Here is a 121063-nt window from a genome sequence, read left to right on the forward strand (position 1 = left end):
AACCAGGTATACAGAATACTGAGGGTGACGCCTTTTGAAAACCGCTATTTTATTTTTTCCGATTTTGCAAACTGATTAAATCAGCTCTGCAGATAAACAAACAAAATGAAGAGAAGTTAATTAAGTTGATTTTCCATTACTAACACGAAAGATTTGCTTATAATGTCTAAGAGCGTGGACAGAATTTAAAAATTATTACAGACAAATGTAGATCAAACTTTTGATTTATAATACTTTTTATAAATTACCTTTAAGAATTAATATCAGTACTTAAAGTTAAAAATTCTTATTTTTTGCAAAAGCTAATAAGTACAGGTATAACATAACTGAAGAACACGCACCTTTCGCAAGAAATAACACAAAAATGAGGTTCGATAGAACTTTTGAGTTAAATTTTCCTTTCGCCTTCCTAAAACAATGTTTTCACAAATAGTAAAAGTTTGGGCTAAAAAATCGCGATAAAATAATATTTTCATAAAAAGTGAAAATTTGAACTCCAACATCCATCCCATACATTGTGTAGTAATGGAAAGTTTACCCAATTAATTGTTTGTTTAAGGATTTGTGATTATTAAATAAATTATGAGATTGACGAAATACATGGAATGGAACATGCTTACGGACATAAAAAGTAAAAAAGTCACTTATTTCGGGCATATAATGTGATATTTTACAACAGGTCATACAAGGAAAAATTGAGAGAGAAAGAAAAATCTTTAATAATATGGCCTGACACCCAATTCGCTAAGACCAAAATAACGCCGTTTCTGTTCGACTCGCTTAACAAAAAAATTGCATGTGAAGGCAACGAGATGTGAAGAGCAAGATTCACGGCTAGGTGTTTTTGTTGCACCCAAAACTGAATTGCTCTAAGGCCTGATTTAAGTCCGACAACATAAGTTATGCTCTTGTTCCATTAACAATAATTGTATAGAAGAAATAACATTTGACAATTTTTTTTTGTCGGCGAACACACTTTCAAAGTTTAACTTGCAAAACTCAACCCTGTGCCGTAGCATTTACAAGCGAACTTCGAAAATTTCGAAGAAAGAAGGTCAAGCAATATTCGCATTTGCCTGGTGCGCAAAAGCCGGAGTGCGACAACTATATGCAATACGAGCGTAAAAGTCATTCGAAACGAATTTTGAAATTTGTGTCACAAACGGTTTTCATTATCCTCGGCGATCATATTTTCTAAGCATACCTCCATTACCTTCCGCGCTTGTTTGGCCGCTTGAGTTGATTGTAAATTCGTTCTTTCGATTGCCGCGTTCTATTTTTCATTGATTGTTGACTTATTGGTTAAGTATAAACGTTGTCTAATTAGTATTTCATCAATAAATAAGCGGCAGGGACGAACGCGTGTGATTGTATATATTTTACGGCTGGCTTGCTTTATTTGGCGTAGATAGATATTGCATATCTTCTTCGTGCCATCTGCGTTTGCCGGGAATATTAAGTGAAGCGATTACGAAAGGTAGCGGATTTAGATTTAGGTACGGTAAACGTAAGTGCACGTGTGTGTGTATAAGTAGCTGAAACTTTGTTCAAGATGGCACAAAAGACTGATGATAAAACGTCTGACATACCAGAGCGCCTGTATGATACAACCACAAGGTCCACCTACAAGCGTCTGAGATTTTTTGGAAAAGTAAGTATACTGGAATGAATATGCAAAAAATGTAATAATTCGCCAAACACGCTGGTGTCTCGGTAGGCTTATATAGTACGCTATTAGTTTTATGTTATAGGAATTGCTAATTGCGATTTATGTGCAATTAATATTGCTATATAGTGGTTGATTTTGCTGATCCTCAAGCTTCCTTACACAGGGTTGCCAAGTAAACATTACTAATAAAATTCTATTACACAGGGTGGCTTTGCAAAATGCTACGAGATTGTGGATGTGGAGACCAACAATGTATACGCAGGCAAAATCGTATCCAAAAAATTGATGTTGAAACATAATCAAAAAGAAAAAATGTCGCAAGAAATCACTATACACAAAAGTCTGAATCATGAAAATATTGTTAAATTTCATAGTTTCTTTGAGGATAGTTTCAATATTTACATTGTGCTGGAGCTATGCAAAAAGCGGGTAAGTTTTCTATATCTAGAATTTTAATTTTCAAGTGCAAAAGTTCGTTTTAAACATCTACTATGCCTTTCTATTTAGTCAATGATGGAATTGCAGAAGCGCCGAAAAACAATAACTGAGTATGAGTGCCGGTACTACATCTATCAAATTATTCAGGGTGTTAAATATTTGCATGATCATCGTATAATCCATCGCGATCTCAAATTAGGCAATCTTTTCTTGGATGATCTGCTGCATGTGAAGATTGGAGATTTTGGTCTTGCAACGCGTGTTGAGTTCGAAGGAGAACGCAAAAAGACACTTTGTGGCACACCCAACTACATTGCACCTGAGATACTCAACAAAAAGGGTCACTCGTTTGAGGTAGACATTTGGTCGATTGGTTGCGTTATGTATACGCTATTAGTCGGACAACCCCCTTTTGAGACCAAAACATTAAAGGACACATACGAGAAAATAAAAAAGTGTCAATACAGGTGAGAATCTATGGACAAAAATCAGGATAAATAAATATTAAAGTAATTCTTATACACCTCTTTAGAGTCCCTAGTTATCTGCGCAAGTCAGCTGCAGATATGATTGTTTCTATGTTGCAATCTAATCCAGAATTGCGCCCAACCATTGGCAAACTGCTATCATTTGAGTTCCTCAGCTGTTCGCCAGTGCCAATGTTCTTGCCCAGCTCTTGTTTGACTATGGCTCCTCGACTTGAAGTGAACGAGGATAATATGGTCCACCGCAAACCTTTGCTAGAATTGAACGGCATCAAAGATGATACGCGATTGGAGCATACATTCCTCAAAAATAATCTACACGATGCTATTACCGCATCTGCACAAGTGTTTCGTCATAATGAAGATTATCGTATGGATATAGAAAGTCTCTATCAGCAACTAACGGAACTCATTAACGCCAAGGTGAGAAAAAAAATAATACGTGGTAAATACAAAAAATTCATGTTTATTAGAAACGCCTTTTGTTAAATAATTAATTATTGGTTAAGCATGTAATGTAAATATTTTCATATTTTTAGCCAAAGTTGCTAGCCCGTAATTTGGGCGATGAAAATACTGATCCAGCAGCGCAGCCTCTATTCTGGGTATCCAAATGGGTTGATTATAGTGACAAATATGGTTTCGGTTATCAGTTGTGCGACGAAGGAATGGGCGTAATGTTTAATGATACCACGAAACTTATATTGTTGCCCAACCAGATGTGAGTTCAAATAAAACCATGAATTTATTTACGTGCAATAAAAATACCTTTATTTGCAGCAATGTACATTTCATCGATAAGGATGGCAAGGAAACGTACATGACCACAACAGACTATAGCAAAGCTCTAGATAAGAAAATGAAGTTGCTCACCTACTTTAAGCGTTACATGACTGAACATCTCGTTAAAGCTGGAGCGAATAATGTGATTTTTGAAAGCGATCAGATTTCGCGTATGCCGCATTTGCATTCATGGTTTCGCACAACATGTGCGGTGGTGATGCATTTGACGAATGGTTCACTACAGGTTTGTAAAAAATAATTTTTTTGTTATTATTATTAGAGCTATTATTGAAAATAACGTATTTATAATAACAACAATATGCTTACTTTTCAGTTGAATTTCTCCGATCATATGAAGATTATTTTGTGCCCACGCATGAGTGCCATTACTTACATGGACCATGAAAAGAATTTCCGTACTTATCGCTTCTCAACTATCAAGCAACATGGCTGTTCGAAGGATCTTTACCAGAAAATACGTTATGCCCATGAGAAACTCGACAAAATGTTGGAGAAGATGCTCTTCTAACTCCAGATGTTTCAGAATCAGTAGCTAGCATCCAGCTTCCCACATTAATATGGTGATTTTAATGTATAATGATGTGTTTGCTCGTGCTCTTGGGTAGCCAAAAAGCCATTTGATACCCGCAAATATTTTTTTATAAAATGTTTGTTTTTGTAAAATTAGTTTTATTTTGTATAATCGTATTTTCCTTGATCTGTTAGTTTTTCTGTTCATTGTATTTTCCATTTATTTCGTTACATCCATTCACATTCCATCTTGTCGTCTTCATTAAAACGAAAAAAACATAAACTGCATATACCACCGCCATACAATTATGACGATATATTAGCTAGCTAGCAGCACAGATTTGGGGTGTCTTTTGACACTGCCTGCTCCGTAGCTTCGCTCGCTGCACAAATTAAAAAATATACATACTTACATATATAACGAAAACTACATTTAAATTTAGGTTCTAATAAATTTTAGTTTGTGTTTTTAATGATATTAAATAAAAATACAAAACCTTTTTTAATTGAAAAATGAAACGAATGAATTTTAAATAGATTGGATTTATGAGCACTTGGGTTAGATATTTGGCATATTGCTTCCTGTTTATGGATAGCGTACGTTGGGGGTGAACATTTTTTAAATATAGATATGTGTACAGTAGGTTCTGTTTTTATGCGGTTTTGAAATAGTGCGGTTTTTTTTAATTAAAAAATGCATGTCGACCTATCGGGAATTGTACATATAAACAAGATTCTTAACCAGCTAAGCAAAAACTCATCACAGATTACATCAGAAATGCTAACCTTACAAGTATGGAACCGCCTGCATAACCATCTAGATCAGACGTGTACATTTCCTCAAGTGACGAAAGTGATTTTACGCCAAATCCAAACGAATGCGCAACATGTGGGTATTGTCTGATTCTATTTCTGACGTAAATTTATTTTTCGATTCTTATGTTTCTTAAATAAAGATATAATCGTCCCCTTAATATTAAAATAGCCTATACATTTTTTGATGTTTTGAGAAAATGAATTTCAAACTTTTTGTCGAAAGTAGCTCTCACTCAAATCTCGTTATGTCTGTAAATATTTATTATTTTTTTACTGACGTTTTGACCCACTTTGTGGAACTAGAATTTGACAAAATTTTGACCACATATAGAATCGACCATGGAGAATCCAAAAATTCAATAAAAAAATAATAGCCTATGAGCACATAGGCTATTGTTATACTAAGGGGACGTAATTTTCAAAAATACAATATTTTGTTTGTGCGATTTTATTTAATTATTTCAGATTCATGCGGTCTATGGAACGTATCTATAGTAATAATATGGGACTAGTGCCTTTTTTATGCGATTTTATTACATTATTTCAGCAGATTTATGCGGTTCTTAGCACTTTTGAAACGTATCTATAGTTTTACTATAGAACTGGTAGCTTTTTTTATGCTGCTTCTTGCGGAACGTATCTACCGCATAAAAACAGAATCTACTGTATATGCAAACAAGTAATCCAAATTTAGAAATACGCGGTAAACGGTTGCTTCCCAAGCCATTCCTTGCATCCGTTCGTGCATGGCTGTCAGTAATTTTATCTTGCACAAGAAATTCGTAAATATTTACGAATAATCGTAGTAAAGTAATTAGGATTTATTGACAGTTCACCTACCTTAGGGCGACATCTATCACTGGAAAATCCACTTCCATCTATGAACGTCTGGTAGCATGCGTAACAATCAGTCAGCGAACATCAGCGCAAAACGAATCACAAAAATAGCAAACGAAAGAAATTCGAAATAGAGAAGGCGAGGAAAATTAATTTTTTTGTAAAAGACATTTTTGAAACGTCGGAACAGGAAATTTTCCCACGACACACTTTCAGACAATTAGCTCTACCGAGATGGTAAGTTTGGACTAAACGAAGCGTGATTTAAATAGCTAAACGTTCCTTGTTCACGCAATGAATCAATTCAGGTGGGGTGGAGAGCAGCAACTGCAAGAAATTTGCAGCTGATATCCAATTTAATTTGTATGCGTTCATTGTTTTGTGCAAATTAAAATAGATATTAGGTGTTGCTTCCTCCTCGACAGTTTCCCGATTGGCTATTGAATGTTGGTGTTTCGATTTTAAAAGCTGTGATTATTTGATATCGTAATGTATTGACCGCGAGGGGTAGTCGTATTTGTGGCTGCTACTCGCTGTGGCCAATGAAACACCTAAGGTTAAATAATAGCTAGTATACGGTTACGAAAAACGAGTGACCAATAATATTTTGTTTTAGAGGTGATATACAGCCTTCATAAATATTTTGATTTGTGTAACTCATTGCATTGTGAATTTTCACAATCCAGCAGGTCTTAGGAAAATTTACTATGCTTGTCAAAGCAGGAATATAGAGTGATATAAATATTTCTATTTTGTAGAATAAATTGAAGTCCACACAAAAAGATAGGGTGAAACGATTTATATCGCTAACGCAGACGGGCGAACAAACGGCGATATATTGCCTGCAGCAGAATGACTGGAAGTTGGAGTTAGCTAGCGATAATTACTTTCAGAACCCAGAATACTATTATCGTGAATTGGATCGTAAACGTATTGAACAACTATTCCTGCGTTATCGCGATCCTTGCGAGCCACAAAAGATTACCGCAGATGGAGTTATACGCTTCTTAGACGATCTCGCATTGAGCCCCGAATCTAAGTTGGTTTTAATTATTGCCTGGAAATTTCGTGCTGAGATTCAATGCGAGTTTAAACGCGATGAATTCGTGAATGGTATGGGAGATCTAGGCGTGGACAGTATCGAAAAGCTGAAAGCGAAGTTGCCGCAGTTGGAAATGGAGTTAAATGATACATCAAAGTTTAAGGACTTTTATCAGTTCACTTTCAATTATGCCAAGGATCCGGGCCAAAAAGGAATAGATCTGAATATGGCCATTGTATACTGGAAGATTGTTCTCAGTAGCCGATTCAAATTCTTGGATTTGTGGTGCAGATTTTTGGAGGTAAATGAACAATACTGATATTTAATATACGATATATTTATGAAACAAACAATAGAAATATAGTATATAACACTCCCACACTTGATCGCAGGAAAAACATAGGCGGTCCATACCAAAAGACACTTGGAATTTGCTTCTGGACTTCGCTACCCACATTGATGACAATATGAGTAATTATGATTCAGAGGGTGCATGGCCAGTGCTTATTGATGATTTTGTCGAATGGTGTCAAGAAAATCATCTGATGGCAACGCAGCAGCACCCGCAGCAACAACAGCATCATCAGCTACTGCAACAACAACTTGCTAACTATCAACCCCAGCTACAATCTATGCAGGCGCAGCAGCAACCACAGCAGCGCAACATATCCAACAGTTATCAGCCGACCTCGCATAGTACAAACATTAATTATGGCTAACGTTTATTTAATATCTTAATTATTTTAATAATAAATTTGCTTTTATTCTTATTATTATAAATAATTATAGTATAAACATTGATTTAGTGAACGCTTCTTTCAACTTACAAAACCGAAAACCAACTACATAACTCAATTAAAACTGCGTTTAACACAATATCATTATTTAAATCGATATCTTCTCTCGGATATAGATAATTAATCTCTCGGTCAGTGCAGCTCGGAAAATATAATCGAAAGTTATATTTAAAACCAAATTAATTAACAATGTTACGAAACTGTTGAATGTAGAGCATTTAGTTTATGTAAAATATGAAAGCACGACTTGTTTGAGTGTGAAAATTCAAAATGAAAATCCCTTCCGACCAAAAGAAAGAAATAACATACTAATCTTAACTAAATATTATCAATATATAAAAATTGCACCAGTAAAATAAAAAATTGAAGCGGAAATTAACGAAAAATTGTAAAAATTAAATAAAAATAAAGTTCTTTAATAAAAAAAATCTAATTATGCAAAAATTTAGTACATAGATAAAGAAACGGTAATTATCGATGAAAATTCACGCATGCTTAAAGGCTGCTGTTTTTTCTTACAAGTTTTTTCCCAATTACTGTATGCTTTTAAAGCTTTTTGCTTTTTAATTACATGAAATTTATGTAGTAACTATATGCACATATTTGTATTTACTAATTATTTTAAAATAATATTAAAATTACTTGGAATAACTGGTATGTGGTGCATTACACAATTCAACATTCATTTACTCATCACTATTGGAATGAGCTGAGCACCATGGAATACATTGCGATACGACAACACTGATTTGATGGTTTGACATTTTATTTTCGTTTATTTTTCGTAGTCTGTGTCTTTCCAATTTTTCTCTCTGTATAACGAATTCGTTCGCAAACTGTGCAAGAAGTCTATCAACAGTGAAAAATTGGGAAAATTTTCGTATGAAAATTTTTACCAGAAATTATTTGCAAAATTTGTGGAAAAATGTGCAAAAAGTGAGTAATGCATATTCAATATAAAATATTTGTGGAAAAAGTGCAGTTTTGCAAAGTGAAGGTGTGGAAAAAGCGAAGTGAAAAAGTGGGAAAAGAAAATTTTCTAACTCAGCAGTCAAACAACAATAGTAAAATCAACCACTAACAACTATCGCAGTTGAACAACAAAAGAAACCATTGCAACTTCAGCGACATACCCAGACAAGACCTACGCCAATCGGTGACAACAGATGAAGCAATATAATTGGCCAAACCGAGTTGAGAGGTGAGATTTAAGAAGCCTACTACTAAACCAGTCCACCGTTGTAGAAGACGGTTTGTGGCCAGGAAATTCGAAATTGAAGACGGAACTCAATTGCAGGAAGCGATTTGCTGAAAGCTAATAAAGGATGTGATTTAGGTGCATATAAAAAAGGTAATTTTCTAAAAAGCAAAGCATGACACGAGCATCAGGCAGCAGAGCGTAAGTAGTTGTCACGAAAAGGACATACTTATAAGTATGTACATATGCATATCTATGCAAAACAGATGAAAACTGTGGGCACCACCGTTCGGCTATCGAAAATGTCGACGATGGACGGTCGGTGGCCACGGCCTTCATTGATCTCCTTGCATGAGGGCGGCCTTGGATCTTGTGTCCACATATTCAGTTTCCTCTCACTTTGATGATTGGGCCCAAGGATGTGCGAGCATTTCACTGTCACTTATTGTGTTTGCAGTTCGAGTGTCCGTCGTCTGCTCTTTCGAATGAATGTGTCGGCAATTGTCGACGTTGTCTCAGACGCCCGTGTCAATGCATGATATACTACAAGTGGCGAGAAGTGCGCCATTAAGCATATTGAAGCGATTCTTGTTGATATAAATACGTATGCATATGCAATATGTGTATATGTACGTACGTACTTGTGCATGCACAATATTTGTCAGACGACATTAAAAGGAGCAAATAAAAGACAAAATAAATAGCAGAATACATACATATACGTATATGTTGAAAAGGGCAATGGAAAAAATTATATGTAGCAATTCCGCAAAGAAACTATGCACAGAAGATGATACAAAATCAAGAAAAAAATAAATTAATGACAAATGTACCAGTGGCTATTATCCATTTTTTTCCACACATGTATGAAAATGATAGCGTCAATGACAATGCTCTATTCGTCACCGCTGGTACATCTAATATCGTTGCACTGTGATTTTAACTCGTACAAAATATGTTAAAAATGACATGGGAGATTTGTATATGTAAGAGTTCGACTGATCTTCTCTTCCCATTTGTGGGGGCCGTATTAATGTCGTCCTACAAATGGAGCGGCCAACAGAAATGCACTAGAAGGTTTGTGTTTGTCTGCCAAGCGGACGACCGCTGTTTTCGTTGTCATTGTTGTTGTAGCAGCTGTTTTCGTATTTGCTGTGGGTTTCGAACCCTTACGTAGTTACACACGAACCTGCTCGGGTACGGTTGTCGCGATATAAAATACGATTCTTCTTGTATATATGTATATATATAAATAAAATAAGGAATGAATAAATGTTGTCTTAAAAACTCTAATTGGCCCCAAAGGACGGAAAATATTTGTCTTCTGGATTTTTAAAGGTCTCTGTTGAGAAGAATCTCACTCCATTAAATTATAACGTGAAGGTTGGAGGTCAAAATTACTTGGTGCATGCAATAAAATTTCCCCTTTACATGGTTGTTTCAAGTAAATTGATTTCCTAATATCAAATATTCTTAGTAAGAGAGTTCAAAATTGATATCTTTTAACTGCTAACCATGCGGTTGATGGAATACAGAAGGCGGTACATCCGGCGGACTGCGATTCGGCTCTCAGTTAATTTGTCAGAATCAGCTACTGAGCTGATGTAATTTTAGATTTTTGTTTAAAGCAACTACCTCCTTTCAATTTTTTTATTTCCTTTGATTCCAATAAACTTAACCTAACTCAGCATCTCGACATCAATTGTTCATTCAACAACTGTCAAATTTGATTAAATACGATGGCAAGATTTTCACTCCGTGATTGTTTGAAAGCATTGTTTGATTTATACGATGAAGAAAGAAGAACGCTTTTTGTAAAGAAGGGAAATGCAAAGTAGGGATGCTCGATGAACATCGATGTTCGATGATCATCGATGTTGAAAGCAAAAACATCGATGTTTTAGCATCGATGTTGCTATACGAAAAATATCGTAACATCGATGTTAACGGAATCGATCATCGAATATCGATGTTAACTTACATCCACAGTATCAAGCGATTAGAGCGAGTGCGTACTGCGCACGGGTTGTTCCCTTCCTTCGATGACGAACAGAAAACAGAGAGCCTCTTTTCTGTTCGTTTCGTTTTCGTTTGTTGTTTGTTGATAAATATTTATGTTGTGCGTGCGTTGGCTGTTATAATTTACTCATTTGATATCATCCAGTGTCTGATCTCAAACAAGATCCTATCCAAGTTTGGAATAATGCCATCGGTTCCACTTATTCGAAATTAAAAAAAAAGCAGTGAAATATTTGAGTACTATCGCTACATCAACGCCATCCGAAAGACTGTTTTCAAAAGCTGGCTCTACTCTTTACCAGCAAAGAAATAGATTGAAAGGTTCTTCTCTATCAAAATTACTTTTCCTTCAGTCAGTGGATAAAAAATATTGGAATTTGTAATAATTTGATCTTCTGTTTCTTAATAAATTTCGAACGATTTTACTGTATTTATGTTATTTTTAGTTGTGTATCTTTTTGATCTTATTTGTGTTTTATATATATATTTTCAGTTTGTTTAAATTAAATTTTATTTTCTTCTGTTTACTTTAAAATTTAATTTGTTTTTTTTTTTTTTTTTTAATTTTATTTATGTGATTATTAATGCAAAAATCATCGATGTTATCCAACATCGATGTTTAGTTTTCGATAAATATCGAACATCGATGTTGGGCTTTCGATTATGACATCGATGTCCACATCGATGTTTTTCTAACATCGATCATCCCTAATGCAAAGTCTCGAAAACTAAAATTATCAAAGATGCTGCCAAAAAATTCTAAATAGCTGTCAAACATCCAAAACGACAGTTCATTGCTTCACAGATGTTGCCAATATATGACTGATGAAAGATTTCATAACATGAATTGCCAACTTCATCCGATTTGCTAGATGGCCAATCTCGATTTGCAGTTTCATTGAAATTGACTTTTTCAAAACAACAAAAATATAGTGTCGAAATGTAAAGTAACCTTTAATTTTTGCTTATAAATCTCCGTTATTTTAACACTTTCTTCTTAGTTTTCTCACTCACTTTATCTTCTATTTCCTCCCGTCAAAGTGAAGCAAATTTTTCCACCTCAATCTCATCAATCTTATATTCTACAATTTATGATTCTGGACAAGGTTATCCGCTTGCAATTTTTGGAAATAAATGAAATTAAAAAAATTTACGTTTTTCGAATAACGAAAAATAGTCAGTTTATATAAATCTGATTCATTTGTTAAATAAAATACAATAAAACTCTTTACGCGAACATGAATTTTCGAACGTTGGCGGCCAAGGTGCTAAAACAGCTGTTTGCTTTCACAATTGTAGACTGTAGGATCTGCCGGCAATGATACCACTGAGCTTAAAAAATAAAATTATGTTGAAAATACATTATTTTTTAAATAAAAAATTTTGAAGTTTAAAGTTTGCATATTTTTTACTTAAAAACATGCGAAACAACTTAATTTTTCTTCGAATTTGTTTTAATAAACAAACAAAAATCTTCAAATGAACAAAAATGGTTTAATTAAATTAAGTTAACATTAGTAAAGTCTATTCTAACTGAGCTTTTACGACCTCACTAAAAACACAACTCTTCTTCCAAAGCTGTTCGACTACTAAGGTTAAGACTACTCAGGAAAAATATCAATAGTTTTAGCACTGTTGTTTTTCGTATTTTTGTAATTATCTATAAAAATGTGTTTTGTTAATAACTTTTGAATGGTAAAAAAAATCATTTCGCTCTCTCTGATTATTAATACTGCCTTATACTAATAATATATATATATACAATTGGCGTGTACACCCTTTTTGGGTGTTTGGACGAGCTCCTCCTCCTATTTGTAGTGTGCGTCTTAATGTTGTTCCACAAATGGAGGGACCTACAGTTTCAAGCCGACTCCGAACAGCAGATATTTTTATGAGGAGCTTTTTCATGGCAGAAATACACTCGGAGGTTTGCCATTGCCTGCTGAGGGGCGACCGCTATTAGAAAAATGTTTTTCTTAATTTTGGTGTTTCACCGAGATGCGAACCAACGTTCTCTCTGTGAATTTCGAATGGTAGTCACGCACCAACCCATTCGGCTGGGGCGTCTGCCTTATACCATACTAATAATACCCTCTACTTTTATTGATTTATTTTTTCATCTGCCTCACAAAATAAATAATTACCTTATTTTCGCCTAATTTAATTTCAAACGACTTCTTATTGTCCTTCCAATGAAAAAGTATTGCACTCTCTTGACCAGTAATGGCATTTCAGTCTATCTATTTTCGCATTTTATTCTTATATTTTGTTTTGTTCACTTTTATTCCTAACATTTTGTTTTTATTTTGCCCACCAAAATAATTCGGCCAAATGCCCTCCATCGCATACCAAGGCATGCAATCACATCAGCACGCAAATGCATTCAACTACACCGTTCAACCCTGCTGGCAACGCGGTACCCCCTTTTTAGTTTAGCATGTGCCGCGTCCCACGCCTGCTTTCGTTGCTTTGCTTATAAGTGAGGTGTAACGAGACAGTTTTAAGTCAATAAACCGCAATGACTTGGGCACTATTTGATCTGTCACATCTATACACATACATAAATGTACATATAAGATACCAACAACCCCTGTAGGGAACTCAATTCACTTAAAATAGTCGACACTTGGCCTAATTAACTTGTTTTGTAAAGCCCTTAATTTATTATTATGAGTGTGCTACTTATTGAGTTGTAAATTTTTAAAGTGATAATATCTTATAATTCGATTTAGCCGGCTGCACGCACGAAAAAATGTGTCATTACCTTGCTCATTTGTCATTACCTTGCTCATTTATCGTTACCTTGCTCATTTGTCGTTACCTTGCTCATTTGCCGTTACCTTGCTCATTGTCGTTACCTTGCTCATTTGTCGTTACCTTGCTCATTGCCGTTACCTTGAATAAACTGCAAGCGAAAGCGCGGAACGAACGACAAAGCAAACAAACGGCAACGTTCGACATCTTGCTCTCTCCTACTTAAGTGGAGCATATATATGTATATGCGCATATGTACATATATAAATTCACGTATTTGTATTTGCATATGCCTTCTTATTGATTATTATTAGTTTGATTTACTTGAAGAATTTAAAATAAAACCAAGTTTGTTAATATAATAATACCTGTTGTTTTAATGTTATTATTATTAATTTTTTTATTATATATGAAGGAAAAAATGTATGGTAATATTTACCATATACCTTATAAGATATGTTGTATACTAATATATGTATATAAACATGCATATACATATACAATTTCGCGCAATTTTCAAAAAGAACAAATCTATATGTAAAGATGCATACAAGTCATATGGACATATCAAATATACGAATCTATTCCGTACGCAAGCAAATGTAAGCTAATGTGCTTGAACTGCAAGCGAGAGCGCGGAACGAACAACAAAGAGCACAATCGGTCCCCGCGTTCGGCAACGTTCGACATCTGGCTCTGTCCTACTTGAGTGAGCATATATATGTATGTATATGCGCATTTTTATATAAATTCACATACTTGTATTTGCATATGCCTTCTTCCTGTGTGCATGGTAATGAACCATTTCTCTGTTGAGAATAGGACGATGATAGAAAAAGTAGGAAATGAAAGGGAGTGTTTCGAGTGTAAAGTGTCTTGAAAAAGGCAAATCGATGATGGTGCCTCTTAGTGTTGTTGACTTATTAACGTCTGATGCACAATCGAAATTGAAGATATCTTTCATGAATTTGATAAATGTTTCGTCATTTTGCACGTTTGTGTAAATGTAACTTGACCTATTCCATTGCAATTCCATTTACCTCCTCCTCTATATCCATACAAAATATCTATCAAACAAATAAAATTAAAATTATGTTTTGAAAATTGCAACCATTCCATTAATATTTTCTTATGACGTTGTCACGTTAAACTATCGTCAGTAAACCGACTTTACAGACAACCTCTTTTTAGCGTTTAAAAGTCATTAAAAATTTGGGTATTATTACTTATTTATTTACTTATTCAGCCCAAGGCACACTGAACAGGTAATAGCAGTATAGCAAGAACTACAAGAGCAATGTATTTTATTTTCACATTTGGAATCCAAAACGTCAAAATCTTTAAAAAAAGATTGGCAGCTTAGAGTAATTTAAACAAAATTTGACAATTTAGGGAGCAAATAAAAAGGGAAAATTAAATTGCTGTTATTATTGTAGTCTGCTTATGACATTCCTTAGCTTGATATAAATTCGGGTCGTTCCGGTTACGTACAACCGAGCTGCTTTGCTGCTACTACTTGTTCCATGTGCCTTGATGCAGTCTGTAGCTAACAATGATTATGAAAACTTGCAGTTGTTTTTATTTTCAATAAATAAACAAAATGTTCGCAACAAAAGTATACATTTTTTTATCATTTTCTTATTTTTTATATTATAATATATATATTTTTTGGTATATTATTTTTATTTTTCTTTAAAACGAATCAATATTTAACAACAATAAGTGAGTAAAAAGTTTGTTATTTTAGTAGTCGACTCCGCAATTTCCGCTGGGACCTTCCATTTATATTTGCATATACATTAGGGTGGTCCAAAAAAAATTTGTATGCTGCCGCCCCCCAAAATAGTAAAGAATGAAAAATAAAAAGACCCGTATTTTTTTTTTTTTTAATCAGACCATATTTAATGGTGCCCCCGGGGCTTTGAAATATCCCATGTATTTTGCATGGGGAAAAAATACTTTTTCGTAGATTTCATGTAAAAACCTAGAAAATGAATATATTTTAACCGGATAACTCAGTTTCTCTTCATAATTGGTCAGGGAATAACAACCAATTATGAAATAATTAATTTTTTTTGTATTAACTATTTTCATAAAAGTAATATAAAATATTGTTTTTCGATTTTTTCTTAGATTTTCGTTTTATGGGGGCTTTTTGGGGTTCTATAAAAAATAGTTAATACAAAAAAATTAATTATTTCATAATTGGTTGTTATTCCCTGACCAATTATGAAGAGAAACTGAGGTATCCGGTTAAAATATATTCATTTTCCAGGTTTTTACATGAAATCTACGAAAAAGTTTTTTTTTCCCATGCAAAATACATGGGATATTTCAAAGCCCCGGCGGCACCATTAAATATGGTCTGATTAAAAAAAAAAAAAATACGGGTCTTTTTATTTTTCATTCTTTACCATTATGGGGGGCGGCAGCATAAAAATTTTAATATAAATTTTTTCCCATGCATTTTTGGACCACCCTAATATACATATGTATGTAGGTACATACATACATATATCTAAATGCCTATCTTTGATTGTATGTATGTATGGGTGTAAGCATGTGTGCCCATCGGTTGTTGTATTTACATTTCAGTGAACCGCTTTGATAAATAAAACAAACAATAGTGAATTTAATTATCATGTGAGTCCCTCAATTTTGCAATGCTAAATATAAAAAAAAGAGCGAAAAATATCAAAATACAACTGTGCCCCATTCACTCACAGAGCCTGAGATAATTGTGTTTGATTATTGTGGATGGACAACGTGCATACCTCAATCGCTAACCGTTGATAGGTGATACAAACATACATACATATGCGGCTGCGTATTCGTACTTCAATGATTTGCCTAAAGAACAGGAGGATGTCAAATGTGCGGAATCCAAGATGAGAAAATGCAAAGGTATTGAATTAAAGCGGAAATGAATTTGTTTTTGGCACGATGACTTGCCACAGAGGTCAGTAAATTTTCGAAATAATATTTAAAATTTTGCTTTAAAAATATGATTCATACCAAAGCGCATTAGTTTGAATTATAAGCAATTATTATCGTGTATCTGTGTGAAGCGTTTTCCACTGTTGTTATTTAATTAATTTGTAGTAGCACACACTTTTCACAGCATGTCTAACCACGAGTTCACACTTTTTGTGTTGTTGATATTATATAAATGGGTATAATTTTTTTATACTAATTTCATTTTAAAAGTTCATTACTTAGCATTTAATAGGGAGCTGTGAATTTCTATTGAACACAAGCAGCAATGTACGAGTATGTGCCATTTACATATTTCAGTCTGCTAATAAGGCGCAGAACCCCTGAAGGGAATGAATTTAACAATTAACGACGCCTGCGTGGCATAGAGGTAAGCTGTTGGCGTAAAGAAATATAAGAAATGGTAGAAGTTCTTTTCTAATAAAAATAATGGCACTGCAAATTTGGAAGGAATTTAGTCCGACAGCAATGCTTTTGTGAGACTCGAAGCAGTTCAGCATTCAAAATGTCGTAGTACTACACCTCTCGCTGGAATTTGCACAAAGATCTGCCAACTTTAAAGTACAAGCAGAATCCATTTATCTACTCGTCCATCCATCGAACTTCATTTGTTTATATAGAAGAGAAAGCCTAGCACCGTCCAAAAAAAAGTATTGTAATGAAATGGCGCTTACACTTTATTTTTTGTTTACTAAAATTCAATGGGTTATAAAACTGCGTACCTGGGAAAATTCTGGTTGACAATTTCGATGAAATTTTGAACAAATTTTTTACTAAGTGTAAAACTTTGCGTTTTATGGTTTTTGTTGTAGGGTGAACTAGCTTTTTATAAAAATAGTGGTGTGTCTAATTTTTTAACGGGTTGCATAGTATATGGAAGGAAATCGGTAGGGTATGAATTAATAGTGATTAACAAGAATGATCGATTTCAAGATATGGCCAGCCGAAACAAAATTATGAAAGTAACTTTGGCTGCTACGTCATAGGAGACTTGACAGCACAATTGTGCACGATCATTTTACACGTAGTCTCATGTTCATCCAATCAAAATCATCGTTCAGTCGTTATCTATGTGGCACATTATCTAATAGGCAATGGCTGTGTTGATTTTTTCGTATATCACCAACACCAATTTCAGTGTTTGTGAACCTCTGTTGTAAACAAACTGCTGCCAAATTAGCTGAGAGCCTGGCTACTCCTTTGCATTCTGTACATCGTGTATGTGCATATGTATGTATTTACGTGCATCTAGACTCTGGAGAGTTTGCAAGAGCTAGATACATACATACAAACTATTTTTTATTCTTGAATATGTAACAATTATTCGCCATTTCCCCGCTCGCTATCTCTATGCTCGATTAAATTGACGAAAAATTTGCATGCGAAAGCAACAATAAAGTTATCGCGTAAGATTCGCCGCTATAGCTTATTAGGGCGCACTGCCTTACCAGCACCTGTAATTTAAGGCAGCTCTCTTCCCGCATTTCCGACCTATGTTCATTCATACCAGTCGCTTCATCTATTCGCCACTTGCTAAGTCTTGGCGAAAAGAAGATGCCCAATAATTCTTTCCTACAGGGAAGCGCCTATGTACATATGGATTGATAACTACAATAATTTACATGTGATTTATTATTCTTTGATGAATGACACTGATTGCTGCCCAGCATGTTTTTTGACTTCATATTCTCAATAGCTGCTCGCTGTACATACGTATGTATGTATAGTATATAGCATTTTTGCGTTTTGACTCTCATTGTCATAAGGCTATTAAAAATTTTATAATATATAGTGGCAGTCTGATTTTTTTTATCGGTACGTAGTACAGTGTGTTCGTTTTTTAAGGGCCTGTACTTTAACGCACATAGCTTTTCTAAACCGTAAAAAATTCATAAACATACCTGCATAGATATGTAATATATGATTTTTTTTTAGACCAATTCAAGTCGCATATGCTTTGGTGTTAAAATTCTGTTTGAAAAATTATATTTAAAGAAAGATAGTTTACGAATGCACTACAATGTTATGTAAAAAGGTGTAGTTTTCTGAAAGATGTTTGGTGCTAATGTATGTATATCCGTCTCAAAAAATGTGCTATATACATAATTTGTATCGTTTTAATTGGGAAAAATATGAAAATTTAGAGCGTTTGGGCTTAACTTCTCTTCGAATGACAAAAGCCAAATAAAAACCATGCACTTTATATCAATTTCACAGCGAAATTTTTTCATATATGTATATCTATTTCACTGCGTTTGTATGAATAAAAATATTATATTTTTACTCGATTTTCAATAACAGTAAAAAGATGGGTGCGCTTATTATCGAAATGGATATCATAAATTCTATGTTTCTTCAAGTAATTTCATCTTCGTCACGCGATAGTTTTATCTCAAGAGAGATTTTTATTTGCTATCGTTATTAAACTCATAATCGATTTAAGAATTTAATATATATTTTTTTAAGCTTTGGTATTTTAACATTTCCATATAAAATTGTAATTTACTCGAAAATGGGTGCCACTTCTACATCAAAACGCTTTATATTCATCGGCTTTGTCACTTTGGAAAACCCTTTTATACCTATATGTATGTGCATATGCACATATGTAGCTATGGTTTATACATACGTACATACCATGACCACAATCGTTGAGATGCTAAAACTACAAACGATGAGTCATGCCATCAGACTATTGATACATAAGGTTGACTATGTATCTGACCGCAAACCTCATTTACCTATAGCTCTTATGAATACCGTTTTGCCTCGCACCTGACCGTGGTTATCTGTCTACTTGTGATTTTTATGACTGTCTGTCTAGATATCTTGTGCATAGTTATATTGATATCATTTCTTTATTCGGTCCTTGTCGCGGAGGCTTCAACAACGCCCACATAATTATACTTTCGCTTCCTTTCACTGTTATTATTTTCTTTTTGTTTTGATACTTAATTACTACGCTTTGTTTATTTCCGTGAATCATATGAAATATTTTTTTTCTTACCAATATTAAAATTCTTAAAAATATTGCTTCGCTCTGATTTTCCCTTTTTTTCATCGCAATGTAAGTAATGTTTTCTTTTGTTACAAACTCTGGACTTACATCCCACACTTGCGAAAAGTATTTATAATATATTTATGTGTACCTACATACGTATGTATGTCCATTTGTATATTACTTATGTATGTGAATCATATTTTCTTTTCCGCCAATCTCAATCTCTTCACATGTATAAATATGTATACATATATATGTATGTATGCATGGCTATATGTGTGCATGGCTATACCCATTCAAATTTCTTATTATTATTGGAAATTTTTTGGCATGCCGCTAAACCTATACAAATGTACTATATGTATCAGCAGTTTTCCACCGTCTGTCTGGCAGTTGTGGCAAATCAATTTTCTTTCTAGGAATTTTTGAGGAGTGTGTATGGGATGTGTGCGTGTGGGAAACGAAGCCAGCTGCTGCGTTAAAACGTAATCAGTTTTGTCCCTACAATTTTACATATCGCTCATTTGCTGCAACGTCGTCATAACTCAAAAATTGTGATTTTACAGGAGACGCATTTTTCAGTTTTTAAATTGTTTTATATATATTAAAATTGTATATGAAAAGGAGATTATGGTCAAATTTGCTGAAATAGCATCTGGTTAAGACGTATATGTAAATTAAAGGTTGAAATGTATAATGGACTTTTTTTTGTAGCTTCAAAAGTACTCCGAGTTTTTCTTATGACGTTGTTGCTGCAAAAATAAGTTTTATGGTCTGACATAATTAAAATTGTGACGTTACTGCAAATAACAAAAAGTTTTATGGCTGAAAACCTATTGCAAATTCTGACTTGTGACTGTATTATATTTGCACTTACTAAACATTATATATTATATATTAGTTCTTATTAGGCGATCATTAATATTCAAAGTATTTTTAAAAAACAGTTTGCATACTCGAACTTTCTGCCCATTGAGATGAAAATAGAAGCCATTATTATTTTCCCTTTTCTTTCTCGTACCACCTTCACGCACATAACGATATTTAGGCTGAATGAGCTCCATACTATTCTGAATAAATAGTCGCTGTTTTTCGTACATAGCCAAATCCCAGTATGATCTAAAAATTACCATCCGTTCCTCTTCTGTAAATTTTTCAAAACATTTTCGCTTACACTTCTCTGTACATGGAGGTTCAATTTTTCTCTCTTTTCGAACTTTTTGACACGTAGACCTCATTTTGTATTCTTCTCCACTATTTCGCAACTTTTTGTTTACATTTCTTACCCAATTACTCTCATTTCGTTTACGCTTTACTCCTTTTTTTAGTGGACTCGTCAAAATCATCGGAGTATCGACACCGGTTGTGTTAGCATCAGAACTGTCTGATGTTGAATTTGGTTCGCAGTGACTGTTACTCTTACTGACAATATCGGGTGGAATGTATGTGGTATCACGTACGGAATCGTCATCATCCTCAGAAAATGAGCTCGAGCTTAATGAGTCTGATTTCATTTCAACAAAATTCACAGTTGATGTACTTTTTATCTGGCATTCTTTACCCTTTCCATCTTGTTTTTTTAAAGCCATTCCCACCATTTTGGCGGATCGAGAATTAGTTTCCATTATTTTTTGACAGAAAATGACAACAATACTGACATAAATGGAAATGATTCATAGCAAATAATTTATACTTAAAAAATATTTAGTGCAAGAATGCCATAACAGTGAATAGTTCTTTAATACACTATTGCTTCACTAATACATCTTATTTGTAATAGTGTTTCAAGACGAAATAGTACTGAAATAAAAATTATTATTTTCTGCAAAAACGTCATAACACTCAAAAACACTACAGGAATTCACTCAAATTTTTACATGCACAACGTCATATCTTAAAATCATAGATGTTAAATAATGATTAGATAATGCTAATGATTGCTAATTAGCCTTCTTTTGTGAAATTCTCTAATTCATTAAACAATTAGAATTAGTTCAACTAATTCCCATTAGATAATTGAAATTTTTATTCTAATGGTAAAACTAATTGCAATTAGTTGCCATTAGCAAAAAAAATTGGTTGACCTTTACAATTAGAAATCTAATTGACTTCTGCTAATGCAATTAGATATTCAATTAGTTAATTCTAATTCGAGCTAATTAAATATCTAATTGCATTAGCAGAAGTCAATTAGATTTCTAATTGTAAAGGTAAACCAATTTTTTTTGCTAATGGCAACTAATTGCAATTAGTTTTACCATTGGAATAAAAATTTCAATTATCTAATGGGAATTAGTTGAACTCATTCTAATTGTTTGATGAATTAGAGAATATAAACCAATTGCATCAATTGCTAATTCTAATTGGAACTTAACATGTATGCTTAAAATAATGCAATATACACGATACAGAAAGAGATATAAAAGTGAACTTATCTTTTATTAATATTGTCACAAAACGAAATATGACACTTTTCTAGAGAACTCCACGATATTAACCACACAAAAGCCGACGCACAACTGAGATAATACGTTGTTGCAAATACGCCGCAATAGGATATGTAATTAGAGCGAAAGGCATCTATCGCGATGCTGCGTGAAATGTTAAAACTTCGGATATAACACTTTGTCAGTTGATCAAACATATTATTTCCGATATATTAGTGATGTTAACTAAAATTTTGCGATTTTTGAGTTATGACGACGTTGCAGCAAATGAGCGATATGTATGTATGTATTTATGTACATCCCGCGACAAACCAGTTTTGACCAGGTTTCTTGACTAGTTTTCTTTATTTTTCTATACAAGTATAGCTCATTATCTAAGAAAAACCATACAAATCCAAGTTTCCAACTTTATAAAAAAATTTGAAAAATTCCACAAACTTTGCGTTCCAGTTCTACGGTTTTTAATTAGGTAGGTAGGTATGTAGGTAAGATGGCAAGAGTACCCCAGGCACACTTCAAGTAGCACTTATGTACGTGCTGTTTTGATACCATACTTGTGAAAAGAAAAATTTTGGAAAGACAGCCTTCCAGTGCTGTTGATGTTGATGTAGTGGAGGAGAGAAAAGGGATCTAGACTGGAGAATTTCGTCAAGCCGCCAGAGCCGGACATTTGTAGAGAAAGTGTTCAACAGTCTCTTTCTCTGTAGGATCCCAACAGCTTCTGCAATAGGTGTTGTACGGAATTCCAAGATTCTCCGCATAAGTACCGATCACCCAGTGACCAGTGAACACCGCAATGAGTCTGGAAATTGAATGGTGGGAGATTCCCATCACCTTAGGCGTTCTGTTTATATCGTATTGAGGCCATAGTGTTTTCGAAATAGCGCAGGATGAGACAGACCTCCATCTGTATTACGCTTTTTTTAGAAAGAAATTGTGTAGTTAACTAGCGTTGTAGTTTTTAATTACAATTTCTAGTAAAATTTATGGTATGTAATTTTATAGCTTATTAAATTTTAGTACAATAAAAATGCAGGTTTGAAGTTGCGGAAAAAATCTCAAAAAGTAAAAAAGACCCATAATCAAATTTAGCATTTTTCATTTAAAAAATTTCTTTGAAAATAGCCTATTTCATTTCAAATATTTTCATTTAATTTAAAAATCAGTTCAGCTTACGTAATTCTAAATATTTTTCCGAAATAATAATAAATTTTATAGTTCCGATGACAAAACAGTAACAAGTTTTTTATTATGTAGAGTTTTATATCCTTAAATATTATATGTATGTATGTATGTATGTATGTATGTATATATTATTGCTTTATTTGTCAACAGCTTTCCATCTTCTCAGCGCTACTATCTGTTTCGGTTCTGCTGTTTCATACAATTGCTACCATATAGTAGGCATGTAAAGGGTAGTTCAAATACAAGCTTATCTTTAAAAATGTCATAAAATAAACCAATTGTTTTCTAATATTTCGATTGCATATATTTGGCAAAAAAACAAAAATAGGCCACCACACGCGGAGGTGAAAAAGCTGTCAGTCATAAAATTACTCATGATTTAACCCCTTGATGCTCGGGCTCTTTTCACAAAAATGTAGTCAAAACATAAAAAATAAAAATAGCAAATGACAATCGTATGTAGTACGAACACGTCGAAATCTGAGAGCAGCACTCGGGTTGGTGCGTTAGAGTATTCCACTGCACACGAGGGCTGCTCGTTCAAAATCATTAAGAGGTTAAAACCAGATGCCTGTATTTGGACCGCTCTGAATGTTTGCATACTTTGTTCGTGTCGAATTTGTCAAAATCGGCTGTTTTTAGTGACATCAGCATAGAAAATCAATCGGCCAGTGATTATTTCGATTTTTAAATTAAACAAAATAATAAAAAGAAGTGGTTGCGTGCTAAATTATGAAATTACGAATGATATTAAAGCCTGTTTTTTCTTTGTTTTGCACTTGCTTTCGTTTATTTCTCCTCTTGTATTCGTTTGTTTTGTTTCTGTGCTGGCGTCACGGCCTAGGAGCAACAACAAATAAAAAGGCGAGTTTGGCCATCAAGATACAAAATTACAAAATCAGTTTATTTTGTACCACCATCTTGAATTCGTTCGCCCTGGTATTCGATGAACAGGTATCAGTGAGAAAATACCATATGATTCAAAATTAGTTATATGTATCTATTTGAACCACCCTGTGTGTATGGAGGTATGTACAGTGTGATACAACTCGTGCCTGTAAATGTGATGCCAAATAAATAAATTAGAAGGAAGCAATGGAAAGCCATTCAGTTTGGTCAGTCAACGTTTATCTTCGGTAAGAGTGTGTGACTTATTTTCTACTTAAAATACTGAGTGATTAAGATCTCCAAATATTTTTGCAATTTTTTATAAATGCTATTTTAATTAAGTGAGTGTGCTGTTGTCGTTTCATATGTTGATTGATTCATATTTTTTGTTTTGCGGCTATAATTTGCCCCGCGAAATTCCGTATCGCCGTCTTGTTTTGATGAAGGTAATGGTCAAGTGAAAGTTAGTATGTTACATACCTACATACAAATGTTCATATTTGCAGGATAAAATACTAGTTTTAAAATAGAAAATATTGAAAAATTAAATTAAATTAAATGCTGAATATGTGTTTTTTTTATTCCGAAATTATTTAAAATTCATTTACTGGATTAATAATTAATGAAAGTTTCAAGTCATAAGAAAATAATTTTAATTCTAAGATAACAAGAATTTTCAGAATACCATGATAAAATATAAAAAACGTGTACTTCAGTACCACATTTTGCTCGAAAGCGTTTAAAAGTATTTAAAGGGATACTAATCAATATATTTTGTCGTATCTTACAGTAGCATCGTGTATTTTAACTTATTTTAGAAGAAACGCATTCAGTCGTGGGCTTGGTTCTTCCATCTCTTAAATTAAAGAAGGAAACAAATAAACCAGCGAAATAGTTTATCTGTTGTCATCAAGCAAAGAGGCAACAAAGTTCGTGTCCCTACTGTCATTTAGTCGAGGACTTTATCAGTGTGAACCTTAAAATTCAATGGATAATCTCTTTCACCATTAAGTGATACTTTACGTTGAGTCGGTAATTGATATGTAAAAAAGTTTGATGCACAAAGACTATGCATTCGCACCTATTCTTCTTCATTCCTTGTGCCATCCATCTTTTTTATTGTTGTTGTAGCAGTTCAATACACTTCGGATAAGAGTTGTCAAATTAGCTGCAGATTGTAGGGATTATTGCCAATACAACAATAACAACACATTCATTCTCAAAATATTTCGTAAATTCAAATCCCTACCTGAATCTGCCTTTGTGGGGAGAAAATAGTAATTTTATGTGTGAATGGATGTAAAATATTGGAGATATAGTATATATTTTTTTTACAAGTAATAAATTTCTTCCTCTTGTACATTGTTGACAATCTTGTAATAATAATATCGTCTTCGATAGTATACCAGCTGAAAGTGATTTAGGCCGAGCTTCTCCTCTAATAGGCTTTGTTTTTGCTACGTTGCTCTATTATAGCAGTATTCGATTCGCAATGCGTTACCGAAAGACGAATAGATAAGCCACTGGCATAGTTAAATACTCTTAGACAGCACTGGAAAAGACATTTGCTTCGAAGTACTTAATGAGTATTAGTTGCATAATATCAGAAAAGAGAATTGGCAGCATTGAATATAGAGAGTTTTATGAGGACGTTCCCACGACAGTCGGTTCTACGTTACCGGAATGACCCGGATTTATATCCGGCCAAGGACTGTCACTTCAGCAGCATTCCCCATATATGTATGGGGAATGTTTATGCTGCTATAACAACAACAAGAGTTTTATGAGGTATAACCATACTCGCTAGCAGTGATTCTTGCTTCATAACACATGCAAATTTTACGTTAAGCGAACAGAGCCCCAGCATAGTGAGTAGAAAAGTGGCGAATCGAAGGCGCCTTTCATTAATATCAGAAAAGAGAATTGGCAGAATTGGCGTTAGGAAACAGTTGCGGATGAAACCAGTGCTTCCAAGTTTTGTTATGTAGTTTTTATCGTCTTTTTACAATTTGCTTTACCGGCCGTAAATATTAAACGAGTCCCTTTCTAACGAACACTTTCCCAATTCAAAAAACAAATAAGATATTAACTTTTTTGCACCTGCATTTTCCAGTGCGAAATTTACTTTAATAAATATTTCTCTGATATTTATTTAACAGTGATGCCAAATGTAGATTATAGATTATAGGCAGGTGTCGATTGGCGTTTTGTTGGTGCAGATACATATGCATTAAAAAAACATGGCTATTATTGAAAAAATTTGATTGACGCAGTAGTGAGTAAGTAAGTAAATAGTAGTAAGAGCAATACATTTCGTTTTCGCTTTTGGACCGTAAAATATCAAAATCTATAAACAAAGATTGACAATTTAAATAACAATCTATTATAAATAAATAGAAAAAATCAAATCAGCTGTTCTACTGTTACGAGTACTGCCTGCTTTGGTTGATTATCAACATTTTCGCGTGAGGATAACTTCAGACTGAAATCCAAATATCGAACAACCAAAAAATAAAACAACACGAAATTGTGTGTTTGATTTAAATTCTGACCCTGAGCTCAACTTAATGTTAATAATGTTTACACGCCTCAATGCCAACCTATCGAATGGTAGTCGCGCATAAATCCACTCGAATTTCTTAATACTCATCTAAAGTATGTTCAGCAATTTTGAAACAAATATTCGTACTTAGTACTGATAATGCGTATTTGGTGCTCTTCGGCGAACAAAAGATGTTTTTTTTATACAAATGTAATGTAATTTTTTTGATCGTCTGAAAATGTCAAAACTTCATTCAAAGCTTACATTTTCATTAAGGTGCAGTTCACGAACGAGTAACTTTAGAAAATTATCAAAATTTACTACTGAAATTGAGCGAACAAGCTAATTTTTAACTTAATAGGCGCGTGTTCTATAAAAAGTGACCGTATGGTCTGAATTTCATGCCGGGGGATATTATTTGAAAAATTTTCCGAACGAATGGTCATTTCGCTCGTGCGATTTAACGTCGTTGGATCTCTTTTTAGGTTAGGTTATCTTCGTTAGTTTTTGAAAGCAATTAAAACTTAACTAAAAAAAAAAATGAAAATATGAATGATTAAATTTTCCATATACTAGTCGATATGTGTGGAGTAGTGATGGAAAGTTCACTTCAAAGAGCCGATAGCTGCAAGCGTGCACGCGGTGGTTATGAGCAATATTGAATTACTTAGTTAAAGCCAATTTTTTTATTATAACTGGAATAAATTTCAGTTCGGTTTCTTAATTGTTCTGTTTTATTTAATTAATTTTAATCGTTGTATCTCTTTATGATTTATTCGCAGTCGTCAAAGTTCAAGAAATCAATGTCATTATTTAATTTTATTTTATTTGAAAAGGAAACAGATTAGAAAAATGCGTAATAGCAGATAACTGAGCTCCTCAAGTTAAATATCTCTTTTAATGCACCAAGCTAAAGTACTAAAATATCTACAAGTAAATTCCTTAAAAGGTTTAAAATGACGTCTTAACAATCATTAATTTATCAAGTGTTTTGTCCTGTATGACATTTGATTTTAAATCTTTATTAAATTGCTAACAACTTAATCACACTCTGTTGCATTTGTTTGCATAGCGTTTTTATCAATCTTAATATGAAACACTTAAAGTGTAAATAAAACATTTTTAATTTTTGTATGTGTGTGTATATTTACGTACGTCATATAACTAGAATAGACCTAATAACATTGTATTGGATAAATAGTGGAGTTCGGTTGTTTATAATTTCGCCACGGATGTGATAGAAATCTCGATTTGCGGCCGAATCGGTTGGTGCATGACCACCATTCGGAAGTGCAAAAGCTCGAATCTCCGTGCATGAAACACCAAATGATAGACAAAGTTTTTTTCTAATAGCGGTCGCTCCTCGGCAGGCAATGACAAAGCTCGGAATTTATTTCTTAAAATTTAGGTTAGGCTACTGATTTTATCTATAAGTAGTTCTATTGCATCAGAGTATAAGTACCTATGTTTATATGGTATTAATCTGGCTAAATTTTTACTAAGTTATTAATTCTTTAACAGGTTTTTCATAATGTTGATTGCAATATAGATTTGAAAAAAAAAAATATTAAAATGCTTACCAACTGCAGCGCTGCGGCAATCCACCTCAGACCAGCAATATTTGGCGAATCAAAATGAACGGATAGAAAGTAGCAATAATTGAGAGTAAACTTGAAGATCGAGCAGGATAATAATAAAAAAAAAATTATTGTACTTTCCCACGGTCATTACTCGCATATACAATCATTAACATAAGGAGAGCCAAAATGTTGAGCAAGAATGTAATTGAAATAAATAACTAATAGGAAACCCATTCATAAGCTGAAAAATTCGAACAAAAATTCAACACGGGCAAACTTTTGTTAGATTATCCGTGACAATGAGTCGAGAAGAGCCAAAATCGCGTACAAGCAATACAAACATAACTCATCCCACCACCATAAGCTCCACTAACACCCCCACCAATAACAGAAATACAACAACTATATCAACTACTACAAACTCATCAAAGAGTTATACCACCTGCAGCGATGCACCAACTACAAATACTAGCACCAACACCACATCATTCCTATCGGCCACCAGCTGCAGTGCCAGTGGTGGCGGTGGTGTAAAAATCTCTACTTCAACGCCACATAAACGCTGTGATGTCGTCACCAATTTAAGCAGTGGTAGTAGGGGTGATGAGGTGCCCAACATTTCGTTGCTTGAAATGCTAAGTGCCGCTTTTCAACCAGACGATAGTATTGCCACAACGATTAGTCCGCCGGGTAGCCGAAACGTGAGTGTCACATCAGCGCCAGCTAGCTCTAACAAGTCTTCTTCAATTAATAATAATTCAACGGGTAGTCCGGTAGCAAAGCGTCACTTGAGTACTGCATCTATGGCTCGTATGCGTCCACAATCAAGTTATTCGGCACGTGCACTGGTATTTGATGACTCCGATCAGGAATTAAGCGCGAGTGGTGGCAGTGGTGGTAGTTTGCGCATTAATAGCAAGCCAGAAATGGACATTAGTGCTATTAAGTCGTCTACGGGGCTGGAAGTATTGACCACGTCACCGAAAGTGACCTCTGGCGATAAAAACAATAGCACTGCATCATTGACAACTTCGCATTCACTGTTACGCAATTCGAACTTGACCAAGTCGTCTTCGGGTGGACTATCGGGTAGTTCAGTGTCGTTACCAGGACGTAGCTACAATGCCTTATTGCGAAAAATCTCCTATCAACATGGTTACTCCATGCGCTCGTCAAGCAATGGTAAGTGTAATGTCTTTTCATTAGATTTCTTGTGTGCATTTTCAATTTCTTACACTTTAGATACATCAAATCTGGTGCGTATGCGTAACTCTTCGCTCGGCAAGTCTGCACCCTGTCTCACCGGCAGCTATATGCGTGGTGATTCCTCTAGCTGCTTCAGTACCGGTCCACATGTGCTCTCACAGTCGCATTCGTCAGCCACGTGTAACATTCAGGCACATGCAACAATGCATCATTGCAACTCTTCACCGAGCACCGTTAGCTGTGCCACCGCTGGCACATCTGCAGCTGCCTCTACAGCGAACGCATTGAACATTTCGCGTTCAGGCAGCGGTGCTGGCTTAGGTATTGGTAAACATCATTTGCATGGCGTGGTGATGCGCGGAAGTAGTGTGGGCGGCACGTCCAGCGGAGTTGCACATCATCGTTTGAGTTTGGTTACGGCTGGCATAAATGCTTGCACAACTTCACCGCGGTCGCACTCGCCCTACTCTGCAAGCCCCATCGACAGTCCACGCATAAATTCACCAATGCAATTTCCATTTGCGCCTATAAAACGCATTGCATCGTGTCGGGGTGATGGCAGGCGGTGGTCGGTGGCGTCTCTGCCTTCTTCTGGGTATGGCACTACGCCCGGTAGTTCAAATTTGTCGGTGAGTTAAAAAACTATCCACAATATTTTCAGTATATATCTAAATAAATATATATTTATTCTTTAGTCACAGTGCTCCAGCCAAGAAGCGCTGCATCAGTTACAAAACATTCCACCCAGCGATGATGCTGCACAATATGTTAATGCTATAACATGTTGTGTGGAGCATTTACAGGCGGCCATTGCAGCGGCACCACGTGTGCACTGCCAAAAGCACTGCGCCTTGATGTCCGGCGCATATACACCATCAACGCCCACACCAGCAACTACAGCAACAGGTACAACGAGCAAAATAGTATCCGTCCCACATTCGACAACGAATACAACTAGCTTCAACAGCAACAGCCATTCAAGCTTCCTAGAGTCTAACAAATTCGCTACTGTTCCAACACAGCATCCCCAACCGCGTCCGCCGTGTCAAAATTGTTGTGCTGACAGCAATGTTTTGTGTGGCGGTGGCAAAGTCTGTGCTGCTGCTGTCACTACTGGTGCTGGTGCGGTGCCTGGTGCACCTGCAAACGCTGCTAACTTAGCTGCTGGAGTACATGCTTCAGGCACGCCTAGTGCCACTGGCAGTAGTAGCGGTAGTGGTAGCGGCAATAACAATGGCTCTGCTGCCTTTGCTGGTCGCATGTCGCCCTTTCACCGTCCACGTTCGCGTTCGCTCTCAAGTCCGTCGCGTTCACCGATAGTGGATAACGAGATTGCTATGATGAACACTTTGTACAAAGAACGCTTTCCGAAAGCTACACAACAAATGGAGGAGCGCTTAAAGCATTTTATAAATGAGAATAAGAGTGTAGCATGCAATAGTTTTCGTGATTCGCAGCCAATTGTTCGGTAAATGACTAAAATGTGTGTTATGACTTAAAATAACCTTTATTTATTTCCTGCAGGTTTGTCCATCATCAAGTGCTTGAAATGGCGCGAGATTGCTTGCATAAGTCTGAGGCAAAGTTAATCACATCGCGTTACTTTTACGAAATGAGTGAGAATCTCGAACGTTTACTGTTGGAAACGAAAGATAAATCGCCAGAGGCGGCCGCTGAGCTAACTGGTGTAATAAAAAAATTACTCCTAATCATATCGCGTCCTGCACGTTTGCTTGAATGCTTAGAATTCGATCCGGAGGAGTTTTATCAGCTTCTAGAGGCTGCCGAAGGTCAGGCAAAGGCAATACAAGGGATTAAGGCAGATATACCGCAATACATTATACACAAGTTAGGCTTAAATCGCGATCCGATTGCTGAAATGCAACAAGAGATGAAGGAAACTGAAGCGGTTTGTGAAGGCAATCAATCGACCGCTGATGCTGCCGCACTAACAGATGCTTCACAAGGACAAGCTATCCCATTGCTATTAAATTCTCCGCATACTTGCGTCACAGCCAATTTCAACTCATCGAACACACTACTAGCCAGTGATGCACATGCAGCAGGCAGTGGCACGTGCACGCCACAACCGCCGCTACCGCTACAACCACCACAAACACCGGTGGCAGGTGGTCCTGACGTGCCAATGCCCTCATTTGCTGCAGCTATTTGTACAGCGGTGGCCAATGCCACGCCCACTGCTACAACGACCCTCGCTCAACGTTCCACAGCGCAACAAGCCACGCAAACAGCGCAACCAATACCAAACGAACACGATTTCGATATCGTAAAATTGATCTCAAATGGCGCCTACGGTGCGGTGTACCTGGTTAAGCATAAGACTACGCGCCAACGTTTCGCTATGAAAAAAATTAACAAAAATAATCTCATTCTGCGCAATCAGGTGGAGCAGGTGTTTGCCGAGCGTGATATACTCTCCTTCGCCGACAATCCGTTCGTGGTCAGTATGTATTGCTCATTCGAGACGAAAAAACACTTGTGCTTGGTAATGGAGTATGTCGAGGGCGGCGATTGCGCGACGCTTTTGAAGAATATCGGCCCGTTGCCACCTGACATGGCGCGTTTTTATTTTGCGGAAACAGTATTAGCAGTGGAATATCTGCATAGTTATGGCATTGTGCATCGTGATCTCAAGCCCGATAATCTACTGATCACGGCTTTAGGGCACATAAAGCTCACCGATTTCGGCTTATCGAAAATGGGTTTAATGTCATTGGCAACAAATTTATACGAAGGCTACATTGATTCGGAGACAAGACAGTTTTCTGACAAACAAGTAAGCATCTCGAGACCATTAGACCGGTTAACAATGATTTTTAAACACTTGAGCTTTATTTCAGGTCTACGGTACTCCTGAATATATAGCACCGGAAGTGATATTACGACAAGGCTATGGCAAACCGGTTGACTGGTGGTCAATGGGTATTATATTATATGAATTCCTGATTGGTTGTGTTCCATTCTTCGGCGAGACTGCCGAAGAACTTTTCGCGCACACTGTTAACGATGATATTGAGTGGCCAGATAGTGAGGATTGGGATGTACAGCCTGAGGCAAAGGATCTTATAACACAATTGTTGCAGCAAAATCCACGAGAACGTTTAGGTACCCAGGGTGGAGCTTTGGAGGTGAAAGAACACGTATATTTTATAGGCTTAGATTGGAATTCGCTTTTGCGGCAGAAGGCTGAATTTGTGCCACAATTATCCACTGAGGACGATACGAGTTATTTTGACAGTGAGTATACTTTAGAGTTCATTTGTAGTTTGTGTGCGATTTTGCATCTTTCCGTAATTAACCCACAGCACGCATGGATCGATACAATCACGATTTGGCTGGTGAAGATACTGACGACACTGACGACACGCCAGTTTTCGGTTCATTTTCATCGCTAACCCCACAATATCGCAAACAACACTATTCGTGGTCGCGTGTGCCGTCGACCAGCTCCAGCACCACAATGACACCGACTACCAGCAGCGTGACGTCCGTTTCGGCGTCTGCTTCCAGCGCCGCACCAGACAATGCTACTCAAACTGATGGCAAAAAGGACGTTGTAACCAGTACTGCAACCACATCTAGCAATTCGTTTGCCTCCGAAAATACCACAACAGTGGTGGACACGTCATTGGCTCTGGTAAAATGTAAAAACAGCTCTGCATTGTCACCAAGCATGAGCAGCGATTTTATTGCCAACAAGCTGCTAGCAACACCTCAATTACGCAAACTTGATGTGAGTGACAATTTTCTAAAACTAGGTATAGGAAGTTTATCTTATTTATATCGTTTCTTCGACACAGTTAACATCTGGCTGCCTCAAAGTGCCATCCACACCCGATGCCGAATATTTGCCGGAACTATTGCACAACATCACCATCGGCAACGACAACGAATTGCGAATGCTCAATCAATTTCTGCGGCAGTCCTCAATCTCCAGCCCATCAGCCTCTCCTGCTAGCAGCGCTGGTAGTGGCACAGCTTATTTGCAACAGCGTGAGCGCCAATCGCAACGTCACAGCATGCCGCCATCGACTACTTCGATAATTACCACGCCCGCTACTCCACCAGCCACGATAGTGAGTGCCGCTGCTGCGCAAGCAGCTGCAATTGCCACGGCCGCTGCCGAAGAGTCCAATGCCATATCATCCGCTGCATCCACTGCATTAACTAAAGCAACACATCCGCACCCATCGCTTATACCAGCTGTTGCGGCCCCCTCACGAAGCACACCTGAATCCTCTACCGCCACAGATAGTGACGATTTCTCACCGCAAATCCATCGCAAACGCAAGGGTGTGTGCGCACGAGATATGCTACCACGTTTCTCAATATCCATCGAGGACGAGACGGTGAGTGGCGGCTCATCGTCTGCGGAGAATACTCGTGAGCAATCGCCACTTGCATTGCAACATCATCACAAGTCAATGGATGGACATTTGGGTAAACATCGGTCCCGATCGATTGTGAAGTCAGCGTCGGCATTGGGCTTATCATTGATGTCCAGTGCTGTAGATAATCAGCAGTTAGCGCAGCAGCTATGCGGTATTGCGGCTGGTATACAATCGCCAGGCAGTGGCGCAGGAGGCAGCGGCGGCGGTGGTAATGGTGGTTCCAGTACGGCGAGTTCACGCGACACTTCACCGTGTCGCGATCTCTCGCCATTGGTTACTAATTTGAAGCCGCCAATTATTATAAGGCGTGGACCACGTGGCTTTGGATTCACGGTGCATACGATCCGTGTTTACTACGGAGACACAGATTTCTATACAATGCATCATTTGGTGATGGCTGTGGAGGAAGGTAGCCCGGCTTTTGAGGCTGGTCTACGTCCCGCCGATTTGATTACGCACGTGAATGGTGAACTGGTGCAGGGACTCTACCACACACAAGTCTTGCAGTTGTTGTTGAGTGGTGGTGAACATGTAACGTTGCGTGCTACACCTCTGGAACATACAAGCATACAGAGTGGTGGACGCAAGCGCGATTTGATGCAAAGTAAGCTGGCCAAGAAGGGCGTGAACAGGCAGAAGAAGCAAACGAAGAAGGAGCACGACAAGAAGCGCAAAACTTCACTATTTCGGCGGATTAGTAACAAGCGTGCTTCGGCAGAGATACAACAGGTAAGGTGCAAGAAATATCAAGGGGAAAGTAGGGAGTAAATAAAAGGAAATTGTTTTCTGTAGACAACTATAAATTAAATATTTTTAATATTCGTATAAAATATTTTCCTATAGACAACCTATCAAAATTGTATATGTGCAAGAGGCTCGAAGTTTGACCTTCAGCGAGTGGTAGAGAACATAAGCATTCCTCTAAGCGAACTGTACTGTTGACTATTGACTTGAGCGAAATCGCGGAAATCAATAGAAAGTGGTCTCTGACTACTAACTGCAGGGTCTCCAAAGCGCTCTGGCCAAAATTGAATCGTAAAAGAACAAAATGTCTGTTTGGATTCAACAGACCAACTACCAGCGCCCTCACAGGTGTTATAAAGGGTACTGCACCCCTATCCAGTAGAATAGGTGTAGCTCACCCTAGGTGTAGCTGGAACCCTATCCAGTAGAATAGGTGTAGCTCACAATGACTTCTGCAGGAGTTGTGAAAAAGAAGAAGAAATTGAGTCGGTACAATTTGTCCTGTGAATGTCCTGCACCTCGAAGAAGCCGTGTCAAATATCTTGGCGATTATTTCTTTGAAGGCCTGGGAAATTTGCAAAATACCTTACTGGAGGGACTAGTAACCTTCTTAAAAAGATCTAAGTGGTAAACTTAGTTAGAGGATGGAAATCAAATGCAGGTATCACAATGGGCCTTAGAGCCATCGAGTGTCTTGTCCTAGACACCTGGCTAATTTAACCTAACGTAAACATAAGTAGGTATTCTAGCTATGAAATTTTACTGGGAGGTGTATATATCGAATTGCGTTCCTATGACAGTTTAGATGACCAGCCAGGCCCTACTTGAAAGAATCGGGGTTTTCTCGACCAAGCACTGCATTCTCAGTAAACTAACCTTATTTATATAGATATATATAATGTCTTGTTGTTTCGCGGGGGAGCAAATAATTTCGTTGATAAGGTTAGTTTAAAGTCGTCAGAGTCTCGGTACTAACAACAGGGAGTGTGTAGCTGAGGTTGACAATTGAATGGGAGAGGCCGCATTTTGGCAATCTACATTCCAGGAGGAAAACCACGTAAGATCCATCCCTTTCCCCCTCTATGTTGTATTTCACCCCTTGCCTTTGATCACTGGATTATCTCCATGCGGCTAAGTTGCTCGAAACACTAGTGGTGAGGACAGACTGTGAGCTTTATCCTGGGCCTGAAGTCAAAGTTGTGCTGCGTTTGTCAAAGAATTCTTCATTAAAACGCAACTTCGGTTAGATGCAAACAATACAGAGAGAGAATTATACGGTTGGTCCCTTATTTGTAGGAAAATATCTCGACGCGCACCACATTTTTTGAGGTTATATGCCTTAGTATTTTCGTGGAAACACATAAATTAACTTAAATCATGTAAGGAGAACCCTTTACTACCATATAAATACTTTGTTTCTTCCTGTCCTTAGATCGCTGCAGGTATTGCAGGTTCCCCAACCAATCCCGCAGTCAACTCTATTGTCAGTGGTTCTTGTGGAGCTGGCGGTGGGACTGTATGCAATCGCAATTTATCTCCTATGGACTCCTCTTATCATAGCAGTAGCTGCTGTCAGTCAGCTGGAAATTCATCACAATCTACTTCACCATCTTCGTCGGCACCGAATACTCCAACAGGCGGCAATGGCACACAATCGCAGCCAACCTTTGCCAATACACCAACAAAAGCTTCTGCATTGGCAATTTCAACAAATGTGTCGGGGGTCATGTTGCAGCACGGTGCGACCGGTGCTATCGGAGGTGGGGTGGTTGGTGCTGGCGCTGCAGTGGGCAGTGGTGGTGTTGTGGGTGGTAGCATTCCAGGTATGATTTATAGACTAAATTCAAATGAAACATATTTTATTAAAGTTTTGACTTCATTTCAGTATCGCCTACTTCGGTGCCACAGCTTTACCAGCGCCCATCGACACTGCACGGCCTCAAGCATAAGTTGCACACAGCCGGTTGCGGTGGCAATAATGCAGTTGTCGTTTGCCCGACGGGAAGTAGTGGTGCCGGCGTTGTAAAGTCGCTACATACCAGCGCTGCCGGTGCTTTGCCCCCAAATCGCCGCAAATCGGTTGGCCATATACCACTTTCACCATTGGCACGAACTCCGTCACCATCACCTCTGCCAGCTTCGCCCACACGTTCACCGTCACCATTGGCTTTCCCCGTTGTGGGACATCAGCCCGGCGCCTCGAATACCACACAGTCATATAGCCCCGGCAGTTCACTACCCGCAGTACAGACGAGCGGTTCGAAAAAAAGTGGCTTCGTGCGCACTAAAAGTGGCGAACCAAGCTCACCCTTACTACGGCGTGCACTCTCGCCAGATCGTCTACATCCGCGTAGTGCCGAGGCAAAGTGCACACTGATTTCACCGCTTTGCTGCTCGCCACCGATTAAACAGCCACAACAACGCGTAATCGGTGGAGTTTGGCGTCCTAATACTGGTACGGGTGCAAATGTGGGTGTTGGTGGCGCTAGTGTTGGTGTTGGCGGAACGGCAACAAGTGCAATCACTACATTACCGCCGTTAAATACAATGCAACAAAGTTTTACGTGTATTGGTGGTGCTAACGCGGCTAATGCGAATAATAATGGTAGCGGAGCAGTCGCTGCAAGTTCAGGTGGGAGTTTAGAAGCATCAAATGAATCTCAAATGTCTAGTTGCGGCATATTGGATACAACAGATCCAACGGCTGTAGTTGTTGGCACGCCCACCAATATTACCTTATCAACACCAGGTGAGATGCTGCCACGCATCGCCGAGGAAAAGGATTCGCCGACTAGCACACATGAGTCGGAGGAAGAGGCTACGCCAGCAACGATAGCGGTGACTAACGTATCTAATACAGCAGCTCTAGGCGCAGTTGGCGTAAACGTTATGCAGACCATTGACGAGCATGGCGACGAGATGTATGTTGGTGGCAGCGAAGTGAGCGTTGCTTTGGCAAAGAGTGCAGGGGATAGTCAACAAAAAAATGGTAATTAAGTGCAAGTGAAATGATGAAGGAATCTTAATATAATATTTATGTTAAAAGTTTATAAATACAGCAAATAAGGTATAATATTTCTCATACATTTTTTTTTTTGCTTCAGCTGAAAAGTTATCAGCGACTCCCGCTAAAGGCTGTGGCGGTATAACTGCCAAAAGCAGCAGCTCGTCGTGCAGTCGCAAGGAAAGCAGCACACACAACACAGCAAAAATTGTAGCCGCAACAAAGCAAAAGAAGTAGTAAATTTTTTTAGAATATGGCAACTGACGGGGGTGAGAGAATCACCGATGCCAAAACTAACCGAATATTGTCTTGTATATATTGTGTTTGTAATATTATTGTTTTCTTTCGCCACATTTCCTTTCGGAATATGATTTGTGCAGCGTTAAGAGTTAGACATAAATCAATTAGACAGACAGCACGTGCACACACTTGAGAACGTACGCGAATACGCGAAAGAAGAGGCGCTTAGGAAATAAGTGATGATGAGGTGATAGTTGGGTGGAACGGGAAAGGGCAGACAAAATTGCTCATGCTTTTAGAAAAATTATGAATGGATGAGGAAAATGTAAATGAGAAATTTCTTCATTTCATTCAGCATAAAGTATAAATTTTTTGTGTGGCAGTGCACAGAGCTGCATGTATATATTTTTTTGTTATGATTGTGGCACATATGGCTGTCATCGAACGTTCAACGCCCATTTAAAGCAATTTGCTATTTTTTTTTTTAATTTTTATTAGTAGTAGTTTTTAGAAATAAATTATAAAATATAAACACAAAACATGCGATATATACATTTACATATACATAAATACGAATGAAACGCTAATATTGTAAGCGTACTAAAGAAAGATCAAGAAAGGAGCTTTCGCAAAACGAAAAAAAATTATATAAAAAGTATGAAAAAAGTAATATTTTTGCCATAAATAATCAATAAAATAAATACGAGTTGCTTAAATAAATATGAGAAATAAAAAAAAAAAACAACTACAACAAATCAATGTATGTAAAATGTTTTTTTGGGACACTGCTAAATATATAGGCGCTTTGAATTCGACGAGTTGCGAACATTTGACTATATAACTGTGCTATAAATATTTTCATAAGATATTCAAAAATATTGTACACAATGCAGTTTATTGAAAATCTGGTATATTTCGCTTCTTTTGTGTTCTTGCCATTTCTAGTATTCGATGTTGCGGCGCACTGCTAACCCTATAAATGCATAAAGCTTGGTAAATATTTTACTACCTGTCTCAATATCAATAGCTAGACGAGCCGTGATGCGGATGTTGCCAAAATTTGTTTGCTGTTATTCGGAATTTTGTAAACTTTTGCGGATGGAATATTTGCATGAAGCAAATGTATGCTATTGGCGCATAATGGACCGGTAGTTCAATATAGTTGTAAGAAAAATCAGCGAGCACGAACAAAATGCAGTTGGTTATGAAATTTTTAAAGGTCATAGGAATTTTTGGCCTGTGAATTCAGAGTATTTGGAGGCGGAAATGGCAGACAATTGCAACTGAATATCAAATACTAAATAAAATCTAATAAACTAAAATATTGAGCGAGCCGGCTCTAAGCTTTAAATGCACTTTGTCTCTCTAAGAAAACTAAAACAGATATGCGGGTAATTTTTGCAAGCTTAAGTAAAAACAAAAATTGGAATATGGCATTCTTCCAGCAAATGAGCTGTGTGAAAACGCAAACAAAAGCTGGTTACACATTTTATCTCGAATTCTGGTTAAGCAAAATAATAGAATACAAATAGAAATAAAAATTTGCTTCATAAGCTAATATCAATCGCTTTGGTATATAAAAACGTGTTTCTCGGTTGAATAAAATTATGCGCAGCTTTTGAAAGCGCAGTGACTAGCGCGAAAACAATTTCTTTTTAACTTATCTCGCTTTAACACTTTTACTAAACTCAGCTTGGGTTGTGGGGGAAAGGAGAAACCATTTAAGATTATGCAATAATTATTAAGCAACAATTTAACCACCATGAAAATATCTTAAACAAAAATCGAAAAATATTGCAATTGATGTGTATAAATTAAGATGCAAATACCCAAGAAAAAAAAAATCCCATTTAATCAGAAAACTCATATATATGTATGTGTATATGTACATATGTACATAATAAGAAAAAAAATTTAAAAAAGCAATGCTATTAATGCGCGGTGCGCTGACATACAGGAAAAGATGAAATTTCAAGTATTTGAGAAACAAATACAACTCCAAAAAAAAAAAAAAAAATATAATACCCTTGTGCATGAGCGCGCGCGGGTATAAAAAAATTAAATAAAAATAAAATAAAGCCTTACCATTGAGCAACTATTGGAATAAATGCAGCCTAAATTGTGCTAAAGTAGATGTGTGCGCCTAAAATTATGCACCAAATTAAGCTATCAGTAATAGCAGCTAGACACGCCATCAAGAAATTAAAAAATAAAGTAATTTTTTTTGTCCCATAGCTTGAAGGGGTTAGTGGTAGTCAGAGGCCCGAAAAAATAAAGATTTTCAATAATTTTTTTTGCTAGTAAATTGATTTGTTTTCCAAAAATAAAAACATAGCATTAATACATAATGTTTCGACTAAAGTTAAACAAAATTAAAAAAAAAATATATGTATATATACATATTATATATTTGTTGTTGTTGTTGTAGCAGCATAAACATTCCCCATACTTACATACGGTGAATGCTGCTGGAGTGACAGTCCTTGGCCGGATATAAATCCGGGTCGTTTCGGTAACGTAGAACCGACTGTCGTGGAAACATTATATATTTGTAAAAGTTATCGCTGTTTGTATGGAGCCCGTTTTTCCAGAAGTCCCTTGCGGTCATCATCACAAGTCTTTGGAGATTCATCTAAATTCAATCGGACAAGAAAAAGTAGTTTTATTAAAAGGTAATCTTGTGCCTGATCGGAACTTTTTTATTAAATTAACAATATGGCCGCCTCAGGAAATATTTTTCAGATTTTTGACAAGAAAACCAACAATAATTTGTTTAAAAAAAATAAAAAAATTTTGAAAAAAAATGCATCGATCAGGCACGAGCGGTTTTTAAGTTACATTGATCACCAGTTCAAAGACATTGTTTTGAGAAAAACACATTTAAAGTTTTGATATCTGTTCTGGAGCCTCCGAGCGCGCTTTGTTAATTGTTGAATAACTCGGCAAGTATTTGTCGGATTTACTTAAAATCCAAATTTTTGAAATTTCTGACTATCCCTAACCCTTGAAATGTTTGTCTCATGCGTTCATTTATTATAGATATGAAAAAATGTGGGTATATCTCACACGCAGCCTCATTTAAACGAATTCGAATAATAAACATAAATGTTACACCCCGTACACAAGGTGATTACGTGTTGGAATTTCTCAAGCGCTGGTAAATATTTTCGGAGTTGCCAATAATGGGTCAATTATTCTTGAACTTTCAAGGGCTTTCCAAAGAATATATTCTAGGACTAGGTAACTATTTTACAAGCATACTAAGGGGGATAAATTTAGAGGTATCGGATTTTAAATTGAAATAAGACAACAAATTGATTGTGCAATATTTATTATTTGTGTACAACCATTCAATACATTTATTTTTTAAGGATACTCACTCTCAAATTTTGGGCCCAACTACGCCGTAATTCGGTCATCCGTAAACACTAATTTTGAATGACTCGCTGGAGGACTTCGGTTGGTATCTTGTAAATAACTTTAGTTATGTGGACTTCAAATGCCTCAATCGAAGCTGGTTTGACTACAAAGCATTTAAACTTTACATGCCCCACAAATAAAACAAATAAAATTCCAAAGGTGACCAATCCACTGGTCCGAGACGAGAGATAAAATGCGCAACGAAACGACGGCGCAGTAAATCCACTGTTCCACGGGCTGTCTGCCAAGTAGGGCCGTTTTGTTAAAACCAAATGTTGTGGAGATCACGAGCTTCAATTTTTGGCATCCGGCATCAAAAGGTCGTTTACCACGGCGCGATAGTGTTCGCCATTCACTGCTACATTGCGCCAGCCTCGTCTTTGAAGAAATATGGGCCGCTGATCGCTCCAGCGCACCAAATGGTTGTTTTCAAGGGATGTAATGACTGTACTTGAATGGCTTCGGGTTGCTCTTCAGCCCAAATATGGCAATTTTCTTATTGACGTAGCTATTAAGCCAAAAGAGGGCCTCATCGCTGACGGTTACATACACCATAAGTTGACCTTAGCGCGTGATGAACACTTTTCACAGACAATCGATTTTCGTAATAAAATTGTACGATTTGTAAACATCGTTGAGACGTAAATCTTTCCATGCTGAATTGTCAATGAATACTGAAAAAAATTATGTATTGAGGTTGACAATAGTCACGCGTAATCTGTAAAAAAACCCTATTGGAAAAAGCACCTCTAATCTGATCACCCTTTGTATATGCTGAATATTTTTAATAGTCTCCCGTTTATTACCTTCCCTACAATTTCTGTAAAGATCGTTTTAGATGATTTCAAATATAAAAGTGTGAGTGACAGCGTTACTACTTAGGGACCAGGCGTTACTAATATTTATATTAGATATATATTATTGGATTTACGTCACTTTTGAACCTAGTAAATTTGTCTATTTTCTAGGGTCTTTGGTTAGCTTATCGTTTTCGCAGATGCAATTAAACAAACAAACACAAACGCGAATTCATTGAAAACGAACTGGCCAGCCACTAAATATGATCAGAATAGCAATGAGAAATCATATCTAGCTTTACGAAAAATCGATTATTTTTCAGATTTATGCGTGCTCCTTAGTCGTATTGGCTGGTGCTCCGATGCGTTGTTCTAGTGGAACCTTACTTTTTTACTAGTCAGATGCGTCTGTTTTTGGTTTATATAGGCCACGAATCGATCCAACAGCTCTACTTAAAAAAACCTGGTCATAGTTGATGTTTAATTGCTGTGAACGGCACTCCACTTATCTCAAAGGAACGATAAACGTCACTTTGGGGTCTGATATACCCTCCTTGGTCTTCTTCGCTTTCGATTCGCTACGCTAAGTCTAGTGTTTTGAATGTTTCTTGTTCTCTAGCATATTGAGTTTGCTCCGTCCACGGCTATGAAATGAAGCTTAAACAATTTCGTATTGTGATTGAACAGTGCCAGCGCTCTTTTGATGTTGTCAACTGATTAGGTTTGTGAGCAAACGGAACAAATCTTACGGATCGCATTTTCATAGGTATCAAAAAATGTTGATGCAAAGCTAAAATCACCATCCTTTATGATAGCTCCTTAGTCTGCATGCTCAACTTCACGCAACTTCATTCGCTGATCACTTAGTACCATGCCATACCAGATATTAAATAATTTTTTCATTTCTACGGAAATGTTGTAGCAGCATGAAATACTCGCCATACATTTTTAGGAAATATTGAAATTGAAATTTGATTTGGTCGAGCCAAGGAGCACCAAGAGATTTGGTGGTTCTTAAAACACTCAGGCTAAAAAGCCCATTGTATTGGAAAGAGGGTAGATAGTCCAGGAGGGAAGGAGAAAAGTATCAGAGAAAGAGATAGGAAGAAATGGAGACAGAGGTAGTTAGTCCTGTGAGAACTTTCCAGATCCTTTGGTAAATCTGTAAATATCCTCCAGTTTTAGAGAACGAATATTACTCATTCTCACGACATCGGAACGCAAAACTCGTAGCCTTGTTCTAGTAAAGGCAGGACACTCACAGAGAAAGTGCTCAGTGCTATGCGCCTCCTCCAAGCAAGACAGGCACATTGGGTCCTCAGTGATTCCTATGGTGGTCATATGCTGACCCCATGGGTTGTTTCCTGTAATAATGCCGACCATCAACCGAACGTCTTTCTTTTCAAGTTTTACTAAAAAGTTTAACAGTTTTCTTTTCGGACTTGTCACAAAACACTTTGCATTTCTGCAGCATTCTAGACCGGACCATCGCTCTTTATTTAATTCACATACATCCATCCACGATCGCTGATCCAATCCATGATTTATGCGGAACTGATTCTGATTATTGGCTCTGACCCTTGTGGGGGAATCGCTTATCCACAGTTAGCCAATTCATCGGCAATTTCGTTTTCTTGAACGCCGGAGTGTCCTGGAACCCATATAAGTACAAGCCTGTTCTGTCTTGCGAGGGAACTAAGCTTCTTCTTATATTCTTGAAGAATCTTTGAGGTTTGCTTTGCGCTCTCCAGGGCCTTCAGGGCAGTCTGACTTCCTTCAATCTGTTTCCCGCTCCATCTCCTCTCGATTATCCATTCGGCTACTTCTAGGATGGCAAAAATTTCCGTTTGGAAAACAGTTGCCATTTCCCCCATAGCATAGTGATACTTAATACTATCGTTTAAGTACCATCCGTATCCGGACCCTATTTCATTTTTGGCCCCATCGGTAAAGAAAATATCCGTTAGAAAATATTACTGAAATGTCAATTCTTGGCTGGGCATAGGGTAGGTATAACTGGCTGATTAGAATAGATCTCACAAGAGTCCACAAAAGTCCGTAGTGTTACCAGAGTTGGCCGAACATAACTATTGGTCGTTCTGGTGTAACCGGCAGTGGGTCGTAATTGTCGCAGGAAGGTACGTAAATGCTCGTAGACGCCTGATTCAGATGGCTGCCACAATAAAACTAAACAGATCAGTTAGAAAATTAGTGTGCGATTTTTGGAAGATACTTCTTGATATTCAAAGTGTAGGTACGCGAGGTGGCAATACCATATGTTCTATTCTTTAGCGCTTTCGTTTATCAACTTTAAAAATATCAGTTTACGTAGAGAAATTCCGGCCTTCGAAACTTCAATATAAGAGATAGAGGACAGTACCGATCTATGCTCGTATTCGATTTTCTTCGGATTGACACGTTTGGTAGTGAGGTATGATGCTTTGTTCAAAATTTGATGACTCCTACATTCATATTATATATGGTTATTTATCTAGTTATTTAGGCACTGGTACGATATTTGATAACTAACTGATGCTACGAAAAGTAAAGCTACAAATGAGAGCGTAATGAGCTTTAAACTAAAAAGAAAATTAAAATTAATTGTGGGACTAACAGAAGTATCGAATAAACTAACAATTGCATATGTAAAGTAAATATACGCAAAAGTACTTGAAGAGAACACATCATACTATATAACACATTGCACATAAATAATATACATATTTACCCGGAAGCTGCATGCGTATGTTCTGACTATGAGCAGCACTAAGCCTGTAGGTATACGAGTACTGTACGTAACAAAAATTATATTATGTATGTGAACTGCATTCTATTGTATGTATTAACTGTGAATTATTTTATATTTGTAAATGTATTGTATTTTTTTAGAATCTCTTTACTGAATTATGGATTCAATAAAACGCTACCGTAAAACGTGTTTAAAACTAATTCACATTGTGAACGTGGGAACGCCAGGAAATGGGCGGCCTCCTCATTTATCTACCAGGTAACTACCAGGTTTATCGCAATCAAAATCAAAGTTAGGTAGCTTAACCTAAATCGATTTACAGATTGTACTGAATAAAATAAGAATAATTTTAGCATCATCACAGGAATTCTAACAGGCCATTGTAGATTGAATTATCAGCTTAGTAACCTGGAAATATACGCAAATGGAATTTACAGGTTCTGCAGGCAGGAAGATGAAAAAAGCATACACATTTTATCAGAGAAATAAATAAAATGCGATAAAATAAAACAAATACATTCTGTCAAAAAAGTACCGGGAATCGTTCAATAAAACGAAAAATATTTGTTTAATCGATAAAATTTATTAAACGCCTTTGAAGAGATTTTTTTCAACTTCTTCAGCGAATTCTCTTTAATGGCCTCTATCGACTCAAAGCGGCATCCGCGGAGTGGCAATTTAAGTTTTGGGAAAAGGAAAAAGTCACATGGGGCTAAATCCAGTGAATATGGTGGTTGTTCGATAATATTTGTCGAGTTTTTGGTCAAAAAAGAGTTCACAATATGAGACGGTGCGTTGTCATGGTGCAAGATCCATGAGTTTTCTTTCCACAATTTGGGCCGTTTACTACTCATATTCTTTTTCAAACATCGCATAACTTCCAAATAATACTTTTTACAATATTTACCGTAGAACTATTTGGGATGAATTCCAAGTGCACAACACCATGATAATCAAGGAAGCGAGTAGCACGACTTTCACTTTTACCGACTTTGACGTGGTTTTTTGGGTTTCGGCTCATGTGGATCGCGCCATACAGCCGCCTGTTGGCTGATTTGCATGTCAAACTCATATAACCGACGTCTCATCACCTGGTATGATGCGCTGGTTAAACGTTCAAGCATGTCTTCAGCCACCTTATCCCGATGAATTTTTTGAAAGAAATTCAACTGTCTTGAAACGAGTCGAGCAGCCACGCGTTTGATGCCCAATTGATGGTGTAAAATGTTGGCAATTGATTCGTCAGACACGCTAAGGTCACGAGCTACCTCCCTTAAACTTAAATGATGGTTTCCAGCACCATTTCCTTGACTTTGTTGACGTTTTCATCCGTTGAAGACGTTCATGAGTGACTAGATCGGAGCAAATCTTCCACGCCGAGACCTCTGCAAAAGCCTTATACCACTCGTAGGCCCGTGTTTCTGATAAAGCACACTCGCCATAGGCTTTCCGCAACATTTTCAACGATTTGGCACATGAAATCCCATTCAAAACACAAAATTTAAGACAAATTCTTTGTTCGATATTTTTATCCATGGTGAAAATCGCAGAGCACACCATCTAATAGACAGATCACGCTCAAACTATGCGACACTATAGAGGATAGTTGTACCAATGAGTCAGCAAAAAAAAAAAAAAATTAAACATAACGCGCGCTTTTTAAATGAACAATTCCCGATATTTTTTTGACAGATTGTATTGTACTAAAACTTTTTGAGGAAGCTAGGCGTGGCGAAATATTCTAAATCTATGAACGAGCACAAGAGAGTTTTAAATCGCCTCATAATAATAATAATGATGAGACAGTCCCTAACGACCTGGGCCCAAGGACGTCCAAGGTTAACCTGGCTTCACCAAGTCATAGCTGACCGGAAAAAGCTACGAGTTAGGAGCTGGAAGTCTATTGCTATGAACCGTGCAGATCGGAAGAGGATTGTGGATGAAGCTAATGTTGACCCTGAAGTGTAATCGCTACATGATGATGATGATGATGATGATGAATAATTTATAAATTTTTTCAAAAGTAGTTCACATTTTTTGGAAATCGGGAAGGAAACCTTCAAAAATAAGGATTTATGGCACAAAATCAAGGAACTATGGTATTCCACTACTACAGAAACCTGCCGGCAATTTCCATGCAATTTTGCTTGTGGACATAGTTGCCGAGCCAAAAATGAGCCGAGCTCATGACCAACTTCACGCTTCGTATTTACATCTGAGCCAGAATCTCGATACTATTTTTTCATAACAAATATGATGGACGCCCATTTAGAAGTCATTACGGTAGAGAAGTTTGAGTGAGTACGGATATTTTGCAATTTACATTCCTGTCTGTTTGTAATATACCGCTTGACTACTTTGTCTAACGAAAATTTCAGCCAAAATTGGCGCTTCTATCGATTTAGACGATTTACAGCCGTTCAACCTGATATATATGTGTATGTATATATAAGGTGAAGTCCTAAATATACCAGACTGAGCTAAAATACAAACGACAGGGGCTTTGCTTTGATAACTTCGAGTTTATTTATTCATAGCTCCACCACTCTGGCCTCGATACACAGTTTTGCGCGATCTAAAAGCTTTTCGAATGAGTGTTTCAGGTCATTGACCGGAATGTCCTTCAGGATGTCGATACAAGGCTTTTGAATAGCCTCTACGGACGCAAAACGTTTTCCTTTCCTTTTCCGAATAGGTAGAAGTCACAGAGAGCCATATCGGGCGAATACGGTGAGTGATTAGTGATTGATAGTAAAAATGCGATTTTTTGTCAAAAAAATCAGTCACAAAAGAGGATCGATGGGATGGTGCATTATCATGCAACAACCGTCCCCTCGCGGTATTCAGGGCGAATTCGACGAATGCGATGCTACAAACGTTTCAAAATGTCAAGATAGAAAATTGAATTGACGGTTTGGCCCATTGGCGCGAACTCCTTGTGGACAATTCAGCAATGAGCGTCGACTTGATATTTGACTTCTCCAAACGCGATTTTTTGGGTGGTGAGTCGTCTGGGGCCTTCCATTCGGCACTTTGACGCTTAGTTTCAGGTTCATGTTGGAAACACCAGTTTCAATGTTTTAGAGGAAGTTCTCGTCTTTTCTCGCCTCTTAAATGAGACCTTTCGCATGTTGAATTCTGAGCAATTTTTGGTCCTCGTTTAACTTGTGCGGAATGAAACGGGCACAGACCTTGCGTAAGTCCAAATGATCAGTTAAAATGCAATGAATCGATGTTTTGGAGATATCTAACTCCAATTCCATGAATTTCAACGATGATTTCGGTTTATTTTTGATAAATTTACGAACAATTTCGATGGAGTTTTCGGTGATTACTGATTTTGGGCGGCCAGTATTTTCATTGTCTTTATGTCCCCACAACTATCTCTAAAACGTGTAAACTCATGAATTCTGATACGAGATAGACAATCATCACCATAAACTTTTTTCATCAACTCAAATGCTTCGGTAAACGTTTGACCGATTTTAAAACAAAATTTGATATTACTCTTTGCTCCAAACTCATTTTCGTACCGATGAAACAAACATACTGACACTTTAGACCCAATAACTTCGCTTTCACTGAATCGAATGTCACCAAGTTTGCACTGGAAGTCAGCTAGGGATGTAACTTCAAACACACTAATTAAAAAGATGGCGCTATCAAAAACATTTTTATGGCGCCAGTCTTGTTTATGGTGGACTTCACCTTGTATATGTATATATATATATATAATTGGCGCGTACAGGGTTTTGGGTGTTTGGCCGACCTCCTCCTCCTATTTGTTGTGTGCGTCTTGATGTTATTCCACAAATGGAGGGACCTACAGTTTCAAGCCGACTCCGAACGGCAGATAGATTTTTGTGAGGAGCGTTTTCATGGCAGAAATACACTCGGAGGTTTGCCATTGCCTGCCGAAGTGCGATCGCTATTAGATACAACTTTTTCTTAATTTTGGAGTTTCACCGAGATTCGAACCTATGTTCTCTCTGTGAATTCCGAATGGTAGTCACGCACCAACCCATTCGGCTACGGCGGCCGCTCAATTGGATACTCACCCTGTAATAGTGATAAGAACTGCTTCGTTGAGGAGCTTAGCATTTTGTAATTTATCACCTACTGTTTCTCCAAGTTAGGAACTCACATAGAGATGTGCTTGGATCGCTCTAGAATACGTCATCAAAATGAATGTCTAATATACATATAAAAAATCTGTGTTTTTCAAAAGCTACGGCAGCATTAAATTTACGATAAACTCAATTGTATATTTTCTGATGATTTTGATTCGAACAAAAATTTAAAATTTGAAGCAAATATAGTTCTTTAGTTATATTTTTATTAGAAGCAATCAATCGTCGAAATTATTGAAATAGCATACGTCTATTTATTTAATTCCTTTTCTTTGGGAATTAAAAGCGAAAATAAGAAAAATAAGTTAGTTGAATGTGTTGATGGGCTTTCGTTATCAAGATCTTAAAGATAGGGGTAAGAAGTAACAGAAGCCTATAATTTTTTGTGTGCCAAGTTCACTTACTTACGTCCGTGTACAGGGGAAAGCATTGAACTAGAGCGCAAGGAAAGCTTTACAACCGAACGCAGCCATAACGGATATATCAAACGTAGAAAGACCCTATTACGTGAACGATTTTCGCATCCGCATGCAAAGGAGGTGCGGAAACAACAGAAGCAGCAATCACAACGCAGTGCAGTGCTAACAACACATAGGCCGGCTACCGAATCGGGTCGCACCACCACCGAAACTTTCGATAACTCGCCGGGCAGCACCGCCTTGTTAAACACCTGTCGCGATAAGTCTCACCTAGAGCGCGCAGTCAATCGCACGTCGGTGCATTTGAAGCGTTTGGCACACGAAATCGATAATGAAATTACCAAATTGAAACGTGAACGCGACAAACTAATGTCTAGAACGCGTCCGCATCCATTGATGCGTAACGCTGCCATACAAAACGATTTCCGAGTGGACGAGGCAACGACGAAACTAAGTTTGGAACAATTCAATAAGCTCTCCAACAATATCGAATTTACAATCGAAAAATTGTCGAGTCAACACAAATTCGTTTGTACTTCACCGCGTTGCGCGCGTGACGAGCAGACTTCGTGTCGGCCGCGCATGCGCACTATCGGTTTGCAGAAGAATACACAACGCAGCAGTGCTAATTGCGATAATTTAAAGCATCTGAAGGCGAAACTTGACACTGCCCTACATTGCTCGGCCACCAATCTGGAAGCCACCTTGAAGGCAAAGGGGCTGCTCGAAACGGCTCCACCCAATTGCTATGCTTTTGACTATGGCGGTACGGGTGATGGCCAGAATTCATTGAAACTTTATCACTTACAAAATTGTCGCTGCGCTGGTGGCTGCAATCAAAATGATTGCAATTGTAAGAAAGTTTGTGAGCACTACAACAGCAGCGGCAATTACAATGGCATGTTGTGCAACAAGAATACGTATGTCGAGAAGGGCTTTACGCCGTGTAGTGAGTATAAATATTGCCGCGATGAGTATCGCTATGACTATCCTAAGCAGAATAATTGTATGGTGCCAGTGATGAATGCACCATGCACTCCCTGTGTACCATGCCAGCCATATCCGCCTTGCCAACCATGCATACCCTACCTACCGCCCTGTCCCACATACAACGAAAGTCGGTCAAGCAAGGGCAAGGCACAAGTTATCTATGGCCGGCAATTGAGTGATCTTAATACGGATGAGTTTTATCATCCCACTGTGCCTTCACGCACAAAGCGTTCACCAACTAAACATGGCAGTGCAAGGCTCTCAAACACCAAGGAGCGTTTAACGGTGGACGTACCTAAGGATGGTCGCACACAAGTCGATATTGAGAGGCATGATCGTGCGCGTAGCAAATCGCCACGAAAAAGGGAAGGCAATGAGAAAACTAAACAGCGAAACTACTACCAAACTGCTAAAGGACCACCGCCAGATAAAGCGAAACGGCAGGTGCGGGAGCGTAATAAGTCACAACGTAAGAGTGAATCATCAGGCAGCGTGGATTCCGCGGAAGGAGCTCGCCACACGCAGAGTAAAGAAAAGTTACTCGAAATCACTTTCACAAAGGAAAGGCGTCGCAAACACTCCTCAGAGTCAGGTGATGACTGTGTACAATATGAGTTGCAATCGCCTGATCGAGAGTACTCACGAGAGACAAGACACTCTATGAAGCAGATGACAATTACGGCATATAAACCTTGTAAACCAGATGAGAATGAGACAGACCGCTGGAAAAAGAAAAATCACAAAAGCAAAGATCAAGGTGATGACGATAAAACATGGGATGAACGTCTAAGGCAAGCGAAAGCTCCACGTGATGTGGATGATTGGAATGCTGGTATTCCCACTATAACAGAAGTCTACGACGACTATCGAGTGGGTGATGCATGGACTGCCGAAGAAGACAATATCGTCGGCGAGCCTGCAACCTCGCAATATGTTGGAGGCTATAGGCAGCTGCTTGACGCCTCACCAAGACGAAGTTACGACATTATGCCTGTACAAAAAAACACAGTTCGTGATATTCCGCCATCTCACAGTCCACGACCTGGACAACGTTCACGTCCTGCAGAATGGCAGAATGTCGATGAGAGTGGTCGCGGATCACGAGGAGCAGATTCAAGAGATAGAACAGGTAACGGCTTTGGACGAGATGGACAGCACAGAACTGGAAGCGAATATAGTCACAGTCGGCAATCGGATTCATTTAGGGCATATGGGCTTGAAGAGAAACCTGGACGCGATGGTAGTTATAGTCCCATTAAAAAGGGAGCAACGGGATATGATGAGGAGTCTAGACGTGCTTACACACCAAGTGATAAATCTAGACCAGATGCTACCGCAAGTCCAAATGGAAAACCGCGTTCACGTCGCGCGGCACCTAGTCGAGACCAGGATTCTAACGTTATGGCCACACTAGATACTAAGTATACTTCAGGTGGAAAACTTTATGGAGCACGTGGTAAAGTATAAGAATTAAACATCAAATAGAATCTCTTCTAATGGCAAATTTGGAACAGAGAGTGACCCCAGTCCAATAAGAATACCTCTAGCAGCACCTACCAGTGAAGGTCAGCAGAAAGATTTCATAAAAGCCAAGCCACAGGAAGAATACGGCGCAGAAAAAATGGCCAGCGAACAAAAACGCCTCGAGCGTGACGATTCTGTGTCCGAAGAGAAACGTAGAATAGATAAAAGTGGAAAACTCGACTCAGGACATATTGTATCACCAGGTACAGCGTCAGAAGTTCCGGAAATTAAAATTGAGGACCTGAATGAAAGTGATAGAAGCGCAAGAAGTGCAAAGGGTAAACCTTCTTATTAGTGGGTGCTTTTTTTAATTAATTTGTTATTTTCTTTTTCAACTCAGATGAAAGCCCCTTGGCTAATTTACCCGAACGCGATAAATTTGCCATTAAAGGAGAAATGGTACTAGAACCACAACAAGTATTAGAATTGAAATATAAAGATGGCGATAAATTGCGACAAACAGAAGATCAAACAGGACCAAGTGGAAAGGTAAGTGGAGCAGCCGATAAATCTAGAAAGCCAGAAAGTCATGATGCCACCGAGAGAGATGGAAGAGGACCAGAGAGCATAAAACCAACGGACAGAACCGAAAGAAGCGAACGACTTAGTAGGCCCGACACACTCGATGAATCTTATGTGTCTGGTAGGATGGGAGAAGCAACTGATCCAGATAGATATCCACCACTAAGTCCTTTCCCCAGTCTGGAATCGCCCGCAATTTATATGAGACCGCGCACAACTAATCCAGACTATGCAACTGCTTGTCGGCCTCCTTCGGTTGACTGTCCTAGAAACGCAAGCCCACGTGTGAATTGCATAGAAAATGCTGGCGATGTGTATATGTGCCAACCACGATTATGCAACACACCAAATGGCTCTCCGCCATCATCGCCGTGCAGATGTGTTTCTCCGAAACGAAGTGGATCCGAAGTACCATACGAGAAGTTGGGCGACCAATATACGCATTCACCTGTACGCCAACTAGCTGCCACCTCTCATTTGGCTATAGCGCTGCAGCCAGATGCAGCGACTGGCAATTATATACCATGCCCATCGCCGCGAATATCTAAAAATTGCATATATCTGCGTTCGACGGGAACGCAATACTCGGACACGAACATTGGAGGACAAGAGGATCGTTGCGCCCCACAATATGTACCACTGCCCAAACAATGCCGAAAGTCCGAAGAAACAGCTAAGAATTCATGTATGGCGCCATGTTCGAGTGCACGTGGTTCGCCTCGTCAAGATTTGCATTCAAATTGTGATTCCGAAAGCCCACAAACCAATTACAAGTTTCTCTGTGATGAGGAGAATGAGGAGTACGATGGCAAAGTAAGTTTCAGTAATGATCAGTGGTGCGAAATGATGGAAATCACCAATTCCGAGAAAACACGCACCATTATCGCACAACAACAACAACGAGAGCAACAACAAAAACAATATTCGCAGAGTACAGGCTACAAGAAATTCTTTTTGCCACGGCGGTGTGAAAAGAAAGTCGTTCCTGGTCAACCATTAAGTGATTGCAACAATATGTCTCCTTGGGCAGATGGATTACAACATCCACCTCCGAAATCATTACAACAACATCCACGCTATACCAACATCATGGATCGACGCACGCCACGATTCAATGCCACAATGCCACCACATCAGGAAATGCCGGAGGAGGAAGCCAGATGTGCGCAAGAAATGCCACAATATCCACAATATATGCCACAGCCGCATGTAAAATTCTTGGAACAAAATTTACAGCAGTACGAAAATTGCGATCCCTCTTGTTATGCGCGTGCGGAAGGTGATTATTTTTTAATTAAAATGTTACATTAATGAGCTATAGCGGTACCACTTTCTTACATTTCATAGAAACGAATTTTCAAAATCAAGATCGAAGTGCGATGTTTGAACAAATGCCAAGAGGTAAGAGAATTTTTTTAATTCGGCGAAAAAAGGCTTGGTTCTGAGTAACTATAAATAATTGGCGCGTACACCCTTTTTGGTGTTTGTCCAAGCTCCTCCTCCTATTTGTGGCGTGCGTCTTGATGTTTTTCCATGAATGGAGGGACCTACAGTTTCAAGCCGACTCCGAATGGCACATATTTTTTTATGAGGAGCTTTTTCATGGCAGAAATACACTCAGAGGTTTGCCATTGCCTGCTGAGGGGTGACCATTATTAGAAAACACTTTTTCTTAATTTTGGAGTTTCACCGAGATTCGAACTTATGATCTCTCTGAAGTCCGAATGGTAGTCACGCACCAGACACCGGCTACGGCAGACGAAATAATAATACGAACAGAAATATTGTTGGAATGAATTCGTTTTATTATGATCTGGTAGATAAAATCATGGTATTTATTTTCGGAATATGATATACGGCATATCTGCCCCACGGCTACGAGTTACATGGTTCATTCGATCAGTTAAATTTTTGACTACTGTTTCCAAAAAATCTGGCAGTATGGCGTCAATGGTGGCTTGAATGCTCCAAAAAACCGATTGTTAGGCGCGCTGTATACCGGTCTATGAACTTCGCGAACAAATTTTTTTCAAAGTAAATTTCCACAATCTTACTGAACAGAAATGTGAACACAGTTTGCTATTCTCAGTTGTCAAACATAGTTATCGATAGTTCTCATGCGGCTAAAAAACACCCGATGCTTATAACTTCGTGAATTTTGCAGCGACCAATACATTTTTAAGATATTATAGCTCATTAAAAAAATATTATACAAAAAAGGTTTATTGCTTTAAATCGCTTTAGCATAGTCCTTAACTGGGAATCTTCGTCGGTAAGACGATCACAGTTTCTCTTTTCCCATTCGCTTGTTATAGTGTACTCTATTTTCTTTCTTGTTAAGGCTTATTATTATTAAAAGTAACGTGGCAAGCTGGAATGCTACCTTTCTCATACAAAAAATCAAAATTACTACGTTGACAGTTCCTGAGATAATTGGTTCTACGTTACCGGAAAGACCCGGATTTATATCCGGCCAAAGACTGTCACTCCAGCAGCATTCCCCGTATATGTATGGAAAATGCTACTACGACAACAACATGACTACGTTGATACGAGGAAGATTACCTTTAAAATATGTAAAACTACTCTTAGAAATTACCTTTTAAGACTTAAATAAAAAATTAATGAAATTGAAAAATCGTATATTTTATGCGAACATTTTTCCTATAATTTTCGTCGGGATTTATGTCTTAACAAAACTTCGTACTTAAACTTAGTTCGAATTTTGACGATAAATCATCATGAAAAGTCTTTGTATAAGCGGGCGGGGGCCAAAGTTTACCACTCCTCAGGTGGAACGGCATACGAAATCACAACAAATGTGCCGAAATTTTATAATATACTATTTTTGTACTATATCTTAAGCCTTTACACCCCTCTCCTAGGTACTTTATTGCTTTTTCTCTGAAAATGATAAAAAATACCCATAAGTGAAAGATGTAGAGGCTTAATATGCTCAAAAAAATTAATTCCGAACTGGATCCTCTAAAATTAAAAAAACCAAACAGATTTCGTTAAAGTAATGTTAAATCTGGTAATTAATCGAAGGAAAAAGCTCTGAGTCTAAGTCTGAAACGCCTTCGAAAATATTCACCGGACGATATTAAATTTTTTGTGTGTATATGTATATTAAGGGGGGGGGGGGGCTAAGGGATAAACGCTAAAAAAAACATTTTTTTCATGAATTTATTGTAGCGAAACGGTTCAAGTCAGTTTATTAAAAGTTGGTGCATATTATAAAGTAACATTTCAAGAATATTTGATAAAATTTTCATGTAAAAATATTGCAAAATGAGCGAATGAGAGCACATTTACGTAGACGTCTTTTCAAAAATACATTTTGCAGTAGTCAGCATATCTCAGCGTAGAATCATCTGAAATCAAAAAAATCGAATAATTTAGTTAAAGTATAAACTTCCCCCCAACGTTTATTTTGACGATTTATTTTCATTTTCAGCCATTTGGTAGTCGTTTGAAGTAAAAAGTGATTTTTGACGAAAAAATGCCGCCATTTTGTAGGTGTAAAACCACCTTAATATAAAAAAAAAATGGCGAAAAAAAACGTTGGGAGGAGGTTTTTTATATGTAAAATATGTGTGCAAAATTTCAAAAGGATCGGTTGAGTAGTTTTCAATTGCCAATGACTACGCACTTTAAAAAAAAGGTTCGAGAAAACCGCGTTTAAAGTTTGTAACGGACTACGCGCGCAACTGCTGCGTCTCGGCAGATGTTTGAGGCGGCTCGGCTTTATGCTCTATAACTTAAAAAGTTTTGCTCGAATTGACTTAAAATTTTAACACGGTATTTTTGAAATGTTTTACTACAATAACATGAAAAAAAAAAAATCGATTTTTATCCCTTACCCCCACCCCCCCCTTGAGAAAAAAATAGAAAAAAAATCGATTTTTTGAAAATTCTAACTGTATATAACACCTTAATAATATTATGTTTATGATTTGTGTGACATTTTATTACAATAGTTGTGTACTTTGGTTAAAACAACTAAAGTCGTTTTTGCACTTTTTTCTCCGTAAGGCACTAAATTGCTTGCTTTTCTCAAAATATCTAATAAATTAATCTCTCGTAGCCGCAGCTTGAGTAACTATCTTAATAAAAGTTGAATAAAATACTAAATTTTTCTATGTTAGTGCCGAATTTATTGACTTAAAGCAAAGCCTGTTAGATGTCAGCTATGTTGTTTTGTCAAAAATCCACAGATATGCCAAAATTCCTAAAAATACATTTATGGCTTTTATATTTCACAGATCGCTCCTGTTTCGATGCCTACCGAGAGTACGAAAATACTCGCATACCAGAATTTACAGGCTGCCCTTGCATGTTCAAAACATATCTAAATATGGTAACACTTTATTATCCAGAGTATCGGATTAGAATATGTGATAGCGATACAGCAATTGAGGATGATGAATTTACCAACTATTAGTGGCTACTTTCGTTTGTATCGCAAATATTTCTTTGCATTTGTGTACTTTTTTACGTGTCTAAATAATGTACAAGTGTGTTACAGGTATGTCCAGGAGAGTGTTTTGTTTCACAAATTTTCACGAAATCAGCTAATAGTTTCTCCGTTTTTTATTCTTGTTCACTTTATTTTTGTACTAAGAAAGCAGAAAAAACAAAGAAAAACGTAAGACATTTAATAAAAAAAAATTATTTAAGTGAAAAAAATAAAACAAAATGAGTTTTAATATTGCCAGTCGTCGTCTGTTTGGCTATGAAGATTCTTATAACGTCTGCGCTGGGTAGCGCGGACTCTGCTCACGCGAACGCGCTTGGCGGAAACGATCATCGGTGAGATTATGACGCAGTTCTTGATTTTGGATTTGAAATTCTTTAGCCAGTGTCACCTGCTGATGATAACGTTGGCGTTCAGCGTCAAGCTCGCGCTGCATAATGAAAAGGTTATCAAATTTATATGTTAATTATTGGCGTATCTTCTTAAACTTACCAATAAATCGTCATTTTGCTGCCGCAAACGCACCAATTCCTGACTTAATTTACTGTCGACTTTGATTTGCTCCTCAAGATCGCGTCGTGTTTTACCTAACAATTCTTCAAGCGTTTCAGCGGAGACCTTCTGCCCGTTGGTGGTTTTTTCCATATCCGCGCGCAGCTTTTCATTGTCACGTTCAAGCTGAAAAAATACAAAAAAAAAAAAAATAGAAAAAAGGCAATGATGAAATTCGTATCTTACATCGCATACCTTGCGCTTTATCTCATTCAGTTCTGTGAGCTCAGCATTTAATTTTTCTTTTTCAATGTCCAACTTATCGCAAAGCTCCTTACGCGCAGCCAAATCAACCTTCAGCAGACGTTGCTCATCGAAAGCTTCCTCGAGTTGACGTTCTAATTTAGCACTTTGTGCTGTTAACGCAGTTAGCTGAAAAAAGAAACCGAAATTATTAATGCTTTATTTTATATTTTACGGGGACGCGTGATAGAGCGCATACCTTGTCCTCTAGTTGTTCAATATGCCCATTGCGGCAGCAAATTTCCTTCTTCAATGCATTTATCTCATCTTCTAATTCATTAATCTGGCGTCTTAAATGAAAACGGGGTTAATAGCTGTAAGTTCTTTTCTCAATGATTTTTTTTTCTTTTAATTTCTTGAGCCATGGCATTTCTACGTTACATGAACTGGAACATACGACTGTGTAAATCAAGATAAAAATAACTAAATACTGCTAAGAAGAGGTATTCATTCAAATGCCTTTTGTAGCCAAATATATATAAAAGCGAATATTTAGCGTATATGCCTGGCACAGCAACAACAACATCTACGAAAGTCGGGCACGTACATACGTAAATCCAAAATAGTTAATAGAGAAAAATAGAAGTTGTGATCATTAAGTAAAACTTCTTGTTGAGTTAGTAGCCTATAATTAGCAATAGATAGAGAATATTTTATTGTAGAAATTACTTGTGTTCGGCAGCCTCAACTTCTAGACTTTGATTGTTGCCCTCCAATATGACCGCGTCGTGCGAAAGACTGCGGTAATGTTCAAGCATTTCTTCGCGCTCCTTTTCCTAAGCAAGTAAATTAAATAGAAAAATTAGATGTTTAAAATAATGTGACTGCATGTACAGGGTGGCTGATGAAAGCCGCTACCAAAAAAAATTGAATAACTTTTTTTCTTTTTAAGTTATCTGTTCCATTTTTGTTTTAATTTGCAGATTGATCTTTAAAATTTATTAAAATGGATAACTGGGACACGCAAACAAGAATTTGGATAGTCCGCCGCTATCACGCACTGGAGTCCGTAGTTTTGGTACAGAGAGAGTACAGGCGGATGTTTGGCGGCGATCCCCCGAGCAGATGGACCATAATGAGACTGGTGAATAATTTTGCTGAGCAAGGAACAGTCGCAAGAAGGCCTTATCATCGAAACCCACCAGTTCGGACGGAGGAAACGATCGCTGCTGTAGCTGCAGCTATACAAAGCAATCCAAGGGTTTCAACAAGAAGCTTATCTGCTCAACTTGGTGTCAGCCGACAGTCTTTGCAAACAATAATGCACAAAGATTTAGACTTATTTCCCTACAAAATTCAAATGGTTAACAAACTGAATGCAGCAGACTTGCCGATTCGCTTGGAATTTTGCCAGAAGATCCTGCAAATGGTGGAAGAAGACCAAAACATGTTAAACTGCCTTTTCATGTCTGATGAGACCCATTTCGATTTAAACGGCAATGTGAACAAACAAAATTGTCGAATAAGGAGTACTTCTAACCCACAGATACTCCACGAGACGGAATTGCATCCTCTTCGCGTGACAGTGTGGTGTGCGGTTTCTTCACGCTGTATTGTCGGGCCTTATTTTTTTGAAGAAAATGGTCACACCGTTACGGTTACTGGAGACCGTTATTTGAAAATGCTGAAAGAATTTTTCTATCCAGAACTACGCCGAAGGAGAATTCCTTTCAACTCTGTGTGGTTTCAACAAGATGGGGCAACGTCTCACATAGCCCAGACTGTTATGACAGAGTTGCGACGAAAATTTCCCAATAAACTGATTTCAAGAAACTCCGAATTTCGTTGGCCCCCCAGGTCGCCTGACCTTACTGCACCTGACTTTTTCTTGTGGGGTTTATGTAAACAAGAAGTTTATAAAACAAAGCCAACAAATTTGGATGCACTAAAACAATCCATTCGGGCAACAATTGCGGCTATTCCTGTCGCAACTCTCAAAGCAGCAATGAACAACTTTTTACTAAGATGCCGCACTTGTGTCAACGAGCATGGGGGGCATTTAAATTCATTTATTTTTAAAACTATTGTAGTTAAGCTACATTTAATAAAATTTAATGACCTTCAACTTGAAAAAAAAAATAAATGAATTCCATACACTAAAAAAAAAGTTATTTGAGTTTCTTAATGTAGCAAAATTCATCAGCCACCCTGTATTACATAAGGTGTTAGGGGTAGTCAGAGGCCCGAAAAAATGATGATTTTCAATGAAAAATCATGCTTGGAGAAGTCAAAAATCAACTCGACGCTCATTTGTTTTTACGATTCCTAAGGAATTGTCCAAAAGGAGTTTGTACCAATCTTTGTTTAGAAGCCATTTGAAGTTGATGTATCAGTGAATATTTTTACAATAAAAAAAAAACGAATATTGTGCGGTGTTAATATTCTTTGTTTTTGAAGTTTATGAGCAAGATAAATTCATTTCCAACTGTGCATTGATGGGCGTACATGCAAAAGATTGGGGTTCCTTTGATTAGCCGTATTCTGCACCTTCTTGGTGTAAACTCAACTAACGCTGAACAAGAATACCGACTTATTAAGGAAGCGCCTTAGGAAAATCCCAGCAGAGCCTCAACTCTCGAATGTGGCGGATGTCTTAATCGGGTATTGCTCTTTATTTCGCAACAATGTGATGAGATGGAATCATCTATGCATCTACTCCTTAGCTGTGCTTCTTGCACGAGATTAAATTTAGACAACTAGACTCTCCCTGTTTTTCTACGTCTGTGCATGCTGAACTTCATCATTATGGTAGCAGTTCATCATCAGAGGAAGAGAGGTGTTAGGTGAGTGGGTTTAAGAGGGCATGTGAATAGGTTGTTAATATCGTGTGGGCACATGCTGGACATATATTCGGTATGACGGCGTCGATTCTGGATAAGTAGGCGTGTAACCTGCTACAATATTGTACGAAGTACGTTATTATGCCCAAATTACACAGGCCGCTCGAGGCAGATGAAGCTTATCGTCTGCAATGCACTCCGTTGGCGGCATTCGGTGGTTGGAAGTTTAGGAAGGTGGTTGGAGACTCTCGATGAATGTCGTTTAATGTCTGTCTGCACACTGTCTGATCCAGAAGTTTCAGCCATGCTCGGTCCTGGATCTCTTCTGTGTAGTAAAAGAGTCTTTACTATTCTTCTTTCCTGCTTCCCCTTTTGCCCCTTCAATGGTACCACAATGGACGAATTTAGACCATCTTGATGTAATGGTCGCCTTACCTAACCTAACACTGAAATTACAAAATTTAACAAAAAATATTTACCCACCTTATGTAACAGCAAATCCTCCGCTTTCTTTACCTCAGCCACATACTGACGCAATTGCTGCTTCAATTGTTCGATTTCAAATTCGGAATCTTTCAGTTTTTTCTTGAGCGTCAAAATCTCCGCTTGACGCTCGGCCAGTTCATTCGACAGTCGGCTAAAATAGGGCATACAAATTAAAAATCATATTACGGCACACTTTAAACTTAATACCAACTCATACAAACATTGCTCCATGAAAATCAAGTTCACACACATACGCAAAAATGCAACAACATTAAATTTAAATAAAAAAGTGCTGAGAAAACACTTTCGGCGCCTACGACTTTTTATGCCTTGCTGTGTAATTGCCCTATTTGGCGTACTATAAAAGGCTTAAGATGGCTAATTTTTTTATAATTACCTTCAAAAATTATGAAAAACTCACACTGTTACACATACAACAAGAAGTACACATTCAACAGTAAACTTTGAGTAGATAAAAATAAGTTATTAGTGCACCAGTGGCGCATTTGACTTACCCATTTTCCGCGATGGCTTCGTCTCGGCTGATTTTCAGTGCAGCAATTTGCTGACGCAAACTTTTGCTTTCCGTAGAGGTCTCTTGCAATTCGGCAGTACGTTCACGAGTTTTTAGAGTTAATTCGCTGAAATTAGAGAAAAGAGGTTTGTAAGAAACAAGTTTGTCGGATTATTTGCCTTATATTTGTCATTGAGTAACCAAAGACTTAAGAAACGAACGCGCAGGAATTTATGTTTACTACTTAGCACCTGAGTGGCCTATTGCAGTACAATAAAATAAACAAAATATGAAATTAGAGATGATGCAGTTTATTTGAATTAGATATTTTAGTAATTAAGTGAGTTCTCGATGTGAGTGATTTTTTTAAAAGCTAAGTTTTGGTGCATTTGGAGATACTGTATTTCAAGCATCGGTTTTTATATACCTTTTTCCAAAAATCCTATTGTCTTTCATACTTTTATAGCATATCTAATATTTTACTTCAATCTGTTAAAGAATCTAAATGTTGAAATGTAATTTGAGACAGTCGCTCTTTATTTAATAGTCACATTAATTCCATCTTATCAAAATCATATTCTGTCTAAGACTTTGTACGACGGAATAGCTCTAATTTTACGGACCTTTATACTCTGAAATTGCTGTTTACTGTATTCGTTCAAGCCCAAGTTGTTAGTCCAATTGCGTAGGTCTGAGTCTGAAAAACACTACAATAGTATGGCACTCTGCACCTGATGATTACCTGATCATTGCAGTGTATTTCAAGCGGAAGTCACTGCCATAGAAGAGGGGCTTAAAGAAATAAAAACGAGAGTATTATCCACAAATGAAGTCTTCATTTACTCGGACAGTCAAGCAGCAATAAAAGCGCTGGAATCAAAAACGCACTCGTCAAAAACAGTTCTAGAATGTTTTACCCTACGACGTATCTAAGTGCTACAAGGTGCACCTTATCTGGGTACCGGGCCACAGGAACATTCCAGGAAATAGTAAGGCGGATGAACTTGCAAGAGCCGGTACAACGCTCGATCTCGAACCGAATAAGGCGCTGATACCCATGCCTATAGCCACTTGTAAATTACTTATAGACAGGGAAACCATCAAAAAGGTAAATACAATCTGGCAAAACCTCACAACATGCGAACTAAGCAGACAGACATGGCCGAACTGGAACAGCGGTCGATCGAAGATCTTGCTAAGATTCAACAGGGAATCTATGATAGGTGTATTAACAGGTCATTGCTTAATAGGCAGCCACGCTAGAAGGTTAGGAATACCTTACTTCGGTTTCTGTAGAAGCTGTCTAAATACAGAAGAAGAGGAAACAGTCAGACACCTTTTATGTGAGTGTGAAAGCCTAGCCAGGAGAAGGCTGCGCACCCTCGATACAGCATTTCTAACCGATGTAGCGGATATAGCCCATCTAAAACTAACGAAGCTCTGCTCGTTTATTAAAGCAACCGGATGGTTTGAAAGGGGACACGTAGAGTAAGGAGAAGCTCCAGTGGTATCACAATGGACCTGCCGAAAGTCTAAGTGTGTCTTACGACAAACACCCTACCTACCTACCTGGCACTCTGCAAGTTTCTCGCAAATATTACGATACCTTGCCATAATATAAGGTTGTCAAAAAAGTCTTGCGGTATTTTTATATAACGTGTCAAACAATCGTTTTATCAAACATCTCAGCAATAAACCAACGTGGCTTATGACATTACACCACAATTAGCAATTGGAGCAATAAAAGTAATAAGTACCACATAAATAATGAACGCAATGCAGCTCAATGGAGACAACAATACCGAAAAATCGCAACCACACCATCAGCCAAAACCATTTGGAAATTCATTTAAGGTAAAGTTAATTTAGCATAACAAAAGTCATTCGCGAGTCACATTGCAGTTGTGCCATTAGATGAATAAATAAAAAATAAAAAAACAAATAGTAATCTTTACAGTGTGTAATGGTGCGGGGAGGTGTAGTGAAAATATACGTGTGTGTGTGTACAAGATTCATATTGTTTTATTTTTATTACAAGTAAATGGTTCACGAAAATTGCACCGCACCCGCAAAAAAATACTGCTTATGTACGATCCAAAAGCTTTAAAAGGTCAAATAGGAATAAAAGAAAAAATAGAAAATATGCACAAAAAATGTGTTCAATCGTGACAAAGGGGCGCAGCAGCTGCTAAGCTGAACGGGTGTTGGGAAATCGTTGTTGAACGATATTAGCGCTTGTTAAAGACACCGATACGCTTATAGAGGTGGAAGGAAGAGATTGGATTTCTAAAACAATTGAAACCACGAAAAATATTAAAGAAGGCGATGATGAATGCTAAAAAGCATAATAAAAGCAATATACGGGTATATTGAATGAATATTTCAGATGTGAAAATTAAGAGATTTAAAAATATTGAAGAAAAATACATATATTTCATTAAAAATTATAAAAATAAAATCATAAATTTTATTACAACTTCAAATTAGTGTAAAAACTTAAGGAACGAGCTTTTGGATTTCAATGCACAATTTGTATATATAGTAATGTAATTTCATTCCACAACTCCAAAGTAATATTTTTATACATTTTTCTAAATATTTATAATGACTAAAACTCAAATAAAACTGCGAATAAAAGTTACGAGCCTAAAAATGTATACTCCACTACTATTTGTGATGCAAGGCAATATGAAACTCTTCGATGAATACTGCGCATGCGCATATGCTGAAGTGGAATTTGGAACACGCCGTTCTCATTTCAATCGCTCAAGCTTTGCTTAGCCACTCAATTTTTGAATAAAATTTTTATGGACAAAATTTATTAAACTAATTCAATACAGAGTAGAGCAATAATGGATGAATTAAGAACATTAAGAAGATTAAAAGAGTAAAGGTTTGGCGAAAACAGAACTTATATGCACAGGAGTAATTTCTCAATTATTTTTCAGGGGCTCTGCCGTAAACACAAAGAGAACTATTTTGTTTAAATTGGTTCAATTGCTTGCTTACACGGACGACATAGACATAATCGCGTCCTCGCTGCCGAGTTTGGAAGAAGCCTTCGCAAGTATTGAGAGAGCAGCAAAATGTATGGGTTTAGAAATAAACGAAGCCAAAACTAAAGCGCTAGTTTCAACTACATCGGATTCTGTCAGACACAATGAGGGTCAAATACTAAAAATCGGTGACTATGGTTTCGAAGTAGTGAAGGAACTTAAATACCTTAGGGTAATCATTAATCATGATAACAAAATTTCTGCAGAAATCGCCCAGAGAATCCTTATGGCCAACCGCTGCTATTTTTCGCTGTGTCAACACCTAAAGAGTCGCCTCCTAGACAGAAAAACAAAGAATTCACTGTATCGCTCAATTATAATTTTTAATACGGTAGTGAAACGTGGACACTCAAAGATGCAGATAAACAGAAGCTACTGATTTTCGAGAGGAGAGTTCTGCGAAAATTTTATGGCGCGATATGTGATAAAAGCGAGTGGCGGAAACGCTACAATCATGAACTCGAAAAACTATATGCGCACTCATCTGTGATAACAACAATCATGATCAACAGATTGAGATGGGCAGGTTACATACTGCGGGCTAACACGGATTACCCAACTCAAGAAATACTCTTCGGTAAATGCCACAGAGAGAGAAGAAGGGGCCGATCGACGCTTAGATGGATAGACGGCGTAGAACACATGCACGAAACCGAGACAACTGGAGACATATGCTACAGCAGGCGAAGATCCGACCATGGTTTTTCAGCTAACAATGATGATGACTTAAAAGCAAAACTTTTCACACCGAAAAAGTATTTCCAGAATCAAAATGCGGACAGGAAAGTCATTCAGAGAAAAATGTGGCGTTTATTCAAAACTATATATATTCAAAACTTCAATCATTCTTTAACTAAAAAATTGGAAAACAAAGCATTCTATAAATTGTTCGAAATTATACCTCACTAAAAATTCACTAAGAATGAGAATTGAACCTTTTTGCCTGACTGCTGCTTGTATTTTATAAAAGAGAAAATAGCCATTGCGGGGATTCCTAGAATACGAATAAGAATTTGCAATACCATATACGAAAAAAATTAATTTTTTTATGGGTTGTGCTCAATTTCCGTAGCAAGTACGCATTCACTCATTAAATCCATCAAATGCACACTCACTTCGCCCTACGTCATTTGCGGTGGACAATGACGATTATCACTTTCTATGGAGATAATTTGCATATAGACACTTACATACCATAACCTAACTATGTACTTTTGTATATGTATATGTATGTGTAAACTACATATATAATAAGCATATTGACCGCTTAATTTTTATTTTATAAATTCCTTATGAAATCTACATACATCTGTGCATAGGTATTTCGATTTGCTTAACCTCTTTGTGACCGTTTAGTAGCAACGCCGGCGAGTGTAATACTTTGTACCTTGAATTGTGTCAAAGACATTGTTAACCATTAGCGATTCAGAGTTTACGTGTTCTTTTTTTCTATTTTGATTCACCAGTATTTTGAATCGAGGAGCAACGTACGAGTACTCACACTTTTCATAACCTCTGCGTGTTGTGGTTCATTTTTAAATTTTGGCAATCCGAATGACAGGTTAAACTAAAACCGGAAACTGAACTTTTGCTATGCGTGGTAATTATTTTAATTGCTTATGTTTATATTTTTATACCAAAATATATCGTTGGCGGCATTTGAGTTCAAGTACGTGAGTACAAATTTGATTATTTATAAATGTATTTTGTAAATAAAATAATATGTAATTCAAATGAAGTGTTCAAATTACTTAGTATTAGCCAGACTTTATCCATGAAGTAGGCGTAATGTTTTCCCCAAATATGAGCGCGTACATTCATACATACATATGTATAGCAAGAGAGAGTAGGGGGTCAAGAGTGGTAGTGGTTGATGTTGAACAGGGAAGTTTTAAAGATCTTTTATGTCTAAAAGGTCTAACCGCCTATGCTCCACATCTACGGTCGTGGTCAGATATATAATGCACCTAAAATTCGAAATGAAAAATTAATATATTTTAGCTTAAACAGTTGAAGAAAGATGAAAATTCAAAAAGCAAAACAAAAAAAAAAAGATTTGTATATCAGCAATTATTTCGATGTCATCAGAGAAACTTCTCAAGGAGAAAAGATGGAAATTAAAAAACAAAAAGAAAATAAAATTTTTTTTTATCAGCAACTAGCATTTCCCAGTGGGCTTCGCTCCACCATACATAAAATGTTTTTTTTATATCGCAAGAAATTTTTCATATTAAGTTTTCTTTATAGAACTCGTAAAATGTTTAAACAGTTGAATTAGTTGATTTTTTTCATTCAACATACTTTCTAAAGATGTCACAATAGCCTTTTCTGTACTTTTTTAAAATTTGATTGTGGTGGTCACCTATATACAGGTAAGGTGAAAGAGCCGATAAAAACTTGTAATTAAACTTTGATTCTTTAATTTCCATTTCAATTTTTTACGCTAAATAAATTATGCTAAAATAAATAAAGTTAAAAATGTTTTTCCAGTTCCATGAATGCTCCAGTTTTTATTATATTTTCGTCCAAAATTAATATTAACATAATACACTTACAACCACAACAGTACAACAGAAACGCTCATAAGCGGCTGTGTATTTGTTGTTGTTTTTCCCATACAGGCATTTCGTATGAGAGGAAACCATTACTCACATAAAATGTCATAACTCAGGAACGGCTGCACCGATTTCAATCAAACTTCACACAAACCACCTCCTCAAAGATAGAAAGGAACTCTGTGTTAATCGGTTAGGCGGTTCTTGAGTTATAAGATTACCAAGGAAATGTAACTTCTTTTTATATATATAGATTATTTCCATGTCGTCAGAGAAACTTTTTTAAGGAGAAAAGATGGAAATTAAAAATAAATAAAAATAAAAAATAAAACAAATTCACATTAAAATTTTATTATCATTTATTAATATTAATACTAACAATAAGGTCTCGACTCTTAACCTAGTACCTACAGTTTCTTTAAGAAGGTTAAGGTTGTTATTGGGGCATCAAATATGCGTCACAGGTTTGGAAGGTCAATTCTTCTGAGACGTGACGAATCGACGGTATGCAACAGCGACAGAGCCAATGGATTTGGGTGGTGTCTCAGCCTTTGGTAGTAGTTTTGTTGAATACTGCTATTTCTGCTGCCACTAATGGAACATTTAGGTCTCGATGGATATTTTCATTGGTTATGTACCACAGCACTCCAGTAACCATTAAAATAAATGGCACAGTTTAGGATTAAGGTAAAGAAAAACACTTCAAACCCTATTTTTTCTCAGTTTTTTGCGTGTGTACCATTCCATTGAAAAACCAAGATATTTTATTACAGCTCCGAGGTGCTCTGGCATGCTCTCCATAAGGTGTTTGCAGCACTTTTAAGCACGCGTCAAAAATATAAGCACCCATACATTTGGCGGCCGCCGTAGCCGAATGGGTTGGTGCGTGACTACCATTCGGAATTCAGAGAGTACGTAGGTTCGAATCTCCGTGAAACACCGGAAATGACAGAAAATGTTTTTTTTTTTAAGCGGTCGCCCCAAAAGTCCGAGTGTATTTCTGCCAGTGTATAACTGCGGTTCGGAATCGGCTTAAAACTGTGGGTTCCTCCATTTGTGGAACAACATCAAGACGCACGCCAGAAATAGAAAGAGCGCAGCTAAACACCACCAAAAAGGGTGTAAGCGCCAATTATATATATATATATACATATATATATTTTGACTATTTATTTTTTAATTTAAATTATTTTTTGTAAAAATATAGTTCATTCTAAAGGGTCTTCCAATAACAGGTGTTATTTTGAATAGGATCGCGCTATCGAAAGATGATTAAATTAAATTGGATGGTATTGATCTGGACAACGTTTATTTTCAACAAGACGGCGCTACGTGCCACACAAGCAACGAAACCATTGATCTTTTACGGGAAAAGTTTCCGGGCCATGTAATCTCTCTAAGACGTGATCACAATTGGCCACCGAGACCTTGAGATTTAACGCCTTGTAACTTTTTTCTTTGGGCCACGTGAAAGAGAGAAGCCTACAGCCCAGGGTCGATTCAAGATCTCAAAGATGGAATTCGTGAGGCTATCGAGGACATAGGGCAGCCACTTTGCGATTCGGTTATGGAAAATTTCATGAAAAGGATATTGTCCTGTAAGCGTGGTCGTGGTGGTAATTTCCCTGATGTTATTTTCTACTATTAACGGCATACCTTCCTCTTTATAATGAAATAAACATCCGATCATTTACATTAAAAAATATAATTTTTCTATGAATATCAAAATAACATCTCTTATTGGAAAACCCTTATAATAAAGCCCAAATTAATCAAAGTTTCAAACTTTGTACAAGATTTATAAAAATTCCACAAATTTTCATAAACATTTTTAAATTTTTAACAGAATTTAAAAAAAAAATAGCCCATAAAAATTTATCATAGTAAAACGCAAATTTGAAGTGACTCCAAACTCTTGTTGCATTTTGATAATTTTTCCCCCTGACATGGCGCAACCCCAACAAAATTTTTTTAAATCAACCGCATTTTCCGGCAACTTTAAACTTGCGCTTTATTATATTCAAATTTAATGGGTTATAAAATTGCGTACCCAAATTTTTTTAAGCTCTGACTAAGAATTTAAATGAAAATTTATCCGATTTCTCTGACATTTTATATGGTTTTCGTTAGATAAGAAGCTATACCTTTATAAAAAAAAATTAACAAAAAAAAAAAACCAAATGTTTAATTTTAAAAAATTTAACTTAAAAGTAAAATTAAAAAAATAAATAAATTTAAAAACAAAATTTAAAAAAAAATTTTAAATAAAAAAAAAACCTATAACTAAGGCAAATTAAGCTCAAATAATTAAATGCGGAAATCGGAGATTTATTACTAAGATTAGTTTTGCTCATATGAGTAGCGCTGCACAATATTTATGAGAGTTTTCGGTACAACCTGTATGTATGACTGTTAACCGCGTGATCAACCAATCACTAAAAAGCTGCCAAACATATCACATCAATTAGCAAAATAAGTAAATCGGATTTTCATTTAAAACATCTTAAACGATCGAGGTCACGGTTTAAACCAAAAATACCTGTATATTCAAGGACAATACGTAATAACACAACTTTTAATTAAGTGGAAAAAGTCTTAACAGTCACAGCAAAAAGAAAAAACATCGCCAGAAATACAATATATAGTATATTAAAAAAACCAGTAATTATGAAAAGAAGCGGCGCTGTAGTGACAAACGAGTTTGCAAAATAGGTTTTATATTCTATTTATATTATTTAGTTATTTATGCTATTATTATTATTATTTTATGTTACATATTTATATATACGGTTGCGTGCATTTAATTTACAGCACGAAAATTTTACTGGTTTTGAATACTTTTCTTTTGCTCTTTTGATTTTCACTAATTTAACAAATCCATATAAATCGGAGTTTCAAACATTGCACCAGATTTTCGACAAATTTTCATAAAAATTTCAAACTTTTTAATCAAAATTAAAATCGGGCAGAAAGTTTTATAGCGCTTCAAATTTTATGAGTAGTATGAGAAACCGTTGGCTTAAAGTGGCTGAAAACTCATTGAAGCCCCAATTAAGTGCCTCAATAACGGCAGAGCAAAAAATTATCAAAAATCAACGAGAACTTTGAGTCACTTCAAATTTGCGCTATAAAAATGGGTACGCAATTTTTGTTTTTCAATTCTGATAAAAAAAGTTTCAAGATTTGATGAAAATTACTTGAATTTTTATAAATCGCGAAATCACTCCACGCTTACCAGCAAAAACTTCATATATTCTAAAGACTTTCCTAACATTTATAGCCCAATGGCATCGGCTCATTAGTTATACCAAATACACGCATTCATAAATACACTCACAAGAAGCTATTAGTCATTCGTCCGTTCATTCATTCAACCAAATTGCCAGTTAGCTAGACATTTTACAAATACACACTATGCAAATTGTCGATTTATTTAACTACATATAATATCATATAAGAACCATGGAAGTGTGCTGTTAAATGAAAGGTCGCATATTGCCGATGCCAAACACGTTCCCCAATGCCAATACAAAACGAGTACATGCGAGAAAATACGTACGTCAGTCAAACACAGTAAGTCAAGGGGTTGAGCGGCGACAACTCCAAGGCAACAGTCAAAGCCATTCACGTAAATACAAAACCACATTCAAGTTCTACAAAATAAAGAACGTATGTACATGAGAAGGTAGAAGAATCGTTTTGTGCCAATTGCAGAAGGCAAAACTTCCTTTTCAATAGCGTTAAAAAATACGCTTTACTCGTAACTTAATATTTATAATTTTTGCTTTCATCCTTTCTTTGAGAAAACCATATTGTTCAAGAGGTTTTGGTTGGTGTCCGCATTTATGCAAATGTGCTAATTACGAAAGCAAATAAGAACATCAACAAAATGAGAAAGATAACGCGCACTGTTTTTATGCGTGGCGATTTTGCAGGTATTTTGAAGATAAACACAAAGTTCAAATACCTCTAGAAATTTGCATTTAACAAGAGAACAAGTGATAAGTAAAAAATGTGGTGAAATTTTACGAGTATTGTAATACAAAAGAGTTCAAAATAATATTATTATATAATTTCAAATAAATATACTTTGAGTTAAATTTGTATAGACTCCTTAAGAATAAACCTATAACTAAGGCAGAGGTGCTAGTAGGATTGGGTTCGTGCGATGTTGGCCCAAAGAATCGTCACGGTCCGAGTAGAGGAAGATCTGCTAGTGTCAACCTTGATCCTCTGCTCACCACCTTAAACGATTCGGGAGTCTACGCACAAGCATATGCGGACGACGTTGCCTGTTTGGTAACAAGCCCTTCGCTTATGAACATCTGTAGGAAAGTGCAGAAAACTCTGGATATGATTGACACTTGGTGCTGTGCTAATGGGCTAGCAAACCCCACCAAGACTGGTATTGTCCTCTTCACCAGAATGAGGAAGCTTGATGGACTCGTTCTGCCTAAGCTAAAAGAATCCAGCTATACAAAGAAATCAAATATCTTGGAATAATCCTCGGTAGTAAACTCCTTTGGAAGTCATACGTTGAAACAAAGACATTCAAAGCACTGACAGCTTTCTGGCTGTATAAGAGGTATGCGACAGGATGTCATAATTACAGTAGCGAAGAGTAGTGTAAACATTTATATGTACGATGAAATAGAAGCTCTTTTTCAAAACAACAGATTTTAAAAATTGTATATTTTACTCCGCACATTTTCGTACAGCCCGGACATCAAATATAAGTTCCTCCTCTGAGGATTTAAGCTCAGAAACTGGTACCTAATACACAATGAATATATCATGAACTCATATTTTCGTTTTATTTTCTTAATTTTAGGACAATAGTGTTGTTTCTGACTTTTTTTAATATTTTTTAATATAACTTAAACAATAATTATGCCTTATTTTACCTCCACATCAAAAAACTAGATTTCTTCAAAATTGGTAACCGGTCGATTTTTCCGATTTAATTTTTTAAACTAGCGTGATGTAGTTCTTTAAGGAATACAGCTTCAACAGCTTCGGACCACTCTTTCTATATTTGTCTGTTGTTTGTATGGAGTCGTAGCACTCTGAGGCCGGGCAAATGAATAAAACTTCTGTTCGATGATCATTACTTGAAAATTATATATCGAGCTTTTTCCAGTAGTTCTAGCAATACTTTGGATTATTTCGACTTTTTTCTCAGCCCTTTTTTTTGTAGGTTTTACAAAATATTTGTACAAATTATATTTATTTTAGTTGCAAAACGAAAGAAATGCTGACAAATTTACGATTTTTGTTTAGTTGCTCAAAGTGTTCAAAAGCTCGAAAATTTCAAACAAACATTTGAGCAGTTGAACTATAAAGAGCCCGGGTATCTGGATCTCCAGTATATAGTCCTATTATGGAATTTTGGAAATAATTGTAAAAATCAAAAATCTTCGGGCTATCTTTCTTGAATTGTCTGCTCTGAAAAGTAGCATTTGTCTGCGATAACTGAAGTAAAAACCACAATAACCGTTAACCTAACCTGTTTCGACAATGACCTTAGCATACGGAGTGTATATATTTTCTCTGGAGAAATCCCTCCATGCTTACAAATAAAATAGTCTGAAAGCCAGATCTAGATAATACGGAGGAGAGCGAACTAATTCCCATCTTTACGCAAATCAAACGCAGAAAATCGCGATAGATAGGTCACACATTGAGAAAACCACCAGATAGCATCACGAGAATGGCACTGGAATGGAACCTGCAAGGGAGCAGAGGTCGCGGTCGACCAATAAACACTTGGAAAAGGTCGATGTTGCGAGAACTAGCAGATGCCGACATCTCATGGGACGGTGCAAAAACAACAGCACAGAACCGTGCACGATGGAAGAGTCTTGTCGAGGCCCTATGCTCCCGAGAGGAGTGAACAAGGAAAAAAAATTCCTTCACTTTGACCATTGCCAAAGCAGTTTGCAAAGAATCGCCAACATGTTTTTATTTTCAGACTAGTTACCTTCATTTTCATACGCTTAACGGATATGTCTTTGGTCTCTGCTATTTCACGCAACTTCACTTTTAGTAGTGGTCTCAAAAGGATGTCCACTGAGTTCGACACCTAAAGCACTGGAGCAACTACGTCTGAATTTCGCAACTTAAGAGTTGAATGGTTGAAATTTAGAGTGGAGTTGTGGGATAACATTTATACTACCACTTTTTGGTATAGATGGTGTCTTTGTACCCCATCCGAAACCAAGATTTAATCAAAACTCGAAACTCACCTTTTTCGATATTTCGTAAATAATTAAAACCCCTCTAAGAAAATCGATTGTACATTCTTCGATTATTAATGAATGAATTATTATTAAATTTGGAATGATGGCTAAGAATATAAAGCTCTCAACATAAACGTAAAAAAATTAATTTTGCAACGGCATTTCTATTCGAGGTCTAGAGCTTTCCATTACATGTAGTATAACACCAGCTAAAAAAGAAAATTTCTCTCGTGGTAGACAATGGCCAAATTCGGAGGAAACTCCAAAACCAGTCTATCCTGGCATTTGTCAATAATAAATACACTAGAAATAGTACAGTTAAACACGCACCAGGAAGGGTTGTGATGTTAAGAAAATTGCATAAATTTGCAAAACGAACGCTTTCGTATGCAAAACCCAGTCATGATCATTAAAAGCGACAACCAAATGGGTGGACAATGATAATTGTGAGTATATCATAAAATGCATTGAAATGCGAAAACTGAATAGAAAATTGTGTGTGCTATGTACTGAAAGAAATTAAATAAGATTAATACATCGGCTGTGTATGTTAATGACTTGGTAACCAGGCAATAAAAAGTAAAATAATTATAAAAAACTTAAACATTACCATAACAACAAACAGTGGCCGAATTGTTGACAAGCAACCAACAAACAGTGAACCAGACACTTACAAGAGTTTGGTGAGTAAACAAAACTGTTGACGTTCTTGAGAGTAGTTGATAGGATAAACTGAGTTCAGCTCGACTCAAAAGAGAGAAGTAAGCAAGAAACTCAAATAATTACCCACGCTTAATATTCACCAGTCATACAAAATGCTCACAGCTGTTCCAATACAAATCGAGTGAATTCAAGAGCACTAGGCTGATGAGACCACGATTGAGTGAATCGCGTACACTGAACGCCGGTTGTAAATTGTAGTCGAGTTGCCCGCCCAGCATATCAAACTGAACGCTGGTGGTTTACGGTGGCATCTGGATTGACTTGCGGTTCGGCTGTGAAGCGCTTGTTGTTTGCTTGTGGCATTTGGCGCGTGTACTATTAAAATATTGGTCGGCCAACATCTAACGTAAAAGACCAACGGAGTTGGTGATCGAAAGAAATCAGTGTTTCGCGTAAAAGTAATTATTTGGCAAATATTTATAAAAGTGTTTACTTGTGTATATGTGAATATGTGTGTAAATGATGGTTAACATTTTATGATAAATAATTGGTGATATGCTCATATGTCATTGTAAATAGATAATTGAAATATTAGCAACTCATCTGAAGTGTTGTAATGAGATTGAAAGCAAAATTATGCGGGTATAAGTGCGTGTGTGTGCCAATACGTAACAAAAAACTTAATTGTAGCTTTATAGTGATAAATCAAAGTACGAAATTTGGAGGCCCCCAAAAGTGTAACAAATTATATTGTATGTGCAAATATTGAAAAAATCAAAGCATATAATTTAAAATTGCAATCACTTTTATATGCAAAAGTTTATTTTGAAATTCAACACAGTTGCGATTTGTAGGGAAAAACATCATATTAACCTTGAAAAATTTTTATCGCGCTTCACTTGATTTATGCTTGTGTTTTGTGTTGTATTCAAATTCAAATGCGGCGTGGATATGAAGATGAAAAGAAATAAAGAAATGGTATCAAGTGGAGTTTAAAAGCCAGACTACAATGAGAAACAAAAAAGTAAAAATAAAATGAAATAAAATACAATAAAGTAAAATAAAATACAATAAAGTAAAATAAAAAATTAAGTAATATAAAATATAAAATAAAATTAAATAATATAAAACAAAAAATAAACTTAAATAATATAAAATAAAACCACTTGAGATAAAATAAAGTAAATAAAAAATAATAAAGTGAAACAAACAAATTAATTAAATGAATGTAAAATAAAATAAAATTTAATTAATTTAAGCAAAATAAAATAAAATTAAATAAGACAAAATAAAGTAAAATAAAATACAATAAATTGAAATAAAATTAATTAAATTATTACAAAATAAAGTAAATTAAAAGAAAATTAAATAGAAAAAATAAATAAATTACAAAATAAAATAACACAAAAACAAAATGAAAGAAAATAAAATAGAATAAAAGGAAATAAAACAATATAAATAAAAATTGAGGAAATCAAATTAAATAAAATAACATAAAACAAAATAAAATTAAATTAAATCAAGTTAAATCAAGTTAATATAAAAAACGACTAGCAAAACCCCTCCTAAAATCATGCTAAAATAGATTAGAACAAAACTAAACTACATAAATAAGATAATCTAAAAGAAATTAAAATATAATCAAGTTAATCTAAAATAAAATACAACAAATTAAATTCAAACTAAATAAGATAATCTAAAATGAAATAAAATAGAAAAACGGGAAATAAATCAAAATAAACTAAAAAGGGATGAAATCAAATAAAATAAATTAAAAAAGTTACTCATAAGATTAAATTAAATAAAATCAAGTTAATCTAAAATAAAAGCGGACAAAAATCCTCTTAAAAGCATCCTAAAATAAATTAAAACTAAAGCTAAATTAAATTAAATTAAATAATATAATCTAAAATAAAATAACATTGACAAAATGTTATTGAAATAAATAAATAATAAAAAAAAATAATTGAAAATGCAACTTAAACGAAAAATTATGAGTAAACTATTATTTGTATTTCATAAGGCATACTCCTACATAGTAAAAAAAATACTGCCATTAAACTTCTCTTTTTAGTTAAAAACATTTGGTAAAAGTGCAAAAACGCATATTTTTACATTTCTGAAAATGTCGACTTGACTTAGATACATGCAAATAATTTTATTTTAAGAAAAGTGCGCATTGAATACTTCGAAGGCTTATGCTGGATAGACTCCAACTGATTAAACATTTCGCGCATGGTTTGATTGGTGAATTTGAGAAATAAGAAATGTCCGAAAAAGTTTGAAGACACAGAACTAAAGGCATTACTCGATGTGAAAACACCTAGAAGAACTTACAGCAATCCATCTTAAAGCTATTGAAATTATTAGGAACGATTCAAAAGCAAAAAAATTACGTAATGTACGAATTAAGAGCGAGAGGCAAAGAAAGGCGTCTTCCAACATACGAATTTCTGACTATGTGCCAAGAAGAAAAAAGGTTTTTGTGAATGAGGATTGTATCAGGAGTTGAAGTTGTAATAAAAATGTGTAAAAAAAAAGTACTACGCTAAGCCTGATCAACCGGTGGTATCTACTCTACGTAAATGGCAAAATCCAATTGCTCGGAACAAGCTTTGTTTTTGGTGGTATATGCACTTATTTAAATTTGGTTACTGCATTTTACCCAGTTCAAGTTAAAACCAACAACAATTTCCGCAAAATTAAAAAAATATATATATTGATTCCAAGATTGCAACAGAAGCCAAATTATTTATCTGCAGCCGGTACTGCTGAGAAAACCCAGCACATGCATACATACATATGAATACTAAAGCAAAAATAAAAGAAAAGGTATAAAAACGAAATAAATTCAAGGCCAGGCCAGAAAGATGAGTCGCAGCTGCTGTCGTTGGCACTCAACGGCGCTGCTTATTAATTAGGCGCCAGTCATGGCTGCACTATTATTGCTGTCATGCTGATTCCTACATCACCATCACCAACACTTTGCTCTACTGGTCATCATCTCATTCTCAACTTCTCCTTCATCCTATTTTTCTACCACATTTTAGCTACCTTTACTCACTTGATTCTTTACCCCATTCAAAGTTTATTAAATTTTTGCCTTGCTTCAGCTTTCGTTAGAGTCTACTTGGGTATAAGTTGAATAACCGTTTGATGGATGTGTATGGCGTGGTGCGGCGGCGTAACACCTTATAGACACAATTTTATTGTTTCATAAAAGTATCTACGAAGTGAAAAGCAAAAAAAAAAAACAACAAATCAAGAATGTGTTGCGAAAGTGCTGAGCCAGCTTCTTTTTAGTGGCAACTGTAAAAGGAAAAGAAATGCTCACATTTTGCTTTAAAAAGTGAAATCTATAAAATCAAAAACTACAAAATTTTGCAGTGATAAATTCATAAGGTACAGAATAAAATATTGTTTTTTAAGTGATTTAGTTATACATTTTGAGCTTTTTCAAGTTTTATTTAAAATCAAAATACTTTTCAGGTGAAAAAGTATACAAATTAAAAACGAATTCAGAAAAAGAGGCAAATCTGAGTATAACGAAATAGGCTTACTTTATAAATGAAATTTCTGAACTGTGGTTTGGTGCTGTAAAACAATAGCCAACTCGATTTAAAGTCATTGAATTTATGCATCCTTTTTTGTAGACAAAACTAAGTATAAGTTCCGGAGAAGCAGCTGATAGGAATGGAGAGGATGTGGGCGGAATATATGAATCAATCCACCTGTGGGTTCGTTATTTAAATGCAGTACCACACCTAAAGTAAAAATATTTGATCTATCACGTGGTTCATAGAATTTTCTAATTCGAAATCCATGGCTGAAGGCCATCTCACTTTTAGAATGTGATTTTAGTTTGCGTACTGAGCTTACGATTTGTATAGTATTATAAATTTGATAACCTGGTTAAAAAGTACAAGAAAATTATGCTGACGACAAAAATATATGTAGAACGTTTTGTTTAAAATCTGACTTCAATAATTGAAGAAATGTTGTTCGGCATTGACACATAGAGCTCGCTGCCAAGTAAACATATCTCTCGTTTATTGGAAAAGTGTCGGCATCTTCCCTTCTTTTATGCTGTACAAAAAAATCATAGGTTAGGCATTCAATATGTCACTCGCGAAACGTTTGCAAATTCACAATCTGTGAAAGAAACTTTAAATTGACTTCGTTCTCATTACCATGATGCTCATTTCTGACTCAATGGGTATGAACACTTTTGGTCGCTGAATCAACTCAAGAAATGGAACTGCCAATTAGTCGCATAGATCAATAAACATGAGTCTTTTGGATAACATTTTCTGGAAATACATTAAGTCACTGGTCTATGTTGATAAACCAGGTACGATTGACAACTTGGAAGGCTACATTGGGTGTTAAAGTTATTGGCGAAGTAAAGCTGATTATACTGCAAAATGGGGTACAATAAAGGGTCGATTGGGTGACCTTCAAAACACTGAATATGTATTTTGATACGGAAGATTTAAGATACAAGGGTTGCTACTTATATTTCTGTATTTCTGGTCTTGAACACTTCTTGTGTTGTCAGGCGCCATCCATTCCGTTTCCATTGGAAAGTTTAAACTTAAAAGCACGCAGAACGTTTTGGTGAGCGAGCTATATTAACGTTGTTTACAGTGGCTTCCAAAATTCATCTTGGCAAAAAAAAAGAATCAAACCGTGGTCGATGTTCGCTCACCGAAGAATTTCGGGAAGGCCATCCAAAATCGGTTGTTGCGCCAGAAAATATCGAAGCTATGCGCGATTGATTGAGTCATCTTTGTGTAATAATATGACGAACAGTAAAAATATTTTGCATGATCACCTTGTATACTAAAGGTGTGTTCGAGTTGGATCTTTCACAACTTGAAAAATTCCTTGGAAACGCGACTGTGCAAGGTAATTCGAAAATTGGTTCAAACGAATGCAAAGTGTGCATTGATCATCATAAAAAATTTTTTGAAAAGAAGAATAAATCCGTTTTAAGCCCCCAATGTTATTTTTTCGATTATTATGGCAATTGGAATTGCCACCATAAAGTTTCGACATTTTTCATGGCAACCGTGCTCAGAATGTTTTATTTATTTCTAGCCTAACAAACCATAAAATTATGATGAAGCTGCATCTCGCACCACCGTTTACACTGGTTGTCCGATCTTGATCGCAAGCATTTCGAACGAGGGTCATCCAAAATCGGTACTTGTGACAGAAAAAATATATGCTGTCTGTGAACTGATTTTTTTTTTGTTGGGACAACTAGCAAGTGCAGCGCTCAGACATTAATTAAGTCCATTGTACTACAATTGGATTCCCTTTTAATTTTCTTTAAATCTTCCCGATCTCCGAAGAAATCTGAGTAGATCTTGTGGTGCCAAGGAGCCAAGGTGGTCGCTTCTTAAGACCTCAAGCCAGATTCGAGCGAAGGCGGGGCATTTGAACTGATATTACAAGATCGTCGTGTAACTTACATTCAATACTGCAAAAAAATAAGGCTGTCAAAATTTATAGTATAGTATAGTATATTGATATTCATGGACAATATTTTGGAAAACAATAAAGCCATTGTCGATTATAAAAGTTGATTTTTAATCGTCTATCTAAAAACTTCAGTAGCAACCCTAATATTAAATGGCATAAAATTTGCATGCTAACAAAAATACTGGCCCAGCATTGATAAATTTTATGTATTTGAAAAAAAAGTTCATATCTCTATAAAAATATCCATCACCTTACAACCTTTGTGGTGTTTGGTTGAGCTTTTCCCCAAATACTGGCCTACAGTTTTAAGTTATTTCAGAAAGGCAGAAATGCTTTCGAAGATTTGCCATTGCCTACGTTAGAAAACCACTTTTTTACCATTTTGTGCTTCATGCCCACCGCAACTAAAGGCTCCACTTGATTTTTTCAACGCTAACTCACATTGGCCATGGCACTCGAACATATCGTAAAAGTATGATAGTAAATGCATTAGATAATGTAATTGTAATTACCCACCCAGCAGTGTTAGCATACTTTTCTGCCTGCATGTAAAATTAAATGTGGAACATCCTAGTCCGTTTGTCATGTTATCTCATCAATCAGCAATAACCACAACATCGCGAGAAAACAACAAATAAGGCGAACCATGGCATTAGTAACACACTAAACCAAAAATATCGTATTGACGGCTCACAATGTTGTCTGCCATACCGCAGCCATCAGACAGCTTCACCAATCGAAGAAAAAAGCAATGAAACAACAAATAATTACAAGTAATTTTCACAAGTTTTCCAGCAAACAACACTAGCGAAAGACATAATCTTACTTACAACAACATCCTTAACCAGCAATTGCTGCTGTGTAGTAACACTATAACAATGCCTGTCGGGCAAGGGCGGGTATTTGAAAGCAGCGAGAGTGGTCCACTGCAGCAGTCATATCTATAGTAGATGTGTATGTGCATGTGCATGTGTACGTATGCATGTGGTGCAAATGTTAGTGCAACATAGGGGTGGGATTATTTTCGAATAATATTCGAATAAACATTATTCGAATAAAACGAATAATACTATTCGTTTCAAATAATTCGAATAGTTCATTATTCGAATACCTTACTATTCGAATACCTCACTATTCGAATAGTTCATTATTCGAATACCTTACTATTCGAATACCTCACTATTCGAATAGTTTACTATTCGAATAGTTTACTATTCGAATACCTTACTATTCGAATACCTCACTATTCGAATACCTTACTATTCGAATACCTCACTATTCGAATACTTTACTATTCGAATACCTTACTATTCGAATACCTCACTATACATATATTCATTTATATCAGGGAGAAAATGCTTTTAAAAATATAAAAATTACATTGGCCCTTCTCATGGTGCTAATCAGTTTTTCTCGAATTTTGAACATTGTGATTTTTTGATTTGACCGCTTCATGTTTCAATTAGCTAATATGATAATATTTCTTTGGTATTGTTCTTGATAAAACATCGACAGGTATACATACTTATATGTATGTGCATAAAAACATCAGAGCGTTTCTAAAAAAATATTTGGTTTTCCCTCGTAACAATTCTTGTGCTTAGACGCCTTAATATTAGTATTAGGGTGGCCCGCACCGCACTTTTCAATTTCCCATATAAATTCTATGGAGAAATATGATTTCACATTTTCTATGTCCGCATCGGTTTTAACATTCTCGGTAACGGATCGAAATAATGGTTTTCTCTCAAACGATAAATATGGAGCCTTAAAATCTTCTTTTGCTTAATCTACAGATTTAGAAGTTATTCAAGGCCAATAATAGGATAGAATTATATATGTACTTATTTATGTACACATGCAGATTGCTTTGAAATTGGATTGATGCGCAAATGCATGTGTGTATGTATCTATGTATGTATGTAAATTCAAAAAATTACGCGATAGAAAAAATTAAATAAAAATATCACTTACTTTTTGTTGCTAATGTGTGTACAACAGATACATGACAACAACAACAGATACATACATGACATATGTATGTATATGTACATGTACCTACCCTGCTGAGTGGTCAATAGTAGGTAGATATTTCTTTGTATATTTAGTTATAAGACACTATTTGTGATAAATAATTATCATAGTAAATGGTTTTTGAAGTATTTATGTACGTATGCTTTTGCTAACGCTCTTCCTTTTAAAGTAAACAATTTTTTTTAATTCGATAATAAAATATATATTTTTTATTTCTCTTAAAAAGAAGTCTGAAATAGATTACGTATTTCAGTGTCACATGCAGTTTATTGCCTGAAATGTCCATATACATATATAATTCTCATCGCCAGTTACCTAAGCGTATGCATGGTCGTAGGACTGTCTGCACTCGTTTATCGGGCTTAGGTCAGTCAGTAGCAGGTAGAGTATATGGGTATATGTATGTACATATGTGCATATAATAGTACTGCGAAAAGCAAAAAACCTAAAAGAAAATAATTTCATGCCTCAAGCAAGAGGAGTCCGCTAATCTAAGTAAATATTTACCAAAATATGAAACAAAAACAAAGCGCCGACACAATAAAAAGTAGGTAGTATTTTCATTTAACACGTTCCCTGTACGCTTAGCCACATATGGTTCAGTAAACGTGCGCCTGATAAGCACTGATACGTTCCATGTGTTTCAGGAACGTACAGAAGCAAAAATGTCCCTCTACGCTCATGTACCATATGTGTTTCAGGTAGAAATACCCTGCATCCGTTTTTTTTTTTGTTTAGTTATTATTATTACTAAAGCTATCCTATGACTACAAAAAAACAAATTTTTCAAAAAACCCTGTTGGACTTGACGGTCAATTTTGCATTTTTGTATTGGGACAGGGAACGTGTTAATATAAGCCTTTGCGTGGTTTTTGAATTTGCATACATAGGTACATGCACTTGTACAGAAACCGATTAGTAGTCCGCTTATCTAAGTAAATATTTACCAAAAATATTCGAATAGTGAAGTATTCAAATAGTAAGGTATTCGAATAATGAGGTATTCGAATAGTAAGGTATTCGAATAGTGAGGTATTCGAATAGTAAACTATTCGAATAGTGAGGTATTCGAATAGTAAGGTATTCGAATAATGAACTATTCGAATAGCATTATTCGAATAAACGAATAAAAAATTCGAATAAATATTATTCGAATTACGAATACCTCTCGAATAAAAGATTTTATTATTCGAATAATTTTTATTCGAATAGTCCCACCCCTAGTGCAACATGAGTAATGAAAAGAGAAAAGAAGTCAAACAACCACAGCAAATTACCGTTACAGCGGGTGTCGAACAGCTGTTTGAAATGTGTTGCTGCAGTGTAAACGATGAAAACGGAGCATTGAGAGAGAGAAAATCATACCAACAAATGCCGGTTTTTGTTTACAAATCATGCACGCGCTGTTGTTATTGTTGCTGTTGTTGATTTTACTTTTTGCACCGGGCGCGCTGCAGCGTTATGCTTAGCGCTTTGCGCGACACATCTGGCTGCTACCGACTTTCTTGACTTGCCTTATTTATTTACAGTTATGCAATCTTTCTTGATTTGCCATTTGATTACATTTGTAAGTGTGTATGCGTGCATATACATGCATTTGCAGACATATGTGGACACATCTGTAGGATTACGGTCAATTTAACACATTTGTCTCAAAAAATTCTTCCTGTTACAATATCCATTTTATTTTAATTAGACAATTATTTAATGATAACACTGTGCCACAAAATGGGACGAAAAAAAGCGAGAATGCGGTATAACAAGTATGAAAGAGGAAGAGCTGTAAATATTTGACCACCTGCCGTTTGCCCGTAAATGTCTGAATTTTTTTTTTATATCTTAATTTTGACTCAAGTTGACCTAAACTATTTGAAAAAAAATCGTATAAAACTACGCAAGGCGAATCTATTAAAGGGGGTATTGGTAAATCAGCTGATTTGTGTTTTTTCTTTCGCCGAGTACATGTACGAAGCAAGGCGAATTCATTCTTTGTTTCCTACCTTGCCAATACTTTTCTTTGACCATCAAATGTACAAAATATTGTTGTTGGTCTAGTGCCACCACCTTCAATGAATGCGTCTTGAAATTACATTTTCCATTCAAATCTCCTTAATTTTGTGTGGAATATTTGAAAAAAAAATCAAATAATCTGCCATTCTATGACGGCTTAAAACTGTTGGTCTCCCCATTTGTGGAGCAACATCAAAACGTATACTGCAAATGGGACGAGAAGCTCGTCTAAACACCCAACAGCAGAGTATAAGTCCAATTTTATATATGTGTAAAACCCAGCAAAAGAATTAGATCGAAATAGATTTCTAATATTTTCGAAATTGTTTTCAGTTTTTGACGTAGAAAGACAACCCGGACGTGAATCATCGTTAATGTCTCTTCTATCGTCTTTAAGCGCTTAAGCAACTCAAAAACACATATACGCGATAAATATCCATTACCAAACACTTCTTTCAGTAAATTTAAAATTTCAGTGGCGTTTTTTTTAAGTTTTATGTGAAATTTTTCAATACTTCCTCCTTATTCAATTGCTACACTTCATATTTTTCGGATAACCTGAAAAAAAAAAATTAAAAACAGTAACAGTAACTAATTCGAAAGGAGCCAATGTCTATACTGATTTATTTACAGAAGCGAGAGGAACTGCTTTCGAAAGAGAAAATGTCCCGCTAAACAGCTGGCCTTTGGCGCAAAATGAATTACGGTTTTAAGCCGCCTTCGAACAGCTGATTGTTTCTGGAGCAGCTTTTTCATGGTGGAAATACGCTGCCGAGAAGCGACCCTTATTATTTTTTTACCATTATTTGGGTCTTAGTCAACATTAATTCCTTCACGTTCTTCTGTATTCCTTAAAAGAATAAAGAAAAAACAAAAACGTGTGTAAAGATAAGTCGTGAGCTCTGCACAAAGACAATGTGCTTAATAGCAATTAATAACAATTCCAAAACTAAAAGACGCTACTCATCGAGGAATTTCCAGAATTGAGATTTGAGTAATACCAAAACGTCAGTGAAAGAATCGAACCAAAGGGTCAACGAGTGCTGCACGCAATTTATTTGTCTGCACGCAATTTATTTGTCCGCATGCTTTCTAGCAATAAAAAAAACAGAACTTTTCAAATAAATTTGGTTTTTTTCTCAAATTTAAAAATTTTTCAAAAATTTCAAATTTCATAGTTTCTTAATGTAGCACCCTATAGTAGTAAATGAAAACGTTTTCTCTTACCAAGCACCTGATTAAAATCGGAACACCTGCCCACCTTGAACCTAACACGCATACATTTAATCAGCTGGTTTCTTGGGATTTACTCAGACGATTCTTCATGCGTTTGTTCGTACAAAAATAGGGCAGCCCAAAGTGGTGCGCGATAAAACCGCATACAAATATGGTTTTTTCAAAGTTCTGTTTTGACGCATATTTATTTATATATAAAATATCATACAAACAACAACAAAAAAAATCGCATGTTGGAAATTGATACAGTAATAAGCACTACCCAAAAAAAAAAAAAAAACAGAAATAAAAATATGAAAATAAAAATTAAGAGCAGCACGAATTGTGTACATATGTATGTGTGTATTTGATTGAGAATATGAAATCGTGGTGGCGCATGCGCGCAATGCGAAATTGATACTTGGATCTAGTGGTAAAAAAAATCTACAACGGCATACTCTGCCGTGCTTTGAGTCAAAGCGCGCAATGCAAACAGCTAAATGAAGCCAATAAAATACATAATTGCAATTATTGCAAAAATGCTTCAAGTCGAAATGTATACAAAAAATAGTCGGCAATTTCAGCTTTTTGTTGCACATATTAAATTTTGAAATGCCACAAAAGATACATTTATATGTATGTATGTATTGTATGTAAGTCGGCAAAAAGTCGGCTGTCGCAGTAGTTCCTCGCTCTTGACTGCTGACAATTTATTTGCGACTGCTCAGTGAAACATTTGTTGTCAGTCTCATTTTACTGTGTAACACTTTGAATGGCAGGAAGCTTTTAACTTTTCGCTACCGGCTGTCAACTAGCGACATTATGGCGTTATCTTATTTATTGTTGTTGGCTCTGCAACATTTTACCTCTTGTTGTACGCTATCTTGTAATGTCACATGGATTTACATATAATTTTCTTGAACGATAACTAATTTCAAAATGCAGGCATACCCTATGGTCAGAAAGTACCGGCAATGTTTAAACAAAACAGAACAGAGTTAACTCTCAGGCCAATTTATTTTATCTCCTTCAAAATATGGCCCGTCTGAAGCAACACACATGTGCCAACGTTTAACCCAGTCCTCCATGCACCCCAGGTAGGCCGACGAAGGGATGGCCTTCAGCTCCTTCATCGCATTCTCTTTGATCTCCTCTATCGACTGAAATCTTCTTCCACGAAGAGGTAACTTTAACTTGGGAAACAAAAAGAAGTCGCACGGGGTCATATCAGGTGAATACGGTGCTTGCACGATGGTATTTACTTGGTGTTTGGTCAAATAATCCAGCACAATTTGGGCTCGGTGCGATGTCGCGTTATCATCATGCAAAATCCAAGAATTGTATGCCCACATTTCCGGCCGTTTGTGACGTACAACATCTCTCAAACGCTTCAAAAAGGATAAATAATATTCTTTATTGACTGTCTGGCCCGATGGAAGGTACTCATGGTGCATTACGCCTTGGCAATCGAAGAAAACAGTCAACATCACCTTCCCGGTACTTTTTGATCATAGGGTACATATGTTACACACAAATAATAATGAAATTAAACTATTAAATCAATTATCTAATTTTGAGCCCATGCACAGTGGTAAGCATTCACAGGAGCTATTTTTTAATATCCATAATACAACTTTTTTTACTAAATAAAAAAAAACTAAATTAAGAAATAAAAATCTTTATTTTGACATTTACGCGTTCCATTGCTTGTCTCTTTGTATACTGCAGCTGTCTAGTTCACAAGTGTCAAATATGACTGGCGCACGACGCCAATTGCAAAAATTAAAAATCTTATGTTAGAGTGATTAATTTTGCCGCCCTTGCTTTAACATATGCATATATTTGTACATCATTTTCAAAATTTGCCAAGCAAGAAGGCGGCTGGTTTAACCCCATGGCTTTTTTTCAATCATATAAGCCAGAATTGTTGACGCATCGTTTAAATGACGACAAACAATGAAAATCAATTCGTTCTCTCATCTGCTTTCTCTTAGTAGTGCGAGCCCTAATATTGATAATTATTTAAATAAAAAACATTAATAATTAAAAACGTTTTTAAAATGTACTAAAAATTATATTCAATAATTTTTTCTTACATAATGTGTGGGATAGATTCCTAGCCAAATAAAAGCTATTGTTAATTTTCAAAATCAGTCATTTTCAGTCAGCGTCAAAGTAAAGCGTACACCACCTATTGACAATTTTTTACTAATTATTTTGTAATTTCAATTATTTTTTTATAAAAATATGGTTCATACTACAATAATATAAGAACCATACAAAGTAAGAAAGGAAATTTGTAAATATTCATCTAAATTTCGAACTTTTTGCTCAGAATTTTTAGAAAAATTTCGAGTATGCAGTTTTAAAGATCTTTGAATTTTGGTACAATAAAGTGCAAGTTTTGAGTATATAAAAATCACACTGACTTTTTTAATTTTTTTCAGACCCTCTTTTGTACATACATTTTCTCCATTTAACGCCTACTGCACATTTTTTTGGCACTTGAAATTCGAAGTTTCCATAAAAATAATATACTTTCAACATTTGAGCCGGAATCTTTTTTCTTAATACCTTAACCTTAGCGCAGCTTAGCTGTTAGCCAATTTTTTTGCACATTTTTTCTCTCTTTCGTATAAAATAAGAAGCTCATCTTTTGAATATTGATCTGACAGTAGCGTAAACGAAATCTTTTCATCTCATCATTTTCTGCCAAGTTTTTCAATTGCATGCAGCTAAAACATTTTCTGAATGTTATTTATAAATGAGAGCTTTTCAAAATATCTACTCCCTTTCGGCTACGACGACCGTTGAAATCGTTGGGAAATATTGAAACATATTTGCCCCAATGAGTATATTTTTATGTCTTTATTGAAAAGAAATTTTGACTAAAAATTCGGGAGATTGGGTCTCGAGCCACACATCCACTTGTCCATCTTATGACAATTTTGAACACAACTCTCGAGTTACTCGCTTAGAAGCTCCAGTTGACTACTTGAATAGCAATTGAAGACAGACAGTGCTTTTGTTCATATGAATTTCTCGATAATAATACTTCACTAATGGGGGAAAAGCATTCAAGCCAAAAGCCAAGCATTAAAACTCATTCCGCGAAGTGGTAGCTTAAACGGGAACAGGATAAAGTTAAGCAGAGCCATGTGTCCTGTAAACAGAGTTTGCTTTGTTTCGTTTCTTAGGCTCTGGGTCGCCTGAAAAGCGCCACTTTGATGATTATTGCTTCATTTAGAAGTCTTCAATAACAATTTAGCCCAAGAAATGCAACTCTTTCAGTACTTCAACTCGTCTTATCCCCAAAACTTTATTATGCATAATGCTCTGCGTCAACCTGAACTAGACGCCAATACGTGCTCACGACATTCGGTTCTACGTTACCGAAACGACCCGGATTTGTATCCGGCCAAGGACTCTCACTCCAGCAGCATTCCCCGTTTCTTAACTTGTGTTGATATATTCGCGCGTCTTAGAGCAGCATGCACGTCCGAAACAATACAATCGGCTTTAAATTCGTTGCACTACTCGTATGCTCGTTTTTTCGACATTGTCGAGTTCCCATGTTTTCTTCAATATTTTCAACCCCACCGCATATGATTTTTTGTTAGTAACACAAAATTTCCAACAGACTCTTGTTTCACTAAATTCAGCAAAATTCGCCGAATGTGTACACCGAACAATGACTTGTTTATAAAACTACAACGAACACGTTATCTGACAGGTTATGTTGACAAAGTGAATGAAACAACTGACAGATGCGTGAACCACGATAAAAATTGTATGAAATGCAATTGAAATTAATCGTTGAAGTGAGAAATTTCGGGTACTATTTGAATAGAATATACACGGCTAAATCGAACCAAGCTTTCTAACAGAAACTGTAAATTTATAATCATTGAATGTGATCAAAATTTAAATTGGAGAAATGTTTGGAAAAAATTTCGCCACATTTTTGTTCTCAAGGGAACACTGTGCGTTGTTTATTGATGTTGTACTTGTCTGCACGTTTAATCCCATTTACCATTACCTGCTTGTGCTTTTTATGACCATCCTCTTATCGTTTATCTTTTGGCAGCACACGTTATTTTAGGTCATGGTTAACGACCGGTCAAACGTGATCCGGCTATTGTTTAGGCAGGCAAGACAAGTTAACTTCGATTGCTCCTTTCGCAGGCGTGTCTACGTTTTTATTCTTGGCTTGCTTTTTAGTTGATCAGATTTATAATAGTCGATCTTCTTATTTTTATTAGTTGTTATTAATGTCTGCTTTCCATTGGATTGGTTGGATAAAAAAATATAATGTAACGAAATAGATAAAAGATATAATCGAAATAAAATAATTGTTTCAAATAATAAATGGTCTTTCAAAAAACACGCCTATAATTTGTTTTAAAATAGAAAATGTTAAGATTTAGATTCTTGCCGGTAGGTAGGTAGGTAGGTAGGTAGGGTGGTTGTCGCAAGACACACTTAGACCTTCGGCAGGTCCATTGTGATACCACTGGAGCTTATCCTTACTCTACGTGTTCCTTTTCAAACCATCCGGTTGCTTTAATAAACGAGCAGAGCTTCGTTAGTTTTAGATGGGCTATGTCCGCTACATCGGTTAGAAATGCTGTATCGAGAGTGCGCAGCCTTCTCATAGCTAGGCTTTCACACTCACATAAAAGGTGTCTGACTGTTTCCTCTTCTTCTGTATTAAGACAGCTTCTACAGAAATCGAAGTAAGGGAGTCCTAACCTTCTAGCGTGGCTGCCTATTAAGCAATGACCAGTTAAAACACCTATCATTTTTCTTATAGATTCTCTGTTGAATCGTAGCAAGATCTTCGATCGACCGCTGTTCCAGTTCGGCCATGTCTGTCTGCTTAGTTCGCATGTTGTGAGGTTTTGCCAGATTGTATTTACCTTTTTGATGGTTTCCCTGTCTATAAGTAATTTACAAGTGGCTATGGGCATGGGTATCAGCGCCTTATCCGATTCGAGACCGAGCGTTGTACCGGTTCTTGCAAGTTCATCCGCCTTACAATTTCCTGCAATGTTTATGTGGCCTGGCACCCAGATAAGGTGCACCTTGTAGCACTTAGATACGTCATCTAGTAGTTTAAAACATTCTAGAACTGTTTTTGACGAGTGTGTTTTTGATTCCAGCGCTTTTATTGCTGCTTGACTGTCCGAGTAAATGAAGATTTCATTTGCGGATAATACTCTCGTTTTTATCTCTTTAAGTCCCTCTTTTATGGCAGTGACTTCCGCCTGAAATACACTGCAATGATCAGGTAAGCGAAATGATTGGCATACTCCGAGTTTGTCGGAGTAGACCCCTCCGCCTACTTGGTTGTCTAGTTTTGAGCCATCTGTGTAGATGTTTAAGTCATTTATCTTGCCGGTTTCACTATTTTTATTCAAAATACTTCTCTTAGCAATTATATATGGAAAATAGCATCATTTAAATATTCACTATGAGAACGTTTACAGGTAAACAGTCGAAGTTATTAAAACAAAAAACAATAGAACAAGATAAAATAAGATAGAAATAATAATAGAAAAAGATAAGAAAGTAAGAAAATCAAGCAATAATTAGGAAATTAATAATAAAAACTAATTTAAGATTAAGCAACCAAAAACTAAATAAATTTAATTAAATCCAATAAAAAATAAAAAAATTAATTAAAATAAAATAATAAATTAATTAATTAAATACAATGAAAACAAAATAAAATAAAATTAAAAAATGAAACAAAAAATGGAATATAAAAAATATACAAGCAGATAAAAAATTCAAAAAGTAATAAATAAAATAAGAAAAACTATATTACAATAAAAGAAAATAAAGCAAAGTAATTATTTGTTTTATTATTACAAAACTAATTAGATTAGAAAAAAATTAAAATAAATAAGAGAATAAAATAAGATAAAACAAAATAAAAAATTAAATAAATAAAAAAACATTAAATAAGCTTAAAAAAATAAATAGACAATAAACTATATTAAATTAAATACAATAAAAACCATATTTAATTTAATTTAAAAAATAAGTAAAATAAAGTTAAAAAAGTAATTCAAAAGTAAAATAAAACAAAAAATAGAAAGTAGAAAATAAAAGTTACACAATACAAGGCGCATTCACGCAGATTTTAAAATTGCGCATAATTCAAAAGTATGAGGAACTACATACAGTCAGCGACAAGAGAAAGTGTACACTATATATTGACAAGTTTTGACTATTTATTTACTTTTTAATTTCAATTATTCTTTTATAAACACACAGTTCATACTAAAACAAAAGCCATATAAAGCAAAGTTTCAAACTTTGTATAAAATTTGTAAGAATTCGGCAAATTTTCATCCAAATTTCATCCAAAATTATTGAAAAAAATTCAAGTATGGAATTTTATTGCTCAATAAATTTTGGTAAAATGCAAGTTTTAAGTAGGTCAAAAATCACACTAATTTTTGGGAATTTTTTCTTTCGCGGTCTTATGCATTTTCTTTATTAAACAAATTTTTTTTATATGGAAGAAAACACCCAGTACCGCCAGCAGAAAAAATTGCCAAAAATAAACGCAATTTGTGAACTACTTGAAACTTGTACTTTACTAAGCTAAAATTCTATGTAACAAGTTTGAAATTTTAGATGAAAATGTATCAATTTTTTTACAAATTGTATATAAAGTTTGAAACTTTGTTTTATATGGTTTTGTAGTAGTATGAACTGTATTTTTATTTAAAAAAAATATTGAAATAACAAAGTGAATAAATAAATAGTTAAAAGTTATCAATATCTGGAGTACACTTTTCTTTGACGCTGACAGTACATATAAACCCATAATTCGGAATATCTATCAAATGCTTTTGAGTGAATTAATTTCAATGCGAAAGTGAACTGCACAGCCTACAGCGTATTACGTGAAAGCTTATATTTGTTTAAATAACTTAATTTCAATTTTTGGACCACATTTCTAAGCAAAGACGGGTTTAAAAACGTAAAATGGTGTGAAAAGAAAAGTTAATTCCACAATGAAGAGTAACCAACGCCAAGGATAGACACGCGTCATCGTAAAAAGCACTCTCTTCGCACCTCTTTTTGCTCATACTTTAAATCATTAATCATTTATATGAGTATTTCAAAGGAGTCATATCTACATACCTAATTGACGCTACGAGTATTTGACCTATACCAATGCCAATAAAAAAAATTAATTGAATATCGGATATTTGGCTTATTTGACCGATATGAGTACGAAAAAAAAAATTTAATTCAACTCCATATTTTCAGTCAAAATCGATCAAAAGTGTGTACCTTTCAGAGAAAAGAGACAATTTTTTTTATATATTGTATGATTCTTTCCGATTTAATATTACTATCAGTGCGCTATGACGCAATAATTAATTAATGCCAATGCCGCCAATTCAAAGAACGGCCGTGAGTTAAATTTAACACCACTTTTCTTCGAGAAGGTATTCGATGATGTCATGAAAATTTCTGAACTATCATGACAAGCAACTTACAAGATGGGCTGTTCACAATGAATTTTTAAGGGTCACTCGCAAAATTAAGCGTGCTCTTTTTAAAGTCGCGAAGACATACACAATTCCGTGAAGTTCCCCTCGTTTTGATTTTTTTTTTGCCTACGATATTGAACATTTGCTTCCATATAAAAGACATCAAAAATTTGTTTTATTATTTTAGAATTTAATGGGCTATAGAACTGCATACCCAGAAATTTTCTAAAGACTCCGATTAAAAAGTTGAAAATTTTGTTGATCATTTTTTTGAAATTTGTTAAATTTTTGTGAATTTTGTACAAAGTCTGCATTCATTCACACGATATTTGTTGTAGAATGAGCTATATTTTTATACAAAAATTATTATATAAAAATTAAAAAAAGAAAGAAAAGTATAGGGTTATTCAATAGGAGCGCTTCAACTTTTTTCCGATAGGGAGGGCGAACGACGCAATATTTTTTATTTTTCGCTTGTCATTTATAAACTTCATTAGTATACATTTCATCATGGAACGTTACACATTTGAGCAACGATTGTAAATCGTGCAAATTTTTTATGAAAATAATCGTTCTGTTGCTGCTACTTTAAGAGCATTACGGCCATTTTACGGTCTATTTAACAAGCCGTCCCGTTTTGGGGTTATGTGAAGTCATTGGTCTACAGTAATAAGCCGGCGACGATTTGTGAGCTCAGAGCCAATATTGAACGCGAAATTGCTGGAATTTCGGCCGATTTATGCAAAAGAGTGGTCGAAAATTGGGTTCAACGATTGGACTTCGTAAAACGTGCACGCGGTGGTCATGCAAAAGAAATCGAATTTCATAGTTAAATGTATATGTTCAAACTCGATAATAAAAAAAAATTAGTTAAAAAAGTCAAACCGTTTGTGTTTTATTCAAAAAAGTTCAAAAGTTGAAGCGCTCTTACTGAAAAACCCTATAGTAAAAACTGGTAAAAATATCGCGTTTCTAGTATTTTGTCCGTAAGTGTATGTATATCTGACCAGAACAGTCACATTTAGGAGGACAGATCATTAAAGAAAAGATGTCATTCTTTTGTGGAATACTTTCCCAGAACTGTCATATTTAGGAAGGCAGATCATTAAAGAAAAGATGTCACTTTTTTGTGGGAATACTTCCTCAGAAAAAAATAACAAGAATGATATAAGTGGTATAGAATACCATATTTGGCCATTGTACCAAGACGATCAGCATTCAGACCGTTCGATTCAGATGACGCCTTCAGATGCCCTTGTTCTGAAATTACACGTTTGAATAGGAAACAAATAGCCGGAATAGTTGGACTATCATCTACAAACATTTTGAACATTTTCAATGTTTTTTACATTCTCTCCCCCGCCGTTCTTGAAGCAATAGCGCGTCGAGTGTTCGCGCGAGTTTTTGAGGAGCGAGAAGAGAGAACAGTTTGTTATTTCAACTTGAATTCACTATTAAAGAACCTATGCTGTGGTACTGTGAGGTGCAACACCACCTAAGAAGTTCAAGGTATCACAATCGGCTGAAGAGATGTCGGTTACTATTTTTTCTTGGACTTAGAAGGCATATTATTTATCGATTATAAAGAAACCAGGGTTAACATTGCTAGAGGACAATTTTTTACTGTATATGTAGTCGCCTATTTTTACTTATTTGGAAGGTATAGGCGATAGATTTTTTTTTTTTTTTTGTGGTGTGTATTCACTTTTTCAAATATCTGAAAGGAAAAGGTTTCAAAAGGAATATTGCTTCTGTATCCGTGTATCATTAACTCACTCATAATTTCCTAATTATTCATTACACTCTTATTTATGACATCTACAACCTTTTTGGGTATTTGGTCGAGCTCCTCCTCCTATTTCTGGAGTGCGTCTTGATGTTGTTCCACAAATGGAGATATCTACAGTTTTAAGCCGACTTCGAACCGCAGATGCTTTTTAAGAGGAGTTTTTTTCAGGCCAGAAGTACACTCGGAAGTTTGCGAGCCTGCGGCCATCCGAATGGTAGTCACGCACAGGAAAAACATATTTCATAATTCATACCGCTTCCTATACATTTCGCGCACTTTTTGACCTACCCTCGTATACTTAATTTTATTTTCACGTAAATAAATATCTCCTGGCTATTTTAATAATTTATAAAATTCAAATTAGAATATTAGAATATTTAATTTTATTAAAATTACTGTTTGGCGAGTATTCAAATTATTCATTGTTTTATACTTTCAGCCCCCTTCCCACTAAATACACAGATTCTCACAATGAAGCGCCGAAAGTTGTTGCTCTGTTGGACCATCCTACATTCAGGCCTTAGCCTCATTGCCTTTCTCACACTATTCTTAAGCCAAATGACACAAGCGGCGATCGTACCACCACCGTGGAGTGATCCCGAAAAGAATCCCTGCGCCAGCATGCCCGGCGGTTGGCAGTTACTCTATTGGCCACCACTTAAACAATGTTTCAAAATTTTCACCATCGGTTATCCATGTCCAGAAACAATGGAATTGAGCCCAGCGCCTAGTGTGGGCAAAACGAAGGCCGCGCGTAATAATGCACCAGCAGCTGAATGTCGATGTCCGCCGGGTACCGCATTAAGTGCCGAGACAAATAAATGTCATGACATTTTCCAACGTGGACCATGTGAACGTGGCGCCTTCTTTGCACCCTTGCCAGAAGAGCGTACGGCCGCTAATGGTGGCAGAAGGTAAGTGGGATTGTGGAAATGTACTACTTTTTAATTTAATCCATAAATACATACATGTAGGTCCAACAATCGTTGGGGTACTTGTAAAACGGCAAGACAATGTCCAGTGGGCATGATTTACTGGCCGAAGGATGGCAAATGCTATGCCCAGTACACCAAAGGGCCTTGCGTTAAGGGCAAGCTGTTAGTATTAAACGAGGATGATCTGGGAGAGTGCAAGGTAAGTGCTGGGCGTAATATAACACACAAACAAGGAGGCATATATTTTTTTGAACGGCTTTTAGTGCGAAGCCGAAGGCGAGCTGCGTTATTACTTCTACGACCAAGAGGAGACGTGCCACGAACACTACACCAAAGGTCCTTGCTCGACACCAGGTGATCTCTTTTTGCCAGGTGGTCGCTGCGACTGTCATCAGTATTTACCACATTACAGTGACGAACATCAAATGTGCTATGAATTGAGTATAAATATAACATTTTTTTTTAATTATGTGCACCGCCACTCAAACATTGCATTGTACATTTACAGACTCACCAGGTCCGTGCCCGCCTGGTCACATCTTCAATCTACCTGACAACTTCACCGCCGCTAATACAGCGACAGAAATTCCACGCGCCCAATGCCAATGCAAAGATGGTTATGTGCCTTGGCACGATGGTCTATGCTACCGTCTTTATACAAGAGGACCATGTGGGCCCAACGAGTTCCTTATTAACGCGACCAGTTGTATACGAAATTTCTGCGGTAAAAGTCGTCTCTATTTTCCCGATCAGAATACCTGCTATCGCATTGGTTCGCAAGGCCCCTGCTCATTGCATCAGGTGGTAGTATTCGATTTCACCGCACGTCCTTCTGTCGATGGCATTTCATACAATGGCATATGCGGTTGTTCCGGTGTCATTTGGAATCTCGATCAGCAGTGTTCGAATATAGACAATGGTGGCACAGAAGAGGATAACACATGCGAATCCACACCTGGTATGGTAGAAATTAATGGAAATTGTTATAAGTTATATACGAGAGGGCCATGTGGACCGGGACAATGGCTGGAGCCGCTCAAAACGCACACGACCGGCTTGCAAACGCAACGATTTTTGGACACTAAAGCAAAATGTGTGTGCCGACCGGGCTATACACTCGCCGAAGAGACGAAAGAGAGTGACGAGAGCGAACTAAATTTACCGAGAGCCCGCATAACGCGCTGTAATGCGCCTACTGTGGGTCTAGCCAGGTATTTGAATAAACAGCGCGAGAATTCAAAGTTTAATGCAAATTTTAATTTTCCCAATTTTCCCATTTAACACTAACAATGAAAGGGAATTTTATATTGTATGTGTGTAAATATAATATACTTAATTTAAGTAGTATCGAAATTCCGTAAACTCTTTACTGCCACAAGTCCTACTGTTTGTGTTGAAAAAGAAAAAATAATAATAATCTATGGGCGCTCTATTCTACGGGTGAAAATGAAATCTTCTCAGCACCTAATTGATTTCAACTTTCTAAATAAAAATATTATATAAACTCATTCACCGCTCTGAACTATGCATGTTTGTAAATCTGTATGTGTGGATTCATGCCCATTTCTTCTCAACTATCCTGCTATCTCGCCAACTACGCCTCTGTCTGCATGTACGTAAACTACTTCTGTGCCTGCGAATGTTCCTCAGCATGTCCGTATGTTTGCCTTCATTAATATTTTATTATATGCGATAGTATGTAAATGCCATATATGTACATACATATAATATATACTGTATATTATCTATAGTTACTGTTATAAATATTTCGCTTCTTTTCATATCCTTCTAGATGGTTTTTAGAAATTTTCGGATAACACGGATAAATCAAACATTTTTGAAAACAAAATTAAATTGATTGTAAATTAGAAAAAAAAAACAATAATGTAAACATAAGTTTGTCAAGTTGTGTAATTATGGAATTATAATTAATTTGAAGAAACAAAAAATTAGTTGATTAAGCAAGGAAATATTGTTATTGTGTGTTTGAGATTTCTGTGTGCCATTGGAAATAAAATTTAGGAAATAAAAAGTGTATATTTTTATTAAAACGTTGTTTTTAGATCCCAAGACACCTTATTAACCTCTTGAGTCACATACAGATATAAACGATATCTGCATACCCTGCGAGATAAATCTAGACTAGAATATCGATTTTATAGACCTTCCATAGTTGAAGCGAAGGGCAAATGAAATAATATTAATCCTCTAAGCCCCAATCTAAACCACTGCAAGTTGACAGTCGATAACTTTTTGCCTACGTAATTGTGGCGTTTGTTCTGCCATATCCAAACTGGATAAAGAAGCAGAGCGAATGGGTCTGGTGGTGAAGGAGGGCGAAATGAAGTACCTCCTGCCATCAAACAAACAGTTGGCGCACTCGTGCATACGCACCCACGTCACTGTTGACAGTTATGATTTCGAGGTTGTAAGAGACTTTGTTTATTTAGGAACCAGCATTAACACCGATAACAATGTCAGCCTTGAAATCCAATGTAGAATCTCTCTTGCCAACAAGTGCTACTTTGGACTAAGTAGGCAATTGAGTAGTAAAGTCCTAGACGAGGACCAAAACTAACACTCTACAAGGCTCCCATCATGCCGTCCTAACGTATAACGCAGAAACTTGGACGATGACAACATCCGTTGAGGCATCCCTAGAAGTGTTTGAGAGGAAGATTTTGAACCTTTGCACGTTGGCAACGGCGAATATCACATGCGATGGAACAATAAGCTGTATGAGCTTTACAACGACATAGACATAGCGCAGCGAATAAAGATCCAGCGTCTACGTGGCGTCGGTTAGCTTTGTTAAACTCGACCTAACTTAACCTAGTTATATTAAATAAAATGTGTGAATTTTCACATGAATTTAGAAAGCCAAATTAGTATTTTTATTCGATATAATATTGGATTCGAATAGAATATTCAATTCGTAATATGGTTTTAAAAAACTTCTGTCATCTTAGTCAAAAAGATAGAAGAGAAATATCAAATTTCTTATTCATTGATTATGGTAGTGAGAATTTTCAACACGAAAAAGAGCCAGTCGAATGGTGTTCACGCACAAAACCGATCTTCTATAGCCTTCTTAGAACATAGACGCACAAAATTCTCCCATTACTTGTATGAGAAACAAAGGGAAAGCAAATTAATCGTGGCCCTAAATTGAAGGATTTCCATTCGAAATCCATGCCTTTTCCTACAGATATGATAAGAAGCAAAATATTCTTATTATATCTGGAGGAAAAGAACATTTCCACGACAGCAAATTTTACGTATCACAATAACTCTAAATTCGCGAAGTACTATTCTTTCAAAACTCTAACCAAATTTGAACCAAAACTCCTCCAAACCATTACGGAGGCTGGATGGTGGCCACGCTGAACCATTGGAACAACAGATTTTGCGTGTTCAGAAGTTTTATCATAGATTTTGTCGTTTTGCTTATTAAAAACAACTTTAACAGTGAACATTTCCTCATCTGTCAAAATAATATTTTCATAGCCCTTGACCGCGTGCCACCGAAGAAGTTGCTTGCATCTGTCGAGACTAATTTTTTTCAAGCGCATTGTCAAAAAATGACCAGTTTAGCGACGGAAGGCTTTCATATAGAGATCATCTCTAAGTAGTCTTCACATGGATCTGGTCGATACATTCATTACCCTGGACATGATTTTCTGCTTTCTAAGAGAATTTCTGCGAATTCTTTCTCGAACATCTTTTATGGTTGCACTTGCACCACTTCTTTTTCTATCTGTCACTCAGAGAACGTGCGGTAAACAAACATCCTCGCAGTTTTTAAAGGGGTTATATAAAGTTGGAAGACCGAAAAAAGCGAATTTTTCAGAATTTTTTCTGAGAAAGCTTAAATTTGTTGATCTAAAAGTTTTTACACATATTATGTTATCTTTTAACTGCATTTTAAGACTTAATATTAGTAAAAATATTTATTTGGAAAGGAGCTACAGCTGATCTTCCGGAGCTCCTCTCAAAAAAGACGTTTTGCGGTGACGACTATATCTCTGAACTGGATCCTCTGAAATTAAAAAACCAAACAGATTTTTTTAAAGTAAGTCTAGTAATTAATCGCAGGAATAAGCAAAATAAAATTTTTTTGACAAAATGGCGGTTTCTCAATGAAACAAAAGAAGCGATTCTTCACCAAAAATTCGGTTTATAAAAAAACAACATTTATCGGTGAGAAAAAATCTTCGATCAATTACTACAGTATAAATTTAGGAAGCTCGTGGTAAAATTTGAGACTAATCGGTTAATCCGTTTTCGAGTAATGTTGGTCACCGACTTTGAAAACACAATTTTGAGAAAAACGCATTTAAAGTTTGAGAAGCATTTTGCATGGGATAGGAAACACCTTTTCAAATTTGCGAGTACTTCGAAAATATTCAACGAAACGACATTAAATTTTTATGTGTGTATTCTTAATTACAAAATTCATACCTTCTGCTCAAATATGAACGAGACGGTATCAATAAAACGGTCCGTGGATGACATATGGCAAAAATAAATTTTTTGTTTTTTGGTAGGACTGTTATAAGCTTACATGGCAAATTTCAGCGTGATATGTCACATAGTTTGTTTTCTGTGCTACTGTAAACAAGTCAAGCTCGAGTGTGTTCTTCGAATTTAACGACGGAAATTTAAAGGAATTTTTTGAAATTTTGTTATTCCAACAAAATTTCGGCTTCAGACGCCTTAAAAATGTTGCAGACAACCTATGGGGACTCTGCTCTATCGCGTGCACGTGTTTTCCAGTGGTACAAATCGTTCAAAGAGGGCCGTACATCGGTTGAAAACTTGCCTCATGAACGTCGTCCAGCAACATCAGTAAACGACGAAAACATCGGAAAAGTAAAGGAAATTGTGCTTGAAAATCGCAAAATCGGTTAACGCTGAATATTATTTAGACGTTTTAAAGCGTTTGCGCGAGAACATTCGTCTTAAAAGGAAGGAATTGTGGGACAACAAGTCATGGTTCTTGAAACACGATAATGCACCAGCTCACACATCACGTCTTGTTCGCGATTGTTTGAACAAAAATAATGTTAATATCGTTCCGGAAGCACCGTATTCGCCTGATATGGCTCCATGTGACTTTTTCCTGTTTCCCAAGCTCAAGTTGCCGCTCCGTGGAAAACATTTTGAGACAATTGAAGTCGTAAAAGAGAATTCGAAGAACACCCTCGAGCTTGACTTGTTTACAATAGCACAGATAACAAACTATGTGACATATCACGCTGAAATTTGCCATGTAAGCTTATAACAGTCCTACCAAAAAATAAAAAAATTATTTTTGCCATATGTCATCCGCGGACCATTTTATTGATACCGTCTCGTTCATATTTGAGTAGAAGGAACATTAAGAAAATAAAAAAAAATCGGTTTTTTGAAAATTCTAACTGTATACAATTCTTAAATATCACTTGCACTTTTACCACACTTTTGTAATGCAATCACTGCAGTGCGATTTTCCTTAGCTCCCTACTCCACTGTTATCAAGCGAAATTTGCCACGAAACTGAGTACAATTTATAAGTAGACAATGCATACGCACAAAAGCAAAAATAACAGAACTTTTTTCTACGAATTTTTTTCTCGCCGTATGCATCGTAAAATTTGCAAATTTGCAGAATTTATAGCAAATCTAAGTATAATTTAAATATAAAAAATCATATTATAGTTAAAAAAAAAATCGTGAAAACCCGTCAAAATCGTGATGTGCAAACACAAGTAGATTTATAGGTCAAAGGACTTGGACAAATATTCAAAATTCGTCCGTTGTCATAAATGTGTTGATAGAAATAAATAATACTACTCACCTTAATTGCTCTTCTAAGTCTTTAACTTCCTTCTCCAAAGCAATACGCTTCTCTTTACAAATTCTCAGGTCAAATTCCAATTGGTAGGCGCGCTCAGTCTTAGCATCTAATTGCGACTACAATTACACACCATAATTTGAAAAACTTGTTATTAATTTTTTCAACAATTCGAGTGAGTACATACCAATATTTTATCTTTCTCATTCTCAAGCGACACGTAAGTCTTCTTCAATGCTGCAACTTCGTTACGTAGCTGCACTGCTTCACGATGTGTGGTCTCTCGATTTGTATCAATATCATTCAAACGTATATCTGCAGTTTGCAACTGTCGTTCTGCTATTGTAAGCTTATTCTGATACTCCTGTAACGTGCGTTCTGTTTGTTCGTTCAAAATTCTAAAAAATTCAAAAAATTAAGAATTGCAGCCGGAGATCTGCTCAAATATTTTCACAATAACCCACTTCAATTGATTTTGAGAGGTGCGCAACTTGGTATTTTCCTCTTGCGATGCGAAAAGTCGTCGCTTCAGTTCGTCGATTTCTTCCTTAAGCAAGACAATATGTGTTTCACTTGGCACACGCGCTGAATTGAGTTCACGATTTTCACGTTCCAACTGTCGTAAGCGCGCATTTAGCTCGGCCAGATGTGTTTGTGCCTTTTGCGTTTCCACTGATTGTGCTTGCAGCATAGACACGTGCTTTTCGCGCAATGTATCGCGTTCACAACGAACACGCTCCAATTCAGCGCGAGCGCAATCACGTTCACGCTCTGCACGCAAAACTACAGCTTGTACACAATCACTGCTCGCAATACTATTTGTTGACTTTGCCGAGTGATTTGAACGTGCACTGGCTAGTGACGCTTGTGTAAAGACACAACGCTCAGTTGGGGCAGTGGTAGTAGCGGCATGGGCTGCAGTAACCGCTGGCAGTAGCCGCTCTTGTTGACGTAAACACAGCTCAGCGCGAAGCAGACGGAGTTCATCGTCTTTGGATTTGATTTGAGATTGCAGGAAGTCAACTTCCTGAGAATGGTAAATAATACATTAAATAAAAATATTTTCTGATATTTTCATCAAAACCTTAACCTTTTCAGAACCAGCTTTGCTTATCAGACGTAAATATTCTTTTTGGAAAAAATCGCGTTCCGATTTGATTCTTACTTTCTCTTCATCGATGCGTTGCTCTTTTTGTTGCACATTATCTTGAAGTTCTATATGGGAATTATTAATGGTACAGCGTGAAAGTATCAACTTAATCAAACAATTTGGAATTATATTGTGTAACCTTTTTGCATATCATGTATTTTTCCTTTCAATTTAACTGCTTTTCTTTGCAGTCGCTCATTTTCTCTTTTCATCTCAGAATCTGCAAAAGTTATAAATAGTAATCAAAGTTTTCAAACAAATACTCAAAACCTTTCTCCCACTTACATCTTTGTGTGAGCTCATTGATACGTTCATTTAAGCGCCGTTTATCAGCATTCAATGTAGCAATTACTGCTGAATCATCAGCGTTGCTAACATCATCACTAGCTCTACGGTTCATTTGAGCTATATTGTCGCTTACTCGCTCTTGTCTCGCACGCAGTTTCTTCAACTCTTTTTGTAACACCTCCAGCTCGTGTTCACGCTGCGCTATTTCCGTGTTTGCTTGTGTTTCCACAGCTAGTGCTGCTTCCTTCAATTCATCAAGCTCCCTTTGCAATTGTTTGTTCTGGGTTTCCAACGAAAGTGCACGTTGCATCGCCTCGTGCATTTGCTCTTGGTACTCGCGTAATTTAATCAATATCTCGGTCTTCTCTCGCTGCAATAGATCTATATCTTCGGACATACCGCGCACATCTTTAAAACAGCAATCCTTGGCAAGAGCTGCGGGAGGACGACCACCACTAAGAAGATCATTTAAGCGACGTACTTCGCGATCACGAGATTCAATCTAAATTGTATTCAATTACATGCATATGAATATATATAGATATCAACTTCTTATGGATACCTTCCGCTTATAGAATTCCAATTGCTCGGTTAAGTCCTTTACTCGGTTCTCCAACTTTTCAAACTCAGCTTTCATTGCTATACTGGACATATTTTCTGAACTATTGCCCCCATGCTGTCGCGCAGCTTGTGTATTACATTTGGTGCAGCGTGTATTGCTAGCATTTTCCATAAGCGGCGGTAGGCGTTCGCCTGAACGTACGGTGCTTACAAACGGTTTCTTGGCTGAGGTATAATTGTTTCTGATAATATGAAAAATGTTGATATTCAAAATGAAAATTACCTTTGTCTTTCGTATTTTTCATGCTCAGCGCAGCTCCAGCACTCTGTTGTTTGTTTAACAGTGTTCCAAGTTGTTGCTGCAACTGCTGGCAGTGCTCCTCTAGATGAATCTTATCCGTAACAAGGTTACGGATTTTCTGGCTTAATTCTAATGTAATTATGATTCAATAAAATAACAAAATACATTATTAATTAATCATTAAACTGTTGTTACCTTAGTAGGGTAAAAATATTCATGTTGATTTTTTTTTTTTTTTTTTGACTATACATAAATAAATTCAGCTGGCGTTAAAAAAATATATGAGTATATCTGTTTACCGAAATTGCGCTGCTCATGTTCCTCTCGTTCCTTTAAATTTTGCTGGTGCAGCTGATTGCACTCAGCCAAGAGGCGTGAATTGTCACACTTGTACGGTTCAACTCCTAATTCCCAACATGACTTTTCCTACACCATAAAAGAGCAAAAATAACGTCATATGTTTGGGCACGACACTAAATTCCGTTGTTGACCATGACAACAGAATGAGGTCAATAATCCTCAACATTTCATAGTGGAGAACATGTATGTTCATGGAGGTATATGTATATATAATATTTATGATTTTCTCTTTCAATAATCATTCGCTCTACTTTACCTCCAATAAATCGACAATTTTTTTCTTAGCATCTCGTAGACTTTCCGTGGACTTGACCAAATCTTCGAACAACGCTGCTACCAATGGAATGCCAACCAATGGTAATGTTTGTGTGTATCCCAAAACATCAAGTTTTTGTCGTAGATTATTAAACACTCCATCGCTAACACTCATTTTTCACAATTTGATGAGATTTCTTTAAAAACAAGCTGACAAAAATCAAATATTGCGCGCACAGTTGCTAATTCTAGGCAACGTGAATGAGCACATTTCCATTGTGAATTGTTGGTAGCAAAAGTATAATGTCGCTTTACCCCAAGGTGTATTTCATCATACTTGGTTGTACTCTAACTTTTTAACTTTATATTATATTAAAAAATATATATGTTTGTGAAAAAAATACAAAATATCAGTTTAGGATTGCTAAAAAGTTGTGTAAAAATTTCATTATGAAGTTTTTGTAAAGGAGTTGCTAATTTGTTCACTGTGAATAGCCATAACGAAAAAGAATATCTAAATTGTCCAAACATACATACATATGTATTGGGAGACTTTTTTGTTTTGGCTGGCTTAGCACTACCAAGTTGTTTGGCCGGCAATTTTATCCTAAGTTCGTCGAAGTGAAGTGTAAAAACATAAAAAAATACTAAAATGTCGGATACAAAAGCTGGCCGGTCCGGTCCGACTACGTCCACATATGCGCTTATACCAAAGCCGGCTAATTTACAGTGTATGGATCTGCAGGAGTATCTGCGTACGAGAGCCCCAGATACTCTCGAAAAATTGTATAACTATCCAACAATTTGTTTGGCGGTGTATAGAGAATTGCCAGAAATCGCTCGCCAATTTGTGATACGCATACTTTTCGTCGAACAACCAGTGCCTCAAGCCGTCGTCGCATCGTGGGGATCGCAGCATTATGCAAAGTGCATACATACACTCTTTTTGTTTTCTCTCCTTTCTTATGTAAAATATAATTTAATATTTTCAGGGAACAAGCTGCTTCTGCGGCTTGCCTCAGTGAGCTCAACGTTTGGCGCGTGACTGCTATACCGGGTGGCCTGTCTGCCTGGGAGCTTAGTCCAACATTCAAAAAGAATTTGAAAATTGCTTTGTTGGGAGGCGGTAAACCCTGGTCTATGTCGCATACGCTGGAAAAGGATTCTAAACCGCGTGATATTGCTTTCCTCGACACTTACGCCATGGCCCGTTGGCGCTGTGTACTTCACTACATGGTGGGCACCGGCAGCTCAACCAAAGCGCAAGACAGTGAAGGTATCAGCCCAGACGCAGTGCGTATTCTGCTTCACGCTAATCTCATGAAGCGAGACGAACGTGATGGAATTACAATTACACGACAAGGCTTTCAGTTTCTTTTACTTGATACTCAGACGCAGGTGTGGCATTTCATGCTGCAGTATTTGGACACTTGCGAGGAACGTGGTCTATCGTTGCCTGAATGCCTCTCTATGTTGTTTCAACTAAGCTTCTCAACGCTAGGCCGCGACTACAGCTCGGAAGGCATGAGCCCGAAAATGCTCACGTTTTTGCAACATCTGCGAGAGTTCGGACTCGTATTTCAACGAAAACGAAAAGAAGGACGGTTTTATCCAACACGTCTAGCACTGAATGTAACAAATAAGCATGCGGCAGTGCCTGCCATTGTAAGCGAGGAAGATAAGGTGCAGGAGAGTGGTTATATTGTGGTGGAGACAAATTATCGCGTGTATGCATACACAGACTCGCCCTTGCAGGTTGCAGTGTTAGGTTTGTTTACAGAACTATTGTACCGGTTTCCTAACTTGGTAGTCGGTGTGTTGACACGCGACTCCGTTCGCCAAGCGCTGCGCGGCGGCATTACTGCGGATCAAATTGTTAGCTATTTGGAGCAATATTCGCATCCCAACATGAAATTGACCGAATCGGCAATTAAGACAAAGTCTCCACTTCCGCCGACTGTTGTCGATCAAATTAAGCTATGGGAGCTGGAACGTAATCGTTTCACCTACACAGAAGGTGTGGTCTACAATCAGTTCTTGTCACAGGCGGACTTTGTTACGCTACGTGACTATGCTCAATCAATTAACGTGCTGGTACACATGAATGAACGAACGCGTACAATGGTGGTCACCAAAAATGGGCATGACGATGTTAAACGATTCTGGAAACGTTACTCAAAGAGTGGTGGATAGTTTTTATATGTTTTGAGGTTGGTTACTTACATTCAATTATCATTTTACCATTTAAAATTTCTTTCTATTTGCTTGTATGTATGTATATAATATTTAATAAAAGTACGTACATATGTGCTTAATATTACAAATGCTCCACGATCTGGCTTTCGTTTGACTACTTTTGCTAAAATAATATATTAATAAAAATCAAAACCCTTTTAAATACAATATTATACCGCAAAAGACACAGTACGCTAATTTACTCCCACAAATCGTTAACTCCCACCACAAAAAAAAATAAAAAACGAACGGCAAAATAGTAACAAACTAAACCATGAGACGGATCTTTACACGAAAACAAATTCCCTTCAAAACATTGGAAACTTTTGCAGAATCCTGCCTAGAACATGATCGGTCGCTGAGGCATACAGAGATTGTAGTAGCTCTTCTTGTCCCAAAAGTCGCCGCCCTTCCAACCACACCAACCTTTCGCCTGTATCGTATGCAATTCATCGGCGCCCGTATAATGAGGATCCAAAATCAGAAACTTAACTTTCCCTGTCTGTGAACAGTAATCGATACCGATAATGGTGTGTGCCAAAACACCACCACCTATCATAATCGGTGTACCTTGTGTTTGGAAATGCATAGCCAAATCGGAAGCAAGAGTAGCCACATCGGCACCGGAAGTGACATGTTGTATTCTGGAGTCGACGTTTAGAAATCCCTGAAGGCACATGCTAACCTCTGTAGAGCCTATCCATTGTGAGGAACCGACGAAATTATGGGGCTTATCACCAATACGTACTAAATATTGTTGAATTTCGCGATGTGTTGGCACCGGCTTTTCTGTGTAGCCCTGCAGCAGGAACCAAGAACAAATCGTCTGCAATGATCGGTATGCGCAGCCCCAACCCTTATCTTGGATTTGCTGTTGCAGATAGTGATAGTAGTGGTAATTGCCCTGTACAAGATATTGCTTGCCGTCGATTATGCCACTTGGCCGCAAGCCCACATGTGTGTTTACCAAAGGTGTTGTGGCATCAAGCTCGTTAAGGAAAATACAGCGATTGGCACGTCGAAAATAAGGACGTATAACGGGTAAACCAAAATGACGGTGTAGTTTTTTGCGTTTTTCTTGTACAGTGGATTCATCATCAGACACGCCGTCCAAGTAGGAGCATGATAAGAAGTGACCAAATTCCTGCAAAATATTTTCATTATTTTAGAAATAGAAATTTTGATATACAAAAATTATAATATATATACTAGTCAACTGTACCTGAGGAAAGAAGTGATAACCAGAAGGTCTGAGTAGCTCCGATGTTTCTGTGGGCTGCTGCAATCGCTCTACCATGCTTTGCTCGAACAATCGAAGAGAGCGACATATACTCTCGATAAGTATGTCGTACAGTCGATTTACTTTCGTGGTTTTACACACCATAGCCATTGCTTCCACTTCCAATGTCATGCACACTTTGTCTTCTTCACGTTTGACACACATAGAAACCGCCGGCGGTGGCGCTTCATTGCTTACTGCTTCGCCGTTCCCACCAATACGCTCGCGTGTTTTGCAACGAAGCACATTAATGCGTAATATGTCGTAAGCGCAACCCAACGCTCCGAAGACACTTGCCAAGGGTATACTCGAGCTGTGCCCTTTCTTTTTGTTACCCTTTTCCTCTACACCATGATTTTCAACAGTACTGCGAATGACCTTACTAACTGCTTTTACCAAATCGTTTATTAGCGAGTCATTAGTTATTCGCTCACCTTGGGCGCCTGAGCTAGTCAGATAAACTTTAGTGGATTCTATACAAAAAGCTAAGCTTCCGCCTGAGAGCATTTTACGCAACACATGCATTTCACGTCGTACCGCCTACGATTTAATTTATTTAAGCTACATATAAAGGTATTAACTACATTTCACTTACCTCTACAGTTTGTTGTGTGTAAAAATCAAGGCTGCATTTAAGTCTTGTGAAGCAGAAGTCATGGTATAACTGTTCTGCTTCCATCACTTCATAAGGCACCTCCTCCAACTTACTGTGCATAAAAACATATGCTCGCAGTCCTACAAGTGTACCCAATTCGCACTGTAATAATATTGGATTATCTGTAATATCCACATCTTTTAATATTTCAGTTAAGTGCGCCTCTGCATCAGTGCAGTCTCCAAATTTCACCAGCCCACACAAATCCAGTTCGGCAGGAAACTTAAATTGAATTTGTTCATAATTCAGATGGCCAATTGTAGACTCGACATTGAATCCCATAAGTAGCAATGTGCCTTCTCCATAGAGTACCCCGAAGAGGCAGCCACTACATTGCTGCTTGATCCGCTCTAGACGCTGTAGCAAGTAACGAAACGTGAACATTTGCAGGTTTCATTCATTTAATTGATTACTAGTCACCGCAAATCACCTACCTTCATTAGAAATGCCGATATTTTCAGTTTGGGCAGCATTTTATTTGATTATTTGCACTTTTTCCCGAAAATTTAACAGTTTACAATGTAAAAAATGGTATGCGTTGGCAAATTTGGGCCGCAAATTTTAGGGCAGTGAAAATAATGAAAAAGAATGGGAAGGTATGACAGTATTGACCAGAGTGCTGCCAAACTATTGTAATTTGTGGTGTGGTCAAAACAAAACTGATAGCCAGCCAAGTGGGGTACAGAAATGCACGTACCATGGCGAATCCTTAAAAGGTGCTTTCGGTATAGTAATTGATTTTTTTTCTTGCAATTTTGTTTTTTGCTTGATGTGTATATTAGATAGCTAGAATTCTACCTGCTAGGCAATACTGCTGTTTCCGTGGCGCCGCAATTTAATGGCGGATTCTTATAGAACTCGACAAAAGAAAACGAAATGAAGGAGTAAAATTTTTTGATATCTCGCTTAGTTTTCGAGATATTGAATAAAAAAGGTCTCAAAATGCCCTTTGGAACTTCACTATAATTTGCCACATTACACTATATATTTTTTAACACTTCACTAAAATTCACGAAATATACACTCACATGCGTGTTTTTATTTATTTTTATCCTTATATTTGAATTATTTTTATTAAAATCAAATGCAAATGCATTTGTCCATACAGTCACTTTCCAATTTTAAACGCGAATAAGAAGAAGATTGGAATGACAACAGTATGGTGTTGCCGGCTGCCTGCAAATGAAACAAAAATATGAACAAAAATTAAGTATTTAAGTGTAGTGTTAATGTTGGGGATGGGGGTTATTGTGCCTCCTTACTACATACACGCATATGATGTTTTAATTTTGGGTTCAATGGTTTTAACACGGAATGAAGTTCTACGCAAAAATACTGTGGATTGCGTAGCCGGAGTTGGACTGAGGAGGGTTATTTTTTTGAAGTGCGGCCGAAGGCCGCCCACGCAAAAATGTGTTCTACGCAAAAATACTGTGGATTGCGTAGCCGGAGTTGGACTGATGAGGGTTATTTTTTGAAGCGCGGCCGAAGGCCGCCCACGCGAAAAGAAGTTCTACCCAAAAATACTGTGTTAATTAATTTAATTTTAATTACTTTATTATTTTTTGAGATACGCTTAATATCATTGTTTTTAAGTTTGAATGAGTTGTATGTTTTTATTTTCAAAATTATTTCTCAACTTAAAATTAGAGCAAAAAATACTGCAGTTTTACAATGAACCTTCTACTGAACATCTCTGCATACGAACTTCGTTTTTATTTCAGGTGTATGGCAACACCACCTTTTCGCTAAATTAGAGAACTTTAACATTAAATTACTTGAAAACTAAGCGAGATATCAAAAAATTTTACTTCTTCATTTCGTTTTCTTTTGTGGAGTTCTATAAGAATCCGCCATTAAATTGCGGCACCACGGAAACAGCAGTATTGCCATATTGCAAACGAGGATATGAAATAAATTAGAACAGCTTTTAAATCAGAGATAAATTTCTTGCTAAATGGAGTTTCTGCAAAGCTCTTGAAATACGCCAATTTTCAGTTGAAATATCATCTTCTTGAAAATATATTACAAGTTATTTACCTTATTTTTAGTATCCCGAATGAATTGTCGAAAACAAATCTTGCGGAAGATGTAACAAATTGCTTATATTTCTATGTTCTCTGCTGATACTAATCTAAATAACTCAACGAATCACGCTAAATGTCAATGAAGTATGAAAAAATTAATTTCTTTAAAACTTGAACACTCGACTAGGCCGACGGAAAAATATTGCGCCGCGATGTATAACTTATACAGATTTAAATGTATTAAGTTTATGCAATTAGGTGACTTGAATGTTAAAATAATTTAATTTAATTTAATAATTTCGGTCAGAATGTAAGCAAGGCAAATTATTTTGACAACCAAATCACTAAAATGACAGAAAAAAAATTGGATGTATAGAACTCTACAAATTTACATGCAAATTATTGTATTAATAATAATAATAACAAATCAGATATTCTAGTAATATCACCGTGTTGGGGATTCGCCTTGATTTCTAAAAAAATAAAATTTCAAACAAGAATGGATTGTTGGAAATCATTTTGCTTTAATATTTTTATTTTGAATGAACGAATACAGTGGAGAGTTGCATTTCATCTTAGGATCTTTTGTGCCCTTTTTTATTATCAAACTTATCAATTATGTTAGCTCTTTGAGAACTCTAGATATAATTTGTAATGTCGCCTGTGTTTTATTAATAGTAGGAAAGCGACTCTGTGTGCATTGGAACAGCTGACAATTTCACTTTGTTTGCATTCCTTTGTTTTTCTGACTCACAATTCACTTAATTTTCATAATTAGCTATAATATCTATAAATTTAAGGGAAATTCGCAAATTAATATACGGTACAAGTAGAAAATTGCAATTAACTGTTGTGTTACAAAAAATATTAATTGGCATTTTCAAATCTAGTGAAAGTGCGAGTTTTGTGGGTTTGTTGTTCGAGTTTGTGGGTATACATCGATTTTAACAAGAAATAATGATTTTTTGCTCTTCAAATTATCAAATTGTTTAAAAAGGCAATATAACAATAATAATGCAGAATTATAGTGAAAAGTCCGCCAAAGTGGCAATTCTGCTTACACTTATTGCATTAAGCAGATGCAGTGATATTACACAGCAGGTATTTGGTGATGTAAAAGAAGGCATTGTCGCTGCATTTGGCGATTTTAATTCGGACGAGTTAACAGATGTTTTTATAATAAGGGACCAAATGAGTACATTAGAGATTTTATATGGTAATTTTACATATCATTTGCACTTAGTTTATAATTAAACAAGTGATGTTTTTTAAGGTGCTTATACGGAGCCTCTTCTACGACATGGACCTTATTGTACATATGATGATCATGAAATCACTAGTGTAGTACCAGGAGATTTTGATGGTGACGCATTGATGGATGTGCTTGTTACGTTACGTCCAAAAGAAAATGGTGCAGAAAATATTTATAATGTGCATGTAAACTGGGGTGGTCCAGATGGCATAAATTGCTCTGACGTGAAAAATCCAATTTTACGCACAAAAGGCGAACCTTTGGCACTTGATTTTAATCGTGATATGATTATTGATCTTTTTGGACTCGATGAAAATGGTGAACGCGCCTTTTGGTTATTCAATACATTGCGAAAATCTCCAGAAAAACGCAATCAAGCACCACCAGGTGAATCAGGATCATATCGAGACTCTATTCGCATTCCCAACGCAAATGCGTATTTGGACTTCAATGACGACTTTACTGCTGATCTTATTGTGCAGACAAATAAAAGTTATGAGGTGTGGTATGGCCGCACTGAAGATAAAAAGGAAGACTTCAGCTATAATCATAGCATTGACTTGTCCGTCATTGGCAACCCCGATTTCACTGTCGGACAAGCCGTATTCGCTGATTTTGAGTTAGAGGGAGTAGAGAATATTATCTTGCCTGTATGCTTTCGAAAAGATTGTTCCAATTCGACAGTTCTAGTGTATGATGGTAAAAATTTCCGCGATGTACATGTAAACTTTAAAGATCCTCAAGGTGTATTATGGGGGTTTGTGAACCCAATAGAATCAGATGTTTACCTGAAAACAATCACAGCACGCAGCGGAGACTTCAATATGGATGGTTATCCAGATTTGATTGTAACGCTACAAACAGTTGGCGGACCAAAGCATATGCAAACTTTCCTCTTAGAAAATGTGCCATGTAAAATGTGTAGCAAGCCCCTAAAACGCACTTTTGAAGTGAAGTGGAGCGGTTTAAGCCCAATGGGAAATGAAACTGTTGCAGGCGCATTTTATGATTTCTATCAAGATGGTATGTACGTTTGATATACTAGATTCTAATAAATTTACTAACACTATTTTAAAGGTGTCTTGGATGTTATACTTATTGAAAAAACCAAGCAAGGAAAATACCGTCCACTAGCATTCCGCAACACACTCGACTACGACGCGAACTTTGTCAAAGTTATCGTCCTTACTGGACTTATTAACAGCAAAAATCCTACACAAACCACACCCCTAGGTAGAAAGCGACGAACTTATGGCACCAACTTGCCGGGTCCACGTATTACCTATTCTACTATCACCCAGGAGGGTGATAAACAACAGGGTTCAAGCGTACAGCTTCCGCAATCTGCATACTTCGCACTGCAGCTGCCATACACAATTTTCGGACTGGGACGAACGCCCAATTTCGTAGACTCTCTCACAGTTGGTCTAGGCAGTAAATCACGCACTTGGACTCAGGTTATACCAAACTCACAAATAATCGTTGTGCCAAAACCCGTTAGTGAGCCACAGTACTGGAAGGCACAACTTTTTGTAACACCCAGTAAATTGATTCTAATGAGTGTGGTGGCATTGGGTGGTACATGCCTGGTCATAGTGCTCATTATACTTGTTCTGTACATCAAGGAAAAGCGTGAGGATAAGCAGGAGAAGCTGCAGGAGGCGCATCGGTTCCATTTTGATGCAATGTAAAAAAACTTTGCATACAAAAAAAAATTATGTATGTGCTCGTTGGAAAACATACATATTATATTTAGTTATTCGATATTTAATAACGCTCACTGTTGTGTTGATATTTTATTTGACAAGCGAATTTTTGTGTACTTCATTATAAATCAAATAAAAATATATATATATACATATATATTTTTAAACTAACTCCTTTGAAAAAGGTGCAATTTCATAACATTTAATATAATAAAAAATCCAAGGCGCATTTATTAAAGGTGGTGGCAATAGACCAACAACAATGTTTTGTACGTTTGATTGTCAAGGCAAAGTATTGGAAAAGTAGAAAACAAAAAATTGATTTGCCTTGCTTTATTCGGTGCTGACAGCCACATGGACACAGTTAAAGAAAAAAAAAAAACAAATCACACCCTTTAATAGATTCGCCTTGAAATAATCATACCGTAAAAATTCTGTCAATCCGCTTTCAGCCTAAACTTTATATGCACTACAATAAAAAAAAACAAGTTTTTGGAAATAAAACCAAAATGTATTTGGCAAAGTGAAGAAATATACTATAATGACAATATAACAATTAATTACAAGACAGTTGTCAGATCTGAGTTGTCAATCACACCTTGAATAGAACTTATTTTCTTCTGAAATCTATATTTAAAATGATTAAAATGTAGGTAAAAACACTTGAAACAAGGAAAACTATTAATAATACTATTATTTTTAATAAAAAAGAAACCTGAACGAAAATTGTCAATGTATATTTAAAATTATGTAAGTAGACTCGTTATGTGCTCCCGTACAGTACAGATCGATATAAAATTGGAGATGCTTAATTTATTTTTCAACAATTGGTACAACTTCTAATTGTTTCAGAATGTTTCAGTTTCTTGGGATTTATAAAGCATGTGCGAAAATATTCGTCAATATACATTTTCTGGGTAATTTTGACCCATGTGTATAGGCTTAGGGTTAAAGATGACTTAAGTAGCAGTATAAACCAACACAGCTGATAGCTGTGACGTCATCCGTACCTACCATTTTTACTTTTTTTCTCGTGTCCTGTTGAATGTTGAGCAAAAATTGTAAAAAATACTCAAATACTTTAAATCAATAAAATATGTTGAATAAATTCTTAATTTAGTGTTTTTAATGAATTTAGGTAATGTAAAAGCGTTTCCGATTTAAATTAAATGAGCGCAGACTAAAAAATTTGGCATGCATACATTCAATTCAAATTAAAACATCATTTAAAATATCGCTTTGAAATCAATGGAATCGATAAAACTTTTATTATTTCAGTTATTATTTCAGTTAATGGGTCGTTACAGGTTTTTAAGTTTCCTATTTCGCTTATACGGGATAATTGTTTGTAATTATAATTCGTCGAATGTTTCTCATCATAGCGGGAGTGGATTTTGATAAACCACATACGATGAATCAACCCATCTGTAAAACAATTCAGACAGCTAGAACAAATTAATTGGAACAAACATTTTAAGAATTGCATTATTAATGGGCATAAACTATTTAAGTAACGACTGTCAACTCACTAGTAATTTGTTCCGCCCACGCCAATAATAAAAACAATAACCTTGTTCCCGTTACCTCTCCAATCGGTTCTAAGTTACCGGAACGATCCACATTTATATATATCCGGGCAAGGACTGTCAATCCAGTAGCATTCCCCGTACTTGTATAGGTAATGTTTATACAACAAAAACATATTTGCCGGCCGTTCCCGAAGCCTCTTATATGAGGCAGAAGTTGCTGTATCATGCGACAATCGAGGTCGTAAAACACAGGCTACATTTAGTTAAAATATTAAGAACATTAACATAAATTGCATTCCTTAATTCGTTTATGCCTATTATTTTGCATTTTTCTGTCCAGACGGTTAGTGTGGTAATTCGTTCGAATCCTCAATCCCATTATTTAAAAAGGTAATTAAAATTGTACGGACCTACCACACTTTCTAAGCAGTGCTGCCAAGTCAAATCAAAATTCATTCAGAATGGTAGTACTGCTATTTCGATGTCTGAGTTTGTCACAGTTTAGCAAAGTGAAATCGGCGAAAAATCATTGTTCATTGCACATAAGGAAAAACAGTAATTCTTAGCTAAATAATTCATTTTCATAAAAGGCAATATCAGAAAAAGTGTGAAAAGTAAGTAAAGTGTCAATTACAGTTTCTCGGCGTAAAAAAGGGGGGAAAAATACGTAAAAGATCGATTGCGTAGCTCAATGGTCGTGCAACCAAACCGAATGAAAAGAAAATGAGAATTCTTCCAGATTGCAAATTGTGTGCATGTGTAGTGTTGTATGTTTTGTGGTTGTTTAAGCCTGCTTCTTCATATCATTTCTGGATCTCTGAGTTAACTGCATTGTTTGGCCGCAACTAATTACATATTTTCTATAATTTCTGACTTGGTATATAAATACATCACACGAGGTCTAGATTTTGTGATAGCTAGTCGAGTGACTGCGACTAGTCCTAGTGACGCTACATGCTCACCTTGGCGTATACTCGATTGCGGCTAATAAACGATAGGCTGGCGGGGGGCAATGACCCTCAAATACGTTTATAAATATACAAATTTACTCATATTCGAAAATATTTTTACAACTTTCTTAACACTCAAAAAACATCATAGAACATATAGTCACATTTTCTATGATTTTATTTCTTTTTATTAGCACAAACAGATTACGAAATTGGACCTTCAACACTAAAACCTAAGAAATAAGCTAAATTTTGCAACTGCCCCAAATGTCTGCAAATACAGCATCTACGTCGAATGCGACGGGTTCGTCTAACACCACAACAACGACGACAATGCATAGTTTACCTGCCGCCAGCACTAGTACACCCAGTAGACCGGCGGTACGTGCTCTAGCTCTTGAATATAAGTCTCTGCAAGAAGAACCTGTCGAGGGTTTCCGTGTAAAACTGCTTAACGAAGATAATCTCTTTGAATGGGAGGTGGCAATATTCGGACCGCCCGATACACTCTATCAAGGCGGATATTTCAAAGCACATATGAAATTTCCACCAGATTATCCATATTCACCGCCATCTATACGCTTCCTCACAAAAGTTTGGCACCCAAATGTTTATGAAAATGGGGACCTATGCATTTCCATATTACATCCACCGGTCGACGATCCACAAAGCGGGGAATTGCCTTGTGAAAGATGGAATCCAACGCAAAATGTGCGCACTATATTGTTATCAGTTATATCGCTGCTGAATGAGCCGAACACATATTCTCCAGCCAACGTTGACGCATCTGTCATGTATCGGAGGTGGCGCGAATCGCAGGTATATTTTTGTATTTGCCCAAACTAATACCTATTTATTCTTGTATGCAATATTTATAACTAAAACGACAAAATATTTTTTCAAGGGAAAGGATAATGAATATCCGAGCATTATACGAAAGCAGGCACAGGCTGCAAATGCCGATGCCATAAAAGAGGGCATAGTTGTGCCGATGACACTCGAGGATTATTGTCTTAAACCGACACGCAAAGCGTCCACAGAACCAACGCTGGACACGAATTTCTTTGACGATGATTTCGATCTCGAAACTGAAGATGATTTGCCAACCGACGAGGACGATGAGGATGACGATGATTATGACCTTGACGAAGACAACACGAAACGTAAAGACAATGGTACGGCGGATGAATCGGCTGATGATAGCGGCAAAGGTGAGACATCGTAATCTCACACAGCAATGAATAATGATTTTCGCTGCGGAATATGGGGTCTTAAGTGCAAGGCAACATTGGCAGTTTGAAGGTAAGAAAGACGAATGGATAAAAAAATTAATTAATTTTGTAAATGGTAAAACATGAACATATGAAAAAGGTCCTCAAAAAATGCAGCGCAAATGTGGCAACAAAATTCAGGAACAATTTATCACTTATTTCGTGTAAAATATGAAGAAAAAACGAAAAACACAATTATGCTAAATATTTAGAAATCGAAAAGAAAAGTAATTTATTCACTTTTCGAAAAAGCAATAATGCAAAATTACCGTATGTATTTTTTGTAAATGAAATGATTATTGAACAAACATGCATACATATACAAATATACTAGAGGAGTGCAGCGTAGATGTAACCAGTACCGTTTAGCAGCAATTAGCAATTAAGTGTTTTTCTAAGAAAGTAACAGTAAAAACAGTAAACAGGAAATATAAAAACAAAAAAACGTGTAAAGAGTAACAACAAAGATTAAAGCCAAATAATTAAAAAAAAGCAAAACTGACAGAATGAACCGCAACAATATGCCATATTCGTAGCGCTACAAATATCAACTATTTTAAAATCAAATTGTGTATCACGCGCCCTACTCCTTGATAAGTATACTATGCTAAACATGATTTTGAACATAAACAAAAATAAATTTATTAGTTCATATTCATTCATTTTTTTGGTAAGTAAATGAATTACCTGCTTTTGCGCATATTAATTTTCTTAACTATCCCGCTGCTCTACTCTCAACGTAACCACCATGGATTGACAAGCTTGCTACCATGCACTAGCACTCGTTCACTTATCGAAATTTAATTCAGATTCAGCTGTATTATACCAGCTATGAGATCATACATTGAAACATACACGCACTTCAACTACTTTTCTTTTCTTTACGTCCAGACATTTTTAACTGCAATTTTTAAAATTTTACTTTCAATAAAATACTCTTTGTGAGTGTACTTTTAATTAAATATGCAATTCAGTTTTTAAAACTTCGAAGATGATTTTGCATAACATTGCTTGTACTACAACACATATGTTTTTATTTTTCAGCAAAGCAATACATATGTATTTATTTTGTATTAAAGCAAGTTAATGTATGTTTTGTTTTTTTTTATATCGTACGCCTCTTCACATTTTTTATTTTGTTGTTTCAGAGCTATATTTTTATACTCATATGCACATACATACATATGTAATAGTTTTTAACATTTTATGTATTTAAGACTTTAATTTTCTGCTTACGTACTAGAAAATATAATTCTGGTCCTAACGTACCAACGAATTATTTATTAACTAATTAATCTCGTCTGTGTGTATGTATGTATTTAAATTTACGATGTACATATGTTTTTTAGAAGAAAACCAATTTAACTAATGAAAAATATAGATTACATGCAAGAATTTAAAACATCCCTACCTACATATGCAGCAGTAGATGGCTCTTTCGAAAATTATGAACACAAGCTAAAAATGAAAAAAGGCTCAAAATAAACAAACTTTTTTAGAAAAAAGTTTAATTGCAATCAAAAAAAAAAAAAATTATAATGGAAATTGAATTAAAAATTACGTAATATTAAAATATGTCTAAGCCAAGTATGAAGACATAGAAAGACACTCGCAGCTAATAAATTGCACTACAAAAAGGTTTTGATTTAAATCGTTTGAACTGAAATTGACTCAATTAAACAACTGACTTGTGTTAATAATTTTCGAGACAGTATTCAGGTCTGTTAAATTTAATGTATACCATGAAAGCTGAAAAGTATAAAAAAGTATATATATTTTTGTTGTTGTAATAAACAAAAAAATCGACAGAAATAAGACAATTAAATTTTCTATATAACTTAACACACAGCATACAATAAACAAAAACAAAAAATAGTGATGTAATTACTGTAAAATATAAGATTGCGTTGAAAGACAAATTCAACTAATTGTTTTTAAGATGCAATTATACACTAAAATCTCAGTTAATAACAAAAAACAAAAAAAAAAACATTGATAAAACTTAACTATAGCGAACAATTGAGAATTTTGCTTTATTGACGCTGAGGCATAAGCGCCTTTGCTTTGATGTTTAATCATGTTGTGAAAGTAAAAGTGGCATAGAACGGAATATACATACATACATAGAAATATATACCTAGAAACTGTAAAACAATGAAAATTAACGCCAATTTGTATTGAAGTCTATTTCTCAATCCATACACAACCTTTTATATCTCTTCATTAAAATTTCTCTTCATAATAAAAAAAAATAAATAAATAAACAGAAACAGGAACCTAATATAAAGTAGTAATTATAATTTGTAATATTGAAATGAAGTAAGCGGAGCACAGACTCAGAGAAAATAACTGCGGATGAATATAAGTATACACCTACTATAAGAAATACATATGTATGTACGCTACAATAATAAATAAATAATAAATTGTAAAATGATATACAAAACATATGCAATAAAATTCTTCTATCATTCATTCAGTCCGATGACACCTTCAGATTTTGTAAAAACGTCATAAGGCTGGTACAATGCGTAATCTAGAATCTTTTGGTCAGTGATTGGAAGTATATACAGCATTGCGTTAAATATTTAAATTATAATTAGCAATGCCTTTTTAATGTACGCTGTACACCTGCCTTCCTTTCGTGCGAAATCAGTTAGCTCACATTTTATTATTAAATCATGCATCAGCATAAAGTGTGGTGTATGGTATTTTCCTTCCAGATGCTCTGTTCGTGATGGATATGAAGTACTATTTAGTTTCAGTAAATATAAATCATGTTTTTACGTGCTTCAAACCAATTTATTTTTGGAAAGTGAAAAATACGTAGCCAAAAAAACAAGTGAGCTTGAACTGGTCTTGAGCCTTATTAGGGCTTAATAATAAAAATACATTTTACTATTGAAAAGGTCTCCTAAACTTCATTATTATTTACCGTATTAAATTCCATTACTTGGTTGACAGCTTCACAATGTTTCCATGGTGATGGATTCATAATAAACAGTTTTACTTTCTCTACAATTCTGTATACGTAATAGGTGCTAAAGAAATATTGTGGGGGCACTAGTTTATATGTATGTATTTTTGGTTTATTTTCAAGCACCTCTTATTCGGTATACTTCGCTGCTATATTCGGCATGCGTTTAGCGCATCATAAATCAACGACACGCTACATTTACCATAACTCCAGGTTGTGCCTTTCATTCTAAACACCTAAGTCTGAAATTAAAAAAAAAAAATTTCTTAAATTTGTTTGGTCAATGACTGTTAGACGAAGTCTGTCAGTTAACTTGCAGTAACTGCCGGTAGTTTCTAACCCGAACAAAAATTAATAATAACTAATATTTTGATTTACTTCGCAAGTTTAAAAAGAAGAAAACTAAAGGAGCTTAAATATTAAGGTAAACTACTTGAAAGAGTTTATTAAAAAAACTTTGCTCTCCACCCCGACAAAACACATCTGTGCTTTTATTTTTAAGTATATTGGCATGTCATTTGAGCCGTGCTTTCAATAAACTTTTAATTTAACGCTTGAGAAATTTGGTAATGTATTTTTTGTTCGTGTTTTCTACTATGTATTATTTAATTATGATTTAGAAAAATAAACAAAAACAAGTATGAGGCAGATAAACATACAAAACAACCATTATAACAACAATTATTGTAAACAAAACTCAGCTGATGTGCAGTTGTCGAGTATTCACAATGGGTTATTTTGAATCCTTTTCTAATCATTCACAATAATGCAACTAATGCGGCATCAGCTAACCAGACCTTGGGGAAAATAAAATCTTCATATCAAGTCATTATTCGGTTAAGTTAGGACCCGCTAAAGGCAATATTAGCCAGAAATTGGGTAAATGGTTCATAATATTCACTTTTTACCTTGCTATGATTTTAAAATTAATTAAAAACAATTTCAATACTGACTTGGGTGGCCGTGGCTTATTTTGCATCTTTTCTATACTGACGTCACAGCTCTTGGGAAACCGTAATCTTGTATTTTACCATTCTTTCTTAAGAGTCAGTTTTACGAAGGAAACTTAAATTAAACTTAAGTTATATTTTAGCGAAATCGTGCTAAGTGCAACTTAAGATTTCTTTAAAAATTTGTGTTTTACATTGCTTACTTAGGAATGGAAAATATTTGATTCAAAATACGAAACACTTGAAATGATAGTGATTTCGTTTATTTTTATATATCAGACTAAAAAAATGTAAATACATTTTCTAAATTTACAAGAAGGTAGAGAGTTAATGGAGAATGAATTTCGCTTCGCCAGAATTTGATTTGCATTTGATTGATATAAATGCACGTTTCATCAAACTAAGAGCATTTTACATAGTTTGCTTATTGATTCAAAACTTGTCACGAAAATCTTTTTCATTATGTAGTCGAACTTAACTTAACTAGATGAATTACTTTTTTGAGCTTGGTGGCGGTTAACTCCTCTAAGCCGGGTAGGCCTGCACACACGGTAAGCGAAATCCAGGGATTTCTTTGACATTGCACTTTCATCGTATTCGTATTTCCGTATTTTTATCTCTCTTTGGGCTCGCGCTCAACGAACGAATGGCCAAAGAAAATTATCCGCTTAAGTGCCAAAACCACGCAAGAAACAAAACAAAAAGTCCTTGTGTAAATGTACGAAGATTTTCGAAGACTTCTTATAAGAAAATGTGCAAAGGCCCA

At 36.2% G+C, this 121063-nt stretch overlaps 10 protein-coding genes across 16 annotated transcripts; 8 read left to right on the top strand and 2 right to left on the bottom strand.

The window, feature by feature from the left end:
- The first annotated feature begins 1096 nt into the window (after positions 1-1096).
- LOC129242944 (serine/threonine-protein kinase polo) lies at positions 1097-4425 on the top strand. Its single transcript, XM_054879903.1, has 7 exons — positions 1097-1651; positions 1874-2098; positions 2177-2574; positions 2640-3015; positions 3132-3313; positions 3373-3619; positions 3710-4425. The coding sequence occupies exons 1-7, from the start codon at positions 1553-1555 to the stop codon at positions 3902-3904; spliced, it is 1722 nt and encodes a 573-aa protein (XP_054735878.1). The 5' UTR covers positions 1097-1552; the 3' UTR covers positions 3905-4425.
- A 1196-nt stretch (positions 4426-5621) lies between these two features.
- LOC129242946 (DCN1-like protein) lies at positions 5622-7402 on the top strand. Its single transcript, XM_054879907.1, has 3 exons — positions 5622-5796; positions 6318-6902; positions 6994-7402. Exons 1-3 carry the CDS (start codon positions 5794-5796, stop codon positions 7318-7320), a joined length of 915 nt encoding a protein of 304 aa, XP_054735882.1. The 5' UTR covers positions 5622-5793; the 3' UTR covers positions 7321-7402.
- An 811-nt stretch (positions 7403-8213) lies between these two features.
- LOC129242945 (uncharacterized) lies at positions 8214-39460 on the top strand. Of its 2 annotated transcripts, none has more exons than XM_054879904.1 (11): positions 8214-8749; positions 27948-29188; positions 29249-29841; positions 29908-30680; positions 30737-32009; positions 32074-32470; positions 32539-32966; positions 33034-34353; positions 35801-36191; positions 36254-37357; positions 37473-39460. In XM_054879904.1, the coding sequence occupies exons 2-11, from the start codon at positions 28306-28308 to the stop codon at positions 37607-37609; spliced, it is 7299 nt and encodes a 2432-aa protein (XP_054735879.1). In that variant the 5' UTR covers positions 8214-8749; positions 27948-28305; the 3' UTR covers positions 37610-39460. The 2 variants fall into 2 exon arrangements, with proteins under 2 accessions (XP_054735879.1, XP_054735881.1); XM_054879906.1 differs by having other exon boundaries at positions 28016-29188.
- Positions 39461-48857: 9397 nt separating this feature from the next.
- On the top strand, positions 48858-56781 carry LOC129242841 (uncharacterized). Its single transcript, XM_054879708.1, has 7 exons — positions 48858-49063; positions 49129-51573; positions 51632-51919; positions 51982-53442; positions 53511-53564; positions 56429-56618; positions 56692-56781. The coding sequence occupies exons 1-6, from the start codon at positions 49030-49032 to the stop codon at positions 56605-56607; spliced, it is 4461 nt and encodes a 1486-aa protein (XP_054735683.1). The 5' UTR covers positions 48858-49029; the 3' UTR covers positions 56608-56618; positions 56692-56781.
- Positions 56782-56904: 123 nt separating this feature from the next.
- LOC129242842 (centrosomal protein of 135 kDa) lies at positions 56905-103728 on the bottom strand. Of its 2 annotated transcripts, XM_054879709.1 has the most exons (17): positions 103468-103726; positions 103151-103277; positions 102834-102980; positions 102552-102775; positions 101987-102491; positions 101841-101921; positions 101642-101766; positions 101016-101578; positions 100739-100949; positions 100555-100670; positions 61217-61342; positions 60699-60852; positions 58105-58211; positions 57635-57725; positions 57388-57564; positions 57133-57318; positions 56905-57070 (listed from the first exon to the last, which is right to left on the bottom strand). In XM_054879709.1, the coding sequence occupies exons 1-17, from the start codon at positions 103639-103641 to the stop codon at positions 56909-56911; spliced, it is 3276 nt and encodes a 1091-aa protein (XP_054735684.1). In that variant the 5' UTR covers positions 103642-103726; the 3' UTR covers positions 56905-56908. The 2 variants fall into 2 exon arrangements, with proteins under 2 accessions (XP_054735684.1, XP_054735685.1); XM_054879710.1 differs by lacking the exons at positions 56905-57070; positions 57133-57318; positions 57388-57564 and having other exon boundaries at positions 57638-57961; positions 103468-103728.
- Positions 74028-96713, top strand: LOC129242843 (uncharacterized). Of its 4 annotated transcripts, none has more exons than XM_054879715.1 (6): positions 74028-74186; positions 94220-94694; positions 94755-94914; positions 94979-95156; positions 95224-95926; positions 96508-96713. In XM_054879715.1, exons 2-6 carry the CDS (start codon positions 94252-94254, stop codon positions 96530-96532), a joined length of 1509 nt encoding a protein of 502 aa, XP_054735690.1. In that variant the 5' UTR covers positions 74028-74186; positions 94220-94251; the 3' UTR covers positions 96533-96713. The 4 variants fall into 4 exon arrangements, with proteins under 4 accessions (XP_054735690.1, XP_054735688.1, XP_054735686.1 ...); XM_054879713.1 differs by lacking the exon at positions 96508-96713 and adding an exon at positions 76842-77130 and having other exon boundaries at positions 95224-96470; XM_054879714.1 differs by lacking the exons at positions 74028-74186; positions 96508-96713 and adding exons at positions 76469-76560; positions 76842-77130 and having other exon boundaries at positions 95224-96470.
- Positions 103729-103941: 213 nt separating the features above from the next.
- LOC129242844 (general transcription factor IIH subunit 4) lies at positions 103942-105797 on the top strand. Its single transcript, XM_054879716.1, has 2 exons — positions 103942-104393; positions 104459-105797. The coding sequence occupies exons 1-2, from the start codon at positions 104119-104121 to the stop codon at positions 105657-105659; spliced, it is 1476 nt and encodes a 491-aa protein (XP_054735691.1). The 5' UTR covers positions 103942-104118; the 3' UTR covers positions 105660-105797.
- Positions 105772-108120, bottom strand: LOC129242845 (probable Ufm1-specific protease 2). Its single transcript, XM_054879717.1, has 4 exons — positions 108070-108120; positions 107576-107992; positions 106924-107520; positions 105772-106845 (listed from the first exon to the last, which is right to left on the bottom strand). Exons 1-4 carry the CDS (start codon positions 108106-108108, stop codon positions 106042-106044), a joined length of 1857 nt encoding a protein of 618 aa, XP_054735692.1. The 5' UTR covers positions 108109-108120; the 3' UTR covers positions 105772-106041.
- A 2223-nt stretch (positions 108121-110343) lies between these two features.
- On the top strand, positions 110344-113735 carry LOC129241134 (T-cell immunomodulatory protein). Its single transcript, XM_054877320.1, has 4 exons — positions 110344-110485; positions 110553-110878; positions 110936-111937; positions 111992-113735. Exons 2-4 carry the CDS (start codon positions 110677-110679, stop codon positions 112603-112605), a joined length of 1818 nt encoding a protein of 605 aa, XP_054733295.1. The 5' UTR covers positions 110344-110485; positions 110553-110676; the 3' UTR covers positions 112606-113735.
- Positions 113736-114615: 880 nt separating this feature from the next.
- On the top strand, positions 114616-118818 carry LOC129241031 (ubiquitin-conjugating enzyme E2 R2). 2 transcript variants are annotated; one of them, XR_008582120.1, is made up of 4 exons: positions 114616-114763; positions 115294-115918; positions 116004-116401; positions 116471-118818. XR_008582120.1 is itself a non-coding variant. In XM_054877157.1 (3 exons), the coding sequence occupies exons 2-3, from the start codon at positions 115367-115369 to the stop codon at positions 116322-116324; spliced, it is 873 nt and encodes a 290-aa protein (XP_054733132.1). In that variant the 5' UTR covers positions 114616-114763; positions 115294-115366; the 3' UTR covers positions 116325-118818. The 2 variants fall into 2 exon arrangements, 1 of the variants encoding a protein (XP_054733132.1); XM_054877157.1 differs by having other exon boundaries at positions 116004-118818.
- The last annotated feature ends 2245 nt before the right edge of the window (positions 118819-121063 follow it).

This window comes from Anastrepha obliqua, chromosome 3 (assembly GCF_027943255.1).
Source record: "Anastrepha obliqua isolate idAnaObli1 chromosome 3, idAnaObli1_1.0, whole genome shotgun sequence".
Taxonomy (NCBI): domain Eukaryota; kingdom Metazoa; phylum Arthropoda; class Insecta; order Diptera; family Tephritidae; genus Anastrepha; species Anastrepha obliqua.

Coding starts and splice junctions, on each gene's coding strand:
- LOC129242944 (XM_054879903.1), top strand. CDS start 1,553: ATGGCACAAAAGACTGATGATAAAACGTCTGACATACCAGAGCGCCTG. Junction 1,652..1,873: donor GTCTGAGATTTTTTGGAAAA/GTAAGTATACTG, acceptor TCTATTACACAG/GGTGGCTTTGCAAAATGCTA. Junction 3,620..3,709: donor TGACGAATGGTTCACTACAG/GTTTGTAAAAAA, acceptor CTTACTTTTCAG/TTGAATTTCTCCGATCATAT.
- LOC129242946 (XM_054879907.1), top strand. Junction 6,903..6,993: donor TGTGGTGCAGATTTTTGGAG/GTAAATGAACAA, acceptor ACTTGATCGCAG/GAAAAACATAGGCGGTCCAT.
- LOC129242945 (XM_054879904.1), top strand. CDS start 28,306: ATGAGTCGAGAAGAGCCAAAATCGCGTACAAGCAATACAAACATAACT. Junction 32,471..32,538: donor CGATACGAGTTATTTTGACA/GTGAGTATACTT, acceptor ATTAACCCACAG/CACGCATGGATCGATACAAT. Junction 37,358..37,472: donor GGATAGTCAACAAAAAAATG/GTAATTAAGTGC, acceptor TTTTTGCTTCAG/CTGAAAAGTTATCAGCGACT.
- LOC129242841 (XM_054879708.1), top strand. CDS start 49,030: ATGGGCTTTCGTTATCAAGATCTTAAAGATAGGG. Junction 49,064..49,128: donor TCAAGATCTTAAAGATAGGG/GTAAGAAGTAAC, acceptor GTCCGTGTACAG/GGGAAAGCATTGAACTAGAG. Junction 51,574..51,631: donor AAAACTTTATGGAGCACGTG/GTAAAGTATAAG, acceptor AATTTGGAACAG/AGAGTGACCCCAGTCCAATA.
- LOC129242843 (XM_054879713.1), top strand. CDS start 94,252: ATGAAGCGCCGAAAGTTGTTGCTCTGTTGGACCATCCTACATTCAGGC. Junction 94,695..94,754: donor GCCGCTAATGGTGGCAGAAG/GTAAGTGGGATT, acceptor ACATACATGTAG/GTCCAACAATCGTTGGGGTA. Junction 95,157..95,223: donor TCAAATGTGCTATGAATTGA/GTATAAATATAA, acceptor GTACATTTACAG/ACTCACCAGGTCCGTGCCCG.
- LOC129242842 (XM_054879709.1), bottom strand. CDS start 103,641: ATGAGTGTTAGCGATGGAGTGTTTAATAATCTACGACAAAAACTTGAT. Junction 100,950..101,015: donor ACCTCTCAAAATCAATTGAA/GTGGGTTATTGT, acceptor TGAATTTTTTAG/AATTTTGAACGAACAAACAG. Junction 100,671..100,738: donor ATGAGAAAGATAAAATATTG/GTATGTACTCAC, acceptor GTGTAATTGTAG/TCGCAATTAGATGCTAAGAC.
- LOC129242844 (XM_054879716.1), top strand. CDS start 104,119: ATGTCGGATACAAAAGCTGGCCGGTCCGGTCCGACTACGTCCACATAT. Junction 104,394..104,458: donor GGATCGCAGCATTATGCAAA/GTGCATACATAC, acceptor TAATATTTTCAG/GGAACAAGCTGCTTCTGCGG.
- LOC129242845 (XM_054879717.1), bottom strand. CDS start 108,108: ATGCTGCCCAAACTGAAAATATCGGCATTTCTAATGAAG. Junction 107,993..108,069: donor TATCGGCATTTCTAATGAAG/GTAGGTGATTTG, acceptor TACTTGCTACAG/CGTCTAGAGCGGATCAAGCA. Junction 107,521..107,575: donor ACACACAACAAACTGTAGAG/GTAAGTGAAATG, acceptor ATTAAATCGTAG/GCGGTACGACGTGAAATGCA.
- LOC129241134 (XM_054877320.1), top strand. CDS start 110,677: ATGCAGAATTATAGTGAAAAGTCCGCCAAAGTGGCAATTCTGCTTACA. Junction 110,879..110,935: donor TACATTAGAGATTTTATATG/GTAATTTTACAT, acceptor ATGTTTTTTAAG/GTGCTTATACGGAGCCTCTT. Junction 111,938..111,991: donor TTATGATTTCTATCAAGATG/GTATGTACGTTT, acceptor ACTATTTTAAAG/GTGTCTTGGATGTTATACTT.
- LOC129241031 (XM_054877157.1), top strand. CDS start 115,367: ATGTCTGCAAATACAGCATCTACGTCGAATGCGACGGGTTCGTCTAAC. Junction 115,919..116,003: donor GGAGGTGGCGCGAATCGCAG/GTATATTTTTGT, acceptor TATTTTTTCAAG/GGAAAGGATAATGAATATCC.